At 42.2% G+C, this 127,663-nt stretch overlaps 1 protein-coding gene across 13 annotated transcripts; it reads right to left on the bottom strand.

Moving 5' to 3' along the window:
• Nucleotides 1–61,839: 61,839 nt before the first annotated feature.
• On the bottom strand, nucleotides 61,840–114,782 carry LOC139361416 (uncharacterized). 13 transcript variants are annotated; one of them, XR_011618989.1, is made up of 4 exons: nucleotides 103,494–103,806; nucleotides 101,242–101,368; nucleotides 64,999–65,269; nucleotides 61,840–62,716 (listed from the first exon to the last, which is right to left on the bottom strand). XR_011618989.1 is itself a non-coding variant. In XM_071090015.1 (3 exons), the coding sequence occupies exons 1-3, from the start codon at nucleotides 114,598–114,600 to the stop codon at nucleotides 87,862–87,864; spliced, it is 240 nt and encodes a 79-aa protein (XP_070946116.1). In that variant the 5' UTR covers nucleotides 114,601–114,782; the 3' UTR covers nucleotides 87,119–87,861. The 13 variants fall into 13 exon arrangements, 3 of the variants coding, with proteins under 3 accessions (XP_070946116.1, XP_070946114.1, XP_070946115.1); XR_011618988.1 differs by having other exon boundaries at nucleotides 61,840–62,836; nucleotides 65,182–65,269; nucleotides 103,494–103,798; XR_011618990.1 differs by having other exon boundaries at nucleotides 62,074–62,716; nucleotides 65,182–65,269; nucleotides 103,494–103,798.
• Nucleotides 114,783–127,663: the final 12,881 nt, after the last annotated feature.

Raw genomic sequence — 127,663 nt, forward strand, 5'->3', positions numbered from 1 at the left:
ATAATGTCTGTAAGAAATAACATTTATTATTCACACATAATGTCTTTCGGCATCTACGAAACACAAAAAACTATGAAAAATAGAATTAAAAAGAATATATTAATACATTAAAAAGTCAATATATAAATGTTTTTATGCAACAACAGGTACAATTACATATTAATTTTCTAAAGAGTGATTACAGTTACTTTAGCATCAAGAACTGTCAAACACAGTGAAACTAAAAGTTGTATAAGATATAGACAGAAAAACCATGAAACATTACTGAGGGAAATTAAAGGTGGTCTTTGTAAGTAAATGGAGGTTTATGAATTTGCAATATTCAAAACTGTAAAGACACCAATTATCTCCAAATCAATCAGCAAATTAAAGAAAATCTCAGAATATGTGTATATGTCTAAATCATAGCCTGGTCTATTCACAACTTTTGTTCAAATATCAACTGTATATATGTGTACAACTGTATTATTCTCCCACTTCTTGTATACCTTTTCACTCAGTAATGGTGTCTTTTAATTAGCAGATATTTTTAAGTTTTAAATTTTTAAAATTAAACATCTAATTAATATATATTTAACATCTAATTAATTTAAACATCTAATTAATATATTGCTAATTAATTATATATATATATATATATATATATAGTAATAGCAAAGGGTTGGAATCAACCTAAGTGCCCACCAATGGTGGACAGTATAATGATAATGTGACACATAAACACCATGAAATACCATGCAGCCATAAAGAAGAATAAAATCATGTTCTTTGCAGAAACACAGATGCAGCTAGATGTCATCATCCTAAGCAAATTAACACAGAAACAGAAGCCAAATACCACATGTTCTCACTCAAAAGTGGGAGCTAAACATTGAGTGTTCATAGACATTAAGATGGCAACAATAGACACTGGGGACTGCTAGAGGGAGAAGGACAGAAGAGGGGCAAAGGTTGAAAACTATAGGTAGTGTGCTCACTACCTGGGTGATGGAATCAACCATACCCCAAACATCAGCATCACACAATATATCCATGTAACAAACCTGCACACATACCCCTGAATCAAAAGAAAAGTTGAAATTATAAATAAAATAAAGTCATAAACTTGATCTTACATACATGAGAGAATGCAATGGGCCAAGAATAAAAAAGACGAATTTGTGCAAGCAAAAGAAAATTGGAAGAATTGTATTACCAGGTATGAAAACTTTATATAAGTCACACAAATTAAGATCATGTAGTGTTGAGGTAAGATAAACTAATACATCAAGAGAGTGGAATAGAGACTCTAAAAAGGACTGCACACATATATGGTCACTTGATTTATGTCAAAGGAGAGTCTGTGTTATAGTGTGGAGAGAATGATATTTTCAATAACCAATGCTGAATCAATTGAATATCTACGTAGAAAAACATTTAATCTTGACACATTCCTCATGTTATTTGCAAAATGAATTTCAGGAGTACTGTAAATATAAATGTGATTTTAAATAAGCAATAAAACTTCTGGAAGAAAATGTTTTAGAGCATCTTTATAGTCTTGGGATTGGCAATGATTTCTTATAATAGAAATAAAAATATAAATCATGAAATGAAAAATTGATGGATAAACTACATTAAAATATTAAATAATTATTAATTAAAAGACAGCATTACTGAGTGAAAAGGTAAACAAGAAGTGGAAGAAGAATACAGTTGTACACATGCATACAGTTGATGTTTGAACAAGTTTGAACTGCACGATTCCACTTATATGCAAATTTTTAAAATAAATATATTGGAAAATTTTTTGGAGATTTGAGACAATTTGAAAAAATGTGCAGATGAACCACAGAGCCTAGAATTATTTAAAAAATTAAGAAAAAGGTATGTCATGACTGCATAAAATATATGCAAATCTATTTAGATACTAATCTATTTCATCATTTACTAGAATAAAATATACAGAGATATAAACAGTTAAAATGTGTCAAAATTTATGTGCATAAACATAGACTGTACATGGAATCATTTGTGATCAAGAGAAATGTAAACAAATGTAAAGATGCAGTATTAAATCATAACTGCATGAAATGAACTAGAGGACCTACTACTGTAATAATTTTGTAGCCACCTCCTATTGCTCTTGCCGTTAGCTCAAGTGTTGTGAGTATCCACTTAAAATACTGTGTGATGTTAATAATTTCTGCATGAGCAATTTATCTTTCTAGTAAATTGCATATCACAGCAAAAAGTGATCTCTCATGGTTCTCATTGTTTTTCATTGTGTGTAGTGCAATACCATAAACCTTGAATAACACCATAGGACCCTTACGAAATGGCTCTACTGATGTTGAAAGAGTTAAGCAGAGAAAAGACATGACATTACAAGAAAAAGTTGAACTGCTTGATATGCACCATAGGTTGAGGTGTGCAGCTGCAGTTGCCTGCCATATCACACAGATGATTTGTCTTGTGTAAGCAGACAATTTAAATTTAACAGTATCAATATAATGCAGTAGTATAAATATATTTTCTCTTCCTCATAATTTTCTTCATAACCTTTAGTTTACTTAACAGTAATAATTTGGTATATAATACATGACATAAAAATACATGTTAATTGACTGTTTATGGTATCAATAAGGCTTCCAGTCCACAGTAGGCTATCTGTAATTAAGTGTTGGGTGGGTCAGAAGTTATACATGGATTTTACACTGTATGGGTTATTGGTGCCCCAAGCCTTTACATTGTTCAAGGGTCAACCACGTAAGTGTGTGTGTATACGTGCATATAACTACATGTATGTATGACATGTATCCAGAATATATTAATAACTGTTATGAACCAATAAAAGGAAGACAACCAAGTAATTGAACACATTGAATACATAATTTATAAAAGAGAATACCAAAATAGCCAATACATGAAAAAAAGGCTAATTTTTTTATTCCTTAACAAATAGAAATTGAAACCACAATGAGACCACAACTCATCTGCCAAATGGCTAAAATTAAAATAATAAAAGACAGTATCAAACGTTGGTAATACTTTGGCACAATAGAAACCCTCAAGTACTATTACTGCGAGTATACATTTGTGCAGAAACTTTAGATAAATTTTGTGGCAGGTTTCCACTCAAGTGGAATAAAAGCATAAGTGATGACCCATTGGTTCCATTTCCATGCAATATGGACTTATGTGCAAAGAAAGATATGTACAAGAATATACATAACAGCACTACTAATAACATCCCTAATCCAAATGTTTAATTGTGGGTTGGTAAAGTGTTACGTATCCATGCAACAGAATATCATACAATGAAAATTATGCAAATATGTTTAGATCCAAGAAATTAATGTACAAGCACATACAGATGATCACCGACTTTTGATTGTGTGATTTGTGAGTTTTTGATTTTACAATGGTGCAAAGTCATACACAGCAAGTATTCTCCTCGACTTATGATGATATGTGTGAATAAAGCCATTTCAAGTTCCCATGGGTTTACTCAGACATATCTACCTAAAGTTTCTGTACCAATTTATACTTCCAAGCCATTGTTTTCAAGTGTACAATTTAAGAAACACTATTTCCACCCATAAAATTTTCAATTATGTTAGATTTATCAGGATGTAACCTCATCATAAGTTAAGAAGGATCTGTGTGTACTACTTTCTTGCCTATGACTTATTTTGCTTAATACAGATGTTCTTCAACTTGCAGTGGGGTTATGTCACAATAAACTCATTTTAAGCTGAAAATATTGTAAGTTGAAAACACATTTAATACATCTAACCTAGCAAACATTAACACCTAGCCTACCTTAAGTGTACTCAGAACACTTATATTACCCTACAGTTGGGCAAAATCACCTAACACAAGGCCTATTTTTAAATAAATGCTGAATATTTTATGTAATTTATGGAATACTGTACTGTACTGAGTTAAAAACAGATGGTGTGTAGGTACTCAGAGTATGGTGTCTATAGAAAACTTATTGCTTTCACAACATTATAAAGTAGAAAACTCATAAGTCAAATGATTGTAAATTGAGGACTGTCTGTGCTTTATGACAGTCTAAATTTCAACAATAGGGCACTGCTAATCTTTTTCTGTGTCTTGAACTATCTGATGTACAATTATGACTTGTGTAATTTTCTTTATGCATTACGTAAAGTTTTACAAAAGACCATACATTTGCACATACATTTGCACATTTCCAGATATCTATTTCCTAGGAATCCATACAATAAAAATTACATGTCAGCCAGCACATAAGAACATATGTATAAAGATGTTAATTGCAACCTTTTTCATAACTTTTTAAAAACCAAATGCCTTTCAATACAGAACTGTTAAATAAGTAATACGTTCACATAATGATTACTATGCAGTCATTGAAAAGAATTTGACTTGTAAGGATTTAATGAAACATCATCATGTGAATATGACACAGGATCCTTTGGATGCTGCTTCACAAGCTAGAAACCTTTGTGGCCAGCAGAACCTCAACTTGAGTTTCCCTTGTGCCTTCTGGCCTCATTCTGCACACTCGGCCTGGCAGGCTACACTCAGCTGATGCTACCAGCTAGTGTCCCATGCCTGCCACAGGAGAGTCAAGCATGGAATGGCAAGAAGTTTAAAAGTGAGTGAGTGTGGGAGCCGGCTACTGTGCACAGCCAGGCATTCCGGCTGCTATGGTGGAGAGGGAAGCTCCAGGCACTGGTACAGGTGCCAGCTCCATGGAAGGCTGAAGTTGGAACAGACACACAGCAAGCAGCCTCTGCAGTGGGCACCAGCATCTGGACAAGAGGAATGCAATGGCACCTGAAAGCTCGGAGGTGCCACAAACTGCAGAGCCCCAGAGAGGGTGTTACAACATGTCACAGCTCTGTCCTGGGGAGCCCTGAGGTCTGGGGTTTCAGAAGGGCTACAGCTCTTCTTTCCTTCTTGTCACGTGCGGCGTAGTGAGCGGGGTGGTGGGCGGGGTGGGGGGGTATGTTTCATGTAGAGTATTTAAGTCCGTTTGTTTAACAGCTTTTTCAGTCTTGCTGCCCTCAGCCAGGCCTGCAGCTCCTGGGCTGACGAAGCCCCACCACTGCTTCTTGTCACATAGGTGGCTGCCCAGTGCTGGTGAAGGGCCAGAGAGCTATAGCGTTACAGCAGCTCTGGCTTGGGAGAATCCTGAGGTCTGGGCCCCCAGCAGTGTCACCACCCTTCATTCCCACAGTCTGGAAGTTTGTTGCTGCCTGCGGCTCAACAAGCCATCCAGGAACGAATTACAGCCCCTTTAGCTGCCACCTATACCTCTGCGAGCCAGCCAGGAATGTGTTACAGCTACTTTCACTCCTGGTGTTTAGCAGGTCCCAAGTTTTCGTCCTGTGTCCAGGAAGAATGAGGTTATGTGGACAACTGGAAGGTGAGCAAGGCAGAAAACTTTACTGATAGAACACCTCTCAGCAGAGAGGAGACCTGCAGTGGGTAGCTCCTGTCTGCAAGTAGGTCTTGCTGATGAGTACCTGAGTCTGATGAGTCCAGAGGTTTTTATGGGCTCAGAAAGGAGGAAGATCATGCTGATTGATCCATGAGTGGGAGGAAGCATGTGCTGATTGGTCCATGGGCAGTCATGGGCAGGCCTGGAGTTCTCACTCCAGGTTGTGGACGCCACTGGGAACTGGAAGCCTAGTGCCCAGGCTTTGGGCCATCCCTAGCTTGAAGGTGGAGTTTCACAGGGGAACATTCCCTTCCTGCCCAGGAACCTATCTGCCTCGCACTGTCATCAACATGCCACCCACAGAGCCCAGGATGTCTGCACCGAGGGACACCCACAAACCTGCACCAAGCCACTCTCAGCCCCCTAGCCTCCCTCCCGTGACCGTCAGCATTAGCTTCAGAAGCAGTTTTCAGAGGGGGCCAAGGCACCAGGTGACTGGCATGTCAGCACCACCCCAAGTACACACATGCCCAGCTGGGTAGCAAGAATGCCTGGGCTCAGCTATTGGGACATGCCCACAACTTTGCTCTGCTGCAGAGTAGCGCTGAGAGCAGGGGGAGGCCAGGGAGTGGGAGTAGGCACTTCCAAGCCTGCGGGTGAAGGGGGCTTCCTGGGCCCCCGAGGGTACAGGGATGCCTGGGTCCAGAGCTGTGACTGCACCCAAGAGCACAGGCTTCCACCCTGTGGAAGCTAGACAGGGTCTGGGGCTCCCACTAGACAACTAGACAGGGTCTGGGGTTCCCACTGGGATCACCTGTGCCCAGCCTCTGCCATCTGTGTGGAGCACACAGCCCTGGCTGTGCCTCCCCTGCTACAGCTGACATCCTCACAGCAGCCACTCCAGATGGGCCCCCACTGCCATCCAATAGAGCAAGATGCCGAGAAATGAGAAAAGCACATAGATTATCACTCATTTTTAAATAAAAATCATAAAGGAGTTGCATCTTTAAGTATATATATGACTATGTATTTTATATAATGTATATTTTACCTATTATTGTGAGATTGTGGAGATATTTTGAATAGCGCCTACATTCCTGGATAGGAGGTGATGATTGATATGAGTGGAAAGATGAATAAAGGAAGATAATTAGAAAATCTAAATAAAAATAAACACCTATATATGTGACTAAATTGATTTATTTTCTGTCACAGTGAATAAATATATATGTATATATAATGATAAAATAGAAAGATGAAAGTATAAATAACTTAAAAGAAAGTATGAGAGACCAAAGGTAAGTACAGAGAAAAATTACAGGCCAGCCTCACTCTGAGCATTGAGGCAAAATATGTTTTAAAATATTAGCAAACCAAACCAAAATATTTGTTTTAAAAAATATATCATGGCCATATCAAGCTGTCCCAATAATGTAAAGACAGTTTATATTTAAAAACAAACTTAAACATGTAACTTGCTATATTTAGAAATTAAATAAAAAGAAACCATTATGTCAAATATATGAAAAGCGTTTGATTAAGTGTAATATTCATTAATGACAACAATTGCTAGCAAACTTGTAATAGATAGCAACACTTTCAGTCTAGTAGAAGACATCTACCAAAATTTGACATGGGTTATTACTAATAAAGGAAATATATGAGAAGTATTATTGATAATGGGGACATATGATATCAGCAAGAAGGCAGAAGAGGAGTCCCCTGGTATCACTCACTCCACAAAAGGACAACTAGCAATTATCAATAGACAAGAATACCACCCTGAACTTGCCAGAACTGAGGAGAAGCAGAAAACCCTTGTGGGGTCTGCAAAAATGACAAAAGCTGCAACTGACAAGAGGAATGGTTATTTCAGACTGCACTACCCCTCCCCTAAACTAACATAATGCCACTTACAGAGAATTCCTATCAACCCACAGTTTCTCAGGTGGGAGGAGGGAATTGGAAGTGGATATTTGATCTCCCCACTGGTCCAGGAATCTTCCAAGGAAGGTGAGAAATGCTTTAGTATTGTCTCCTGGAAGCACTGGAAGTGCCAGTAGGGCTCCAGTTCCATCTCATGGAAACACTGGGAGTGCCCATAGGGCCAAACCACCTGGGGTAAATTGGAGATGAATATCAGGAGCACTGATTGTAGTGACTGGTGTTCAGATCTTAGTGGCTACTCTGCCACTGATCAGTAGGGGTGTCATGTTGAGGAGACCAACCAGCACAATTACAGTGCAGGAGGCATGGTTCATGGATCTCCTAGACCTGGCTGGCTTTTATATACAGTTCAGGTTCTCTTATTGACTCTTACCCTGACTAGGAAGCAACTAAAACTTTAGTAATTAGTTTTCAATATTCAGATTAAGTCTTTTTCAGATTTGAAAAGAACTGCAAGTCAGTGATTTAGTTCTAATACAGCATTTGAGGTCTGGTGTTCATTATAAGTGTTCCCCAGAACAGAACTTAACTCCAGGCCAGTAGTTAAATTCCGATATTAAATAAATAGTAAAAGTCTAATGTCACAAAATTACATCTTCACAAGATAAAAGTGGTGGCTGTCTCCTTAAATGCACAAGCATTAACATAAAGACACAATGATTGTGAAAAACAGAAAAATATGATACCACCGAGATAAACCAATAAAGCTTCCATAACGGACCCAGAAGAAATGAAGATCTGTGAATGGACTGAAAAAGAATTCAGAGAGATCCTTTTAAAACAATTCAGGGCATCACAAGAAAATATGTTTAGAAAATTAAATAAATTTTAGGAAACAATTTGTGATGTTCATGAAGACATCTGACAAGGGAATAGAAATAAAGAAAACAAGTTAAAACCCTAAAACTAAAAAATATAAAAACTGAATTGAAAAACTCAATAGAAAACTTTGAAGGCAGACTTAATCAAACAAAGAAAAGCATCAGTAAGCTCAGAGGATGTATAAAATTATTTAAGCAGATAATTTTTAAAGAGTAATAATAAAAATGAGTGAAGACGAATGAGAATTATGGGACACCATCAAGTGATCCATCTTCACATAATATAAAAGTTCTTGAAGAAGATAAGAGAGAGAAAGGCCTAGAAATAATATTTCTAAAAATAATGACTGAAAATTTCCCCAATCTGGGGAGAAACAACAACATACGGTACAGGAAGCTCAGAGATCACCAATCAAATGAAAGACAAAGAATAATTCCCCAACAAATCCTCAAAAATCAGGGACAATTAAAGAATACTGACTGCAGCAAGAGGAAAAAATTTTCACATTCCAGTACAACTTTCAGTGGATTTATTGGCAGGAATCCTGCAGACTAAGAGAGAGTGGGATGATACATTCAAAGCACTGAAGAAAAAAAACCCTGCCAACCAATGATAGTTTACCCATAAAAACTATACTTCAAAAATAAAAGAGAGATGAAGACTTTTCCAGACAAACAAAAGCTGAGGAAGTTCATCACTACCAGACCTGGCTTACAGGAAGCACTGAAGGATTTTCTCCAAGCTGGAGGAAAAAAATGACATTAATAAGTAACACAAAAACATCTGAAAAATATAACACTAGTCAAAATGTGCTCATTGTCAAATTCAGAATACTCTAAAAATGTAATGATGGTATGTAAATCACTTTATATTCTTAATATAATGGTTACATGATAAAACACTGAAAGACAATCGTAAGTATAATTATGTTTTAAAGAATATGTGGTATAAAAATGTAAAATGTGACATGAAAAGGTCTAAGGATGAGGTGACAGTAAAATTAAAATATAACATTTTTTGGAGATCAAGGTTAAGTTGGCAGAAGCCTAAAATAACCTACTCCAGCTACAAGACATTTTCTGTAAACCTCATGGTAACCACAAAGAACAAAACCTACCTTTAGTTTAGTAGCTAAGCTAAAAATAAAAGGCAAGTAATCAAAACAGAATACTAGAGAGAATCACAACCATCAAGGGAGACACTAAGAAGGAAAGTAATAAACAAAGAATCTATAAAATGACAGTAAAATGATTAACAAAATGGCAGTAGTAGGTTCTTACCTATCAACAATCACACTGAATGCAAATGGATTACCTTCTCCAGTTAACACATAGAATGACTAAATGGATAAAAAATAAAGACCCAACAAAATGTTGCATACAGGAGACTCGCTTTACCTGTAAGAATACTCACAGATTGAAAGTGAAGGGCTGGAAAGAAAATATTCCATACTAATGACAACCAGAAGAGAGTTGGGGCAGTTATATTTAGATAAGATAGATTTTTCAGGTAAAAAATTTGGAATTATCTTTTCTTTTCCTCTTAAAAGGAGACAAAGAAGGTCATTACATAATGATAAAGGTATCAATTCAGCAAGAGGATATAATAATTATAAATATAAATGTACCCAGAATAGGAGCACCTAAATATATGGAACAAATATTAATAGACCTACAGGGAGAGGTAGACTGCAAAACAATAATAGTAGGATATTTCAATACTCCATTCTCAGCAATAGACAGATGATCACCCAGGCAGAAAATCAACAAAGAAACATTAGATTTAAACTGTACTCTAGACCAAATGGACCTAACAGACATTTATAGAACATTCCATCCAACAGCTAGTGAATACACATTCTTCTCAACTGCACAGAGAACATTTTCCAGGATACGTTATATGTTAGGCCACAAAACATATCTTAACAAATTTAAGAAGACTGAAATCATAACAAGTATCTTTTTTAACCATGATGGTATAAAACTAGAATTTCATAACAGGAGGAAATTCAGAAACTTTACCAATACATGAAACTTAGAGGAAGAATTCAAACTCTCTCTCTTACTGATAATACAATTCTATAGCTAGAAAACCCTGAAGACTATTACAACAGGCTCCTAGAGCAGATAAACGATTTCAGTACAACTTCAGATACAAAACCAATGTACAAAATCAATGTGTGCATTTCTACACACCACTAATGTTCTACCTGAGACCCAAGTCAAGAGTGTAATTCCATTTACAATATGCACACACACAAAAAACCTAAGAACACATCTAATCAAAGCCGTGAAAGATCTCTACAAGAGAACAGAAAAACACTGCTAAAAGAAATCAGAGATGACAAAAATAAATGTACAAATATTCCCTGCTCATGGATTGTAAGATTCAATACCATTAAAATGGCCACACTGCCCAAAACAATTTACAGATTCAATGCTATTTCTATCAAAATACCAATATCATTTTTCACAGAAATAGATAAAAACTAAACTTTATACAGAACCAAAAAAGAGCCCAAATAGCCAAAGAAATCCTAAGCTAAAAGAACAAAGCTGGAGGAATCACATTGCCTGATTTTGAACTATACTCTAAAGCTACAGTAACCAAGGCATGGGACCAGTACAAAAATAGACACACAGACCAACAGAATAGAGAATGCAGAAATAAGGCTGCACATCTACAACCATCTGAGCTTTGTCAAAGTTGACAAAAAGAAGCAATGGGGAAAGGAATCTTTATTTTATAAATGGTGCCAGGATAACTGGTTAACCATTTGAAGAAGAATGAGACTAGTTGCCTACCTTTTGCTATGTACAAAAATTAACTCAAGATAAGCTAAAGATTTAAATATAAGTCTTCAAACTATAAAAATTATAGAAAAAAACCTAGGAAATACCCTTTTAGACATTAGCTTTGGCAAATAATTTATGGCTAAGTCCCCCAAAGCAATTGCAAAAAAAAAAAAACTCAAAAGTTGTTAAGTGGAACCTAGTTCAACTGAAGAGCTTCTGCACAGCAAAAGAAATTAAGAACAGAATAAACAGATAACCTACATAATTGAAGAAAATATTCACTAACTATGCATCTGACAAAGGTGTAATATCCAGAATCTACATGGAATTTAAACAAATCAGCAAGCATAAAACAAATAATCCAATTAAATATGGGCAAAGGACATAAGCAGATGCTTGTCAAAAGAAGATGCACAAATGACCAACAAATGTATGTAAAAATGCTCATCATCACTAACCATTACAGAAATGCAAACCAAAACCACAATGTGATACCATCTCACACCAGTCAATATAGCTATTATTAAAAAGTCAAAAACAAACAAACAAACAAAAAAACAGATGCTGGCAAGACTGCAGATAATAGGGAACACATATGCTTGTTGGGACTGCAAATTATTTCAGCCATAGTGGAAAGCAGTTTGGATGTTTCCCAAAGAATTTAGAACTACCATTCAACTCAGAAATCCCACTACTGGGTATATACCAAAGTATTTGGGAAAATAAATTGTTTTACCAAAAAGACATATACACTCATATTTTCATTGCAGTGCTATTCACAATAGCAAAGACATGGAACCAACCTAGGTGTCCATCAATGGTAGATTGAATTTAAAAAGTGTGGTATGCGTACACCATGGAATACTACGCAGCCATAAAAAATGAACGAAATCATGTCCTTTGCAGCAACATGGATGCAGCATTTTCCTAAGTGAATTAACACAGAAACAAAAAATACGAATACCACCTATTTTTCCTAATAAGTGGGAGCTAAACATTGAGTGCTCAAGGACATATAGATGGCAACAGTAGGAACTGGTGAATCTAGGTAGTACTAGATGGGGAAGGCAGGGGTGGGACAAGGGTTGAAAAACTATTGGTAGTATGCTTACGACCTGGGTAATGGGGTCATCCATACCATATACCTCAGCATCACATATTATACCCATGGAACAAACTTGCACATGTATCCTCTGAATCCAAAATAAAAGTTGAAAAAAAAATAAAACAGTATCTGACATAAGGCGATTATTATTTCACAAAAATCGATAAGCCCATTTCTCCCTCTTTGTCAAGAATGGCATTCATTTGACCTTGGGTGGATATATTTTTCATGTAGGTCAAGCAGATGATCTCCCGGAAATATAGAATTGGCCGAGAAACCACAAATTAGTCTGTATTGATTACTCGAACTTAATATGTGACCTTGGGAATTATAATGTGATCATGCCTTATAGCTGTCTTTCTTTTAGTCAAGGACAAAAGAAAGAGTAGAAGTCATAAATTCTTACTCACAAATTCTTACTCATAAATTCTTATATTTAAAGTTTACATTTTCCTTGACTTGATTTCTGTTTCTTTGAGCAGAAAAACTCTACAGAAAAACTATACAATACATATGAGTTAAATCTCTTGATTGTAGCAAATTTTTCAGTATTACGTGAATGTAAGATGGCTACAGTGAACTGTTCAACATCTTTTCTTCTGTAAACAATATTTTAGTTCTTACTTATGAGCAGAAGAGAATAAAATCAGATAGAAGGCTGAGTAGTTCATGCAAAGCAGACCTACTTCAAAATGACCTCTTCATAAAGACTTCTTAAATGCTCAATATACACAGTTACCCAATTTCTTCCTCTTTGGCTCTCAAAATACTGGGTCTCAGGTATTTAGATTTCCTTGTCCAGTAAAAGGCAGAGAATCTAAGTATATCCCAGGATTTCCTACCTTACCACCTATGTAAAAATAAAGAATTATCTTCACTTAAAACAAAATCAAGAAATGGTTGATCCGAAGATGATGAGTTATCTTAATTGATTGTTCACAGTCAGTTACAGATCCAACTCCTTGCTCTATTCTTTTTTCTCTTCTTACTACTGCACTTAGCTAGGAAAAAAAACTCAGAAAGAACCTTTATTTTAGAATTAAGTTCAGTTCGTTCAATTAAACATATGTAACATCATGCAAAATATCTCTACATTTTTCTTATTTTATAATCACCTGAAACCAAAGCCCCGGTCTTATGGCACTTGTAATTCTTCACTTTTAGCAGATATAATTAGTTGATAGTTGGTATTCTATTTATTATGGAGCCTTTCTGTCTCTTCCACTAAATGGTATTTTTCTTGGAGTTAAAAAAAAAAAAGTGTTTTTCTTATTCACCTTTGTCTTATCCATCATGTCCAGGCAGCCCCTAACACACACCTTTTCTATAGTCAATGCTTCAGCAATACATTGCTGAAGGCTGAGCTATGCTAGTGGCCCAGGAGCAATTGATTTATTTTTTTTTAATTTTTAAATTCTCAGTTCAGATTTGAGTGAGAAATAGGTAAGAGTAAAATTTGGGCACATCAAAACTTCTCTTGCCAATAATGTTCAAATCTTTACTGTAGGCATGACCAAGTAGCTCATAATGACATGGACTTAAAGCAAAGTCTGATTTTACCAATTATCTTTGCTTTAGGAATCCAGTGATTACCTGGGAGTATTTTGATGGCCTTGTTTGATTATTTAGTTTTCATTTTCAAAGCCATCACTATTATTTTTCTAGTTTAAATAATTTAAACAGCTCTAGCATAGACAATATTGTCAGAAGTAAATTGTATATTAAAAGCATTATTGGTACACTTGCATTTAAGATTCATTTGCTCAAATTATCAGGCTGGGTTACAATAGATTGTGGCTGAGGCACAGGCTATTAAGACTGTCAAGGGCTACTTTGTCCTGGAAGTGAGTTTTAAAGTAAGCAGGGATGTTTATCTACTAACAATGTGAATTGAATATATACTTTCTCATTTTGTTGCCCTATCATTCTCAGATAGTGCTTATATGTAAGCCCTGACTAGGGCATTTAACACATCAGAGAGAACTACACACTTCTACCTTCATTTTGGAGACTGGGCACATGGCAGGATACTGGAGTTCTGGTATGAGCAGTCTCAAATCTGGACATCTCTCAGGTTTGGCAAATGATGAGTCTCAGGAGCTGTAATATTTTGGGCTGACCACTGGGGCTGGAACAAATTAAGAGACCTCATTCTTTTCTGGCAAGTAGAGAAGCCTATTGGAGTTTTACATATTTTGAAGACATTATCTAGCCCCATTCAAATACCTTAAGTGCTTTTTTTCCTACCAGCATACATTTTAAGCAACAGATCTAACACAGGCAGTTAATGCAACAGCTCTAAAGAAATATTCTCATATAATCAATTGAATCTATTTCAGTTGATCACTCAATTACTGCCAATACACACATCAAACCATTGCTTCGAGGTAATTTGTTTTATAATTATTTGGTGTGGTTAAATTAATTACCTGGAAGCATTACAAAGTACATTCTCTTTTTTTCCTTTTTGCCAGACATGAAAGGTGATTTGCAAGCATTATGTTTCATGTGTTCTCCTCGTATCTTCTCCTAGCACATATTCCTTTCATCCTTTTTTCCCACCTGCTCCTCCAGCCCCATTGTGTGTGTTCACTATGGTGTAATATATTGGCATTGTTGCCCAGGTTTCCTAAGATCTGTGCTTATCAATGCTCTTCACTGGTTGACTGCTCAAGTAGTTGACTTCTACCAATCATTCTGTCCTTGGCCTTAAAATTGTTTCTTCAAGAAAATCTTCCCCAACTTCTAAAACTAGGTTAAGTGACTCAGTTACATGAAAATACTCTCGTGTTAATGATGTGTATTTACTTAATTTTTCTGTTATCACTAGATAAGGTCTATGTGAATAGGAACTTAGCCCACGTTGCTCTGAGATCTGTGCCCCAAAACAACTACCACAATGGCGGTGGTAGCAGTACCATTCCTTTCTGTAGAACTGACATCGAGCATATGATGACAGCACTGAATTCCTGCCTATTCCTTTGAGACAGTAGCAGCTGTGTCAGATCTTATACAACTATCGTTATGGAGCAATGACCATGATAGTAACCCAAACTATCTTGGGCAAGTAACCTGAATATCAAAGATTTTTAGAGTCCTGTGTTGCTCTACATGTGTTGACAGACCCCCATGTGTTGCTATTATACTGGCAAAGAACAGCAAGTCTTACTAAATTCTCGTTTGTGAGTAAAAACATATGCATTCCTAGGGAATTTTGAAGATGTTTGTGGAAGCAGAATCTTTCAAAGTCTATATGTTCTTATAAGTCTAAGAAGTGGTAGCAGTGAGAAGTTTTGGGAAATTCAGGAAAAGGTAATTTTCTCTGGTATATATTTTTGCTACAGCTGCCATGAAAACTATCACAATCACAAATTGGGTAGCTAAAGCAACAGAAATGTAGTTTCTCTCAGTTCTGGAGGCTAGAAGTACAAGATTAAGATATCAGCAGGTTTGGTTTCTTCTGGGGCTCCTCACCTTGGCTTGCAGATGGCTACCTTCTCACTGTATCTTCACATGGCCTTTTCTCTCTGAGTAAATATCACTGGTACATCTTCGCTTTCTTATAAAAAACATCAATCATATTGAATCAGAGCCCCACCCTTAAGACATCATTTGAATATAATTCTCTTTCTTTCTTTTTTTTTTTTTTTTTTTTTGAGATGGAGTCTCGCTCTGTTGCCCAGGCTGGAGTGCAGTGACACAATCTCGGCTCACTGTAAGCTCCGCCTCCTGGGTTCACGCCATTTTCCTGCCTCAGCCTCCCGAGGAGCTGCGAATACAGGTGCCCACCACCAGGCTTGGCTAAGTTATTGTATTTTTAGTAGAGATGGGGTTTCACTGTGGTCTTGATCTCCTGACATCGTGATCCACCTGTCTTGACCTCCCAAAGCTCCTGGCCGAATTTAATTATGTTTCTAAAGGCCCTATCTCCAAACACAGTCACAGTGAACAATAGGGATTCAACTTATAAACTTGGAGAGAACATAATTTACTCCGTCACATCTAGTAATTCCTGGGATAATCTGTTTACATGGATTTCTGCTGTTTCAAAAGAGTGATCTTTAATGTTGCTGCATTTTGTTCTTTTATAGGTATAGATTCATACATATGTAGTACATATATTTATATCAAATATACATAAAGATTTATGTGTGTGTTTCTATCTGTCTATGTGTCTGCCTATCTATCTATCTATTAAATGATTCTGACCTGGACCTGAAAATAATGTCTGTATTTTGCTGTTAATATACATAGCCAAAACAAGACCCATTGATCTGTTGCCTGAAAGAAACACTTCACGTGTTAAGACACATATAGACTGAAATAAAGGAATGTGTGATGGTTAATACTGAGTGTCAACTTGATTGGATTGAAGGATGGAAAATTTTGATGTTGGGTGTGTCTGTGAGGGTATTGCCAAAGGAGATAAACATTTGAGTCAGTTGGCTGGGAAAGGCAGACCAATCCTTAATCTGGGTGAGCACCATCTAATCAGTTGTGAGCATGGTCAGAAACTAAAGCAGGCAGAAAAACGTGAGAAGACTAGACTGGCTTATCTTCCCAGCCTACATCTTTCTCTAATGCTAGATGCTTCCTGCCCTCAAACATCAAACTCCAAATTCTTCAACTTTGGAACTCAGACTGGCTTCCTTGTTCCTCAGCTTGTAGATGGCCTATTGTGGGACCCTGTGATACTGTGAGTTAATCCTCCTTAATAAACTCCCCTTCATATATATATATATATATATATATATATATATATATATATATATGTGTGTGTGTGTGTGTGTGTGTGTGTGTGTGTGTGTGTGTGTCCTATTAATTCTGTCTATTGGTTCTGTCTCTCTAGAGAACCCTAATACAGATTTTGGTACCAGGAGAGGAGTTCTACAGAAACAGAATATTAAGGATAAAGTTCTTTTGTTGGTTTTGTAGTTTCTGGAGTTGGCTGCTTAATATGATTAGACCCTAAAATGCTAAGGACTTTACTTCTAATAGCATGGAGAACACTAATAGCCGTTGGCATGAATTGTTAAGAGAGTTATGCAAAATAAATGCATTTGACACTCCTGATTCACTGCTCATGAGAGGCAAGGAGTTTAGTGACTCTGTACGTAATACTTTTGACTATATGTGGAGAACCAAAGAACATAATGAAGTTCATTTGTTGCTCCTAAGTTCACTGGACAAAGTAATGAAAGAAACTGAAGAACTCAGGGATTCTAACTCCCAGCTTCTGTTTTACCAAAAGTCTCATTTACCACAGTATAAACGAGGTAATTAAAAGAACAAAAGCAAAGATGATAAAATAATTTCTCATCTGCTCTCCCACAGGTAAATCAATGCTTTATATTATTTGGAGCTAGCATGATACTTTTCCTATATTTTTCTTGTGATTATAGACAAAATATTGTGGCATTATATTATTCATGATTTATTTTGAACTTCTCTTTCTTCATTGTAATGCATTTTGAGGCCTTAGAGCAATGGTGGGCTTTAAATCTCCCGAGGAAAAAAAATGTCCTTGCGACATTAAAAAACAAGGTGCAGAACACTTTGTGTGTTTCTGTTTGTGGAAAAGAATTCTCTGTGGAGTGTGTGTGTAAAAAAGAGTGGATGGATACATACCTAACTTTAGATAGGATGCATCTCAGAAGTGAGATTAAGGAGGAGGATGTAGGGGAGCTATTAATTTTTACTTTGTACATGGTTTATTGTTTGAATTTTTGTAATAAAAAATCCTAAAAGATATATTTACCAAACAGAATATGTAACTATCTCGCTACTGTTCTCTAAGAGCTGGCAAATGCAGACTTTCACACACATCTCAGAACATGGTCAGGTAGGGAGTGGTTGAGTCCAGTGGTGTAATGCAGGCTGACATCTGGACCCGGTTCTTCTCCCTGGAATGGGGAAAAATGTGTAAGAACAGTACAAGTTGTGCAGGTCCTGGGGGAAACTCTTATCTCTCAAGAAAGAGCCTGGTATCAGGTGGGCAGACCACTATGGCAGCCACACTGGGGTGATCCAATGTGGGATTCAGGGGATAGGTTTATCAGCAGAGGCCGTGTTATTCCAAGACCTGGGAAAGCAGGCAGGGAGCAACTGGAAGCTTGTCAAGATGTCATAGAGCCATCTGGATGCTTGTCAAGATGTCACAGTGACAAAGTTGATACCTGTATTGATGCTTTTACATGCTACAGAAGGAATGAGAGAGGAGAAAGAAAGAGCAAGACAAGATGCCAATGCACGAGAAATCAGGATTCCCTGGAGGCATCCACAGCTTGCTGAGGTATGGAGACATATACAGAGCCAGTCACCAGAAGCACAAGCACACAGCAGGTGGTGGAACACCAGCAGGCTGATCTCAACAGTGACTAGTATCAAGGGTAACATTTTTGCAGCCAGTGTGCAGAGGTGCACTCCAGGGGTATTTAGGCACCTAGGAGGGACAGCCAGATGGCCCCAGCTGCAGAGAAGCAAGGCTGGAGATTCTGGGCAGGAGGCTGCAGTCTGGAACGGAAACTGGCTCCCGGCGCCTTCCTCTTCAAGCCTGCAAGAGCCCTAGTCCTGATGGACCCCTTCTGAGCTGTGTGTACTTGAGGTCTGGCCCCTTGTTGTTTGCAGACAAGCTGCTGGGCAAGACCTGGCCATTGAAGCACTGCCTGCTGGCTCCAGGTGGTGGACATCACATCCACACATGTAGCGGGGTGGCCTGGCCTCCATGGGCTGCCAAGGCTGCCACTCTGCTGCCCTCTCTTCATGATTCCTAAGCACAAGTCTGCAGGAGGCAACTGAGTGGAAAGTCAGTATAACAATCTGGTGTTTCTGCCCCTGGCATCCTAACAGCCTCTGCACTGTGGGAACCCCTGTAATGGGATGGGATGGAGATGGGACAGCGGTGGGTATGGAGACTCCTTTAGAAGCAGGCCTCCTCATGAGTGCTCCCCCACCAGGCCAGCCCCAGCTGGCAACTGCTTTACAGTGTCTAGCCCAGCAAGTGCTGGCAGCTCCCTGGGTGGGGAGGGAGGTGTTGGGGCTGTGGAGACAGTGGTTTCTCTGTGGGTGAGTCCCCTCCATGCTTCACCTCTCCTTTGCAACAACTGGTCTCCTTTCCCACCACAGAAGAACCCACAGAAGAAGCTGGGAGAGGGCACTGGGGAGGGACCCGTGTCCTGGCCTGGTCCTTGCCACCTGTGTGGCCCTGGGCAGGTCATGAACCTCTCTAAGCTTCACACTGCACACTTGTAAGATGCCAGCTATCAGCCTGTTTTCCTGGCAGGGCTGCCATGAGATGGAAGCAGTGCCAGGGAATGTGGATTGAGTGCCTCTGAGATGCCAAGCACTGGAGCGCTACGTACCTGTTCGGTTTTGCTCATGATTTTCATCACTATGTAACATACAACCCTCCATGCTTATTTATTATCTCGATTATCCATCTCCTACTCTAGAAAGAAAGTTTGATGAAGAGAAATCTTTTGGCAGCATTTGCTCACCATGTTGAGAGCAGTGCCTGGCATGTTGGAGAGGATCAAAATCACTATTGGAGCAATGAATGAATGGGTATCTCACTGAGTCCTTGCTGAGACGATCCACAGTAGAGATGGGAGCATGAGATGTGGGAGGAGGATCATGGTTATGAATTCACAGAGGAGCATGCAGTGGTCCTGGCATTGAAACTGGCTGTGTAACCCTAAAGTCTGCACTATTCAGTGTGCTAAACAAAATGGTGTCCATGAAAGTGCTGCTACACTATAAAGCACTGTATGCCCATAAGCTGTTGTAAGAATTGCACCTTCCCTTGCCTAATGATCTAAACATAAACTTCCTGTTTGTGTAGTGTCTTGCAGCCTCTGCCCTCAGCCTTCACACTTGCCTGGTTTTAGGTAGCGCAGACAATTCTCAGCTTTTTGCTGGTCCTTATATTGTATATTATCCATAGCCAATCTGTAATCCAAGGTTGATTTTCCTGAACCACCTTGCACATTCACTGCCAACTCTCTCCTGTCAGCTAGTGGAGAGTGTGCTCCTGAGGTTAGCACAACTTTTTGTGACCAGCTCAAGCCAAACAGTTGCAGACTGGAGGTCCTGTAAGAGACACACCGAATTCCTGGGTCAGAATGTGTAGCTATCTGCTGCTAAGATGGACACCCACTCCTCTCCTCCTTGGCCTTGGTGCCTGAGAATCAGGTGGAAAATCTTGACAGTGTTGTTTTCTTTTTGTTTGTTTTGTTTTTTAATGATTTATTTTATTTTTTATTTTTTGAGACAGAGTTTCACTCTTGTTTCCCAGGCTGGAGTGCAGTGGTGCAATCTCAGCTCACTGCAACCACCGCCTCCCAGGTTCAAGCAATTGTCTTGTCTCAGCCTCCAGAGAAGCTGGGATTACAGGCATGTGTCACCACACCCGGCTAATTTTTTATATTTTTAGTAGAGACAGGGTTTCTCCATGTTGGTCAGGCTGGTCTCAAACTCCTGACCTCAGGTGATTCACCCACCTCGACCTCCCAAAGTACTGGGATTACAGGCGTGAGCCACGGTGCCCGATCGACAGCAGTTTTACATGAAATATGCACTTACAGGTTCTCTGCTTCCGTCCTGTTATGAATGTCCCCTTTGGTCTGGCCCTGAACTGCATCTCTACATCCTCACTCAGACTTGACTCCACGCCTTCCTCTCTGCTGTCCCTTTTCTGTGTCTTGCTCTCTACATCCTCACTCAGACTTGACCCCACGACTTCCTCTCTGCTGTCCCTTTTCTGTTTCTCGCTCGCTCTCTATTTCGTCACTTGGACTTGACTCCACGCCTTCCTCTCCGCTGTCCCTTTTCTGTGTCTCGCTCTCTACGTCCTCACTCAGACTTGACTCCATGCCTTCCTCTCTGCTGTCCCTTTTCTGTGTCTGGATCTCTCTCTACGTCCTCACTGGGACTTGACCCCACACCTTCTTCTCCTCTGTCCCTTTTCTGTGTCTTGCTCTCTTTCTGCATCCTCACTCGGACTTGACTCCACGCCTTCCTCTCCGTTGTTCCTTTTCTGTGTCTCCCTCTCTTTACATCCTCACTCGGACTTGACTCCATGCCTTCCTCTCCTCTTTCCTTTTTCTGTGTCTCACTCTCTCTCTACATCCTCACTCGGACTTGACCCCACACCGTCCTCTCTGCTGTCCCTTTTCCGTCTCTCGCTCTCTCTCTCTGTTGCACACATAAGCCAGGGCTTAGATATGATGCTTGTGCTCAGGAACCAGTGGGGTAGTGTGGGGAGGGAGAAAAGCCAGACAGCATGTCTCTCCCTCTCACCCTCCCATCCAGAATTCCATGCTCAGCTGCCTGTCTCCTGCCGATCTTGAGAAAGACCTCTGGAAGGCTGTGCTCCTTCTTTGGTGGTCAGAGAACAAGGCTTTCCCTCCCACAGCTGAAGAATCTGAGTGGAGGGGGAAGGGTGGTGCAGAAGAGTTTTCTACCCTCGTGGCAGGGAGAGTGTGGTTTCCTGATGTCTTCCAGGGAGCAGGTGTTCATCCAGGCAGTCCCGAGGGGATCTTTAGTAGTGGAAACAAAGGGGCAGGAGGGAGAAGGAACGGTGTGGACTTTGGAGTCAGATTGGCTCTGAACTCTGACTCCACCCTTTCTTGGGTGTTCACTGTTGATCACATAATATCTCTGAGCCTCAGTATCTCCCTCTATAGAATCTCAGCCCTCAGGGTTACTGTGAGAATCGGATGAGATGGCTTCTGAAGTACCCTATAAACAAAATGCATTTATATTAGTCATTCTAACCGTGACAAAGTGGAGAAAAGTTTATGTGCCAGCATTTCCCTTAGAAGGTGAAAGCTGATTTGTTGGGGAAATCCTTTGATCTGTGCTTTGGAACAGAAACGAAAGCTCAGGAGGATGTGGACATGGGCGGAATGCCCAGCATGGCAGGGGAGGGCTTGTGCTTGATTCTGCAGAGGTGTCAGGGAGAGGAAAAATGAGGCAGAAAGGCTGTGAGGTGCCTGAAGCGACCCCACCCCATGGCCACCTCCCTATATTCAGTTTCTCTGAATTCACAAGGTGTTTGCATGTGAGTTTTTCATAGTAACCGGGGGTTGGAGTGACATTTAGATTGAAGTGGGGCAGCACAGAAGTAGATGCACAAATGAGCTACCTGGAGGTGGGAGAGTCATAAGTGGGTAAGCAGCAGAATTCACAGACATTGTGAGGAGGTCTTTGGACTCTCATGAGGCAAGAAATTGGGGCTCGGATCAGTTTTAACTGGGTATTTGTGTACTAGGAAGTTACAATGGACATCTTGTAACCTCCTAGACCATCATTGCCATTGTCATCATCATCTTCTTCTTCCTCATCCTTATTTAGTAGGGAGAGAGAAACAGGTTCAAGTGCAGTGCTTTGCTCAGTCAAGGTCACATGGCACCAATGATGACAAGACTGGTTTTAGATTCCCCATTGCCTGTCTCTAGCCTATGGCTGTTCCCTGTGAGCCAGACCACCTGTCCATCATGAAGGACGAGCAGTCTCAGGTAACAGGTGAGGAAACAAATCTCTTAGGGGTTGCACAATCTGCCCAAGGCCAGACTTGGGCTTGATGCAGGGTGCTGAGGACAGGCAGGGGATGCTTGTGGGAGTAGGCCACTGACTGGGCCTGCAGGGCTGAGGGGAGCTGTTTTCCTTTTGGACAAACTACTTCACTTGTGGGGGATGATCACCCCTCCTAATCCTGTCTGTTAATTGTACTAAAGCTTCCCCTCTTTGCCAGGGGATTGAGGGCTGAGGTGACAGGACTGGGCACATGACCTGGGAGTGCTGCCTGCACCCCCTGCTTTGATGCCCTGGCTGCACCTGCTTCATTCTTGTGGAGCCCAGTTTCATCTGGTCACACTGCAAAGCATAATCTCACATAAAAAGGCAAAATTTAACTTTAATCAAATAACTACTGAACATGAAATATTTGAAGAATCATTACCAACTCTGATTATTGATGACTAGGAAGGAAGATCTAGGAAGAGAGTGATCGGTTACATAATTGAATGTTCATGGAGGGTTTAAAAGCTAACCCTGTGTGTGTACATCTTTTTTTTTTTTTTTCATTTCAGAAAGCTTAACACCTGTGTCAGATGTCCTGTTGGAAGCCGTGGAAACCCTGTTGGCTATGCAGACAAAGAGGCTGGCCCCAGGATGATTGTAGGACAGCAGGGCTGGGATCTTTCCATACCTTCTAAATCAGCATTTCTCTATCTGTTTTCTCTATCTCTATCTCTATCTATGTCAAATGGCACCAGCTCAATTCCTTATCTAAAGCAAGAGACATGAGGAAAGGTGAAGAAGAAGAGGTAACTAGGAGATTTCCCCAAACAGCTCTCTTTAAAAGGAGGTGAATGACAGAGGGGAAAGGGATAGGGTGGCAGGGTCTTGCTGACATACCATTTTAGAGCTTGGGAGACCTGTTGTAGCACCAGTGCATCGATGAGAGTGGCTCAGTGACTGCCAAATACCCACCTGCCACCTTTGGCATCCTTGTCATTAAGACAGAAATTAGCTCAGTTCAACCTTGGTTCTATGTGGGAAGCTGCTTACATGGTTTCCCTACTCTGGGTCCCAGGAAATCAACCCTTCATCAAGTACTGGTCATCCTGTCTAAAGATACCTAGAAAAGTTATTCAATTCATGACATTAAGAAGATGCCAGGAGGGTTTGTGGAGAATGGCACAACTACTCTCTGTGCTAAGCGTTTGCATAGGCAGTGGTGAGCTGCGGTAGCTCACACCCCGTCATGACAGCCAACTGGAAGCATCTCTTCCCAACTCTGCATCAGTGACATCACTGTGGTTGCTTGAAATTGGCCATGGTGAAAATTGTAAAAATTTATGTATATTTTTCCAGCTTCATTGAGGTATAATTAATAATACGTGTGTGTGTGTATATATATACACACATAGATAATATATACATATATAATTGACATCTATATATAGTTGACATCTATATATATAATTGACATATATACCAGTAAAAATTGTATATATTTAAGGTGTATAATGTAATGATTTGATATATGTATACCTTGTAAAATGATTACCGCAGTCAAACTAGTTAACCCATCCATCACCATATATTGTAACCATTTTTCTTTGTAATGGAAATAGAATACTTAAGATCTACTCTCTTAGTGAATTTCAAGTATACAATACATTATTATTGACTATAGGATAGTCACCCTGCTGTCAGGAAGGTGACTCCAGAACTTACTCATCTTATAACTGCAAGTTTGTACACTTTGACCAACATCTTCCCAGTTTCCCCAAGCCTCAGCCCTTGGTAACCACTGTTCTATTGTCTGTTTCCATGAGTTTGGCTTTTTAAACATTTCATATGTAAGTGAGATCATTCACTATGTGTCTTTTTGTGTCTGGCTTATTTCACTTAGCATAACAACCTCAAGGTTCATTCATGTTTCTTCCCAATGGTAGGATATCCTTCTTTTTAAAGACTGAACAATATTCCATTGTGTATAGATACCACATTTTCTTTATCCATTCACCCATCAAAGGACACTTAGGTTGCTTTCATACCTTGGTTATTATAAAATATGCTGCAATGAACATGGGAATAAAGATATCTCTTCGAGACAGTGATTTGATTTCCTTTGGATATATACCATGAAGTGAAATTGCTGGATCATATGGTAGTTCTATTTTTAACTTTTTGAGGAACCTCCATACTATTTTGCATAATAGCTGTATCAATTTACATTCACATGGTGGAGGTATTTGCACCATGAAATTGGCAAACAAATCATTGCTTTTCCTTTGCTGGAGGGTCAAATTAAAGCATTTACCAGCAAAAAAACAATGAGATACCACAGCAAATCCATGAGATTGGCTAAAATGCACCATGGACAACACCAAATGTTGGCAAGGATGTGGAGTAACAGAAACTCTCACTTATTGCTGGTGGAAATGCAAAATGGTACAGCCACTTTGGAAGGCAGTTTGGAGGTTTCTTACACTACTAAACATACTCTTACCATATGCTCCAGCAATTGCACTCTTGGTATTCACTCAAAGGATTTGAAAACATGTCCACACAAAATCCTGCATGCGAATGTTTATTGAAGCTTTATTCGTAATTACCAAAAAATGGAAGCAACTAAAATGTCCTTCAATAGATGAATGGATAAGCAAATGGGGGTACAGCCATACAGTGGAATATTATTCAGTTACAGGAAGAAATGAACTATCAAGCCGCAAAAAGACATGGGGGAACCTTGCTAAGTGAAAGAAGCCAGTCTGAAAAGACTACATACTGTATGATACCAAAAATAAGACATTCTGAAAAAAATTAAGCTCTGGGAAAATATAAGCATCAGTGGTTTCCAGGGCCTGGTGGGTAATAGTGAATTGGATGGATAGGTAAAGCACAGGGATTTTTAGGGTAGTGAAACGTTCTGTAAGATACTATGGTGGTGGATACATGATGTTCTGCATTTTCAAAACCCAAAGAGCTGTACAACAGAAAGAGTGAACCCTAAGTCAACTGTGGATTTTAGTCAATAATAATGTATCAATATTGGCTCATCAGTATCACATTAATGCAAGATGTTAACAATACAGAAAACTGCGGGGATGGGAGGAGAGGGAGTGTATGGGAACTCTCTGTAGTTTCTGCTCAATTTTTTCCATAAACTTTAAATTGCTCTAAAAATAAAGTTTATAAATTTTAAAAATGTATCAGCATGTCTCTGTGTACATGTCACTCCTTATTGACCCAGTGGTGCCTCTTGGGCGGAAGCAGAAAGCAACTTTATCTTTTCATATCATTACCTTGTCAGGGTCTCTTTCTCCTCTCACTGATACCCTTGGTAGATCCCGTAACTTTCCTCATCCCTCTCAGGTATTAAAGAAATCTTGCCTGGAGGTGTTAAAAGTCAATCAAGTTCATTTAATTATTTAAACCTCACTCTCTGACCTGATTCAGTGCTTTCCCCCTCCCTCAGCCTCAGCCTGCCTCCGGTGGGGAGGCCAGCAATAAGGAAGGAGGGAAAGGGGAGGATTCCCCTCTATGTCACTTCCTGCCCTTCCCCTCTTCCTTGTCTACTCAGGATTCTGCTTTTGGCTCCTCTGGAATTGGAGGAGGGGAAGCGGGAGAGGTAAGGGTATAGGTGCATCCTGGCTTCGGTGGCCTCTGGGAGGGCAATTGTCCCATTTCTGACTCTCTGGAAGGCAGAGCTTTCCTGGGTTCCTGGATCCAGGTTGGCCGCTCTATGTTTCACAACTTTAACCACCCCTCCCCAGGGATTCCTGTGGTCTGAGCACAACACACGATGCTCTGAAGTTGGAACTCCCTTGCTCGGGGTGCACTTAGGGCAAGTCCAGCCTCTCCTTCCCTCGGTTAGCTGCAGCCAGGGAGCTGGCCAGCCTCTTGCCTGGAGGCATTCATGGTTTGTAGCTAAGGTAAAGACACCTTCTTCATCCATGAGCAATACAGTACTATGCCATGACAGTTTGCTCACTAAAGAAATCTGCTCTCGGCCGGGCGCGGTGGCTCACGCCTGTAATCCCAGCACTTTGGGAAGCCGAGGGGGGCGGATCACGAGGTCAGGAGATCGAGACCATCCTGGCTAACACGGTGAAACCCCGTCTCTACTAAAAATGCAAAAAATTAGCCGGGCGAGGCGGCGGGCGCCTGTAGTCCCAGCTACTCTGGAGGCTGAGGCAGGAGAATGGCGTGAACCCGGGAGGCGGAGCTTGCAGTGAGCCGAGATGGCGCCATTGCACTCCAGCCTGGGCGACTAAGCGAGACTCTGTCTCAAAAAAAAAAAAAAAAAAAAAAAAAAAAAAAAAAAAAAAAAAAAAAATCTGCTCTCTGGTCTGTGCGCATCAACCTTCAAGACTCCTTCTGGATCCTCTAGCAGTTGATGGGCTCAGGGTCACCAGGTTGGTATTTGGGTCATGCTGGCCATGTTCTGCATGGATGTGCTGTCACTCCTCATTAGAGCCTGGGGCTGTTGACACCCTTTCCCCCATAGCTCTGGGCCACACCTGACACAGAGAGGAGATCAGAAAAAGGCAGCCCCAAATTTCAGAAGCTGGCCTGGCACCCACAGCTGGGTTGTGCCATTCTTATAAGGGTGCGAACAGTCAGGCAGAACACCAGCCTCAGAATACTCTGAGCCTGAAAAATGAGATCAAGCAAAGCCACTTCATAACTGTGTCTCAACACAGACAAAAACAAGGTCGCTGTGCCGCACAGCTGACCTTGGCAGAGAAATGACTCTGCCACTTCTTTACCAATTAGGGCTGTGTCCTGGCTCCAGTGTCTCCTCCCTAACAGATAGGACTTAGTGAGATGCCCACATCGAATTGCCCCTACTTTTTGATAGCACCCAACCACTTCTTTAAACCCTCCCCAACGTCACAAATAAAAGCCTAAATCTTGAAATAAGTGCTTCTAACACCTTAGTGAGACTCATGGTTCCTTCATGGTCCCACAGTAAGTAAGAAACCCAACTTTGTGTTCTTGGTGGGCTTTGGCTGGAGAACACTGATAGAAACAAAAGCAAAAGTTACATTCTAACTGCTTGGTACACGTAGTTTTGGCCTCTCTGCACCATTTGTATTCTGCCAAGATAATAACTGTTTTCTTTTTCCCCACCCTTCCTTCTTCCCCTCCCTCCTTTCCTTCTCATTTCCCCCTCATCACAGAGTATTATCTGGGGAGGTGTGGTGGCTCACACCTGTAATCCAGCACTTTGGGAGGCCAAGGGGAGAGGCTTGCTTGAGGCCAGAGTTTGAGACCAGCCTGGGCAACACAGTGAGACACCTATCTCTAAAGAATAAGCAATAAGTGAATAAATTAATTAATTAATTAATTAATTTAGATGGGTATGGTGGCGGGCACCTGTGGTCCCAGCTACTCAGAGGCTAAGGCAGAAGGATCACTTGAGCCTGAGAGGTTGAGGCTGCAGTGAGCTCTGATCACACCACTGTCCTCCAGCCTACATGACAGAGGGAGACCCTGTCTCAAACAAAACAAAACGAAAAAATCTAAGATATTATCCACAATTTCTTATTTGAAACCACAGAAGATAGATGCTTTAGAATCAAGAAGATTTTTGGTGTTAGAATGGCACATAGACTGAATATTATATAACCTCCAGGAATTCTGGGGCAGAGCCCATCCGCCGTGAAATAGAAGTGTGTCCACAAGACATGGGACAAATACAGACTATAGAAAGGCTCATAATTATACACTATATAAAGGCTCATGCCGGTTCAGACCAAATGTTTGTTGCTAAATGAGTTTTTACTAACTTCATGGAAAATGTCCATTTTGAAAGCTTTTTTTTGGATTTCTGAATTATAGATAAGGAATAGGCCTGTACAGATATATATACACACATTTAATTGGATGAAAGTTGGAAAATACAGAAAACCACAAAGAAAAATATTTGTAATTCAACCATTCAGAAGTAACCACAAACATTTTAGTATATGTACCTTTTTTTTGCATCTTTTACATATATAAAAGATCTTTTATATATTTATATATGTAAAAAACACAAACACATGTATATATTTTTGCTTATTCCCCCTTCCAGAGAAACAGGATTAAATTCACATTTTTCACTTAAATATATAAAATGAACATTTATCTCTGTCATTATTCTACTATAGCCTAATATCTGTTTTGAGTTTTATTGATTGTTATTCCTTAATTTATGAAACATTTAGGTTGATTACAATTTTTCATGTTATAAATAACAACGTAATGAACACAGTTATCCATATAACTTTTGGTGCGTCCTGGTATTTTTCCTAGGATAAATTACTAGATATAGAATTACTGGGTCGAAGAGTATAAAAGATTAAAAGAACTTTCTTTTATCAAAAAGTTTACAAAAGAAACTTCAAAAATGTTTCATAAAAAAGTTTACAAAAAATTGGTAAATAATATTCAAGCATGAAAATGAGTGCTTATTACTGATTTCACCATTATCATTGTTTTAGAGAATTACCTTATATTTAGAATAAAAATCTGTATTCAGAATACGGTCACATCTATTAAGCATACCTTATAAATGGGTGTCCAGGGGAGAGAATACAGTCATGGGTTCTTAGTTTCTGTTTCTGGTTAGGCCAGTAAAGCCTCTTCCCCATCCCTCTTTTCCACTTATCGCTAGAGACAGAAACTAAAAAAACCATGGCTTCAGGCTGCTAAAAGCCTAAAATCTCTACTAAAATACAAAAATTATCCGGGTGTGGTGGTGGGTGCCTGTGATCCCAGCTACTCAGGAGGCTGAGGCAGAATTGCTTGAACCCAGGAGGCGGAGGTTGCAGTGAGCAGAAATCACACCACAGCACTCCAGCCTGGCCAATGGAGTGAGACTACATCTCAAAAAAATAAATAAATAAAATAAAATTTAGATTGATTTTTAGCCATGTGCAGATAAGAAGAATGTATATTCTCTTGTTGGGTGAAGTGTTCTGTATATGTCTGTTAGGTGCATTTGATCAAGAGTCGAGTTTAGGTCTTGAATATTTTTCTTTTTTTTTTTTTTTTGAGACAAGGTCTCACTTTGTCACCTAGGCTGGAGTGCAGTGGTGTGATCTCAGCTCACAGCACCCTCGATCTCTGAAGTTCAAGTGATCCTTCCACCTCAGCTTCCCAAGTAGCTGAGACTACAGGCGTGAGACACCACACCCAGCTAATTTTTGTATTTTTTGGAAAAACATGGTTTCTCCATGTTGCCCAGGGTGGTCCTAAACTCCTGAGCTCAAGTGATCTGCCTACCTCAGCCTCCTCAGTGCTAGGGTTACAGGCATGTGCCACCATGCCTGACTTGGTCTTGAATATTTTTGTCAGCTTTCTGCCTTGATGATCTGCCTAGTACTGACAGTGGGGTATTGAAATCTCCCACTATTATTGTGTGGTTACCTAAGTCTCTTTGTAGGTCTCTAAGAATTTGTTTTATGAATCATGGTGTTCGGCGATGGGTGCATATATATTTAGGATAGTTAAGTCTTCTTTTTGAATTGAACTCTTTATCATTATGTAATGCTCTTCTTTGTCATTTTGGATCATTGTCGATTTAAAGTCTGTTTTATCTGAAGTTAGAATAGCAATTCCTGCTCTTTTTTTTTTGCTTTGTTTGCTTTGTAGATATTTCTCTGTCCCTTTACTCTAAGTCCATGGTGTCATTGAATGTGAGATGGGCCTCGTAAAGACAGTATACAGCTGTGTCATGCTTCTTTATCCAGCTTGCCATTCTGTGGCTTTTAAGTGGGGCACTTAGCCTGTTTATGTTCAAAGTTAATATTAATATGTGCTGATCTGATCCTGTCAGTATGTTATTAGCTTCCTCTTCAACTTCTAAGTGTTGGGTGCCCACAGACTCCATCCGCAGACCTCTCCTTTATCCACACTAACTCCCATGGGATCTCATTCCCTATTGTCATGTTAGCATCATGCACATATAATGACTTGTATTTCCAACTGCCTATCCAATATTTCTGCTTGAGTGTATAATAGACATCTATAATATGTAGGAAAAAAAATCTTTTTTTCTACTCTCACACTTAACACAACATAGAACACTGCCGTGACCAAAATGTGTGGGTGTTTTCCCAAACAATTTGCCAGTAGTGCCAACTGGGTGCCCTACAATTCAGTTCAATTCTGACATGCAGATCCCACAGATTAGGGCACAATCACACAAGACTGTTCCTCTACTTTAGACACCAGTCACAAGTCCCAGGTTGTCACCTATATTTCTGACCAACCAGCTATAAAATTGAGTTTCCCAGTATCCCTTCCTCAGGTTTGATAATTTACTAGATGGCTCATGGAACTCAAGGAAACACTTAGTTATATTTACTGGTTTATTATTTAATAAAGAATATGCTAAAACACAGATAAACAGCCCCATGAAGAGGCACGTGGGGGAGATAAGGAAGAGTCCTGAGCTCAGGAGATTCTGTCCCCATGGAGTTTTGGCATGCAACCTTCCCAGGATGGGTACGTGTTCGACAACCTGGAAACTCTCTGAACCTTGTACTTTGGGAATTTTTATCCCCCACAAAAGGGAGGTTTTCTCAGATAACATGATAAATTATTAACTCAGTCTCTAGCCCCTTTGCCTTTTTAAGAGAATGGGGAGTGGGACTAAAAGTGCTAAGCTTCTAATCATAGCTGGTTAGAAGTTGGTTAAAGTTCCAAGTTTTTAAAATCATAGCTTGCTTTTTTCTGGTGACCAGCCCCTACCCAGGATTACAAAAGTCATCTCCTTTGGACAAAATATTCTCCTATCATCCAGGAAATTCCCAGGGATTAGGAGCTCTGTGTCAGGAACCATAGTCAAACACCAAATATTAGAACCAAAGATTCTCCTAACACCTCTATTTTCCAGGAAATTAAAGGGTTTCAGGAGCTCCATGCCAGGAACCAGGGAGAAAGACCAAGATATGTATATGTAACTGTCGAATAGACATCTCAAACTTAATATGTTCAATATAAATCTCCAGTACCTCTCCTCCCCTGAGCCTGCTCCTCTTATAGTCTTCACCATCAGAGTTAATGGTAATACCATCCTTTCATTTGCTCAGGACAAAAACATTGGAAAAATATTTGGCTTGCTTTTCTTATAGGCGTCACATTCAACTCAATTCTTCAAAATGTAATCCTGAATCCTACCACTTCTTGTCATTTCCAGCGTGACTTCCCTTGTCCAAACCACTACCATCTGTCAAATGGCATGCATCATTGCAAATGCCTCCCAAATGGAGTGCCTGCTCCTGTTCTTGACCTCTCAAGTCTATTCTCAGTACATCAAAAAGTGCAATCTGGTTAACATCTAAATCAAATCAATGTCACTTCTCTCCTCATATCCCTCCAATGTCATTCATATCACTAAGAGAAAAAAGGTAGTCTTTAAAAGCTTCTATATGATATGACCCCCTGCCATCTCTCTGATTTTATCTCCTACTACTCTCTCATTTGTTCCATGTTGCATCAACACACAAGATAGACTCATACGTATCAGGAATATACGTCAGATTTCATAATCTTTTTCTGTGTATGTTAATTGTATAGTTGCTTTTTAAAAAAAATACTTGTCAGTATGGTAAATTACATTGACTGATGTTTGAATGTTAACCTAATTTTGTGTTCCTGGGTTAAATTCAACATAATCATTATCCGTTTTACGTATTGTTAGATTTTATTAAATTTTTTTTGAGAATTTTTGCATCTCTACTTAAGGAGGATATTGTCTTTTAGTTTTCTATCCCTGAAATAGCTTTGGTTTTGGCATCAGGGTTATCTTCATCACAAAGAAGTTGTGATGTATTCTTTCCTCCATTGAATTTGCAGTTTTCTTTGAGAAAAAGTTTTTTATTGAAAATTTAATTTCTCAGCATGATATGATGGCTCATATCTGTAAGCGCAATGCTGTGGGAGGCCAAGGCAGGAGGATCACTTGAGACCAGGAGTTTGAGACCAGCTTGGGCAACACAGCAAGACCCTCTCTACAGAAAAAATTAATTTCTTATTTATATATGAAAGTTTATGTTTTTCATTTCTTCTTGAGTTTTAGTAATTTCTTTATTTCAAATAATTTGCCTAATTCATTAAAGTTATAAATTGGTTGGCAAAAAGTTATTCTTAACATTCCCTTATTACATTTTTGAAATCTAAAGAATCTGTGGTGAAGGTACCTCTCTTTTTCCTGATATTGGTAATTTGCAATGAGTTTTTTTCCCCTAACCAGTCTATCTAGAGGTTTGTCAATCTGATTGATCTTCCCAGAGTACCAACTTTTAATTTCACTGATTTTCTCTGTTGTTTTCTGTTTTTATGTCAAGAATTTCTGCTCTGATATGTATTATTTCTTTATTTTGGTTACTTTGGGTTTCCTTTGCTCTTATTTTTTGTTTCTTAAAGTAGCAACTGAGATCATTGATTAGCAACCTTTCTTTTTCTAATACATTTCCCTGTAAGTAGTGTTTTGGCTGCATCTTATTCTTTAGATATGTTGTTTTTTCATTTTCATTTTATTCAAAATACTTTCTACCTTCCCATTTGATCTATTTTAATCCATGGGCTATTCGAAATCCATTAGTCAAATCCCAAATATTTAGGGGATTTTTCCATAGAACTTTCTGTTATTAATTCTAATTTAATTTCATTGTGGCCATAAAATATACTTTTTATGACTTGAATCCTTTTAAAGGTACTGATGGCTAATAATATGGTATAGCATTGTAAATGTTTTTGAAAGAAATGTGTGTTTTGCTGTTGTTGGAAGCTATATTCTGTAAATGTGATTTAGATCAGATTAGTTGATAGCATTGTCCAAACTGAATGTACTCTTACTGACTTTCTATCTACTTGTTATATCAATTTTTGAAAGAGGAGTGTTGAAATGTTGAAGTATAATTGTAGATTTGTTTATTTCTATTGCAATTCAATCAGTTATTTTCTTCATGTATGTTGAAGTTCTGTTATTAGGGGAATAAACATTTTGGATTTTACCTTATATTTATGAATTAACCACTTTATCACTTGAAGTGATCCCTTATTATCCCTGGTGTGTGTGTATGTGTGTGTGTATATATATGTGTGTATATATGTGTATGTATATATATACACCCACACATACACACACACACATATAGCTTTGGAAAATCTATTTTGTCTGATATTAATATAGTTACTTCAGCCTTATTTTGATCTATGTTGGTATGGTATATGGTATATGTTTTGTTATTATTTAATTTGACTTATTTATGTCTTTAAGCTTAAAGTAGGTTTTCTCACTGGGTACACATGAACATAAAGGTGGGAACAATGGACAGCGTACAGTCCAAAACGAGGACGGAGGAAGGGGAGCTAGGATTAAAAAATAATCTATTCGGCTCCAAGTTCACTATCTGGGTAATGGGTTCAATTGAAAGCCCAAACCTTAGCATCATGCAATATATCCATGTAACAAACCTGGACACGTACCACTTGAATCTAAAATTTAAAAAATAAAAAAGGTTTTCCTGTAGGCAGCATTTAGTTGAATCTTCCCTTTTCATATAATCTGACAATATCTGTCTTCTAATTGGATTGTTTCAATAACTTACATTTAATATATTTATAGATCTGTTTCAGTTTAAGTCTGTTACATTGCTATCTGTTTTCTATTTATCCATCTGTTCTTTGTTTCCTTCTTCTTTTCTTTTCTGGCCTATATGTATTATTTTTTTATGCCCCCATTTTATTTTCTTTGTTGGCTTACTAGCTATATATTTATTTTGCATTGTTAAATTTCTCAATTCTCAGCAACTATATATTGAAAATTCTATACCTTACAATTCTCTTTATTCTCTCCTTCAGCTGTCCAGAGGCCAACTATTGGTCTGAAAATATTTGTTACAAGCAGGCACCATTAAGCACATTGTTTAGTCTAGCTGACATTATTTTCTGAACCAAGTCTTTCTTTATGAAAGAAGCAGTGCATTGGTTTAAATTCTGGAACAGGCTTTTTATCTCATGGTGGCTTCTTGCAGCACTGTTCTAGATATTATAGAAATAGGCACAGGTACAGTTCTGTCTTGGCAAGGCCAGAAAGGACTTTAAGCCTGCTGCAACACTTAGGCTGAGCCTTCAAGGTTGGCCAGTTTGTTCATCCAGAAAATGGAGTAGGAAAGAACACTCCAGATGTTATAAGTTTCTTGAGGTCAGTGACTTTGTCTTCTTCATCTTGGTAATCTCATAACAATGCCTGACACATAATAAATGTCTGTAAGACTGAACTTAACAAATTGTGGGAATTAATGTCAGTAAGTGCCCCCATGTCTCATTGGGGGCAGCAAGTCTAGGGTGAAAAATGATGCTAGAGAAATAGCAAAAAATCACACATGGAAGGCATTGTTTGACATGTTAAGGATTTAAAATCTTATCCTAAAATGTATAGGTTATTTGAAGAGTTTCAAGCAGGTTGTCATCAGATTCACATTTTAGAAGATCCCTCTGAGTGCACTGTGAAGGATGATTCAGATTGGGCTAACCTGAAGGTAGAGAGACAAGATGTGGGCTCTTGCAGTAGTCCCCCAGAAATATGGTGAGAACCTGTGCTAAGATTAGCTTCCCACCAGGGAGCAGTCATTTCTGTCTCCAGACATAGACTCAGTGGAAATTCTCCCAGCTCTGAGATATTCAGTGGTATTCGGTAGCAACCAGTACCTTTTTCTCTCCTCCCAGACTTAGGAAGTCCATGCCTGCCTTGTTCTGGATGTTTGCAATGGAAGGGTGAACAATATCTTAAGGGGGCATGAAGGAGCAGAAGATGGTGTCGTCTAACTATGCATTAGTGCCATTTTCTTCTACTGGGAGTCAAATATGTCCCCAAAGACAGTGCTCCTGAAAAAAGGAAAGACAGCCAACACTTCTCATTCCAAGAGTTCTTTCTGGACACATATGTTATTCTTGCCCAAAATGCTTCTTTACCAGAAAATCACAAATTTCTCTTCATACTTTCATACCCTAGAGAACCCTGTCTTAGTCTGTTTTATGTTGCTATATCAGAAGTCCTGAGACTGTGTAATTTACAAAGAAAAAATAATGTATTTGGCTCACAATTCTGGAGGCCAGGAAGTCCAAGATTGAGTAGCTCATCTCGTGAGGGTCTTGTGCTTCTCCAACTCATGGCAGAAAATGGATGGGGCAGTGGGAATGTCCAAAGAGACGAAACATGAGAAGGAAAAACTTGTTGTCATGGTAACTAATCAAGTCCTGTAAGAGTGAAACTCACTCCTAAGAGGCGGCATTAATCTGTCCATGAGAGATCTGTCCCCATGATCCAACACCTCCCACTAGGCCCCACTCCCAATACAGCCACACTGTTGTTTAAACATCAACATGAATTTTTGTGGTGACAAACCACATCCAAACCATAGCAAACTCCCTCACCTTCCCATCCTCCGTACACTCAACTCTTATACACTTCAAGAACCAAATCTAGTTTACTAATTCCTTGTCTGTAATTTATTTTATTCCTTCTCTGTAATTTGTTTTATTTCTAAAGCAGTTGCTGTGTTAGGGAAGCAAGTATCGGGTTCATAAAGTTTGCAAGAGACAGAAGTGAAGGAGAAAAAATACAAGTGATGATACCAATGATAAAGAAAAACTGCCTAACATTGATATGTAACAATCAAATGTGTGTGTGTGTGTGTGAGTGTGTGTGTGTATGTGTAATTTCAGCAAAGTGCAGTCGTGGAAGGTGTAGAAGTACACAGGAGCATTAACAATTCATTTTCTAGGTGAGTAACTGATTCCTGGCCAAAATTTCCTGTTCTGGATAACAAGAAAATCCAAACTTGCCCACAGGCTCACGCTTTCATAACACACCTAGTGTTCTGCTACCAACTTTTTCCCCAAAGACCTCCAGTGATTTGCAAAAATGAAAAAGAAAAACAAGACAATATTTATTCATTTTGTCCTGATAGATTGCTTTATCAATTCTATGAGAGACAGGAGGACAAACCAAGAGGCTAGCTGAAGTTACATAATGGATGACGAGCGTCCAATTCTAGGGTATTTCTCCTTGATAAGTGATATATTATTACCACAAAAGATACCAAATTTTGATACTCTAAATAGCAGTGCTGTCCAATAGAGATAAACGGTGCCATATTCATAAACTTAAAATTTCTAGTAGATTCATTAAAAGGTACAAACAGAAGAAATGAATTTAGTGAAATTTAATGCTATATTTTATTTAAACCAATATTATATTATATTATATATTATGTTTTATAATATATTGTAATATATAACATATATAATATATTATATATTATATATTTTATTGTATACATTATGTATTTTATTGTATATATTAGAATATATAATAATATTTATAATATGTATAATAATATATAAATATATATAATTTATATATAAAACCCAATATTATTATATAAATATATAGTATATAACATATAATTATGTTATATATAATATTATATAATATAATATGTAATATATTGTATACATTATATATTATATACTATATATAATATATAGTATAATATACGATATATAATAATATATAATATATAATGATATTTATATAATTATATAATACATTATGTATTATAACATATAACACAATATGTATAATATATACATTATATTATATAATAATATTTTTATAATATACAATATAAAGTATAACATACTATATATAATATAATACAATATATAATATATAGGGTTAAATAAAATATAGCATTAAAATATATTACAAAACATATTTCATAATATATATTTTATATTATAATATTAATATATAATATATTGCATATAATATGATATATTATATATTATTATATATATAACTATAATATAAATTATATAATATTATTATATATTGTAATATTATATAATACATATTATATATTAATATTATATAATGTTATATATGTTCACATATTGTATATATTATATAATATATTATATATAATCCATATTAAGTACATATACTAAATATAATATATTAAAACCTCATTAATAGTAAGAGATTATTTTTATATTGAAATGATAATATATTATATATTACATATATAATACATAGTATAATCTATATTATACTATATATCTATATATTTTCTATTGATTATACTATATATCTATATATTTGATATTGATTATACTATATTATCAATATATATTTGATATCGATTATACTATATTATCAATATATATTTGATATTGATTATACTATATAATCAATATAAAATAATCTCTTACTATTAATGAGGTTTTAATATATTTTTTCATTGAAGTCTTATAAATCTGGTGTGCATTTCATGCTTACAGCACATCTCCATTAATACTAGCCACAATTCAGGAGTTCAGTAGACATGAACTAGTGGCTTGCATATTGGAGAGCGCATCTCCAGAGTTTCTTAGGTAATTTGACTTCTTCAAGGGGCCTTAGTCCTGGCCTAAGGAGCCTAGATTTACTTTGCTAGGGCTGTTTTCAACAAGGGCATGCATAATTCTAGTTGAGTAAGTAGTACAGGGTGAGAAAAAAAAAAAACGGGATGTATGGGATTCTGAGCCCAACCCATCCAATCTTTAGAGATGCACTGGTGTCAACTTCAAGCTACCTTGTCACAGATGCTATTGAGCCAAATCATAAGGAAATGGAAACCTAGGTTGCAATGGGGCAGATGAAGTCCAGTTTATACTCCCACTCTGGAGGGTCTGTAGTACTTTTCTTGGCTGTTGCTGGGAATTTGTCTAGTTTATGTTCCCTGCTGTGTGTCTATAGTGATACTTAAGAAGAATGGACAGTCCCATAGGAGATTAGAGGTGGGAGGGGCTTTATGGGTTCTTTGGTGCAACCTCCTCATTTTACTGTTGAGGACAGTGACAACTAGAACGTCAAAAACTTGCCGGGGGGCCCACAGCTGGCCAGAAGCGGAACCTCTCTTAGCCTTGAGAATCCCAGGCTGTTGTCTCTTTCTCTGCACCAGATAGATACAAGAATGTGCTCAGCTGGCAATCCATAGCTAATGCTTCCCAGGGCCTCTAAGGCCCAGTGTATCCAGGAAAAGAAAAATCGGTCATTAGGGCAGATTGGATTATGCACCTGGATATTATACGAGTTGAGAAAGCCTCAGGATCAAAAGCAAGTGCTAGAGATGTTCATGTGCAGACTGGGGAAGATGAGCCAGTGCAGAATCAACAGACACTTGCACCCTTCCTTCCCTGTGGCCCCATGGACCAAAGGTCTGAACTGTCCAAATAAAACACAGGTTGTAAGATTTGTTAAAATTTCAAGACTCAGCTATATGTTACCTACAAATAATGTGCTTCAAGTATAACGAAAAAGAAGTTAAAAGTCAAAAGATGGAAAGATATATACCATGCAAACACTAATCATAAGAGTGCTAGGGTGGCTATCTTAATAACAGGAAAGGTAGATTTCAGAACAGAAATATTACCAGGGAAAAAGAAAAATGTCTTATAATACTAAATGGGGTAAGTTAATACAACAAGACATAATTCTAAGTGTCTGCACCTAATGACAGAGTTTCAAAAAGCTTTAAGCAAAATCCAAGAGGCTGAAAAGAGGAATAAATAAATCCACAATTATGGTTGGAGGTTGTAAAACTCTTCTCTCAGTAATTGATAGTACAAGTAAATAGAAAGTCACTAAACATATAGAAGGCTTGAAAATATTATCAGTTAATTTAACCTGATAGACATTTTTCAAACAATATATCTAACAATGGCAGAATACACATTCTTTTCAAGCATATGAGGAATATTCATTAAGATAAATCGTATTGCTGAACAATAAAACAATTCTTTCTTTTCTTTTTGTTTTGAGACAGTCTCTCCAGCTCTGTCACCCAGGCTGGAGTGCAGTGGTGCTATCTTGGCTCACTGCAACCTCCACCTCCTGGGTTCAAGCAATTCTCATGCCTCAGCCTTCCAAGTAGCTAGCATTACAGGTGTGCACCACCACACGTGGCTAATTTTTGTATTTTTAGCAGAGATGGGGTTTCACCATGTTGGCCAGGCTGGTCTCAAACACCTGAACTCATGTGATCCACCCACCTCGGCCTCCCAAAGTGTTGGGATTACAGGCATGAGCCACCACACCCAGCAACAATTCTAAATACATTTAAAAGAACTAAAGTTGTGTTCTCTGATTTTCTGTATAATTACAATTATAATTCAATGTTAAAAATATATTTGGAAAATTTCCCAAATATTTAAAAATTAAATAACATACTTCTAAATAACCTGTAAGTCAAAAAAATCACAAGGGAAACTAGAAACATTTTTTAACTAAATAAAGATAAAAATAAAAACATAGCATATGAAAGTTTTTGTGATGTCCCTGAAGCAGTGCTTCCAAAATACTAGCTTTAAATGCTTGCTAAAGGGAAAAAGGTGTAAACCAAAGGTGAGTAGAAGAAAGGAAATAATAAAATGTGAAAATTAATGAAATATTGCAGTATTATTCACAATAGCAAAGACATGGAATCAACCTAAATGGCCATCAACTGTAGACTGGGTGACGAAAATGTGGTATAGATACACCATGGAATTCTATGCAGTCATGAAAAAGAACAAAACCATGTCCTTTGCAGGGATGTGTATAGAACTGTAGGCCATTATTCTTAGCAAACTAATGTGGGAACAGATGACCAAATACTGCATGTTCTCAGTTACAAGTGGGAGTTAAATGATGAGAACACATGGACACATAGAAGGGAGCAACACAAACTGGGGCCTATTGGAGGATGGAGGGTGGGAGGAGGGAGAGGGTAGGGAAAAATAACTAATGGGTAACTAGGCTTAATACTTGGGGGATGAAATAATCTGTATAACAAATCCCCATGACATGCCTTTACCTATGTAACAAACCTGCAATTGTACCCCAGAACGTCAAAAAAAAAAAAAAAGAAAAGAAAAGAAAAGAAGAAAAAGAAAAAGAAAACTAAAGAAATAGAAACAAATAACAATCAATGAAATTGAAAGCAATTTCTTTGAAAAGATTAATATTAATAAGCTTCTTGCTAGACTGATAAGGAAAAGACACAAATGGCCAATATTGTGAAAGAAAGATCTTAGAGCTAGTAAAAGGATAAGATATATTAAAAATACTTTATCAAAATAAACTTGGTTACCTACAGGAAATGGATGAATTCCTTAAAAAACACCATATTGCCAAATTGACAAAAGAAACAGAAAATCTGAATGGTCGTTAAGTAAATTAAAATTGTAATTCGAAACTTCCCATAAAAAGCTCCAGGCCCAACTAACTTCACGTATGAATTCTAACAAACGATTAAAGGGAAAATAATACAAATTTAGCATAATTTTTTCAGAAAATGGAAAAAGAGGGAACAGTTTCCAACTCATTTTATGAGACTAGAATCCCCGGACCAAAACTAGACAAAGACATTACAGGAAAATGAGAGTGATATTCCTCATGAATATAAACCCTGAAACCCTTAACACATATTGTCACATGAAATCCAAAAATATATGAAAAGGATAATACTTATTAAATAAATATTATAATAATATTATAAGAAATACTTTTTATTAAATAATAAATACTTATTTGTCCTCTGGACCTCATTTTCTTTACCTGTAAACTAAAGAGGTTGAACTAGAGCTAGGTAATTGCATTTAGGTCTTAAATTTTATGATTTGGTTAGCTTGGCCTCTGGTGCAGACTCCTCTCTCTCTCTCTCTCTCATTTTTAACTTTTATTTTAAATTCGGTGTACATGTGCAGGTTCGTTACATAGGTAAAGGTGTGTCATGGGGCTTTGTTGTGCAGATTTTTTCATCACCCAGATATTGTGCCTAGTACCCATTAGTTATTTTTCCTGACCCTCTCCCTCTGCCCACTCTCCATCCTCCAATAGGCCCCAGTGTGTGTCACTCCCCTCTATGTGTCCGTGCGTTCTCAGTGTTCAGCTCCCACTTATAAGTGAGAACATGTGTTATCCGGTCATCTGTTCCTGCACAGTTTGCTAAGGATAATGGCCTCCAGCTCCATACACATCCTTGGAAAGGACAAGATCTTGTTTTTTGTTTTTTAATGGTTGCGTAGTATTCCATGGTATATATGTACCACATTTTCTTTATCCAGTCTACAGTTGATGGGCATTTAGGTTGATTCCATCTTTGCTGTTGTGAATAGTGCCACAATGAACATATGTGTACATGTGTCTTTATGATAGGAGGATTTATATTCCGTAGGGTATGTACTCAGTAACAGGATTGCAGGGTCAAATAGTATTTCTGTCTTTAGGTCTTTGAGGAATTGCCACATTGTCTTCCACAATGGTTGAACTAATTTACACTCCCACCAACAGTGTATAAGCTTTCCTGTTTCTCCACAACCTTGCCAGCATCTGTTATTTTTCACTTTTAAATGGTAGCCATTCTGACTGGTGTGAGATGGTATCTCATTGTGGTTTTGATTTGCATTTCTCTAATGATAGTTATGTTGTGACATTTTTCATATGATTGTTGGCTACATGTATATCTTCTTTTGAAAAGTGTCTGCTCATGTCCTTTGCCCACTTTTTAATGGTAGTTTTTTTTTTTTTTTTTTTTTGGTAAATCTGTTTAAGTTCCTTATAGATCCTGGATATTAGACCTCAGTCAGATGCCTAGTTTGCAAACATTTTCTCCCATTCTGTAGGTTGTCTGTTCTCTCTGTCGATAGTTTCTTTTGCTGTCCAGAAGCTATTTAGTTTAATTAGATTCCATTTGTCAATTTTTGCTTTTCATGAAATTGCTTTTGACATCTTCAACATATTTTTGCCGATTTCTATTTCCAGAATGATATTACCTAGGTTTTCTTCCAGGGTTTTATAGTTTTGGGTCTTACATTTAAGTCTTTAATCCACCTTGAGGTGTAAGGAAGCATTCCAGTTTCAATCTTCTGCATATGGCTAGCCAGTTATCCCAGCATCACTTATTGAGCAGAAAATTGTTACCCCATTGCTTGTTTTTTAGGTTTATCAAAGATCAGATAATTGTAGGTGTGAGGTCTTATTTCCAGTTTCTCTATTCTGTTCTTTTGGTCTATGTGTCTGTTTTGGTACCAATACCATGCTGTTTCAGTTATGGTAACCCTGTAGTGTAGTTTGAAGTTGGGCAGCATGATGTCTCCAGCTTTGCTCTTTTTACTTAGGATTACTTTGGCTATTCGGGCTCTTTTTTGGTTCCATATGAATTTTTAAATAGTTTTTCTAATTCTTGAAGAATGTCAATGGTAATTTAATAGGAATAACATTGAATCTATAAATTGCTTTGGGCAGTATGGCCATTTTAATGATATTGAATCTTCCTATCTATGAGCATGGAATGTTTTTCCATTTGTGTGTGTCATCTCTGATTTCTTTGAGCAGTGTTTTGCAGTTCTGCTTATAGAGCACTTCCACCTCTTTGTTTAGCTGTGTTCCTAGGTGTTTTTTAAATTTTTTTTTAAGTTATGGAGTACATGTGCAGGATGTGCAGGTTTGTTACATAGGTAAACGTGTGCCATGGTGGTTTGCAGCACCTATCACCCCATCACCTAGATTAAGCCCAGCATGCATTAGCTCTTTTCCCTAATGTTCTCCTTCACCATCCTCCCCCAGCAGGCCCCAGTGACTCTTGTTCTCCTCCCTGCGTCCATGTAATCTTATTGCTCAGCTCCCACTTATAAGTGAGAACATGTGGTATTTGGTTTTCTGTTCCTGTGTTAGTTTGCTGAAGATAATGACTTCTAGCTTCATCCATGTGCCTGAAAAAGACATGATCTCATTCCTTTTTATGGCTGCACAGTATTCTATGGTGTATATGTAGCACATTTCCTTTATCCAGTCTATCACTGATGGGCATTTGGGTTAATTCCATGCCTTTGCTATTGTGAATAGTGCTGCAGTGAACACACGCATGCATGTATCTTTATAACAGAATGATTTATATTCCTTTGGGTATATACCCAGTAATAGGATTGCTGGGTCAAATGGTATTTCCGGTTCTAAATCTTTGGGGAATCAGTACACTGTCTTCCACAATGGTTGAACTAATTTACATCCCCACCAACAGTGTAAAAGCATCCCTACTTCTCTGCAACCTCGCCAGCATCAGTTGTTTCTTGACGTTTTAATTATTCTGACTGGCATGAGATGGTATCTCATTGTGGTTTTGATTTGCATTTCTCTAATGATCAGTGATGTTGAGCTTTTTTCCATATATTTGTGGCCACATTATGTCTTTTTTTGAGAAGTGTCTGTTCATATCCTTTGCCCACTTTTTAATGGGATTCTTTGTTTTTTTCTTGTAAATTTCCTTAAGTTCCTTGTAGATTCTGGATATTAGACCTTTGGGTAGATTGCAACAATTTTCTCCCATTCTGTAGGTTGTCTGTTCACTCTGTTGATAGTTCCTTTTGCTATGCAGAACCTCTTCAGTTTAATTAGATCCCATTTGTCAACTTTTTCTTCTGTTGAAATTGCTTTTGATGTTTTCAACATGAAATTTTTGCTCGTGCCTATGTCCTGAATGGTATTGCCTAGGTTTTCTTCTAGGATTATTATAGTTTTGGACTTTACATTTAAGTCTTTAATCCAGTTTGAGTTAATTTTTGTATAAGGTCTAAGGAAGGGATACAGTTTCAATTTTCTGCAACATAGCTAGCCAGTTCTCCCAGCACCACTTATTGAATAGGGAATCCTTTCTTCATTGCTTGTTTTTGTCGTTTGTCAAAGATCAGATAATTGTAGTTATGTGGCCTTATTTCTGAGTTCTCTATTCTGTCCCATTGACCTATATGTCTTTTTTGTCTTTCTTTTACCTCTGGTAGAATTCAGCTGTAAATCCATCTGGACTTGAACTTTTTTGATTGGTAGGATATTTATTACTGCCTCAATTTTAGAACTTGCTATTGTTCTATTCAGGGATTCAACTTCTTCCTGGTTCAGTCTTGGGAGGTTGTATATGTCTAGGAATTTATCAATTTCTTCTAGATTTTCCAGTTTATTTGCATAGAGATATTTATAGTATTCTCTAATGGTTGTTTGTCTTTGTTTGGGATCAGTGGTGATATCCCCTGTATTATTTCTTATTGTGCTTATTTAAATCTTCTCTTTTCTTTGTTAGTCTTGCTAGTGGTCTATGTATTTTGTTGATTTTTTTTTTTCAAAAAAACAGCTCCTGGATTCATTGATTTTTTTTGAAGGGCTTTTCATATTTCTGTCTCCTTCAGTTCTTCTCTGAGCTTGTTTTTTTATTGTCTTCTATTAACTCTGGGGTTTGTTTGCTCTTGGTTCACTAGTTCTTTCACCTGTGGTATTAGGATGTTGATATGAGATCTTTCTAGCTTTTTGATGTGGGCACTTAGTGCTATAATTTCCCTCTTAACACTGCTTTAACTGTGTCCCAGAGATTTCTCATTGATTTCAAAGGCCTTCTTGATTTCTGTCCATCATGTCATTTATGTTCCTCTCTAAACTGGTTATTCTAGTTAACAGCTCCTGTAATCTTTTTTCATAGTTCTTAGCATCTTTGCATTGGGTCGGAACATGCTCCTTTAGTTCAGTGAAATTAGTTATTACCCACTTTCTGAAGCTTACTTCTGTCAGTTCATCCATCTCAGCTTCCACTCCATTCTGTGCCCTTGCTGGAGAAGTGCTGTGGTCATTTGGAAGAGAAGATGCATTCTGGCTTTCGATATTTTCAGTGTTTTTGCATTGGTTTTTTATAAACTTCATGGATTTATGTACCTTTAATCTATGAGGCTATTGACCTTTGGATAAGGTTTTTGTAGGGACTTTTTTGTTGATGTTGTTGTTGTTGCTTTCTGTTTGTTTGTTTTTCTTCTAACAGTCAGGCCCCTCTTCTTCAGGTCTGCTGCAGTTTGCTGGAGGTCTACTTCAGACCGTGCCTGAGTATCACCAGTGGAGATTGCAGAACAGCAAATATTGCTGCCTGCTCCTTCCTCTGGAAGCTTCGTCCCAGAGGGTCACCAACCTGATGCCAGCCTGAAATCTCCTGTATGAGGTATCTGGTGACCTCCGCTGGGAAGTCTCACCTAGTTAGGAGACATGGGATCAGGGAACCACTTAAGAAGGACGTCTGACTCCCCCTTAGTGGAGCTAGTGTTCTGTGCTGGGGGAATCCCCCTTATCTGGATCAGCTGGTCTCTTCAGAGCCAGCAAGCCAGAAAGATAAAGTCCCCTGAACCTGAGACTTTTGCTGCCCCTTCCCCCAGGTGCTCTGTCCCAGGTACATGAGAGTTCTGTCTGTAAGCCCCTGATGGGAGCTGCTGAAATTCCTACAGGGAGGCCTTGTCTAGTGAGGAGGGATGGATCCAGCTCCCACCTAAGGAAGCGATCTGGCCATGATCTGCCACATTTGCTTCGCTGCACTGTGGGGAATACTGCCCAGTTCAAACCTCCCAGTATCCTCAACACTGGGAGGAGGAAACTACCAACTAGAGCCAAAGTAATGGTGGTTGCTCCTCCCCCTGAGAACTTGGTCATCTTAGGCAGGCTCCAGATGGCTTACTGGCAGTGGGGATTTCAAGCCAGTGGGTCTTAGCTTGAGGGTTTCTGTTGGAGTGGGACCCAATGAGTGAGACCATTTGGCTCCCTATCTTCAGCCCCCTTTCCATGGGATGGACAGTTCTCCTGCCTCATTGGAGTTCCAGGCACCACTGGAGTATGTAAAAACTCCTGCAGCTCAGTGCCTGCCTGAACAGCCACTGACGGTATCATCTGTCATTGGTCTGTCTAGTTTTGTGCTTGAGACCCAAGGCCCTGATGTTGTAGGCTCATGAAGGAATCTTCTGATTCATGGATTCCAAAAATCTGTAGGAAAAGTGTGGCACCCCTGGCGGGCAGCAAAGTCCCTCACCACTTCTCTTGGCCGGGGGAGGGAGATCCCTTTGCCCTGTGCAGCTCTCGGGTGACGTGACGCACTATCCTGCTTTTCTTTGCTCTCTCTGGGTTGTGCCAACCACCTAGTCAGTCCCAATGAGAGGAACTTTGTACCTCAGTTAGAAATGCAAAATTCACTTGCCTTTGCATCCATCTCTCTGGGAGCTGCATATCTGAGCTGTTTCTATTTGACCATCTTGGCTGTATTTTATTCTTTCTGTGGCATTTGTGAATGTGATTGTGTTCCTGATTTGGCTCTTGGCTTGACTGTTGTTGGTGAATAGCAATGCTGGTGATTTTTGTACATTGATTTTGTATCCTGAGTCAGCTTAAGGAGCTTTTGGGCTGAGACTATGGGATTTTCTAGATACAGGTCATGCCATCTGCAAATAGGGATAGTTTGACTTCCTCTCTTTCTATTTGGATGCCTTTATTTTTTTCTCTTTCCTGATTGTTCTGGCCAGGACTTCCAATAATATGTTGAATAGGAGTGATGACAGAGGGCATCTTTGTCTTATACTGGTTTTCAAGGGGAATGCTTCCAGCTTTTGCCCATACAGTAGGATGTTGTCTGTGGGTTTGTGATAGATGGCTCTTATGATTTTGAGGTGTGTTCCATCAATACCTAGTTTATTGAGAGTTTTTAACATGAAGGGTGTTGAATTTTACTGAAAGCCTTTTTTGTATCCATTGAGATAATCATACAGTTTTTGTCTTTAGTTCTGTTTATGTGATAAATCATGTTTATTGATATGTATATATTAGACCAACTTTGCATCCCAGGGATAAGGCCTAGTTCATTGTGGTGAATAAGCTTTTTGATGTGCTATTGGATTTGGGTTGCCAGTATTTTGTTGAAGATTTTTGCATTGATATTCATCAGGGATATTGGTCAGAAGATTTTTTGTTGTTGTTGTTGTATCTCTTCCAGGTTTGGGTATCAGGATGATGGCCTTGTAGAATGAGTTAGAGAGGAGCCCTTTTCCCACACTTTTTGGGAATAGTTTCAGCAGGAATGGTACCAGTTATTTGTACATCTGGCAGAATTCTGCTGTTACTGCTGTGACTTTGTCTGTTCCTGGGCTTTTTTTGATTGGTAGGCTTTTTATTACTGATTCAATTTCAAAGCTCATTATTGGTTAGCTCAGGGATTCAGTTTCTTCCTGGCTCAGTCTTGGGAGGATGTATATGTCCAGGAATTTATCCATTTCTTCTAGATTTCTAGTTTGTGTGCATAGAGAGGTTAAGAGTATTATCTGATGGTTATTTGTATTTCTGTGGGGTCAGTGGTAATATCCCTATGTCATTCGTAATTGTGTTTGTGTCTTCTCTCTTTTCTCCTTTATTTGTCTAGCTAAAAGTCTATCTATTGTATTAATTTTTTTCAAAAACCAACTCCTGGATTTGTTGATATTTTCAATGGTTTTTTCATGTCTCAGTCTCCTTCAGTTCAGCTCTGATTTCAGTTATTTGTTGTCCTTTGCTAGCTTTGGGGTTGGCTTTCTCTTTGTTCTTTAGTTATTTTAGTTGTGATTTAGGTTTTTAACTTGGGCTGTTTTTAGCTTTTTGATGTGAGCATCTAGTGCTATAGTTTCCCTCTTAACATTGCCTTAGCTATGTCCCAGAGGTTCTGGTGTGTTGTATCTTTGTCCTTATTAGTTTTGAAGAAATTTTTGATTTCTGCCTTAATTTCATTATTTACCCAAAAGTCAATCAGGAGCAGGTTATTCAATTTCCATGTAATTGTATGGTTTTGAGTGATTTTCTTAGTCTTGATTTCAAATTGGATTGTGCCATGGTCCAAGACATTGGTTGTTACTATTTCAGTTTTTTTTTTTTCCATTTGCTAAGGAGCCTTTTATGTGTGATCATGTGATGGATTTTAGAATATGTGCCATGTGGTGATGAGAAGAACATATATTCTGTTTTGGTGTGAAGAGTTCTGTAGATGTCTATCAGGTTCAACTGATTCAGTGCTGAATTGAGGTCTTGAATATCTTTGCTAATTTTCTGTCTGGATGATCTGTGTAATACTGTCAGTGGGGTGTTAAAGTCTTATTGTGTCTAAAGTCTAAAGTTAAAGTATTATTGTTTGGTGGTCTAAGTCTGTTCAAAGGTCTCCAGGAACTTGCTTTATGAATCTATGTGCTACTGTGTTGGGTGCATATATGATTTGGATAGTTAGCTCTTTTTGAATTGAACCCTTTAACATTAGGTAATGCCCTTCTTTGTCTTTCCTGATCTTTGTTGGTTTAAAGTCTGTTTTTCTGAAATTAGGATTGCAACTTTCGCTTTTTTCTGTTTTCCATTTGCTTGGTAGATTTTCCTCCATCTCTTTATTTTGAATCTATGAGTGTCATTGCATGTGAGATGGGTCTCTTGAAGACAGCATAACAATGGGTCCTGGTTCTTTATCCAGCTTGTCACTCTGTACCTTTTAATTGGGTCACTTAGCCCATTTACATTCAAAGTTGGTATTGATATGTGTGTATTTGATCCTCTTATCATGATGTTAGCTGGTTATTATGTTGGTGTGTTTATGTGGTTGCTTTATAGTGTCACTGCTCTGTGTAAAGTATGTTTTTCTAGTGGCTGGTAATGGTCTTTCCTTTCCATATCTCGTACTTTCTTCAGAAGGTATCGTAAGGCAGGTCTAGTAATAATAAATTCCTTTAGCATTTCCTTGTCTGAAAAGGATTTCTCCTTCACTTATGAAGCCTAGTTTGACTGGATACAAAATTCTGGGTTCAATTTTTTTTTTCTTTAAGAATGTTGAATATTGGCTCCTGGTTTCTTCTGGCTTGTAGGGTTTCTGCTGGGAAGTGTTCTGGGGGACTTTGGTGGTGTCTGCTTGTGGAGTCACACTGGTAGTGGTGTTGGGATAGAAGGAGGGCAATGGCAGGTGCAGGTTTTGTGCATTACATGTGCCTCACATGCAGAGGTGGTTGCTCAGGGCAAGAGAGGGTCTGCTGTTTTCCATGCCTATTTTATCTCCTGAGGCAGTGTTGGCCCAATGATAGTGCACTGGTGGGGGCAAGGTTGGCTGGTTCTGTGCCTGTCAAAGATCCCAGACTGCAATGGTGGTTGGCAGGGTTGGGGGACAGACTGAACCCTTGCAGCAGCAGTTGCAGGGTAGGATGCATGGAAACATGTGTGCTGGTAGGGAAAGGAAAGCAAAATTTGCTCATGCATACACATGCCTGCAAAGCAATGTGAGGGGTTGCAGTGAGCCAGGGGGAAGCTGCAATGTGGAGAGGGAGCAGGTAGGTTGCTGTATGGCCATGGGGGCCACCACACTGGAGCTATCCACTGGTCAGGCATGGTCCATTAGCACGGAAGCTATGATGAAACCCCCAGGGAACCCAAGGCTGACCTACAAGCAGCTGCTGCCAGGCTGGGGCCCTGGGAAAGACCAGCAGACCAAGGGGTGATTAGGTCAGACTGGCCCCATCTGATGGGCAAGACTTCCCTGCAGAGTTCAGGTTCAACAGTTTCCTTAGGGCTAAAGTCTCCTATGGGAGCAAGTTGAGCCTAAGAGGATGGCCATCCTGGCCATGCTCCACTACAGATGCTCCTGCACCAAACTCTCTGGGCATCCCGTTCCACTTCTCTAGGCAGCTCTCCCTGCCAACTCAAGTGTTTGTGATGATCGATGGGGTCTCCTCCTGTTAGGATTTCAGAGGGCTGTGGTGAGAGTGGGTTGCTCCTTGTCAGTTCAACTCACTTGTTCCCCTGAAGTTGTTGGGGGCCAGGAATGAGTCCCAGTGTATGGTAGCCCCATGCAGAGTTCCCAGCTTCCTCCCCCTTCAGCTCAGCTTCTGTATCTTCCCTCTGACTGCTCTCAGTGCCTTTCTTCTGAAAATCTGTTTGGAGTGTGCCAATCATCTTTGTCCCTTGGTGGCAGCTGTTCCACCTGGCTGCATCTCATTGATCATCTTGCCTGATCCTTACTTCTATTCTTATAGTCTTTTATCATGAATCAATTCTTTTTTCAATTCTGGAAAATTCTCAGCCATAATCTCCTCAAATATTTCTTTCCCTCTGTTTTATGTTCTGGTATGCCTCTCCAGTGCGTTAGGTAGGCCCTAGTTCAGTGTTGCTCTTGTTCATTCTATTCTCCATATATCGACTGCTTTTATGTCTTCCCATCTTTTTATTTCTCTCTTTATCTCTATCTAATCTCTTTATCTCTGTATGTGAAATTTCAAATTAAATTATCCTGTAGTTCACTGGTAGCATCTTTAGCTGTATCTGGTTGGCTACAGGTATTTAAAAATCTCAGGTATGCAAAATTAGACTGAAGTTAATCTTTGATTCATTATATACTTTTGCCATCTGTTCATGCATGACCCTCTTTTATGTGTTCATGTATGTATCCATTCACAAATAGCATAGAAAAATTAGGGACAAGAGTGCTAACAATAACACATCTACCCATGTGCTTCCTCCCCACCTTGTCCAAATGCTTCCTTTCATCCAAGGTAACCACTCCCTGAACCTTGTGCTTATTATTTCTTAACTGCAAAAAAACCATTTAGCTCATATTTTAAGAATATATGTATTACTAAAAAGTACATTTTTAGCTCTTTTTTTAACATTACAAAAATTTGTAACATTTTGAAAGTGGTGAAAATTGTCTTTTGTTTTTTTTTTAATTCACAATTATGTTGTCAAAGTTCATACCAATTGCTACATGTAGCTGTAATTCATTTGTTTTGACTGTATTACAATGTTTCATTGTGCAATTGCACGACTGTATCACAGTTTATTTATCCACTCTTCTGTCAATGAGCATTTGAGTTCTTTCTAGGTTTTGCTATTGTGAACAGCACTACTACAAATAGTATTATTCATGTTTCTTGGGTTTATCTTGGTTATGTTCTAAGAAATGGAATTGCTGAGACAGAATATGTGAATGCTCAACTTTTCAAAATACTAATGCATTATTTTTCTAGGTGGTTGGATCTGCTATTTAACCTATCTGTTGAGGTTTAAATTTTCAGTGACAATGATTTCATTCGTAAAAGTATTATGCCATTTTTTTTTCTTTTTCTTTTCTTTTTTGATGGAGTCTTGCTCTGCTGCCCAGGCTGGAGTGTAGTGGTATGATCTAGGCTCACTGCAACCTCCGCCTCCTGGGTTCAAACGATTCTCCTGCTTCAGCCTCCCAAGTAGCTGGGACTAGAGGCACACACCACCATGCCCTACTAATATTTTTTATTATTTTTTGTAGAGACAGGGTTTTGCCACATGGGCCAGGCTAGTCTTGAACCCCTGACCTCAGACATTCCACCCTTCTTGGCTTCCCAAAGTGCTGGGATTACAGGTATGAGCCACCACGCCTGACCTATGTAGTTTTTAAAATCAAATTTGCTTTTTACTTTTCCAAACTTTCTTCTATTGATATTGTGGCTTCTATTCTTCCATTTGTCTGTTTAATCAGCTTATGTGTCCATGTATTATAACTCTTCTCAAATTGTGTGATTATCTTCAGTGCTGGAGGTTCCAAGCCTGTTTGTTACATCTTCTTAACACCCATATACACTCCCTCACTCCAGGGCTGTTTGTTTCTTTATATCATTTGTAGTTTTGGTTGTGAGCTTGTTTTAAGCCTGAATTTTTTCCCCTAAGGGAATTCTGTGTCTTCTGACTTAAGTGCCTCTACAAAGTAGACTGTGCCCAGTCTACAGCTTACTTTTCATTCTCTTGACAGAGTCTCAAGTTTCTCACCAGTATGTACCTTAGCAATAGGTATTTTGTGGATATTCTTTGTAAAGTTGAGAAATTTCTCTCTATTTCTGGTTTATTGAGAGTTTTTTAAAATCATGAATTGGCATTAAATTTTGTCAAATATTTTTTCTGCGCCTATTTTTATGAGCTTTTGATTTTTTTCTGCAGTGAATTGCTGTGATGAATTACATAGATAGATTTTTAAATGTTGAACCGGCCTTGCATACCTGGGATAAATCCAATTTTGTCATGGTGTATACTTTTTATACATCTTGAATTCAGTTTGCTAATATATTTTGAGGAATTTTGCATCTATATTCATGTTCTTAGCCTGTAGTTTTCTTTTCTTATAATGTCTTTGTCTGGTTTTGTATTAGTGCGATACTGGCCTCATAAAATAAGTCATAAATAAGTCTGCTTCTGTCTTCTGAAAGAGATTGTGAAAATTGGTATAATTTCTTAAATGTTTGGTAGAATTGACAGGTGAACCCATCTGGCCTTCTGCTTTCCATTTTGAAAGGGTATTAATTATTGATTCATTTTTTTTAATAGAGAAGACCTATTCAGAATGTCTATTTCTTCTCATGTTTGTTTTGGCTGATGGTGCCTTTCGAGGAACTGGCCTATTTTACCTAGGTTATTAAGTCCGTGGGCATAGTTATTTGCAATATTCCTATATTCTACTCTCTTTCATTTCTACTATTAGTAATTTATGTCCTCTTTTTCCTCAGTTAGCCTGGTTAAGGGCTTATCAATTCTATTAATCTTTTAAAAAACATAAACTTTTGGCTCCATTGATTTTCTCTATTGGTTTCCTGTTTCCAGTTTCACTGATTTCTGCTCTAATTTATTATGTCTTGCCTTCTGCTTACTTTGGATTTAATTTGCTCTTATTTTTCTAGTTTATGCAGATAGATGCTTAGATTTTAGATTTTTATGCTTTTATAATATATATATATTTAGTATTATAAATTTCTGTGTAAGATTTGCTTTCACTGAATCTCAAGAATTTTGATAAGTTGTGTTTTCATTTCCATTGAAACACAAATTGCAAATACATTTAAATTTCTCACGATATTTCTTCTTTGACCTATGTGTTATTTAGAAGTGTGTTATTTAATCCTTATGTATTTGGGGATTTTCCAAGTATCTGTTTTCGATTTCTTATTTAATTCCACTGTGATCTGAGAGCACACAGTTGATGATTTCTATGTTTTTAAATTTGTTAAGGTCTGTTTTATGGCCCAGAAGGTGATCTATCTTGATGAACGTTCCATATAAGCTTCAGAAAAATTTGTCTTCTGCTGTTTTCAGTGAAGCAATCTATAGATTTCCATTGTATCCAGTTGATGGATGATGCTACTGAGTTCAATTCTGTCCTTACTGATTTCATGCCTACATGATCTGCCCATTTCTAATAGAGGGGTGTTGAAGTCTTCAACTATAACAGTGGATTTACCTATTTCTTCTTGTAGTTCTATCAATTTTCACCTCACATATTTTGAAGCTCTCTTGTTTTGGTGCTCTGCAAGTTAAGGATTGTTATGTCTTCTGCAGAATTGACCCCTTTATGATTGCATAATGCTCCTCTTATCTCTGATAATTTTCCTTGCTTTGAAGTCTGTTCTGTCTGAAATTAAAATAGCTACTCCTACTTCCTTTTGATTAGGATTAGCATGGTACATCTTTTTCCATCCATTTACTTTTAATCTATATGTGTCTTTTTATTTAAAGTGCACATCTTATAGACAACATATAGTTGGGTTTTGTTTCTACTCTAACAATCTGTTTTTAATGGATGATGTACCTTATAACAACAAAATCATAATTCTAATTTCTCTCCCCTGTTCCCTGCATCCTTGCTGCCATTCATTTCACTTATATATAAGTGTACATAAGCACAAGCATGCATAATCAAATACTTTGTTGCTATTGTGATTTTGAACAAACTTATCTGTTTAATCAATTGATGAAGAAAAATAAAAGGTTTTATTTTACCTTCATCTATTCCTTCTTTGATGCTCTGCCTTTCTTTATGTAAATCTGAGTTTCTGATCTATATAAGTTTCTTTCATGTTAAAGAACTTCTTAACATTTTTTGTAAGGCAGGTCTATTGGAAACAAATTCTCTCAAATTTGTCTGAGAAAGTCTTTATTTCTCCTTCACAGAATTCTAGGTTGGTGGAGTTTCTCTCTGTCTCTCTCTCTCTCTCTCCCCCCTACACACACCACTTTAAATAACTTTCACTCCACTCTCTTCCTACTTGCATTACTTCTGAGGAGAATTCAAATATACTTCTTACCTCTGTTACCCCATAGATAAGTTGTTTTTTCCCTCTGGCTTCTTTCAGGAATTTTCTATTTTCTTTGATTATTTTCTGTAGTTTGAATATGGTATGCTTAGGTATATAATTTTTTTGCATTTGTTCTGCTTGGTGTTTCATGAGCTTCATGGATCTGTGGTTTGGTATCTGATATCAATTTTGGGAAAATTATCAGTAACTATTGTTCACATATTTCTCTTGTTCCTTTTCTCCTTCTTTCCTTCCTTCCTTCCTTCCTTCCTTCCTTCCTTCCTTCCTTCCTTCCTCTCCTCCTTTTCCTCCTCCTCCTCCTTCTCTTCCTGCTTTTCCTTCATCTTCTCCTTCTCCTCTTTCTTCTTTCTTCTTCTTCTTCTTCTTCTTCTTCTTCTTCTTCTTCTTCTTCTTCTTCTTCTTCTTCTTCTTCTTCTCCTCCTCCTACTCCTACTCCCCTCCCTCCCTTCCTTCCTACCTTCCTTTCTTCCTTCCTCTTCCTCCTCATCCTCCCCCACCTCTTCCTCCTTCTTCTCCTTGACTTTCTTCCTTCCCCTTCCTCCCTTCCTTTCTTCCTTCCTTCCTTCCTTCCTTCCTCTCCTCCTCCTCCTTCTCCTTCTTCTTCCTCTTCTTCTTCGTCTTATTCTTTCTTCTTCCTCTTCTTCTTGTCCTCCCCTCCCTCCCTCCCTCCCTTCCTTCCTACCTTCTTTCCTTTCTTCCTCTTCCTCCTCATCCTCCCCTATCTCCTTCTCCTTCCTTTTTCCTTCCTTCTTTCCTTCTTTCCTTCCTTCCTTCCTCCTTTCCTCCTCTTCCCTCTTTCTTCTCTTTCTTCTTCTTCTTCCTCTTCTTCTTCTCCTCCTCCTTTCTCCTCCTCCTCCTCCTCCTTCTTCTTCTTCTCCTTCTTCTTTCTTCTTCTTCTTCTTCTTCTTCTTCTCCTTCTTCTTCTTCTTCTTCTTCTTCTTCTTCTTCTTCTTCTTCTTCTTCTTCTTCTTCTTCTTCTTCTTCTTCTTCTTCTCCTCTTTCTTCTCTCTTCTTCTTTCTTCTTCCTCAACTTCTTTCTTTTCTTCTTTTTGATACAGGGCTTCACTCTGTCATCCAGGCTGGAGTGCAGTGGTTTCAGAACATGGTTGACTGCAGCCTCGACTTCCTGGGCTCAAGCAGTCCTCCTGCCTCAGTTGGGCATGGCGATACATGCCTGTAGTCCCAGTTACTCAGGAAGCTGAGGCAGGAGCTCTGTTTCTTCAAACTGTGTCATTTGCTTTGTAATTTTTTCTTGATAGCCAGACATGATGTACTGGGTTAAAGAAACTGCTGTAAATAATTCTTTAGTAATGTGATGGTAAGGTACATGGGTAGAGGAAGCATTCTATAGTCTATGGTTAGGTCTTAGTCTTTTAGGGAACCTACACCTTTGGACTGTGAACTTCACAAATATTTCTCAGTCTCCTCTGGACTCCCCTTAGGTGAAAAGGAATGACTAGGGTGTGCTTGAGTTGGGCATTTTCCTTCTCCCATGGGGAAGGCTAGAGTTTGCTGTAGTTGGGTATTTTCCTTCCCCAAGGTCAGTACGACTCTGATAAAAACCGCTGCAGTTTAGGTTCTGGTTAAATAGTTTCTCCCGAGGGCATATCTTGTTAAAAAGAACAGAGTGCTCTGGCATATTTCAAAATGATTCCTCTCTTTCCTTCTGCCAGGAGCACAAGGAGATTTTTTTCCCCTAATATTCACCATGAGAAACTGGTCAAGCTCTTGGAGGTAAAACTCACAAAAGTGTGCTCCCCACCCTGACCTCTGTTACTGGGTTTCCCTGGTGTTTTTAAGTCCTAAACTTGTCCATACTCAGCCTCCAGCAATGCATGGTTTCCTCTCCAGGTGCTGGATCTCAGAGAGGTTAGTTCATGGGTTTCTGCTCTGGTAAGTTGTGACTCTTTGTATCTGCCTGTCTAGCTCTCCAATTTTGAGAGCAGTAGTTTGCCCTGTGACCTCATTTCTCGTATAGATCTAAGAAGAGTTGTTGGTTTTTTAGTTTGTTCAAATTTTTACTTGTTGCTGCAGAATGGCAACTTTTAAGTTTCTTACATACAGAACCAAAAGCTGGAAACCTGACATATTTCTATTAGCACACTTGTGTGATTCCTCTTTCAATTTTTGTTAATTGATTAACTCAAGTTTTTCACACTGAGGGCAACTTTTTGAGGTCAGGCACATTTTATTCATTTTTATCACCTACACATATGTGACTTTTGCACCAATGTATTAACACACAACAGACATCCAAATATAATTGTGAAGAACAGACCAAATGAATGCATAAATTAGTGAATAAATGCCACTCATCATCATCATTTTAATACTCTCCAACTTCACTTTCCAATAAAACCTTATTTCTATTCAAACATTTTATCCTATTCAAAGAATTCCCCGGAATAGAAAGGCATAGCCTTGTTCAAAGTTACAGAAGGTCAGCCAAGGTCAGCTCTGTGGATAGCTGACAACCACATCTTCTCTGTTCTCCAGAGTGTGTGAGACACAGGACGCCTCCCATAAGGAGGCAGCGTGCTATGTATTTTACAGGGTTTTGTATACTCACTTTTTTTGTTTCAGACTGAGTGAGCTAGTGCTTGTGAAATGTTCAGAGTGGGAGCACCTTCAAGAAAGTGGTAGAACACAGGAGGCCCTTGTGCAGACTCTCAATTCTCAGTGCTGGTAGAGTTTCTCTTGCTCCACCTGAAATATTCCTGGGACTCCAATTATGAGTGGAGACATATAACAATATTGAGCTTATGTTCCAGAGTATGTGTATGTGTGTTACCACCTGTGTTCTTGGGAAAAGAAAAATAGCATTCTGTGCATAAGTCTGCCTTAACACCTACTGATTATATGGAAACTGTTTAGGTGTCTGCCTCCCCTTCGAAATTATGGGTTGCTTGAAGGTTGCTGTTGTGTCTTCATCATTTGCACCCTAAGAGCCAACAGAGTTGATGTCTGATGAATCAGATGATGAAAGATGAAGCGTGGAACACAATGCCCAGAAACAGTCCAACTGCTTTTCGGTGCTAGGATCTTTGCCTGTTGTTAGCCCAAGTCTCTAAAGATGCAGTGTCCCCTTGCTCCTCTTCCCAACAGGAAGGGCAAATACCAAACCTACTACCTATCTCTTTGCTTGGATTAATTATCTATTCTTTGTTAATAGATCTTAAGTAGGTCTATTCCCACCTCTGAGAGCTAGAACCAGTTTGGGGTTCATGAAGTGTGCCGCAATGGTGTCCCTAAATAACCTTGGGTGATGAAAGAAATTGGCTTGGGAGAGATGCCTCCCTGTTTGTCTTCTCAGTCTTGGGAGTGGGCCCCAATAGGGTTTTGCCCCAACTCTGGCCTCTCTCTGCTCAGGGCTATGAGGTGCTCAGAGTGGTGCATTCTGAGTGCGTGAAAAAAGGAAAGTGAATATGAGTCAGAGGAATAATTCCTAGGGCCAGCCACACCCTAGAATTGTTTCATCAAAATGGAGAGGTCAAACACTGGGTAACAAGCCCTTTGCCAAAGTCTCCACACTGTTCCAATTTGTCTTTGACTTGAGGACTCAGCAAACACTGACAGCGGGCTGACAAACTGAGAATGGCTTGATTCACAGAGCACTCCTCTGTCCCAGGAAGAAACAAAGCACTGTAAATCACTAGGAGATGATCGAGGTTCTAAAGTGCCTATATGAGCTGGCCTTACTCCTCACACTGCCTGGAATCAGTTTCCAATAGGTAGCATGCCCTCCTAAGAGGCAGAACAGAGAGAAACAGCTTCTGTACATACACCATTAAATGACTCAGATGAACAGCCACATCAGTCACTGTCTTCTTCCAGGAAGAAGTCTTGACATCACTGGGGGGAGTTTCATAGTAGCTCCTGCTGTCTGTCACCCAGTTTTAGGGGGCTTCTGTCAGTACTAGGGGTTATGATGTTTAGTGGTATGAAGGAGGAGAGTCTAACTTTTACAGCCTTGCCCTGACAGCACAAGCACCTCAGTTACTACAATGTTTTTCCAGACAGTCTGCCCAGTAAATGCAACCATAGCCCACTTCCCTAGGATATTTGAGTGTCACATGTCTTCTTTACAGTGGTTACTCAAAACATCTATAGAAGAGGATCTGTCTATCTATCTATCTATCTATCTATCTATCTATCTATCTATCTATCTACACACACACACACACACACACACACACACATACACACACACACATACTTTGTTTACATCAATGAGATACTCATCTGGGTTTTATGGATATGAAATCTGGGATTCTTTTATCTTTCTTATAGTCAGTCAGTTATTCCAGTCATATTTTATAGCATTTGTTTTGGCTTAGTTTCTTCCTTCTAGATTATTTAATGACCTCATCAGCCTGAGAATTTAAAATATATACCTTGTGATTATACGTTTAGCTGAAATGTACTTATGTGTTTATTTGCTTACTTAATTTCTTGGGACTTTGGATGTGGGACTGGCACTGGTGACTGTGGGGTAGGTAATAGTGGCCCTACAGTTCCTTGACTCTCTAGGATTCTGGAAGGAAAGTTGTTGTTTGAGAATTAACCTAACTGTATTTCTAGCAGAAGCAGAAAAGATCACATGGAATTCAAACAGTGAGACTCTCAGTAGCATAAGAAAGCATGTCACTACTTGTCTCTGGATTCCAGTTTCCTATAAAATGAAGGTGTTGGCCTAAATGACAAAGGTCTCCTGCTAGCTCCATCTATCTACCCACCCATCCATCCCCAGCAGGTTAGGTGATTGGGCTTATTACACATGTTATTTTCAACTCTCCTGTCTTGTTATTGTAATTCCAGAGTGAGTCCTCGTGTATCTCCCTGGGCTCCTGTTCTCCAATTGCAGAATAGGGACCCTCTCCAATTGGCCTCTTTTCTACCTACAAGGGAGTTGGTTTCAAACTCAGCTTCTCAGACAGAAGAGGTGGTTGGGTTCATCCCTTTGTGAAGAATCTTCAAAGCACAGCCAAAGCTGGGAAGGAAGACCCGTATGAATACAGGTGGACACCTTATTTCTTGTGAGGAAGACCATGAAGAATAGCTCCAACAGAGGAGCCTGGACTACAACCCTGGGCACGCGGCACCACCCACCGATCCACAGGTGACCTTGGTCCTCCTTGCATTTACAGAGTATGACAGCAGGGACATCTGTGGAGATCACCTGCCAACTATAATTTTGGAATATTATATGAGCTGGGATCAATTTTATTAAGCCTGATGCTGTCTTTTGCTTCAAGAATTAATCCAAAGTTTACCTGCTAAATGCAGAAATTCAGAGTCAAATCAGACAAAATAACAAATGTGGTCCCCAAATCAAACAGCATATATTGATAATGGGAAATTCTGGGCAACTTTCAAGAGAATTGAATCAAATACTGAGATTACATCTTGGTCTTAGTTTAGTGACTTTTAGTGTACTTGGGGTGGGGCAAGTGTTGTGGGTTTAGATCCTGACTAGTGCTCTGGGCAGGACAAATCACTATCTGTAGCCAGTCATTTAGGAAAGGTTCCATGCTGGAGAGGATTCCAGGAGGTCAACAGGGCATTTGGGAGCAGAGCATTCGGGAGGAGGCAGGTGGTGCAGGAGGAAGTCAAAGGCAGATGGGAAGAGCTCACATAACGAGGACCAGTGTTTTCCAGAACCGTACAGTACTTGGCCACTTGCATTAAGGCACTGCCAAGTTCACTCTCTTTCTGTCATTATTCATGTTTCTGGAAATTCCACTTCCTAGGATGCATCCAATTACACCCAATCTCTTCACTTTTGCATATAGTATTGTAATTTAAATGAACATGTTAAATTTGCTCTCTCTATCTAAATTTGCACTAAGCTCTGGCAACTATTTCCATTTTAGTGGTTTAGTAAGTTATAACTACTGGATTCTTTCAGCAAGCAAACAATACACACCATGCAGCTGGACAAAGAAGAAAGGTTAGAGAAGGAAGAAAGGTTAACTCTTCCCACTTACTCATTTCACAGATGGAAACACGGATGTTCCCAGAGACTTGGTAAAACTTGCCTGGTGTGTGACTTTGGGAACACAGCCATTCTCTGAGTGTGATGCTTTTTATACGTGGCCTGGAGTTTGCTTCCTGATGATGTGCTCCTTCCTGCCCAGGCAGCCTCAGCTGGGCTCCACTATCCCTGCTCTGGTACCCACTCCGAGCACTTAAGAATGCCTCCTGTCTGGAGCCAGTATGAAGGTAACAGAGAAGGAAAACCTGGATTTCAGCAGATTAAGTGGAGGAGAGGAGAGAGACTGAGGAAGAAAGGAAAGGTTGCAGACAAATGAAAACTGTCTTGTGAAAGTAAAGTGATTGACATGGATCACCTGGATTATGATTATTTAAAAGGTAGTTCACAAATAGAAATCCCAGAAAGGTTTAGAGCAAACTAATGACTTCTGGAGAAGACTATGAATTTGGATCTCTACATTCCAGTACACTTATGCGGGAAAAGAAACTGCTTTTAACTTACAAGTATTCTAACTAGTCACTCAGAGTTTTTTTTAAAAAACGGAAAGTAACATTTCTCTATTAGAGGATTCAATTCTACTATGGCTGCAAAAGGATTGCTTCTGGACTCAGAAGAAAATCAACCTATATAATCAACCTAATCAGCCAGACCCACTCATATATTAGTGGACCTAGCTTCTGTTCTAGGCCAGGAACTGAGAGCTCCTGACACTTTGTAACAATGTAATAGGGGATAAAATGTCAGAAATTTCAGTGAAAATGGAGGTTAAGTTGTGCATTTTAAAAGCAATTTTTAGGTATAAGGTAGTAAGTAGCTAGTATTTATGTGCCAGCAGTTCAGAAAGCAAAACTGAGAATTCAAATGCCCAGTGGCCAATTATTTGTTGCTTTGTACATTTGGGGACTGTAAGCAGATGGACACCAACAAGCACACATCCCTGGGTTTATTTCTCAAAACATATCACACATTCCTAAGTTTCCTTACAGATCTTTTTAAAGATTACTCTCAGAATGTGCCCAAAGAGTCCCTGAACAAATGCTATTCATTCGGGTAAATATAACAAAAATCATTAAAAGATACCAGCATTTTAAATAGCGATTATAATCCAGTGGTTGACTTCTGTATTGCCCTATTCAGTGTCTATATATTTTGTAAAGCCTTACATTGACTTGTGTACAGATGTACCATTTGCATTTAGCTAACTGTGACATCTGTGGTCATTTTCTATAAAGAAGTTAATCTTTAAGCTGTTGGTAATGAATGTGGCTTGGTTTCTATTGGAAAGTCTGATTCAGCTTACATCATTTTAACTTATAGCACCTTTGCCAGGAATGAAATCTAAGAGCGCAAGACTGCACTGTTTTTTCCCAGGTCTGCAGAGGTCTGTTGCTTTTAATAGGTTATGTGTAGGACAGAAGGATGTGACTCATCTATGCACTTAAGAGTCACAAAACAGTAATGCAAACAGCTCAGCGTCAGTCATAACATTCATTGTATGTACCACACCGAATGTGCATTACCATTTAGTTTTTGTTATTTTACAGGAAAGTGGGCATTGGTACCCAGTGAACAAACAAAATATTCACTAAGTTTATTGTCATAAGTGTCATTAACATAACTGTTTTCAGTGAGCATAGAACAAGTGTGCGGAGCTGTTTGTTGTCAACTGAACATCCTTGACACCCCTTCTAATGTCTCCCCACTTCATGGAAGAGAAACCAGGACTGTAGTTGTAATTTGCAGAATTCTCTTCTCTGTGAGGTTCCAGGAGGGACTATCCAGGAGGAGGCACTCATATGAGGAAGGAGGAAGGCAAGTCCAGTATTCTCCAGAGGCAGTTGTGGGCACACGCATGGAGAGACGTAAGGTTCAAAGCAGCTTTCAGATGAACTTTTGGAGAAATGCCTTTTGTGCTCTGAGAGGAGATAGATGTCTAGAGCATCTCTAGTCTCGTAAGTTTTGCAGTTTCCAAGGTGAGCTCCTGGAAATCATGTGCTTCAGTGCTCCAAGCAGAGTGTTAACAATTGCCTCCTTGACCTTCACTTCCCTAACGGTTGCAGAAGCTTCACTTTCTTGTCTTAAAATGATTAATATGTAGAAGACACAGAGTGGCTTCTATTTTCCTGATAAAATTGTGGCTGATACAAGAAGTAATTATTAAAAAATTAATAAAAATTTAGAAAAGGCAGAATGCATAAATCAGATTAAAATAAACTGCCAGTGGGCTATAGTTACTATAAAAATAAGATGGTCAAAGGCTGATGAAATGGAAGAATGAAGAAATCAAAGTCAATCAAATAATTAATCAATTGATTACAGAACAATCAATTAAATATATTAAATATTATGTTTATGTAATTATAATTTATCTATTATGTAGATATTATATTTAATTTGTAAATATATATATTATACATATATATCAACTAGGAATCTAGATTCGGTATCATGTGATCAGTAACCAGTATGAAGTGAGCACAGCAAGCAGGAAGTGAGGCCAGGATGGGAGACCACACCCCAGCTAGAAATACAGAAAATTAGAAGTTTGATTCACTTATTTATTCATGCAACAATTATTTTTGAGCACTTACTATACCCCAAGTACGGTGCTAAGTGGTGGAGGATGCAACATGAACAAGATAAACGTGTAACTGTTCTTAAGTGCTTATGGTCTACTTGGGAATATGGACAAGTGAATAGCTAACTGTCATTGAGTGTGATGTGTGTCATGATGAGAGAAGTAGATCGTGTTCTTGGAACACCCAGAGGCAGGAAGTAGGGTGTGGGGTGGGGAGGAAAAAAGACTTCCTGAGAAAGTGGCTTCTAAGCTGAGACTTGAAGGATGAAAGGAGGTTAATGGTCAAAGTGCGTGGTGTAGAGGAGATGGAGCTTGAAGAGGGAGATTAGAGAGTGTTTTGGTAGGCACCCCATTGTCAGGTGGTAGTGGTGGTAAACTCCAAAAGCAATGGGGAGATATCGCAGGGTTTTAAGTAGCAGAATGATATGATCCAGTTTATGATTTCAAATGATGCCTCCGGCTGAAGGATCAATAATGGATTTCAAGAGAGCAACATGGATGTGGGGAGAACAAATAGACCCTGCTGTAACAGTCCACATATGAGATATCCATAACTTGGACATGGCAGTGGGGATGGAGAGAAGTTAGCAGATACAAGAAATGTTTAGTGGATGACTGGTGGAGAGGTTAGAGAATGGGAGAAGTCAAGGGTGACTCATTTCACACATACGGAAACTGAAGCTTAGAGGGATTGCATAGCTCACCCAAGGCCACGTAGCCCAGAACAGTGGTGTTGGGATTCAAACCTCAATTCGGTTGACTCTGGAGCCTTCACCTTTACCTCTAAGCTCTGTGGTGTATGAACCAGAACAGGCCACGAAGGCTCAAGTTTTAAAAAATTGTTAGAATGAGGTTCTTGTATCACACAGATTGACTGTTTTGTATTAATGTGACACAGTGGTTCTGCTGAGCTCTCTTCATCTCTTGTCATTACCTGTACTGTATTTTTTCTACCTGACTTATTTTCATAATTTTTCCCTCTGTGTGTGTGTAAATGTTGTTGTAACTAAAGGAAAAGGGAGTGGAGAAAGAAGATGATTTCTCCTTCTCACTGAAATTTTGGTTTCAATCTTAAGTAAAACCAGAAGGCATTTCTCCTTTACTTTTTACAGTATGTGTGTGTGTGTGTGTGTGTGTGTGTGTGTGTGTGTATATATATATCTGTGTGTGTGTGTATATATATATATCTGTGTGTGTATGTGTGTATATATATACACACATATATATATACACACACACACACAGATACATATATATATATATCTGTAACTGTGTAAGTTCTAGATGGTAAAGGCCACAACCAGCTGTCATGTTTTGTTTGCCAAAATGACTAAGATAATGGGTAAGATAATGGGTAAGGCTGAGAAAGCTGTAAAATAATTATCCCATATTGCTCCCAAACACCCATCTCTTCTGTTGTACTTGAGATCTGTTAAACAAGTCTGTCGTACTTGGAAACAAATACTGATATGCCTGTGATTATAGCTCCCATCTATTTGTGGATGAATGGCAAGCCTCCCACTCCTGAACAAACCCCTGTGCTAAGCTGCAAACACCCAAGGACATCCCCAGCCAAGTAACTTGGGCTCCTTAAACTTTATGTGCTGTGACAATCTCAGCTGAGCTAACGCCCCTCAATACCACCCCTCTGGCTGTAGGATCAAGAATGGATTTCAAAAGAGCAATGTTACTACTACTACTACTATTACTACCACCCCCTGCTTTTTTCCTGAAACCTGTACCAACCAAGTCAACAAAACCAGATGCTTAGAAGTTAGTCTAGATTCCTCTTTCTCTCCTATTCCTCACATCTCATCAGCCACTCAATCATAGCGATCCTACCTCTTAAATACCTCTTTAGTTTTTTCTTTCCTCTTCATTTCCACTGTGGCTGTCTTAGTACTGGCCACTGCTTCCAAATTCCTGACGGATATTAACTTTTGTGATGCAGAAATAAGAAAATAGAATGCCTAGTAATTTGCAAACTCATAAGTTATTCTGTATTTAGTGAAACATATTACTTACGTGGTTTTAAAAAATAAAAATTGGTCATAATCATAAATAATGAAGAATTTTTCTGTAACAGGATTATACTAAAAAATTGAGAGACTTTCTGTAAAGAAAGAAAAAGAGGTAATAATAAATGCTTTGCTACTATTACTATGAACCAAAATATTGTGACACAATTATGTATTTCAATAACATGTAAAAATGGCCTCTAACTAATATACATATTTGATAACAGAAAACATTAGAAGAGAAAATAAACACAAAATCAATGCCAAGTAAAGATTATTGGCACATTGAGTGATAATACAACAAATATTAAATATTTTAAAAATTATCCTTAAAATAAAATTATAAGACACATAGGCATGAATTTCACTGTCAAATTTAGTTTTGGACAATATTAGGACAAATATTCCAAATGTAGAAAAATGTCTTTCATCTTGTGTTACATTAATTGAATTGATTGGTTAAAGATGTGTTCAAAAGCATCTTCAAATTGGGAGTCAGGGAACATGTTCCTTCAAATAAGTTCATTTCCTTTTTTAGCAATGAAAATATTTTATCTGCTTGTTTTGGTTTTCATTTGTCCATTGAAAAATATATTATGTTTGTCAATTCAGATTTTAGATCAGTTTCTGATTTCTTACTAGGACATCATAAAACAACATCAATTTATTCTCTTTGTAGTTTTTTTGTTTTTGTTTTTGTTTTGTTTTGTTTTTTGCGAGGGGTCAACGTACTTGAAAAGAACATCAATGAATAGCAGATATGTAAACACTAGAAAATGCCAACAATTTGGGCCATACTCAAATAACACGACACTCATATCTTCTAACAAAGTTACCATCACCCACATGGATTTGCATGACAAAATTGTCCATTTAGGGATTTATTTTGTTTCCACAACTTGTATTTCTTGACATACTACTTATAGGACTTATATAACATATACTGTATGTATAATCTTATTAATATTTATTTCATTTGCAAGAGTGACTGATTACCAGCAGACAGGGCTACAAACACACACTGACTCCATGGCCACAGCCCTAAGCAAGACTGATTGGGCTGTGACTGCTTCTCTCTCACATGCCTCTGTCTGGTTTTCAGATATGTCAACCTTAATACTTGTCTCTGTGGCTCAGGGTTCCTATTCTTACTTTTGGCGTGATGTCATTAGGTTCCTTTTAGCCAGCAATGTCTCTTTGTTAATTGCTAAGCTCTAATTCTCACAGGAGAATTATAATACTTTCATTTTTCTGATTTCTTGACTGATTTTTCTAAAATCCAGGACTTAGAAAAATATAAATTTCTTGAGAAATGTCAGGGAAGAAATCTCACATGGAGACACTATTATGGACCCTGTAATGTCTTAGTCAAATAATCACTGTATAATACTGGTCTCTGGTCTCTTGCCCTGTCTCCTTTCAGTCTATCCCTCCCACTGCTTATTCTGAAAAATGGACATGAACTTACCAAATTGTGTTATAATTTTAAAATATGCTTGCCTTTTCCACGAGACTGCACATTTCTTAAAAGCAGGAATTGAGTGTTAGCTCTTGATCTCCAATGTCTAGTAATGAATTGATACATTTTAGGTTCTCAATATATGCATGATAAATTGAGATGAATTAAGTTGAATTTATTTGAAATAGAAAGATAGTGAGGACTTTGGTTTTGGAAACCTCGTACGTTGAGACAAATACATCTGTCCCATGACAATTACCTGGGAATTCTAGATAATATACACTAAAAACTTTAAAAACAGAGTTGAGTTCAGAAGAAAAAAACAAGGAAGGCTTTAGGTAGCACAAATAAGCAAAGATCCTGGCAGCTAGAGCCATAAGCACTGAAGTTGAAGTACAGCTTGTGGGTGGGCCAGGGCAGGGCTTGTAGGGAGGGAGTCTGCAGGGATGATGTAGTTTTAGATCAGGAGTAACCATCTAGGAAGATGTGTCATTGTGCTCTTCAGGTCAGTATTAAGAAATGCGAATTGGAAGAACAGACATTTCATGCACAAACAGTGCCCCCCTTCTCACTCTTCCCATAGGTCTTTTGCCTATTCTCCCTCCCAGTGATGCTGTGTTGAGAGCAGAGGTACGTTCAACATTGAATGAGACCACATTCAGGCTGTAGTGATTATGCCCTAATGAGTTCAAGATGTGATTGGAAGAAGCCCTGCTCTATGTTTATACTATTAAATTCTGAATGGTAAGCTTAACATGACCAGAAAACAAATTATCATTCATATCTTGCATACACTGGAAGAGCTTGCATTTGTAGTCATCACGAATGATGCACAATTGCAACTTTTGAGAGTCATTGGAAGCCAGTATTCATGGACAGTATGATACATGATGCAATGCCACGAGTAATGATGCAACCAGTGTTAATTGATAAGTGGTTTTAGGGAACTGCAGAGGCAAGGAGATCTATGTTGTTTCAATAGAAACAGGTTCCAAAGAGTTATGCATATATTATAAATTATTTCAACTCACATGTGCCTATGATTTTGACAATATATTTTTAAACAGAATTGTTTATGTAGACAAAATATGTCTGCCCAGCACCTTGCATACCCTATGGGTAACTCTGCCCCTAGCTTTCTCCCAGTCAGGTCATATTTTAATGTGTTTGTTTTCCCTTAGGCAGAATGGGAGTAAATTCTGAAGGAGTAGGACCCAGGAAGATGGAATAAAAGATTAGATCAGGCAGAATTAATTAATATTGGAGCAGTCACCTGGAATTCTAGATGTAACATATTGACTCAGACAGTTATGATGTGATACTTAACTGAAGCCTGGATTCAACAATGACTTACAGCATGGTTTCTCAAAATTTAACATGCAGAAGAATCACCTGATGATCTTGTTGAAATGCAGATTCTGATTCTGTAGGACTAGGGTGAGCCTGGGGTTATGTATTTCAAAGAAGTTCTAATTCATAGATCATATTCAAATAGCAAAACCCTAAAATCAATAATGTAGAGAAAAGAGTCTAAAGGCTCAAGAGACGGGACTGTTGGAATGAAGTTAACATGAGCAGCTTGCTCAGTCACTGCTTAACCATCCCAGGAAGTCCTAGAGGACATCCCCTTCCTTAAGATATAAAACTGCATTGCTCAGGAGAGCATCAGAATTAATTGAAAGTGTTGTGGCTATCTGCCATAGGTCAGAGATCACGGTGGGCAGATGTTGCAATGAAGTTCAGTTCCCTGATTTCAGTGGGAATAATGGGTGTTGGTATGGTAGAGCCCTGGTGGTGATGCTTAGCCATCAAAAATATGTTTGTACAAAATTATCATTATATGCTGCTGGAATAAATGGTGCCATGGTCTGAATGTTTGTCTCCCCCAAATTTAAATGTTAAAATCCTAGCCCCCAAGGTAATGGTACTAGGAGCAGGGCCTTTGGAAGGTGAATAGGTCATGAGGGAGGAGTCCTCATGAATGGGACTGTGCCCTTATAAAAGACGCCTGAGAGAGGACCTCTCGCCCCTTCTGCCTTGTGAGGACACAGCAAGAAGGAGCTGTTTTTGAAGCCTGGCCCTCACCAGACACTGAATCTGCTGGCACCTTGACCTTGGACTTCCCAACTTCTAAAACTAAGAAAAATAAATTTCTATCGTTTATAAGACACCAAATCTATATTATTTTGTTACAGCAGCTTAAATAGACTAAGACAGGGGTGATCTATATTTTTACTCACATGGATCTAAATGATGGCAAATTGATTAGGGATGCAAAGGAATAGAATGGATAGACAGTCTGCTAAAGTGCTAACTGTAGTGTAAAAGTGGAAGTATTGTAAGTTTAGTGGGCAAAAATAGAAATCAAGACATTGTAATAGGGTTTCATAGTTTCTTACCCAATTATCAGACATAAGTCAGTTCAAAAAGACTTGGGGTCTTCCAATTGAGGAGAAAGTTGAGCCCCTTTGGGAAAGGGCCTTTGAGTGTTACCACATGCGTATGCTGTAAATATTTCTTCATGTCTTTCGCCAAGAAACTAGCATCCATTAACCAGAGTGACTGCACTGACAACAGAGAAATAAGCAGAACATTTGGGTAATTTTGACACTGACTTTGAGCTGATTCTAATCTCTAGAGTTCCACAAATGCCTTGGAGTTCACTGGCAAGAGTGAGGACTTATGAATGTTAGGGGATAGATGGACTCCTGACTCAAACTTGTCTCACTGTGGGTTCAGTAAAATAAGGAACCTAACCTACTGTTATCCCTGCCCCAGACTATACAGTACAACTTAGAAATGCTTAGTAACCAGCATAATCTCCATATTGGTTATCTGATCTGTGGAGTGATAGCTATTAGGTTAAGATGGACCAAAAAGGGTTCCTCAAAACTGACTTTCTATAAGGGAATTTCAGACATATTTCCTCCACTAAGAACTTCTAAAAAGCAGTGGGTGGTTATTCCTATGGCATCACCCTTTAATGAACATGTTTTGCTTTGCTGGTAAAAAAGCTATGTGGGTCTTTGAGGATGACTGTGGATTATTTCAAATTTAATCATGTGGTAACTCCAATTCAAGCTGCTGTTCTGAAGGTGGACTATTTACTGGTGAAAGTCAACAGATCTTCTGGCACCTGGTATGCAGCTATTGACCTAGCAGATATTTTCTATTTTTTTAAATATGAAATGTATCACTTTAATGATTTTCAAATGCACAATCTACATTTACATTGTTGTTTTATAGTTTTTTTTTCTTTTTGTATCTACATCAATAAAGATAATCAGAAGCAAATCAAAAGGTTTGCTTTCAGCTGGAAGGGTCAGCAGTGCACTTTCACAGTCTTTCCTCAGAGTCATGTCAATATCCTGCTCTCTGTCATAATATAATATAATATCACAGGATCTTAAGCATCTTGCTATCCTACAGAACATTATTCTGGTCATTATGCTAATTAGATCTGGTGGACAGGAAGTATCACATACCTTAAATGTATTAATAAGACATGCATGCCAGAAGATGAGAGATAAATGCCATGAAACTTCGGAAGACAGAAAAATCTGTAAAGAAGGCCATGGGCCTAGATTATGTCAGGATATCCTCCTGTAAGTGAGAGACAAGACTCTGTGTCTTGAACTGCCCGCCATGAAGAAAGAAGCATAGTACTTGATGGGCTGCTTTAGATTTTGCAGGCAAATATCTACCACATTAATATATTTACCAGGTAATTTATAAAGCTGTCAGTTTTGAATAAGTCCTGGGGCAAGAAACTATAAAACAGACCCCGACCACTGTGTGAGCTACCCTGACACTTGTGCCTTGTGACCTATCAGTTCCAATGGTAACTAAAATGTTTCTGACAGACAGGGATGCTTTATAGAGCCTCAACTAAGACCCAATGGGAGAATTACAACACAGACCCCTAGGGATTTGGAGTAAGCCTGTCCATCTTTGCCAATAACTATGAAAATCAGTTCTTGGATTGCTAACACACTCTGCAGAAACTGCATGCCCGACCAAAAGACACCCAGTAACTGTGACCTGAAACATCCATCATGAACTGGATATTCTCTGATCCACTAAATAATAAAATTGGATACAGGCAGTATGTTAAATGGATACGGCAGATCCAGAATGCACAAATAAATTCCATGAACAGGTGGCTTGGATTCCCATGGTATCAGTTACTACTCCTTTGCCACCACACCCTCAACCCATAGCTACAACCTTATGGAACATTTTTTTTTTTTTTCTGAGATGGAGTCTCACTGTGTCACCCAGGCTAGAGTGCAGTGGCACGATTTCAGCTCACTGCAACCTCTGTCCCCCGGTTCAAGTGATTTGCTGCCTCAGCCTCCTGAGTAGCTGGGACTTCAGGAGCATGCCACCATGCCTGGCTAATTTTTTTGTATTTTTAGTAGAGATGGGAGTTTTGCCATGTTGGTCAGGCTGGTCTGGAATTCCTGACATCAGGTGATCTGCCTGTCTTGGCCTCTCAGAGTGCTGGGATTACAGGTGTGAGCCACCATGTCTGGCCCCCTATGGAACATTTTAAATGGCCAATTAATAGACAAAGAATAACCAGAGGCCCAGCGTTGAAATGGATGTCCATAGTATATTGGTGCTGGCTGGAAGTGGATGATGGCTCCTGCGTGGCAGTGCAATTCTACCCAGGAATGCCCTTAAGAACTGTGATAAAGGGAAGCCACCCCAGTGGGAGGAACATCTGGAATATATCTGGTTTCCCCTTTGTATGGAAGGAAAGTTGCCTTGAGGTATAAATCTATACAGGCCTACCTTGCGCTATTGTGCTTTGTTTAACTGTGTTTCACAGGTATTGTGTTTTTAACAGACTGAAGATTTGTTACAATGACAGTCTATTAGCACAATTTCTCCAGCAGCATGTTCTCACTTTATATTTCTGCATCACATTTTGATAATTCTTGCAATATTTCAAACTTTTTCATTATTGTTATTCTGTAATGACGATCAATGATCAATGATCTTTGATGTTACCATTGTAATTGTTTTTGGGAGGCACAAACTACACCATGTAAGAATTTAATAAATGTGTGTGTTCTGACTGCCCCACTGACCAGCCGTTAACCCATCTCTCTTCTTCTGCTCAAGTCTCTGTACTCCCTGAGACACAGCAATATTGAAATTGGACTAGTTAATAACCCTACAATGGTTTCTAAATGTTCAAGTGAAAGGAAGAGACACATGTCTTTCTCTTTAAAGCAAAAGCTAGAAATGATTAGGCTTACTGAAGAAGGCATGTTGAAAGCCAAGATAGGCCAAAAGCTAGGTATCTTGTACCAGTTAGCTAAGTTGTGAATGCAAAGGAAAAATTCTTGAAGGAAACTAAAAATGTCACTCTCATGAACACATGAATGATAATAAAGTGAAACAGCCTTATTGCTGATGTGGAGAAAGTTCGAGTGGTCTGGATAGAAGATCAAGCCAACCACTGCATTCCCTTAAGGCAAAGCCTAATCCAGAGCAAGGTTGTAACTCTCTTCAATTCTATGGAAACAGAGAGGTGAGGAAGCTGCAGAAGAAAAGTTGGAAGCTAGCAATGGTTGGTTCATGAGGTTTAAAGAAAGAAGCCATTTCCACCATATAAAAGTTCAAAGTGAAGCAGCAAGTGCTGATGTAGAAGCTGCAGCAAATTATCCAGAAGATCTAGCTAAGTTAATTGATGGTGGCTACACTAAACAACAGATCTTCAATGCAGATGAAGCAAACTGCTATTGGAAGAAGGTGCCATCTAGGACTTTCACAGTTACAGAGGATAAGTCAATGTCTGGCTTCGAAGCTTCAAAGTATAGAGTGACTCTTCAGTTAGGGTTGAATTCAGCTGGTATCTTGAAGTTGAAGACAGTGCTCATTGACCATTCTGAAGATCCTAGGGCCCTTAAGAATTATGTGAAATCAATTCTGTCTGTGCTATATAAATGGAACAACAAAGCCTGGATGACAGTGCATCTGTTTACAGCATGGCTTGATGAATATTTTAAGCTCGCTGTTGAGACCTACTGCTCAGAAAAAAAGATCCCTTTCAAAATATTACTGCTTATTGAAAATGCACCTGGTCATCCAAGAGCTCTGATGGAGATGTACAAGGAGATTCATGTTTTCATGCCTGCTAACATAATACTGATTTTGCAACCTATGAATCAAGGAGTAATTTTGAATTTTAAATATTATTATTTAAGAAATACATTTTGTAAGGCTATAACTGCCATAAATAGTGATTCCTCTGATTGATCTGGGAAAAGTTAAGTGAAAACCTTATGGACAGGATTCACCATTCTAGATGCCATTAAGAACATTTGTGATTCATGAGAGAAGGTAAAAATACCAACATTCACAGGAATTTGGAAGAAGTTGATTTCAAGCCTCATCGATGACTTTGAGGGCTTCAAGAGTTCAGTGGAGGAAATAACTGCAGATGTGGTGGAAATAGTAAGAGAACTAGGATTGGAAGTAGAGGCTGAAGATATGACTGAATTGCTGCAATCTCATGAAACAATTAACAGATGAGCAGTTGCTTCTTATGGATGAGCAAAGAAAGTGGTTTCTTGAGATGGAAACTACTCCTGGTGAAGATGCTGTGAACATTGTTGAAATGACAACAAGAGATTCAGAATATCCCATGAACTTAGTTGATAAAGCAGTGGCAGGATTTGAGAGGATCGACTCCAGTTTTGAAAGAAGTTATATTGTGGGTAAAATGCTATCAAACAGCACTGCATGCTACAGAGAAATCTTTCATGTAAGGAAGAGTTAATCAAAGTGGCAAAGTTCATTGTCCTATTTTAAGAAATTGCCGCAGCCACCCAAAACGTCAGCAGCGACCACTCTGATCAGTCAGCAATTGTCAACACCGAGGCGAGACCCTCCACCAGCAAAAAGGTTGTGACTCTCTGAAGGTTCAGGTGATGATTAGCATTCTTTTAGCAATACACTATTTTAAAATTAAGGTGTATACATTATTTTTTAGACTTAATGCTGTCGCACACTTAATACACAACGGTATCATGTAAACATAATTTTACATGCACTGGGAAACCAAAAAATTCACATGACTCACTTTATTGTGATATTCATTTTGTTGTGGTGGTCTGGAACTAAACCTGCAACAATTCTGGGGTATCCTTGTGTTGATTTAAGGACAGTTATTTATAGGGTGAGCACCAGAGAGCACTCACCATGGAGGAGGTTTTCAATAATCAAATTAAAAGTAAAGGTGATATTTTAAGCTGTATCTTTATGTTTTGTTTTATTTCTCAATTTCATCAGATCCAGGCAGCGAATAGGGTACTATCTGTGGGAGATCTCCTCAGAAAGCCCAGTAGTATGCAATCACCTAGACTTAAATGTATATATAGAGAGACCAAAAATGTACAGCACTATGAGGAGAAATCCATAATCCTATGGGAAAAGATAGAATAGTATAGGCAGTAAGATTGGTGTAAGTGAAAGAATACAAAACTTGGCTCCCAACTATTAGAGAACATACATTCTTTCAAGCATTCTGGAATATTTATAAAAATTTACCATGTACTAACCATAAAGCAAGTTTCAAAAAATACCAAAAAATCCCAGTTCATATGATTAGACCAGATTATACAAGCACAACACACAATTAATTTCATAGGTATGAAATTAATAAAAAATAGACAAAGCATTCTACCTTCCTACATTTGGACAATATAGACACACTTCTATAAAATTCCTAGTTCAACAAAGAAATCATAATGGGTGTTAGAAAACATTTATAATAGTAACAGTGAAAATAGTAGCAATCAAACCTGTGACACACAGCTACAACGAGAGCTAAAGGATTTGAGTCAAATCCACTAAGTGAATATTTATACAATTTGATTATATATGTAGGAAAATATAAAAGTAGATTTCTTTTTTACACCTTACCAAAAAATAAATTCAGGAATAAAGACCCAAATGTAAAAAGTAAAACTCTCAATGTTTTACACAAAAATATATGTAATATTTTATAAACTTGGGATGGGGAAGAAGTCATTAGACAATACATAAAAAGTTTAAGTTATGAAGGAAAAGATTGTTAAATTTGGTTGTATTAAAATGTAAAACTCCTATACAATAGAAAACTCCATAGGCCAAGTTAAAAGACCAGCCACAAACAGAGAGGAGAAATTTGTGGTGTAGAGGGCAGGTAAAAGATTAATATCCAGAATATGTAAAGAATTACAAGTCAGTAAGAAAATACGTAAAGAATTACAAGTCAGTAAAGAATTACAAGTCAGTAATAAAACCCAAAACTTAGGGAATTACTGGCCTGCAGGTTTGAGGTCTCAACTTCTCCACACAACAGTCATTCTTTAGCCTCTGTCACCTTTCCCGCCCCAGTCCTCCGTCTTGCCCTGTCACCCCTATAGCATATAGCAAACAAAGGATATTTCTGAACAATTCACAGAACAGGAAACCCGAGTGGATTATAGAATGATTTTACCTGTGTTAGTAATTAGCTAAAAGATAATTGAAATTGCATAGCTATCAGTTTAGAAAAATAATTAGCCTGATTACATCAAGTGCTGGCAAGAACATGGATAAATCAGGTGTGAGTTCTTGCTGATGGTAGTATATATCAGTGTAATCAATTTGGAGACAGCTTAGCAATGCTTGGTAAAGGTGAAGCTGCACAAACCTTCTGACCCAGTAATTCCCTTCCAGAAATCTCCTTGAGAACCTCTTGCACAAGTGCCCAGAAAGACAGGTACAAGCATGTCTAAGGCAGCTTTGTTAGTAACAGTAAAACATTACAAATAACCCTCACCTATCTTAGGGAAATGTCCACAATTTTACCCATGGCAAGCCTGGAGGTCAAACAGGAGAACCAGCACTGACATGCTGCAGGTGCTTGGAGAGAATTCTCGAGGGCACACCAGGAGGGAGTGTGTTTGAAGAATGAATGGGCTTTTGAATGACGGTAAAAAAGACAAGAAAAAACAAATATGGAAATGTCAGCCAAGGCAGAGGATGAGCAAAGGTGTAAAGCCTGGAGCCAGCCTGGCACCTGAGGAGGCTGGCAGTGCTGCTGAGGCAGAAACGGGAGGGGTCGTGATGCTATAGGGGTGACAGGGCAAGACAGAGGACTGGGGCGGGAAAGGTGACAGAGGCTAAAGAATGACTGTTGTGTGGAGAAGTTGAGACCTCAAACCTGCAGTCCAGTAATTCCCTAAGTTTTGGGTTTTATGATGCCTTTATGCTTTTAAAAATTATTAGGGACCCAAAGGATTTTGTGTTCATATGTGTTATATAGATATTTATTATATTCAAAATTAAAACCAAGAATATTAAGTATTTTGTTATTTATTTAAAGTAATAGTAATAAGGCCATAACATGTCAATATAGATAACATCTTTGTATTGTCCAAGATAAAAAAAAAACATAAGAGACATCTGGTTTACTAGAAGATAGCTGGATTTCAATTTTTTACAATATGTTGTTTTGGTTGAAGTGTATGAAGCAAAGCTTGCCTCATATAGATAGCTGGAAAAGGGAAAAGCCTTTTTAGATCATTATGGATATTCTTTGATACCATACTAAAACTGAATAACTGGTATTTTCTCAAAAGTTGGTTGCAATGTGGAATCTGAAGCAGTATTAACAAACATTTCAAACTCTGTTACATTAAAATCCATTGACCCATCTTGCACCCGAATAGGCTTTTTTATGTGTGCATGATTTTGTAATATCCACCATTGGTTATTTGGAAGATATTGGCTGAGTGATGTAAATCTTCCAAATGTTGATGCATCTCATTATACAAGACCCAGAACAGACTCCACATGTTTCTTAATATCACCACTAATCTCATCAGAAAAGTCACTAAGTGTTGGGAAGCTGTCATGCTCATGGTGACAGATGCATGTTTACCAAAATTCTAATTTTGCTTGAAAGATCACATTTTATCATTGGCAACAAACACTGCTAGTTGTTTTCCTTGAAGTGACAAGCTCACTTTATTGATTTTCGAGATTAAAGCTGCCAAATACCCAAGTCTGAATAATCAGTCTGTCTGTCAGTCATGCTTTCAAGTAAAAATGATGTTAGGTAGAAGAAAAGAAACCTAGTTAACTTGCTACTCAAATGATCACACAAATGCTTTTCTCTGAGACAACCACTGTACTTTGTTATGTAGCAGAACTGATTATGATTACTTTGCATTTTGACCAGCAGAATATTTAAAAGATACTCGTTGAAGGGCTGAGATTTTTAAAAGTTAGTGTTTTTACTGCTTCATAGTGGCATTTCTAAGTGAAACTTGCTTTTTTTTTTTCTTCTGCAAATGCATGAGGTAAAAAGAATACAAACACTAGGTTATAGTATAGTTTTGTTCTATGCCTTAATTTGTGCTGAGGCAGCTACTGATTTGCCCACTATTTCTTTTGCACCATCAGTGCAAATATCAACACAGTGAAAAGGCTAAATAATCTCCTATTCTTATTATTAAAATAGTTTTGACATCATGTACTCTCTGAAAGTGTATTGGGTTCCACATTATACTTTGAGAACTGTTGTTAGATAAATGGAGACTATCAGGGAAGGACATGGTCAAATTTGCAATTTAGGAAGACCATTCTGTTAACAGCCTGGCTGAAGAGTTGGATGGGATGTGGGAAGGAAACTATAGCAGGGTTCCATGAGAGGTGATGTGGGCCCTGAACTAGGACCCAGGCTTTGGGCATAGAGAGCATGGGGATAGGAAAAACGATGAGTCCAGGAAGACTCCCAGCTTCCCTGACTGCACAGAGGATTCACAGAGATGGGGAACTCAGGAGAAGAAGAAGATGGGGGCTCAGCTTTGGTTAGGTTATATTGAGGTGCCGTTCATGCGGATATGTCCACAGGCAGCTGTTTATATGGATCCCGAGATACATGCTGGAGAACTAACATTAAGGAAAGATAAAATCTTGGAGGGTTAGTCTTGAGCCTACAACCTACTTACTACCAATCTTTAATGAATAGGTAGAGGAAGAGGAATCTGCAAAGGAGACTGGGAAGGAATAATAAGAAAGACAGAAGGACAACCACATATTTTGTCATGGGATGTGAGAGTCTTTCCAGAAGGTGAAGCCAAACCATGGCAAATGCTACAGATACTGAAGAACCAAAAGGAGTTCATGAAAACATAAGCACCAAGAAGCCTTCACACCAGTACATCCCCATGCCTGGAACACTGCCTGGTTCAGAGTAGATACATGTAATTCCTGCTGAATGAACACATGAGCCCATTGGAACTTGCCATTGAGGGCACTGGTGACTGTTGTCATAGTGGCTTTGTGGAGTGTAGACACAAGCCTGGCTTTGTCTATGAAAAAAATACATGAAAGGAGAGGTGAGTGTACATTTTTTAGGAACTTAGTTTTCAAGGGAAGGGAAAAGATAAAGAGAGATCTTGCAAGCATAAAAAGATGAAGGATGACTTATATTTAGTTAGACTGTTTTTATTTTTTAAAGAATGAGAGACTTTTAAGCATGTTTTACAAGCACTGGGGAAGAAGCAAGTAGAAAGAGAAAAGTTGACAATTAATGGTAAATTATAATCCTTTTATTCACGGTTCCCTGTCTCCTCAACCTCCTTAGTCCCCAAAGCTACAAATGGCTTGGAGAAAGAGTCTCCCTGACACAACGTGTACTTTGGGCAAATTTTTGCCTGCGCTGACCATCCACAAGGAAAGCACTACTGAGAAATTATGCCCCCTCCTGTCCCCTTCTGTCCTAGCACTGGACTGTCATTTATCTCAGCCTTTCATGACCTGGCAATTTTAAGTGAAACTAGCTTTATTTTCTGGCAAATGCATGAAGACTTCAAGGCATCACACCCCAGGTGTAGCTCCAGAAGTTCCAGAGTCTGCCATGCTGAGTCCGGCCGTATGCACGACTTTGAGCTCTTCAGAAGTGCCACCTCTCTCTCACCTCCCATCTTCCTTGCCTGGAGCAGTCTTCCTCTGCATGTCTAGCTGGCTAACTGCTTCTCACCCTTGAGCTCTCTCCCCTGAGCTTCCTCTATCATAGCACGCATCACACTAGACTGCAAATTCCTGTTCGCAACCTTTCTTCCCCTGCTAATCTAGAAGTTCTGTGAAGAGAGGTACCAAATCTTGCTCTCTGTGCGTCCCCAGTAACCAACACATAGTAAGGTTGGCTAAATGCATGTATTCCAAATCCCCTTTCATCCTAACTCTCTTCATGGACAAAGAAGACCTGGGCAGGGCAACGGGCTCAGAAATGGAATCCAAAACATCGCCTCAGGTTACATCGTTTCTCTGTAGAGTCTAATTTTCTCTGGCTGCTGACTGAGGGTGCACACAGCCTGAAGAATTGGAGGCAGTGAAGACTACATCATAATAATCATCTATTAAACTTCAAAGGGAGAAAAATTAAAAACATGATGGAACTAATTGCCGGCTGCCACAAATTGGTTTCTGGGCATTATAAATGTTTAATAGTTGGCCTAGATACCACTGCCATAGGTCACTGCCATTTACAACTACAGAGAGATGTGAAGATAACCAATACAGCCTGTGGCCTCAGCAGTCACAGCTCCACAGCCGCAAGGGAAGAAATGTACCTCTTTTGAGCGTTTGACATATTTATCTGTCACAAAGTAGCCAAAAATGACTCCTATCTTAACAATTACATAACCTAAAGACATGGCACCCAGGTGAAACAAACCAAACTTCACAGACTACCCTGGCTAGGAGTCGGGATGCCTGGAGGTCAGATCAGGCTCTGAAGTAACCAGCCCTGTGCTCACAGGCCAGTTGCCTATTTTGAGTACTCAGCAAGTCCTGGTAGAATATAGCTCTCTGTGGGGTCCATACCCATGAATTCAACTCACCTGAGATGGAAAATATTCAAAAAATTGCATCTGTACTGAACATATGCAGACTCTTTTTTTCTTGTCATTTTCCCTCAACAATAAGGTATAAAGATTTATATAGCATTACATTGTATTGGATATCATAAGTAACCTAGAGATGATGTAAAGTATATGGAGGAAGTGCATAGGTTATATACAAATACTGTCCCATCTTATATCAGGGACTTGGGCATCTGTGGATTTTGGTATCCCTGGAAGGTGCTAAAATGAATCCTCTAGGGCTACCAAGGGATAACTGTACTTGGGCTCATGAACTCACTTATTCATTTAATCAGTCCAGATTTATTAAATACCTACCACATTCCTGGCACAATACTAGGTACTGGGGCTACCTTGAGATTCCAGTCCACTATAAGGCTCATGCCAAAGAACACGATGTGGCGATGCTGTTGAGGTATGCATGGGTGCCGTCAGGGGAGGTACGGAAGGAGTAACTAAAACTCAGCAGAGAGAAAACATGTGAAGCCTCAAGAGGGAGAGATCTTTTAATTGGGCTTTAAATATTAAATACGAGTTTGTTGGGCATGGAAGCAGGAAATGTCTTTCAAAATAACAGGTATAGGGCATCAAAAATACAAGAAAAAGAAATGTTTAGAGAACAGTGAGTGTTAGGTGGGCTAACAAACACCATGTCCCCTTGCCTATGGCTGCATCCAGTTTCGATTTAACTCAGCACCTCCAGGAAGCCCCTTTCTCACTCTGGCCCCAGGCTTGTTCTTGGGGAAGATTCAGCAACTGGTTGGCATCCTGGACTCGAGGGAGGGAGACAGGAGAACTGGGCTTAGCTTGGTCATTCCCTTAACCTCTCCAAGCCAAAATTTTGTTATCTGCAATTAGGAATGATGGTCCTAAAATATCTGATAGTTCTGTTGGAAGCATCTAATGAGACAGCATAAATATAAAGCACTTGTAATCAAATTCCCCTCCTCTTCCCTTTCCCCACTATTCCAGGGAGCATTGCATGTTTAGACACAGGATTTATTGTTGAATTGACAAGTTTATCTGGTGGGCCACATTCCTGAATATAATGAGGCAAGAGTCACTGAAAGAAACTCTGACTCCTGGTATCCCCTGGGAAGAAGGCCTGTCTTCAGTATGGAAGTAAGAACTTAGAAAGCAGGTCGTGGGTAGGAGAGAGACATCTGGCTCCTTGTCCTCTTTCTCTCCAGCCCGGGCCTTGTGGACTCTAGACAGGCTGGAGGGCAGAGAGCCTCTCTGTGTGGGCCACAGGGTGCAGCAGTCGTCTTAAGAGTTGCTTGCGGCCGGGCGCGGTGGCTCAAGCCTGTAATCCCAGCACTTTGGGAGGCCGAGACGGGCGGATCACGAGGCCAGGAGATCGAGACCATCCTGGCTAACACAGTGAAACCCCGTCTCTACTAAAAAAAAAATACAAAAAACTAGCCGGGCGAGGTGGCGGGAGCCTATAGTCCCAGCTACTCGGGAGGCTGAGGCAGGAGAATGACGTAAACCCGGGAGGCGGAGCTTGCAGTGAGCTGAGATCCGGCCACTGTACTCCAGCCCGGGCGACAGAGTGAGACTCCGTCTCAAAAAAAAAAAAAAAAAAAGAGTTGCTTGCATGTTACTCCTCACTTGAATTACATCTTGTTTAAAAGCTCCAGCCTGGTCTCAGCCGTGCCACTGAGGACAACAGGATATTCAAGTCTAGGCTTTTGGGGTAAGTAAGAAGAGCAGTTCATGCTGGTCAGCAGGGTGTGGTGCCAGCAGTGTGTGTTGGTGGGAATGTCCCCAAGGCAGAGGGGGACCAAGAGCAGACATAGGAGATATGGCCACCCAAGTGAAGATCCTCCCTCCCTGCCAGCACTCCTTTGGTCAACAAACTGCATTCCAGGTCTTACTGAAGGGGCTCTTGAGTGTTGAGAGCTCCACAAAAGGAAGAAGATGCCTGGGCGCTGAGTAAGGAAACTGACATGGAACACCTACCTTCCACCAGGCGGGGCTGCTGGGAACACCGTGGGCATTTTCTCACTACATTTTCACAATGACCTACGAGGTAGGTGCTGTGACTTTCTCCCATGTTTGAGGAAACTTGGCCTTGGAGAGGTCAGCTGGTGCACCCCAGGGGCCAGGCTGTGGGTGACCAGGCCAGGATCCAAAGCCAGGTCTGCGGGACTCGCCTGCTGGTGCCATCTCCACACGCCTGCAGTGTGCCTAGGGTGTCTTGGCCTGCTGTGGCTCTTTGTTTCTCTTTGATAGAAGGGAGGGAATGTTTATTTCACTGGCTGGGATGGTGAGATCATTATCACCCTCAAAAAGCATGTATTAAATCCCTAATTGTTCATAGCACTGAGCACAGGACTGAATCATTTTGTATACAAAAAAAATTAAGAAAAGTACACAGATGGGGTCTCTGCCTTCTGGGAACACAGGATCCCCAGCACGTGAAGGTGAACTCAAGTGCTATGCCTGTAAAGCCAAGGCCGTGGTGCCATTCTCAGGAAGCCTGATGACCTCTGTGACTTTGGGCAGTTCCTCACTCTCTCCAAGCTTTCTCCAGGCTTACCACATGGTGAGATAATATACGGAAAGCACTTAGCAAGTTCCCAACATACTGTACATTCTCAATCATCAATAACTATTATTATGGCCATTGGGTAGGTGGCTTATACCCAAAATGGATTTAGGGATGAGGGAAAGGTTTATGGTTAAACACTTTTTTTGCGGGTGGGGAGATAGAGTCTCATTCTGTTGCCCGGGCTGGAATACAGTAGGGAGAACATGGCTCACCTGCAGCCTCTACCTCCTGGGCTCAAGCAATTCTCCCGCCTCAGCCTCCTAAGTAGCTGGGACCACAGGTGCATGCCACCATCCCTGAGTAGTTTTTAAAATTTTTCTGTAGAGCTGGGGCCTCACCATGTGGCCCAGGCTGGTCTCAAACTCCTGGGCTCAAGTGATCCTCCTGTCTTGGCTTCCCAAAATGTTGGGATTACAGGTGTGAGCAACCATGCCTGGCCAGAAAGAAGACTTTTGATTGCACAGTGGAGGCACCCTTTCACTACTCCACTGCTCTGTGGCTGTGGAAAGGCTACAAGGCCCTTATTTTCCTTACAAGAAAATGTTCTCATTCTTCTGAGATGAGGAGGGCTCGGCCTTTATGGAGCAATCCTTCAGTGTCTGTTGCTTAGTCACTGGCCTTTAGTTCTTTATTCTAGAGAGACGTACAGTTTTCCTAAGGCAAAAGACTTGAAGGAACTGTGAAATGCAGCAGGCTAGAGCCGTTAGTGACCTGCATACAGTAAGAACTCAATAAGTGCTGACTGACTGGGATACCAGGGTTGGGGGTGGTGCCCAGTTTCCCCAGACCTACAAAGGAGCCTCCCGTCCTTTCAATATTTGCCTGAGGGACAAAATGACAGAGCCATGAACCCATCAGGTAAGACATCTGGGGCTGCCAGAGCTGCAGATGCAGACGGAGGGCTCCTAGAGGAGCTTTCACCCTGTGAGGGTCTTGCAGTGTGCACCCTTTGCCACACACAACTGGACAGGGAGTGACCAAGGAGCCCCAGTAACACAAGGGCACATGCTTTGGAAAATCTCTTTTGTTTCTTCCTGGCAGAGGCTGGGTAAGACACAAGCTTCATGCTTAATGGCCTGTCAGGGGGAAAAAAACCCACAGCACTAGAGAGAAAAAGATTAAACTAATAAAAAAAAAAAAACTAAATCCAAACATCACTGCCCTCCTGCCCCTCACCTCAGCCCACACCTGACACTGTGGGTTGTCTTCCAGCCAGTTCCCCTCCCAGGCAAATAATATTTATTCCATGAGGCCCTGACACACCAGTCCTCAGCAAGACAATGCTTGATTGTTTCTTCCTTCCCCCCTGCAGCAAACCATGGGCTGCAGCAGAAGACATGAAAACGGAAAGGAGCCAGGTTGCAGCTCTTCTTATGGGACCAGCTCCGGGTGCTGTCAAAACAAGCCTGAGATAAGGACGAGTGAGGGGTGGCGGGCTCAGAGATTAGCACTGCTACTGCCCAACGTTCTCAGAAAGTTTCATTCTCTTAGCGAAGTTCCTGGCAGCTGTGACCACTTAAACAGCTTTGGCTTCCATTAAACAGGAGAGTCATTAAGTCATGGAGCTTAAAGCAGCTCTAAAGGGCCCCAGTAGTCATTCCTCAGTGAAAAGTGCCAATTCATTGTCTGGTAGATTAAACAAAACCTGGAGGTTCGCAGTCAGAGGTGAGTTTCTGTAGCACTGAGGTGGACGGTTTGACCTTGCTATGACCCTGTGCTTAAAAACGGGTCTTGTGTGAGTCAGAGACGCCTGCACTGGTGATGCAATGAGAAGAGGGAAGGTTCAGACCACAGAAAGGAATTGTATTGTCAGTTTCCCCAGGTCCTCAGCAGCTGTCCTCAAGGGGAGGCCTGCACCTCCACACTTGTGGGCGTTTCTCGTCAGGTGGAACGAGAGACTTGAGAAAAGAAAGAGACTCAAAGTATAGAGAAAGAAAAGTGGGTCCAGGGGACTTGTGCTCAGCATACAGAGGACCGGCACAGGCACTGGTCTCTGAGTTTCCTCAGTATTTATTGATCATTATCTTTACCATCTCAGAGAGGGGAGTGTGGCAGGACAACAGGGTAATGGTGGGGAAAGGGTCAGCAGGAAAACATGTGAACAAATATCTCTGTGTCATAAATAAGTTTAAGGAAAGGTGCTGTGCCTTGATGTGCATGTATACAAACATCTCCACAAACATTTCCGTGCATGAAAGAGCAGTGTTGCCACTAGCACATCTCACCTCCAGCCCTAAGATGGTTTTCTCCTATTTCAATAAATAGAACATACAATAGGGTTTTACACCGAGACAGTTCCATTGCCCAGGAACGAGCAGGAGACAGATGGCTTCCTCTATGTCAACTGCAAAGAGGCCTTCCTCTTTTACTAATCCTCCTCAGCACAGACCCTTTATGGGTGTCAGGCTGGGGGACGGTCAGGTCTTTCCCTTCCCATGAGGCCATATTTCAGATTATCACATGAGGAGAAACCTTGGACAATACCTGGCTTACCTCAGCAGAGGTCCCTGTGGCCTTCTGCAGTGTTTGTGTCCCTGGGTACTTGAGATTAGAGAATGGTGATGACTTTTAACAAGCATACTGCCTTCAAGCACTTGTTTAACAAAGCACATCCTGCATAGCCCTAAATCCATTAAACCTTGAGTAAACACAACACCTGTCTCTGCAAGCACAGAGTTGGGGGTAGGATTACAGATTAACAGCATCTCAAGGCAGAAGAATTTTTCTTAGTACAGAACAAAATGGAGTCTCTTATGTCTACTTATTTCTATGTAGACACAGTAACAGTCTGATCTCTCTTTATTTTCCCCACACTGCCCTGTCTGTTCAGACCTGAAAGGTCCAGACAGGTGTCTTATTGATGGTAGGGTTTATCAACAGGTTTACCAATAGGATGTATGTTGCAGGCCGAGACAGTTTGTGTTTTCCCAGTCCAAGTTTACTTCCTTGTGGATCAGCCACAGCCATCAGGGTCAAGGTTAGTCCCTCCTTGAAACTAGGGAAGGTGTCCCTTTCTTCTTTGAGCAGTGACTGTAGACAATTTACAGAAAGGAGGGAAACAAATGATAACCCCAGGGGCTCACCTGCATTGTCCTCCCTCATAGGGGAGCCCACTCCTCACTCAGCAATGGTCCAGGGTGGCTAAACCAGCCAGTAGGTGGGAACACCATGACTGCTCATGAGGGCAAAGTGGGCCGGGCACAGTGGCTAACATCTGTAATTTTAGCACTTTGGGAGGTTGAGGTCGGCAGATTGCCTGAGCTAAGGGAGTTCAAGACCAGCCAGCCCAAGAACATGGTGAAACCCTGTCTCTACTAAAATACAAAAAATTAGCTGGGCATGGTGGTGCATGCCTGTAGTCCCAGCTACTCAGAAGGCTGAGGCATGAGAATTACTCTGGGTGACAGAGTAAGACCGTCTCCAAAACAAAGAAACAACGACAAAACAAACAAGCAAACAAAAAACAAGGAACCAGGGCAAAGTGAAAACTTATTTCTGGGGAGTACTCACTGGCTTTCCAAAAGCTTTCATTTATTCTAACTCATAATTAGGTGGAGTGAGCAGGGAAGGTATTAGTATCCCCATTTTACAGCTGAAGAAACTGAGATTCAAACAAGTTAAGTGACACCTAAGCAAGCATCTCAAACCCTGGGACTTTTGATTCCTAGGCTGGTACTCTTACTACGTTAACACTATGAACTTTATCCTAGATGGCTGTGGAACTCCAGGACTCAACTTCCAGCCTGGTCTCTGTCCACCTTGCCAGCATCCCCTTTTCACTTGTCAGGACCCAGCTAGACTACCCCCTTCACTAGAGGTCTGACATTGGAAGCCAATCAACAGAAAGATGAACATTACTCAAGAGTTTGTCTCCCTGCCCATTTCACTGAGGTCAGAAAGCAGCTGGGAGGAGAATGAAAAGGTTTGGGGCAGATGTCTTTCCCTGCAAGAGAGAGTGCCCCTTCCTTAAGCTGTCTCATCAGCAGTTTCACACTTTCCTGGGGCTGACTGGGAGGAACTGTGCATCTGCACAGAACCATGAACATAGATTGTGGGAACTGGGGTAGGACATTTGCTAAAGAGAACTCCAGGAATACTTGGCTCCCTGCAACTCCAGTGTGAGGGATATGCAGCCTTATGGCTACCCAGTGGGTGACCAGCATTCTGGAAATACCACTCTGTACAAGAATTCTGATGGGGTCTGTGATCCAGGACTAAAGAGGCTTGATCCTGGCTGGAAAACCTGGGGTAACTGGCAGTCTGGCTTATCCCATGTGGGATTACTCAGCCTGAAAAAGTTCTATTTATTTGTTAAGGGAGGGCAGATCCATATCCCATCTGTTGACACCTGGAAGGCAGAGGAGCCATTTCCCTCACATACACGCCCCAGAGTGGGCCTGACCTTGTAAGTGAAACCATGCTCACCAGCTCCCAGAAGCTGCCTCTCCAAGAGTGTCTTGGAGGTTTCCCAGCATTTCTCTCCATGACTGTGTTAGTTTTGGCTCCAAGACCAAATGAGGAGAAGATTCAAGAGGTTTTAAGTCTTCAATTACACTGCCGAGCAGTGCACACCCACCTTTTAACAGTGATGTCTTTCTGTGGTTTCAGTTCAGAGGTCAGAAGAGCAGAGAGGAGGAGCTACCTAACATTTTAGAGGGGGAGATTGACCTGGTTTCAAGGTGACGTCAACAAACAGAGAATTATTGCGAGAACAACTAGCATTTGCAAAGAGCACACGATTTGTGCTGAAGATGCAAGCCTTCCAGTGCTGGCACCAGCATAAACCAACTGTGCGACCTTGAGCAACTGAAACAGACCTTCTGGATCTCCATTTCCTCACCAAGAAACAAAAGAAATTGGACTGATGCTCTCCCAGGGCCCCTTCCAGTTCAACCTTTTATGATTATACAACTACTAATCTCAGCACTGATGTCCTTTATTTACAAAGAAAATACAATTGACACACCTCAGGTAGGACAGGCGCTTTGAGTTGTTCTCAGTGCTCTACCCCCACACCTGCCCATCCCCTTTGCCCACCGATTTCCATGCAAGAAGACTTGCCCTGTGGCCTCTGTTGTCCTCTGGAGTCCCTTAGAGGATGTCATCCAATGGCCACAACAAGGCTGGCAGGTCTAGGTCTCAATTCTGACTTCAGGAACAGACTTGGGTGGTTGCAGGCAGAACTTAGCTTCTCTGGGCCTCATCCACTGAATGGGATAAGTTGTCCATCCTGTGAAAACACTCTGAGACACTTTGGTGAGAAAAGCAAGAGGTGTGTGAAGCGGCCCTGTTGTGGAGGCTGAGGATCTCAGTCCTGGAGTCTTTGAGAACCAGTGGCCCTTTACTAAATGGCTGCACACCCAACAGAATGTTGTTGACTTCCAGTTTACATGGAAGTAAAGCCTGCTGACAGATGCTGGGTGACTTATTCACATACATTGTGAACTTGGATCAAGACTCCCTCTTTTTGGATTAGTTCTGAGCCTGGTTTTAAAACATCTTACTGGAACAGTGAATGACTTTGTAATGCATTTTGGTGAGCCCTTTACAAACTCACTCAACAGGCCTTGGGGAACGAGGCTTTCTTCAACCAGCTCAGCTTGGATGCCATGCTAGAGGCTGCTGAGTCACACAGGCAGAGCCCGTTACCTGCCAAACATGGCTTTCCTGGATCCACCTTTCTGGTGTGATGAACTCACAGGATTGATCTGAGAGCTTGTCCCTTCTCTTCTCTCTTCACTCCCTCCTTTCCCGTGGCCCTCACCTGCAGCTCTTGCTCCTCAGGTGAGAAAACCTGAGCTGGGAAGGGGGGGCAATGAGTCTCAGGCTCCAAGAGCTTCTCCCTAAAGTAAGCCAGGAAATGGCCTAATCACCCTAGGGATGAAGGGGCCCCACTTTGCAAGAGACCCCTGAATGGAGATGGGAATTAATGGAGAGCATCCTTCAGAACCATTCAGAACTACTTGGATGTTACTGAATCTACCACGTCCTCTCAGGCCTCTGTGGCTTTGAGCTTCTATTTCTTCTGGCCAGAATTCTCTTTCATTCTCACCTGACTGGTTAGTTCTTACCTATTATTTATGATTCACCTCCTTCGGGAAGTGAACAATTTATTCAATAACTATTTATGAAGCACCTACTATGCACTAGGCACTATTCCAGAAGTTGGGATACAATAGTGAACAAAATTCCAGCCTTCCATTCAAGGAGAGTGTGATTGACTGTCAAATGTGCTGAAAGGTCAAGGATTGGAGAACTGACCACAGAGTCTGGCAACACAGAAGTCACCGGTGGCCTTGTCAAGAGAAGTCTGAGAGGTTATAGAGAGAACTGCAGAAGAGAAATGAGAGATAGTCCATATCAACAACTCTTTTGAGGAATTTTGTTGGAAAGGTGATCAGAGATAGAGGAAAATGTGCAAGTCAGTTGTTTAGAAATTGACTTGACTTGTTAATTGGTTACTTAAGAAACTATGGAGGCCATTGCCACATATTTTGAGAGCTTAGTCCAAGACCAGGAAAGGAGATTGAGAAAAGGTGGTTTTTATTTTCTCTCCCTTAGAACCTTGTCCATGAGTCCCCATCCCAGTTCTGCCACCTGTCCTTTACTCAATGGTGACAGATGTGGTCATTTTTACTTCAGTATCCCGTGCAGACTTCTAGTCTCTCTGGAATTTAGCAGACCAAGGAGACTACTAGCCATATCATATTAGATGCCTAACTACAGTGCCACATCAGCTCTTTTCTAGAAGTCTGGCATTTGGCTACATAAATCATTGAGAATGCCTGATTTGTGTGTGTGATAATATAATCTTGTGATTTCATGGTGAAGTGACATCACTTCTATGGTAGACACAATATGGTTCACAATTGTTTACAACACTCAACCAATAAGAATGTTGCATTGAGGAACTATTTAAATAGTCTTTAAGTCTCTGGAGATTAGTGCCATGTTCTTGATCTTTCTATGAATATTCAAATGATGGCTAATATTTTTCTAAGTAAAATAGAGCCTGCATCTCTTTAAAGACTTGGCTTTCATTCTTGGGGAAGGTGAGATATCTATGCCTCACACTGTATATAAATCAGTGAGAACCCATCCAACTGTATTACAAACTTTAGTTGAATTCTGATAGGACACAATAATAACCAATAATATCAATCCTCTAAATAATAACATTAAGATGGAAATGGTTGACTTGTATTGGAGTTGACTGGGGATGACTTTTCCTCATAGGAGGCACATGCTGTCCTTTTAGAACCTCTGCATTACAACACACAAGTAGATATCACCCTTCCCTTTACATCCTGATAATCTGTAGTGAGCTTTGAGGTCAGTCAGTTCTATATTAAAATTCCCACTTGGAGACCGGGCGTGGTGGCTCACGCCTGTAATTCCAGCACTTTGGGAGGCTGAGGCGGGCAGATCACGAGGTCAGGGGATCGAGACCATCCTGGCTAACACAGTGAAACCCCATCTCTACTAAAAATTCAAAAAATTAGCCAGGTGTGGTGGTGGGCGCCTGTAGTCCCAGCTACTCAGGAGGCTGAGGCAGGAGAATGGCGTGAACCCGGGAGGTGGAGCTTGCAGTGAGCCAAATCGTGCTACTGCACTGCAGCTTGGGCAACAGAGTGAGACTCCGTCTCAAAAAAAAAAAAAAAATTCCCACTTGGCTGTTTAACTGTGAGACAACAAGCAAGTTACTTAACCTCTGTGAACTTCAGTTTCCTTTTCTATAAAATAAGAATGCTAACACCTACCTCACAGTGTTATTGTGAAGTTTAGCTTAAATATGAGTGTCAATCACCTGGTATGGAATAATTAGTATTATTAGTAATACTGCTAGGGAATGAAGGGGGCTGGTGCTGGTGTGATGGGCATAGCGGCATTTGTAGGGGTGGGGTGAGAGGGGCTGAACTCTCCGCTCCTCTTTCATACAGAAAGAATGTATACATTCCAAAAGCAACAACACTTCTTCCAAATAAATGTGTAATCAACAGAACAGAGTTCTCTGCTTTGTAAAACTAGCACAAAATTACCGTCTTGAGTGCCCTCTTCCAAGAAAAACACTGACCCCTCCTTTAGAGAAATTCTGGAATCTCCGTGTGTTAAACTAAATCAAATTGGGTTTAACTGTTTTCCCAATCTCATGTCTTTGTTATCTGTCATTTATTTGCCATATGCAATGACCACTGCTAGACACTCAGAGAAAATCTGTCCCAATGCCCATAAAACAACAGCTCCTGTTACTCTGACCTTATACCCACAGGAACCTCAGAACAGATTGGTGCATCCTTAACTGAACACCAAAATGAAGGACGTAGGGAGTTGTTTATGTTTTACTAACCCTTAAGTCAATAATCTGCTACTCATTCATTGGGACACTTGAGTGATAATTACTACTTTTCCCACAGGTTAAGTTTTTCTAGGAAGAAAAATGATTAAATATTGGATAACTTTAGGCAGGCAAAGAATAACTCAAGCCATTAACCCTACTTGATTTCAATGAAAACTGCAAATTAACTTTGACAGAAACAATAACAACAAAAAAATCATATAAAATTAAGCTAATCATCACCCCTTACACACAAAAAAAGTGGGAATAGCTTTTCATCATATGTAGAGACATTATCAGGTAGTGATAAAATCCTGGATTCTCAATCCAGACATATCTCGGTATAAACCCCTGTTTTGAATCCGTAACTACCCATGTGACCTTGACCAAGTTGTCTGGCTTCTCTATGCCTGCTTGATAGTGCTACGTTAGACTTGTGAAAAAAAAAATAATAAGACAACGTATTGCAGTGTCTAGATGATATGCAGTGCTTAACCATTTACAAAATGATTTTGATGGTTATAACTACAGCTAACATTTATGTGGGCAGCTAAGCTGCAGATGTTTGTAGGCCAGTAGAGATTCACACCACCATACTCTGCCCTAGGAAAAGATAATAAAAATATTAGCTCCCATCACAAAAGACCACATATTCTATGATTCCATTTATATGAAGTGTTCAGAGTAGGGAAATCTGTAAAGACATAGATTGGTGGTTGGGGGATGGGGGAGTATAGGAAATGACTCCTGATGGGTACAGGATTTCTTTGTGGGGTGATGAAAGAGTTCTAAAATTGATTGTGGTAATGGTTTCACAACTCCATATGAAAAACCACTGAATTATATACACTTTAAATGGATGAATTGTATGGGATATGAATTACATCCCAATAAAGCTGATATAAAACAGTTCCCATTATCTCTCAGTTAATTCTTATAATAGTCCATGGTTTTTCTTTCCCCTTAGTGAATAAAATTTCATAAAATTAGCATGTGATGGAGCCAGGATTTCTTATTTATTGACTGATTGGCTCTTTGGTTCACAGGATTGGATTAATCAGAATTAATCATTCATGGCAATTATCCGCACTGATCCATTGAAAGCCATCTTTTCTTTTACTTTATGTATATACACTAAATAATATAATAAATACTTGGAACCCACTTCCCAAAACAAGAACAGAATATTCAACAACTTGTAGCTCCCTGTGTGTTTTCTACTTTCCAACCTCTATCTTCTCCCCAGAGATAAATATTTCTTGAATATTATGCTTAGCATTTCCTTGCCTCTTTTAAAAGGTTTTTAAAACAGAAATGTGTGTACATAAGTTGTATATTATTCAGTTTTGCTTAGTTTTGTTTTAATTTTGCTTAGTTTTCAAATTTTATAAGAAGCATATCATGTTGTGTATGCAGTCTTCTGTGATTTGCCTCTTTTCATTCAACATGATGCTGCTTTGATTCACCCATGTGAAGGAGTCCAGCTGTAACTCTTTTGTCTTTATGCTGTGGAATATTCCATTTTATGAGTATACTATTATTTGTTTATGCATTCTCCTTTCAATAGGTAGTTAGGTTGGTTTCAGGTTTTTGCTATTTTGGCAAGTTCAACTGTGGTTAGTCTTTGTATATGTGCCTCCTGGCGTACATGTACTAAATTTCCTCTTGGGTATATACTTAGAGAAATAGGGAATACATCAAATAGATTTGCTGGGTATGCCAGAATTCAACTTTAACAGATAATGCCAAATTGTTTTCCAGTTTCCCCCCAGCAATGTGTTTGAGACCCTGTTGATATCCAACGTTTGGTATTGTCATACCTCTTGGATTTTTTAGTTATATGTGTGTAAACTGGCATTTCATGGTGATGAAATGTCCCTTCATGATTATTGGTGAGGTGAGTATCTAGTTATAGACTTATTAGTTAAAGGTGTTTCTTGTTCTATGAAATGCTTCTTTGCGGCTTTTGCCCATTTTCCTATTGAGTTTTTTCTTATTTTAGAAGTGCTTTACGTATTTTTTTAAAACTAATCTTTTGTTAGCTGTGTTTCAAATATTTTCTCCAAGTTTGTAGCTTGTATTTTTACTTTTGTGCAGAAATTCTTATTTTTTTATTTTTTATTTTACTTTAAATTCCAGGATACACATGCAGAACATGCAGGTTTGTTACATAGGTGTAGGTGTGCCATGGTGGTTTGCTATCAACCCATTATCTAGGTTTTAAGCCCCGCATACATTGGCTGTTTGTCCTGATGCCTCACCCCCAACCCCCCACAGACCCCAGAGTGTGTTGTTCCCCTCCCTGTATCCATGTGTTCTCTTTGTTCAACTCCCACTTATGAGTGAGAACCTGTGGTGTTTGATTTTCTGTTTTTGTGTCAGTTTGCTGAGGATGATGGCTTTCAGCTTCATCCATGTCCCTGCAAAGGACATGATCTCATTCCTTTCTATGGCTGCATAGTATTCCATGGTGTATATGTACCACATGTTCTTTATCCAGTCTGTCATTGATGGGCATTTGTGTTGGTTCCATGTCTTTGCTATTGTAAATAGTGCTGCAATAAACATACATGTGCATGTTTCTTTATAGTAGAATGATTTATATTCCTTTGGGTATATACCCAGTAATGGGATTGTTGGGTCAAATGGTATTTCTGGTTCTAGATCCTTGAGGAATCGTCACACTGTCCTCCACAGTGTTTGAACTAATTTACACTCCCAAAAACAGTGTAAAAGCATTCCTATTTCTCCACAGCCTCACCAGCATCTATTGTTTCTTGACATTTTAATAATTGCCATTCTGACTGGCATGAGATGATATCTCATTGTGGTTTTGATTTGCATTTCTCTAATGATCAGTGATGTTGAGCTTTTTTGTGTGTTTGTTTGCCACATAAATGTCTTCTTTTGAGAGGTGCTAGTTCATATCCTTTGCCCACTTTTTGATGGGGTTGTTATATTCTTGTAAATTTGTTTAAGTTTCTTATGAATGCTGGATATTAGACCTTTGTTTGATGCCTGGTTCACAAAATTTTTCTCCCATTCTGTAGGTTGCCTGTTCACTCTGATGATAGTTTATTTTGTTGTGCAGAAGCTCTTTAGCTTAATTAGATCCCATTTGTCAATTTTAGCTTTCATTGCAATTGCTTTTGGTGTTTTCATCATGAGATTTTTGCCCATTCCTATATACTGAATGGCATTGCCTAGGTTTTCTTCAAGGACTTTTATGGTTTTCAGTTTTACATTTAAGTCTGTAATCCATCTTGAGTTATTTTTTGTATAAGGTGTAAGGAAGGGGACCAGTTTCAGTTTTCTTCATATGGCTAGCCAGTTTTCCCAGCACCATTTATGAAATAGTGAATCCTTTCCTCATTGCTTGTTTTTGTCAGGTTTGTCAAAGATCAGATGGTTGTAGATGTATGGCATTATTTCTGAGGTGTCTGTTCTGTTCCGTTTGTTTATATGTCTGTTTTGGTACCAGTACCATGCTGTTTTGATTACTGTAGCCTTGTAGTATAGTTTGAAGTCAAGTAGCGTGATGTCTCCAGCTTTGTTCAGTATGATATTGGCTGTGAGTTTGTCATAAATAGCTCTTATTATTTTGAAATACGTTCCATCAATATCTAGTTTATTGAGAGTTTTTGACCTATTCAGGGATTCAACTTCTTCTTGGTTTAGTCTTGGGAGGATGTATGTGTCCAGGAATTTAACAATTTCTTCTAGATTTTCTGGATCATTTGCATAGAGGTGTTTATAGTATTCTCTGAGAGTAGTTTCTATTTCTGTGGGGTCAGTGGTGATATCCCCTTTATCATTTTTTATTGTGTCTATTTGATTCTTCTCTCTTTTCTTCTTTATTAGTCTAGCTAGCAGTCTTTTTTTTTTTTTTTTTTTTTCAGAAAATCAGCTCCTGGATTCATTGATTTTTTTAAGAGTTTGTCATGTCTCTAACTCCTTCAGGTCTGCTCTAATCTTAGTTATTTGTTGTCTCTGCTAGCTTTTAGATTTGTTTGCTCTTGCTTCTCTAGTTCTTTTAATTGTGCTGTTAGGGTGTTGATTTGAGATCTTTCTAGCTTTCTGATGTGGGTATTTAGTGCTATACATTTTCCTCTTAACACTGCTTTAGCTGTGTCCTAGAGATTCTGGTACGTTGTCTCTTTATTCTCATTAGTTTCAAAGAACTTCTTACTTTCTGCTTTGATTTCATTATTTAGCCAGGAATCATTCAGAAGCAGGTTGTTCAATTTTCACGTAGTTGTGTGGTTTTGAATGAGTTTCTTAATCCTGAGTTCTAATTTGATTGCACTGTGGTCTGAGAGACTGTTCATTATGATTTCAGTACTTTTGTATTTGCTGAGGAGTGTTTACTTCCAATTACATGGTCAATTTTAGAATAAGTGCCATGTGACACTGAGAACAACGTATATTCTGTTGATTTGGGGTGGAGATTTCTGTAGATATCTCTTGGGTCCCCTTGATCCAGAGCTGAGTTCAAGTCCTGAATATCTTTGTAATTTTCTGTCTCATTGATCTGTCTAATATTGACAGTTGGATGTTAAATTGTGTGAGTCTAAGCCTCTTTGTAGTCTCTAAAATAACTTGTTTTATGAATCTGGGTGCTCCTGTAATGGATGCATGTTTATTTAGGATAGTTAGTATTTCTTGTTGGATTAATCCCTTTACCATCATGTAATGCCCGTCTGTGTCTTTTTTTATCTTTGTTGATATAAAGTCTGTTTTGTCAGAGACTAGGATTGCAACCCCTGCTTTTTTTTTCTCTTTCCATTTGCTTGGTAAATTTTCCTCCATCCCTTTATTTTGAGCCTATGTGTGTCTTTACATGTGAGATGGGTTTCCTGAATACAGCACATTGATGGGTCTTGACTCTTTATCCAATTTGCCAGTCTGTGTCTTTTAACTGGGATATTTAGTCCATTTATATTTAAGGTTAATATTGTTATATGTGAATTTGATCCTGTTATCATGATGCTAGCTCATTATTTTGCACACTAGTTGATGCAGTTTCTTCATAGTGTCTTTGGTCTTTATATTTTGGTGTGCTTTTGCAGTAGCTGGTACCGGTTTGTCCTTTCCATATTTAGTGCTTCCTTTAGGAGTTCTTGCAAGGCAGGCCTGGTGGTGACAAAAATCCCTCAGCATTTGTTTGTCTGAGAAGGATTTTATTTCTCCTTCACTTATAAAGCTTAGTTTGGCTAGATACGAAATTGTGGATTGAAAATTCTTTTCTTTAAGAATGTTGAATATTGGCCCCCACTCTTCTCTGGCTTATAGGGTTTCTGCTCAGAGATCCACTGTTAGTCTAATAGGCTTCCTTTCGTAGGTGATCTAGCCTTTGTCCCAGGCTGCCCTTAACATTTTTTCCTTCATTTTCACCTTGGAGAATCTGAGGATTATGTGAGGATTATGTATCTGAGGATTATGATCTTCTCATGGAGTATCTTAGTAGTGTTCTCTGTATTTCCTGAATTTGAATGTTGGCCTGTCTTGCTAGGTTGGGGAAGTTCTCCTAGATAATACACTGAATGTGTTTTCCGACTTGGTTCCATTCTCCGCATCTCTTTCAGGTACTCCAATCAATCATAGGTTCAGTCTTTTTATATAGTCCCATATTTCTCTGAAGTTTTGTTCATTCTTTTTCATTCTTTTTTCTCTAATTTTGTCAGCCTCCCTTATTTCAGCAAGATGGTCTTTGAACTGTGATATTCTTTCTTCCACTTGATTGATTTAGCTATTCACATTTGTGCATGCTTCAAGAAGTTCTCCTGCTGTGTTTTTCACCTCCACCAGGTCATTTATGTTCCTTTCTAAACGGGTTATTCTAGTTAGCAGCTCCTCTGACATTTTATCAAAGTTCTCAGTTTCTTTGCATTGGGTTGGAACAGGCTCCTTTAGCTCAGAAGAATTTGTTATTACCTACCTTCTGAAGCCTACTCCTGTCGGTTTGTCCATTTCATCCTCCCTCCAGTTTTGTGCCCTTGCTGGAGAGGTGTTGTGATCATTTGGAGAATAGGCACTCTCACCTTTTGGGAATTCAGAGGTTTTTTTGTTGATTCTTTCTCGTCTTCATGAGTTTGTCTAGTTTCAGTTTTTGAGATGTTGACCCTTGGATGAGGTTTTTGTGGGGACATATTTGTTGATAATGTTGTTGTTGCATTCTCTTTCTTTGTGTTTCTTTCAATGTTCAGGTCCTTCTTCTGTAGGGTGGCTGCGGTTTGCTGTGGGTTCACCTCAGGCCTTATTCATCTGGTTTGCTCCCATGCCTGGAGATGTCACTTGAGGAGGCTGGAGAACAGCCAAGATGGGTGTCTGCTTCTTCCCCTGGGATCTTTGACCTCAAGGGGCACCAACCTGATGCCAGTAGGAACACTCTTGTTTAGGGTGTTGACACCCCTGTTGGAGGGTCTCACACAATTGGGTGGCATAGGTAGCAGGACCCATTTAATGAAGTGTTTGTGCCTTGGTGGAGGGGGGTGACCCATGCTGGGGGAAACCCACTCATCTGGGCTGCCCATATTCCTCAGAAATAGTGGGAGGGATCACTAAGTCTGCTGTTCCATGGAAACTATGGTCACCCTATCCCTAGGAGCTCAGGCCCAGAGAAATCAGAGTTTTGTCCCTGAGTCCCTGGCTGGAGTTGTTGGAGTTCCTACAGGGAGGCCCCACCCAGTGAGGAGGGCTGGGTCAGGGTCAGGCCTGAAGAGGCATTCTGGACACAGTCTGCCACAGCTGGTGTGTTGGGCTGTGGGGAATACCTCTTGGGACCAAGCCATCCGGTCTCCCTGGTTCCATCAGGGGAAAAGCCCAGCCTGGAGCTGTAGAGATGGCTGCCATCCTTTCTCCTGCCCTGGGAGCTTAGTGTGTTAGGCAGCTAGCAGGCCCAGTGTTGCCTGCCGCCCCTCCACCAAGGAACTCAGATGGCTTAGACAGCAGGCGGCCACCCCTCCCCACAGGGAACTCAGCAGGTTTAAGCAGATTCTAGCTGAGTGGATGTTGAAAATCTGTGTGGCTCATGGTTAGGACTCTAGGCCCCAGAGGTGTAGACTCACAAGTGGGATATTCCTATTTGTGGGTTACACAGTTCCATGGAAAAAGCAGTTTCCCAGCCTGGGTGGCATACTCACTCACCACTTCCCTTGGCTAGTGGCTGGGGGGTCCCCAGCTCCATGTGCTTCTTAGGTGGCCCACTGTACCACACCACTATTCCTTCCTCTCTGTGGGTCACACCAGCTGCCCAGTCAGTCCTGATGAGAGAACTTGGATACCTTGTTTGCCAGTGCTGAATGTGTATGCTCTTTTGCTTATTTTTGATGGCAGCCTCCAATCAGGGCTGCTTCTAGTTGGCCATCTTGGCCCCGCTCCAAAAATCTGTTCAATTCTTAGTTTTAATACAATCAAATGTATGTATCTTTTATTTTATAGCTAGTAATTTTTGTGTCTTGATTAAGAATTTGGTCCCTTTCTCAGGTCATAAAGATATTTGCTTATATGTATATCTTCTGAATGTTTTAAATTTTGCTGATGTTCGACCAATGCAACCAATGGAGCCAATGCGACCACGCGTGGCGCTGGCGTATCCTAGAGCAGACGGTGTGAGCGTGTGTCACTGAGGGCATACAGGGCAATGGTGAAACAAACAATGGTGTCCAATTCGGATTCTTAATCCATTTGGAATTGATTTTTGCTAGTATGAGCTAGGGATCCATTTTCAATTATTTCCATGTATAATAAAAAACCACCATTTCCAGTGAAGACAGGATTTAAATCTGGATCTGTCAAATTTGAAAGCCCATGCTCTTAATCACTATGCTATTCCAGGAAAACAATGACATAGACTGTTCAATAAACAAGCACAAGGCACCAGGGAGCACAGAGGAATAAGGCACGGCTCCTAACTCCACTGTTGCTCCTTAGAAGAAACCAAGGGCTGTGTCAGAGCTCTCTTCAGATGACTTCTTCCCCTTCTAAGGTTTTTTTGTTCGTTTTGTTTTGTTTTTGTTTGTTTGTTTTGAAATGGAGTCTTGCTCTGTCTCCTTGGCTGGAGTGCAGTGGCATGATCCGAGCTTACTGCAACTTCCGCCTCCCAGACTCAAGTGATTCTCGTGCCTCAGGCTCCCAAGTAGCTGGGATTACAGGCATGCACCACCACACTCAGCTAATCTTTTAATTTTTTGTACACGGGGTTTCATCATGCTGGCCTGAGCTCAAGTGATCCACGCGCATTGGCCTCCCAAAGTGTTGGGCTTATAGGTGTGAGACACTATACCCGGGTCCCTGCTAAGTATTATTATAACATATTTCAGCTCATGTTTTGACTTTGACAGATCCACTGATGGGTTCCTATGGGAAACTCTGGGCCTCACTACCTTATGCCTTGCCTCCTTCATTTCCCAAAGGTTAATGTGATGGTGTGAAAAAGAATGTACAGCCAGACAGAGCTGGCCCTAAGACTCAGATCATCCACATGGCAGCCTTGGGGAATTAAACATTTTCTGAAAGTCAGTTTCTTCATCAATAAGATGGGAATAATAATGTTTATCTCACAGGGTAGCTGGGAGATTACAAAAAAAGGTGACACAGACCAGGTAGTCAACAAATATGTTACCCTCTTTTCTGTCCAAAAACTGCTCCTCATCTGCAAGCTACCAAGTGCCACCATTAATACCACTGGCTCCCATTGGTTTATGCCTTTCCTTGCATTTTTTGTCTCCAGCTAGCCTAGTCTTCTTTACCATAGGGCTCCTGCAAGCTGATACCGCATTCCAGGACACTGGTAGCGTCATGGAATTCTGCTCCCAGCAGACATACTGAGTCCACTGTAAACAATGACAGCAGCTCGGCACCAGGGGCCCTCCTGCTGCAGCCTTGCCATCGGCTGGATCCCGGCTCTAGTAGGGGGCCACGTGGGAGACCGGGCCACGGACGGTGTCCCCAGACCCAACCGCCGGGAGTCCCATCTGCAGGACCTCCTTGGGCCGATTGTCACCAGGGGACGGGCAGCTTCAGGGGGGCCCCTGGGATCGTCTCAGGACCCCTCATCAGACCCGACTCTGGACCACTCTGGGACAAAAAGGATCACCAGAGCACATCTACGGAGGCAGGCTGGGCCTCGCTACAGCCCAAAATTATCCCATGGGCTTCAAGACGTGGTGTCAGCTGAGAGTTCACTGACCCGTGAGCCCTCTGCCTCCCTCCTTTGAAAGAGCAGTAGGCTGCCATGATTCTGAAGGGTCTGGGGCCCCTTCAAGCTGACGCACTTTCCAGTACACCTGTAAACAATTCCAGGGATGATTTCCAGGTGGCAACAATGCCACCACGCATGGCATTGATGTATCCTGGAGCAGAGTGTCAGAACGTGTCACTGAGGGCATATGGGGAAATGGCGAAAGAAATAACGGTGTCCATTCATGTGCTCAGTAGCAGGGGGGCAAAAGGCACTTTTTCATAAATGCCAGGGAAAATCAAAGAACGCCTGGGATCTAGCAGCAGACAAAAAGTTTCAGGGGGTCATTCCACCGAGGAGCAGAGGGGAGTCTCACTCTCAAGAATGAGACTAGATGTGCAGAGGAAGTGAGACAGCACCTGTCCCAGAAGACAAGGACTTGTCTTTCAAAGGAGGAGGGAGGCAGAGGGCTCAGATGGGTCAGTGAACTTTCAGTTGACAGCAGGCTTTGAGGCCCATGGGATGATTGTGGGCTGCAGCAAGGCCCTGCCTGCCTCACTAGGTGTGCTCAGCCCATGCTCTATCACCCAAAGGGGTCCAGAATCGGATCTGAAGCGGAGTCCTGAGACCCTGGCAGGTACCCCGAAGCTCCCCCTCCACCGGTGGAAATCGGCTGACACCGAAGCAGGTTTGGAGAGAGAAACAATCATGACAGGGATCTCCAGGAAGTGTCTCCCTGATGGATTGGGAAATGATCTTTATGGAAGACATTCAGCCAGACCAAGAAGGATCTATGGACCAGAGAAACAGGGGAAACACAGCGAGAGGGACGACGGAGCAGAGGCCAGAGCCCAGGCAGGGTACAGCACCGTGCCACCCCCACGGGCTTAAGGGGAGTGGTGCCAAACGGGTGGATTGAAGAGAGAGGCCAGCGTTTCAGTGACTGGCAGTGTAGCCATCTCCTATTCCTGGCTTCCTCTTTCAGCCTGTGTCGTGGTGTGGCTTCTTTTCTCAGAGAAGAGCCCTGAAAAGATGCAAGCCTCTTCTGTGATGTGGGCAGGACAATGAGCTCCCGTGCGGCTGTTGTCCGTGGCTGAAGTGTGTTCGTCTTGATCCCAGAAAAGAGCCCGAACGGGATGGGGATGAGATTTCAACTTCTCCGGGAGCGACGCATCTCCTCACGAGGTAGATGCCTTCAGAAACCCAAGTGAAACCGCCGAGGAAACGGTTGAAAAGGGGACAAACGACCCAGGCAGAGACTCGGAAGGAGGCTGACCAAAGACATGCCGACTGGCAAGAAATCGCTTTTTGGCGCACAGGGCACATTCCTGCAAACACACACACACAGGTCCACCGACAGAGAGAGGGCAAGAAACTCACAGAGAGTGACAGACAGAGAGAGAATCGAAAATGGGAGACACACAAACACACACACACACACACACACACACACACATACACACAGTCATACAGCAGTGGCGCAGAAACAAACACCCCCAAGAGCCGCTGTGGCTAAGGGGTTCGACTCTCGACCACAACGACCCTCGGTTGAGAGAGCAGCCCACGGGCCTGCAGGCCGATCCGACCTCGAGATCCCGGGGACACCACTACTGGGGAGACTCACCCGAACAGTGTCCGGCCGGCCGGAGGCTGGGATGTGGCACAGCTTCTCTTGGACTCCGCCTGTGCTTTCAACAATCTGGTCAGCCCGTTGCCACGACTCCTGGCGTCCGGAGACAATCCTGTGGACCCTGTGGAGAAGTCAAGCTGGAGCCTGGGAGCCCCGACACCCAAGCACTGCCAAAGAGGGCTACTGTTGTCCAAGCGTCGGGGCGTGGTTTCTGTGAAAACCTTCAGAACCACTCAGACAGCGGCCCCCCGCCAGCTGGCGTCTCGAGCATGCGCATTGGCTCGGCCGCCCACCCCGCGCTCCGCTGCGGGCAGTCAGGCTGCGTCCCATTTAAACGATGGCAGCCGCTGGGCGCCAGGGGCTCTCCTGCTGCAGCCTTGGCAGCGGCTGGATCCGGGTCCGGTAGGGGGCCGCGTGGGAGAGGGGGCCGCGGGCGGCGTCCCAGGTCCAAGGCCAAGATCCCCAGGAGTCCTGTCCTCAGGACCTCCTTGGGCCGATTTCCACCGGGGGAGGGGGAGCATCAGGGCACCTGCTGGGGTCATCTCACTACCCCCCGTCAGATCCGATTCTGGACCCCTCCGGGTGAGAATGGATGCGCTGAGCACATCGACTGAGGCAGGCAGGGTCTCGCTGCAGCCCAGAAACATCCCATGGGCATCAAGGCGTGGTGTCAGCTGAAAATTCACTGACCCGTGAGCCCTCTGCGTCCCTCCTTTGAAAGAGCAGTGGCCTGCCGTGATTCTGAAGGGCCTGGGGCTCCTTCAAGCTGATTGTGCTTTCCAGGACACGTGTAAACATGTCCAGGGGCGATTCCGAGGTGGAGCCAAGGCGGGGCACTGGCGTCCCCTAGGGCAGATGGGGTGAACGTGTGTCAGTGAGGGCACACGGGGCGATGGCGAAAGAAACACTGGTGTCCAGGCATGTGCCCGGTGGAAGGGGGGCACAGGTGATCTTTCCATGAATGCCAGGGAAAATCAAAGAACGCCTGGGATCTAGCAGCAGGCCAAAAGTTTCAGGGGCTCAGTCCACCCACGAGCAGATGGGAGTCTCACTCTCAGGAATGAGCTTGGATGTGCAGAGGAAAGGTGACAGCACCTCTCTCAGAAGACAAGGACTTGTCTTTCGAAGGAGGAGGGAGGCAGAGGGCTCAGATGGGTCAGGGAACTTTCAGTTGACAGCACGCCTTGAGGCCCATGGGATGATTGCTGGCTGCAGCGAGGCCCTGCCCGCCTCACTAGGTGTGCTCAGCCCATGCTTTCTCACACGGAGGGGTCCAGAATCGGATCTGAAGCGGTGTCCTGAGACCCCAGCAGGCGCCCTGAAGCTCCCCCTCCCCCGGTGGAAATGGACCCAAACCGAAGCAGGTTTGGAGAGAAACGATCATGACAGGGATCTCCAGGAAGTGTCTCCCTGATGGACTGGGAAATGATCCTCATGGAAGACAGCCAGCCAGACCAAGAAGCATCGATGCCCCTGAGAAACAGGGGATACACAGCCAGAGGGACGACGGAGCAGAGGCCAGAGCCCAGGGAGGGTACAGCACAGTACCACCCCCACAGGCTTAAGGGGAGTGGTGCCTAACGGGTGGCTTATCCAGTGAGGCCAGCGTTGCAGTGACTGGGATTGTGGCCATCTCCCATTCCCGGCTTCCTCTTTCAGCCTGTGTCGTGGTGTGGCTTCTTTTCTCAGAGAAGAGCCCTGAAAAGATGCAAGCCTCTTCTGTGATGTGGGCCTGCTCCTCTCCTGCAGGACAATGAGCTCCCGTGCGGCTGTTGTCCGTGGCTGGAGTGTGTTCGTCTTGATCCCAGAAAAGAGGCCGCACGGGATGGGGATGAGATTTCCACTGCTCCGGGAGCGACGCATCTCCTCACGTGGTCGAGGCCTTCAGAAACCCAAGTGCAACCGCCGAGGAAACGGTTGAAAAGGGGACAACACGACCGAGGCAGAGACTCGGAAGGACGCTTACCAAAGACATGCCGACCGGCAAGAAATCGCTTTTTGGCGCACAGGGCACATTGCTGCAACACACACACACACACACACACACACACACACACACACACACACACACACACAGAGAGAGACAGTCATAGAGCAGGGCGCAGAAAGAAACACCCCCAGGCAGCCGCTGTGGCTACGGGCTTCGACTCTCGACCAGAACGACCCTCGGTTGAGAGAGCAGCCCACGGGCCTGCAGTCCGACCCGTCCTCGCGATCCCGGGGGCACGACTTCTGGGGAGACTCACCCGAACAGCGTCGGAGCGGGCCTGAGGCTGGGATGCGGCGCTGCTTCCCTCGGACTCCGCCTGTGCTTTCAACAATCTGGTCAACCCTTTGCCACGACTCCTGGCGTCCGAAGACAGTCCTGTCGACCCCGTGGAGAGGTCAGCCGGGAGCCTCGGAGCCCCGACACCCAAGCGCCGCCACGGAGGGCTCCTGTTTGCCAAGCGTCGGGGCGTGGTTTCCGTGACAACCGTGGGAACCACTGTGACGTTTGCCCCCCGCCCGCTCGCGCCTCACGCATGCGCATTGTCTCGGCCGCCCCGCGCTCCGCTGCGGGCAGACAGGCTGCGTCCCCTTTAAACGATGGCGGCCGCTGGGCGCCAGGGGCTCTCCTGCTGCAGCCTTGGCAGCGGCTGGATCCGGGGTCCGGTAGGGGTCCGCGTGGGAGAGGGGGCCGAGGGCGGCGTCCCAGGTCCAAAGCCAAGATCCCCAGGAGTCCTGTCCTCAGGAACTCCTTGGGCCGATTTCCACCGGGGGAGGGGGAGCTTCAGGGCACCTGCTGGGGTCATCTCACGACCCCCCGTCAGATCCGATTTTGTCCCCTTCCGCGTGAGAATGGATGCGCTGAGCACATCGACTGAGGCAGGCAGGGCCTCGCTGCAGCCCAGAAACATCCCAGGGGCCTCAAGGCGTGTTGTCAGCTGAAAATTCACTGACCCGTGAGCCCTCTTCGTCCCTCCTTTGAAAGAGCAGTGGCCAGCCGTGATTCTGAAGGGCCTGGGGCTCCTTCAAGCTGATTGTGCTTTCCAGGACACGTGTAAACAGGTCCAGGGGCGATTCCGAGGTGGAGCCAATGCGGGGCACTGGCGTCCCCTAGGGCAGATGGGGTGAACGTGTGTCAGTGAGGGCATACGGGGCGATGGGAAAGAAACACTGGTATCCAGGCATGTGCCCGGTGGAAGGGGGGCACAGGTGATCTTTCCATGAATGCCAGGGAAAATCAAAGAACGCCTGGGATCTAGCAGCAGGCCAAAAGTTTCAGGGGCTCAGTCCACCCACGAACAGATGGAGTCTCACTCTCAGGAATGAGACTGGATGTGCAGAGGAAAGGCGACAGCACCTGTCTCAGAAGACAAGGACTTGTCTTTCGAAGGAGGAGGGAGGCAGAGTGCTCAGATGGGTCAGTGAACTTTCAGTTGACAGCACGCCATGAGGCCCATGGGATGATTGAGGGCTGCAGCGAGGCCCTGCCCGCCTCACTAGGTGTGCTCAGCCCATGCTTTCTCACACGGAGGCGTCCAGAATCGGATCTGAATCGGTGTCCTGAGACCCCAGCAGACGCCCTGAAGCTCCCCCTCCCCCGGTGGAAATCGGCCCAAACCGAAGCAGGTTTGGAGAGAGAAACCATCATGACAGGGATCTCCAGGAAGTGTCTCCCTGATGGACTGGGAAATGATCCTCATGGAAGACAGCCAGCTAGACCAAGAAGCATCGATGCCCCTGAGAAACAGGGGGTACACAGCCAGAGGGACGACGGAGCGAAGGCCAGAGCCCAGACAGGGTACAGCACCATGCCACCCCCACAGGATTCAGGAGAGTGGTGCCTAACGGGTGGCTGGTCCAGTGAGGCCAGCGTTGCAGTGACTGGGATTGTGGCCATCTCCCATTCCCGGCTTCCTCTTTCAGCCTGTGTCGTGGTGTGGCTTCTTTTCTCAGAGAAGAGCCCTGAAAAGATGCAAGCCTCTTCTGTGATGTGGGCCTGCTCCTCTCCGGCGGGACAATGAGCTCCCGTGCGGCTGTTGTCCGTGGCTGGAGTGTGTTCGTCTTGATCCCAGAAAAGAGGCCGCACGGGATGGGGATGAGATTTCCACTGCTCCGGGAGCGACGCATCTCCTCACGTGGTCGAGGCCTTCAGAAACCCAAGTGGAACCGCCGAGGAAACGGTTGAAAAGGGGACACACGACCCAGGCAGAGACTCGCAAGGACGCTTACCAAAGACATGCCGACCGGCAAGAAATCGCTTTTTGGCGCACAGGGCACATTGCTGCAAACACACACACACTCACACACACACACACACACACACACATACACACTCTTAAACGTCAACCGACAGAGGAGGGCAAGAAACTCACAGAGAGTGACAGGCAGAGAGAATCGAAAATGGGAGACACACACACACACACACACACACACACACACACACACACACAGTCATAGAGCAGGGGCGCAGAAACAAACAACCCCAGGCAGCCGCTGTGGCTACGGGGTTCGACTCTCGACCAGAACGACCCTCGGTTGAGGGAGCAGCCCACGGGCCTGCAGGCCGACCCGTTCTCGCGATCCCGGGGACACGACTTCTGGGGAGACTCACCCGAACAGCGTCCGGGCGGGCCTGAGGCTGGGATGCGGCGCTGCTTCCCTGGGACTCCGCCTGTGCTTTCAACAATCTGGTCAACCCTTTGCCACGACTCCGGGCGTCCGAAGACAGTCCTGTCGACCCCGTGGAGAGGTCAGGCTGAAGCCTCGGAGCCCCGACACCCAAGCGCCGCCACGGAGGGCTCCTGTTTGCCAAGCGTCGGGGCGCGGTTTCCGTGACAACCGTGAGAACCACTGTGATGGCAGCCCCACGCCCGTTCGCGCCTCGCGCATGCGCATTGGCTCGGCCGCCCCGTGCTCCGCTGCGGGTAGACAGGCTGCGTCCCCTTTAAACGATGGCGGCCGCTGGGCGCCAGGGGCTCTCCTGCTGCAGCCTTGGCAGCGGCTGGATCCGGGGTCCGGTAGGGGGCCGCGTGGGAGAGGGGGCCGCGGGCGGCGTCCCAGGTCCAAAGCCAAGATCCCCAGGAGTCCTGTCCTCAGGAACTCCTTGGGCCGATTTCCACCGGGGGAGGGGGAGCATCAGGGCACCTGCTGGGGTCATCTCACTACCCCCCGTCAGATCCGATTCTGGACCCCTCCGGGTGAGAATGGATGCGCTGAGCACATCGACTGAGGCAGGCAGGGTCTCGCTGCAGCCCAGAAACATCCCATGGGCATCAAGGCGTGGTGTCAGCTGAAAATTCACTGACCCGTGAGCCCTCTGCGTCCCTCCTTTGAAAGAGCAGTGGCCTGCCGTGATTCTGAAGGGCCTGGGGCTCCTTCAAGCTGATTGTGCTTTCCAGGACACGTGTAAACATGTCCAGGGGCGATTCCGAGGTGGAGCCAAGGCGGGGCACTGGCGTCCCCTAGGGCAGATGGGGTGAACGTGTGTCAGTGAGGGCACACGGGGCGATGGCGAAAGAAACACTGGTGTCCAGGCATGTGCCCGGTGGAAGGGGGGCACAGGTGATCTTTCCATGAATGCCAGGGAAAATCAAAGAACGCCTGGGATCTAGCAGCAGGCCAAAAGTTTCAGGGGCTCAGTCCACCCACGAGCAGATGGGAGTCTCACTCTCAGGAATGAGCTTGGATGTGCAGAGGAAAGGTGACAGCACCTCTCTCAGAAGACAAGGACTTGTCTTTCGAAGGAGGAGGGAGGCAGAGGGCTCAGATGGGTCAGGGAACTTTCAGTTGACAGCACGCCTTGAGGCCCATGGGATGATTGCTGGCTGCAGCGAGGCCCTGCCCGCCTCACTAGGTGTGCTCAGCCCATGCTTTCTCACACGGAGGCGTCCAGAATCGGATCTGAATCGGTGTCCTGAGACCCCAGCAGGCGCCCTGAAGCTCCCCCTCCCCCGGTGGAAATCGGCCCAAACCGAAGCAGGTTTGGAGAGAGAAACCATCATGACAGGGATCTCCAGGAAGTGTCTCCCTGATGGACTGGGAAATGATCCTCATGGAAGACAGCCAGCTAGACCAAGAAGCATCGATGCCCCTGAGAAACAGGGGGTACACAGCCAGAGGGACGACGGAGCGAAGGCCAGAGCCCAGACAGGGTACAGCACCATGCCACCCCCACAGGATTCAGGAGAGTGGTGCCTAACGGGTGGCTGGTCCAGTGAGGCCAGCGTTGCAGTGACTGGGATTGTGGCCATCTCCCATTCCCGGCTTCCTCTTTCAGCCTGTGTCGTGGTGTGGCTTCTTTTCTCAGAGAAGAGCCCTGAAAAGATGCAAGCCTCTTCTGTGATGTGGGCCTGCTCCTCTCCGGCGGGACAATGAGCTCCCGTGCGGCTGTTGTCCGTGGCTGGAGTGTGTTCGTCTTGATCCCAGAAAAGAGGCCGCACGGGATGGGGATGAGATTTCCACTGCTCCGGGAGCGACGCATCTCCTCACGTGGTCGAGGCCTTCAGAAACCCAAGTGGAACCGCCGAGGAAACGGTTGAAAAGGGGACACACGACCCAGGCAGAGACTCGCAAGGACGCTTACCAAAGACATGCCGACCGGCAAGAAATCGCTTTTTGGCGCACAGGGCACATTGCTGCAAACACACACACACTCACACACACACACACACACACACACATACACACTCTTAAACGTCAACCGACAGAGGAGGGCAAGAAACTCACAGAGAGTGACAGGCAGAGAGAATCGAAAATGGGAGACACACACACACACACACACACACACACACACACACACACAGTCATAGAGCAGGGGCGCAGAAACAAACAACCCCAGGCAGCCGCTGTGGCTACGGGGTTCGACTCTCGACCAGAACGACCCTCGGTTGAGGGAGCAGCCCACGGGCCTGCAGGCCGACCCGTTCTCGCGATCCCGGGGACACGACTTCTGGGGAGACTCACCCGAACAGCGTCCGGGCGGGCCTGAGGCTGGGATGCGGCGCTGCTTCCCTGGGACTCCGCCTGTGCTTTCAACAATCTGGTCAACCCTTTGCCACGACTCCGGGCGTCCGAAGACAGTCCTGTCGACCCCGTGGAGAGGTCAGGCTGAAGCCTCGGAGCCCCGACACCCAAGCGCCGCCACGGAGGGCTCCTGTTTGCCAAGCGTCGGGGCGTGGTTTCCGTGACAACCGTGAGAACCACTGTGATGGCAGCCCCACGCCCGTTCGCGCCTCGCGCATGCGCATTGGCTCGGCCGCCCCGTGCTCCGCTGCGGGTAGACAGGCTGCGTCCCCTTTAAACGATGGCGGCCGCTGGGCGCCAGGGGCTCTCCTGCTGCAGCCTTGGCAGCGGCTGGATCCGGGGTCCGGTAGGGGGCCGCGTGGGAGAGGGGGCCGCGGGCGGCGTCCCAGGTCCAAAGCCAAGATCCCCAGGAGTCCTGTCCTCAGGAACTCCTTGGGCCGATTTCCACCGGGGGAGGGGGAGCATCAGGGCACCTGCTGGGGTCATCTCACTACCCCCCGTCAGATCCGATTCTGGACCCCTCCGGGTGAGAATGGATGCGCTGAGCACATCGACTGAGGCAGGCAGGGTCTCGCTGCAGCCCAGAAACATCCCATGGGCATCAAGGCGTGGTGTCAGCTGAAAATTCACTGACCCGTGAGCCCTCTGCGTCCCTCCTTTGAAAGAGCAGTGGCCTGCCGTGATTCTGAAGGGCCTGGGGCTCCTTCAAGCTGATTGTGCTTTCCAGGACACGTGTAAACATGTCCAGGGGCGATTCCGAGGTGGAGCCAAGGCGGGGCACTGGCGTCCCCTAGGGCAGATGGGGTGAACGTGTGTCAGTGAGGGCACACGGGGCGATGGCGAAAGAAACACTGGTGTCCAGGCATGTGCCCGGTGGAAGGGGGGCACAGGTGATCTTTCCATGAATGTCAGGGAAAATCAAAGAACGCCTGGGATCTAGCAGCAGGCCAAAAGTTTCAGGGGCTCAGTCCACCCACGAGCAGATGGGAGTCTCACTCTCAGGAATGAGCTTGGATGTGCAGAGGAAAGGTGACAGCACCTCTCTCAGAAGACAAGGACTTGTCTTTCGAAGGAGGAGGGAGGCAGAGGGCTCAGATGGGTCAGGGAACTTTCAGTTGACAGCACGCCTTGAGGCCCATGGGATGATTGCTGGCTGCAGCGAGGCCCTGCCCGCCTCACTAGGTGTGCTCAGCCCATGCTTTCTCACACGGAGGCGTCCAGAATCGGATCTGAATCGGTGTCCTGAGACCCCAGCAGGCGCCCTGAAGCTCCCCCTCCCCCGGTGGAAATCGGCCCAAACCGAAGCAGGTTTGGAGAGAGAAACCATCATGACAGGGATCTCCAGGAAGTGTCTCCCTGATGGACTGGGAAATGATCCTCATGGAAGACAGCCAGCTAGACCAAGAAGCATCGATGCCCCTGAGAAACAGGGGGTACACAGCCAGAGGGACGACGGAGCGAAGGCCAGAGCCCAGACAGGGTACAGCACCATGCCACCCCCACAGGATTCAGGAGAGTGGTGCCTAACGGGTGGCTGGTCCAGTGAGGCCAGCGTTGCAGTGACTGGGATTGTGGCCATCTCCCATTCCCGGCTTCCTCTTTCAGCCTGTGTCGTGGTGTGGCTTCTTTTCTCAGAGAAGAGCCCTGAAAAGATGCAAGCCTCTTCTGTGATGTGGGCCTGCTCCTCTCCGGCGGGACAATGAGCTCCCGTGCGGCTGTTGTCCGTGGCTGGAGTGTGTTCGTCTTGATCCCAGAAAAGAGGCCGCACGGGATGGGGATGAGATTTCCACTGCTCCGGGAGCGACGCATCTCCTCACGTGGTCGAGGCCTTCAGAAACCCAAGTGGAACCGCCGAGGAAACGGTTGAAAAGGGGACACACGACCCAGGCAGAGACTCGCAAGGACGCTTACCAAAGACATGCCGACCGGCAAGAAATCGCTTTTTGGCGCACAGGGCACATTGCTGCAAACACACACACACTCACACACACACACACACACACACATACACACTCTTAAACGTCAACCGACAGAGGAGGGCAAGAAACTCACAGAGAGTGACAGGCAGAGAGAATCGAAAATGGGAGACACACACACACACACACACACACACACACACACACACACACACAGTCATAGAGCAGGGGCGCAGAAACAAACAACCCCAGGCAGCCGCTGTGGCTACGGGGTTCGACTCTCGACCAGAACGACCCTCGGTTGAGGGAGCAGCCCACGGGCCTGCAGGCCGACCCGTTCTCGCGATCCCGGGGACACGACTTCTGGGGAGACTCACCCGAACAGCGTCCGGGCGGGCCTGAGGCTGGGATGCGGCGCTGCTTCCCTGGGACTCCGCCTGTGCTTTCAACAATCTGGTCAACCCTTTGCCACGACTCCGGGCGTCCGAAGACAGTCCTGTCGACCCCGTGGAGAGGTCAGGCTGAAGCCTCGGAGCCCCGACACCCAAGCGCCGCCACGGAGGGCTCCTGTTTGCCAAGCGTCGGGGCGTGGTTTCCGTGACAACCGTGAGAACCACTGTGATGGCAGCCCCACGCCCGTTCGCGCCTCGCGCATGCGCATTGGCTCGGCCGCCCCGTGCTCCGCTGCGGGTAGACAGGCTGCGTCCCCTTTAAACGATGGCGGCCGCTGGGCGCCAGGGGCTCTCCTGCTGCAGCCTTGGCAGCGGCTGGATCCGGGGTCCGGTAGGGGTCCGCGTGGGAGAGGGGGCCGCGGGCGGCGTCCCAGGTCCAAAGCCAAGATCCCCAGGAGTCCTGTCCTCAGGAACTCCTTGGGCCGATTTCCACCGGGGGAGGGGGAGCATCAGGGCACCTGCTGGGGTCATCTCACTACCCCCCGTCAGATCCGATTCTGGACCCCTCCGGGTGAGAATGGATGCGCTGAGCACATCGACTGAGGCAGGCAGGGCCTCGCTGCAGCCCAGAAACATCCCATGGGCCTCAAGGCGTGGTGTCAGCTGAAAATTCACTGACCCGTGAGCCCTCTGCCTCCCTCCTTTGAAAGAGCAGTGGCCAGCCGTGATTCTGAAGGGCCTGGGGCTCCTTCAAGCTGATTGTGCTTTCTAGGACACGTGTAAACAGGTCCAGGGGCGATTCCGAGGTGGAGCCAATGCGGGGCACTGGCGTCCCCTAGGGCAGATGGGGTGAATGTGTGTCAGTGAGGGCACACGGGGCGATGGCAAAAGAAACACTAGTGTCCAGGCGTGTGCCCGTTGGAAGGGGGCACAGGAGATCTTTCCATGAATGCCAGGGAAAATCAAAGAACGCCTGGGATCTAGCAGCAGGCCAAAAGTTTCGGGGCCTCAGTCCACCCAGGAGCGGAGGGGAGTCTCACTCTCAGGAATGAGACTGGATGTGCAGAGGAAAGGCGACAGCACCTGTCCCAGAAGACAAGGACTTGTCTTTCGAAGGGGGAGGGAGGCTGAGGGCTCGATGGGTCAGTGAGCTTTCAGTTGTCAGCACACCTTGAGGCCCATGGGATGATTGCAGGCTGCAGCGAGGCCCTGCCCGCCTCACTAGGTGTGCACAGCCCATGGTTTCTCACACGGAGGGGTCCAGAATCGGATCTGAAGCGGTGTCCTGAGACCCCAGCAGGCGCCCTGAAGCTCCCCCTCCCCCGGTGGAAATCGGCCCAAATCGAAGCAGGTTTGGAGAGAGAAAGGATCATGACAGGGATCTCCAGGAAATGTCTCCCTGATGGACTGGGAAATGATCCTCATGGAAGACATCCAGCCAGACCAAGAAGCATGTATGCCCCTGAGAAACAGGGGATACACAGCCAGAGAGATGACGGAGCAGAGGCCAGAGCCCAGGCAGGGTACAGCACCGTGCCACCCCCACAGGCTTAAGGAGAGTGGTGCCTAAGGGGTGGCTTGTCCAGTGAGGCCAGCGTTGCAGTGACTGGGATTGTGGCCATCTCCCATTCCCGGCTTCCTCTTTCAGCCTGTGTCGTGGTGTGGCTTCTTTTCTCAGAGAAGAGCCCTGAAAAGATCCAAGCCTCTTCTGTGATGTGGGCCTGCTCCTCTCCTGCAGGACAATGAGCTCCCGTGCGGCTGTTGTCTGTGGCTGGAGTGTGTTCGTCTTGATCCCAGAAAAGAGGCCGCATGGGATGGGGATGAGATTTCCACTGCTCCGGGAGCGACGCATCTCCTCACGTGGTCGAGGCCTTCAGAAACCCAAGTGGAACCGCCGAGGAAACGGTTGAAAAGGGGACACACGACCCAGGCAGAGACTCGGAAGGACGCTTACCAAAGACATGCCGACCGGCAAGAAATCGCTTTTTGACGCACAGGGCACATTCCTGTAAACACACACACACACACACACACACACACACACACACACACTCTCTTACACGTCAACCGACAGAGCGACAGAGAGGGGGCAAGAAACTCTCAGTGACAGACAGAGAGAATCGAACATGGGAGACACACACACACACACACACACACAAACTGTCATAGAGTAGGGGCGCAGAAAGAAACACCCCCAGGCAGCCGCTGTGGCTACGGGGTTCGACTCTCGACCAGAACGACCCTCGGTTGAGAGAGCAGCCCATGGGCCTGCCGGCTGACCCGTCCTCGCGATTGCGGTGGCAGGACTTCTGGAGAGACTCACCTGAACAGCGTCCGGGCGGGTCTGAGGCTGGGATGCGGCGCTGTTACCCTGGGACTCCGCCTGTGCTTTCAACAATCCTGTCAACCCTTTGCCAGGACTCTTGGCGTCCGGAGACAGTCCTGTCGACCCCGTGGAGAGGTCAGCCGGGAGCCTCGGAGCCCCGACACCCAAGCACTGCTACGGAGGGCTCCTGTTTGCTAAGCGTCGGGGCGTGGTTTCCGTGACAACCGTGGGAACCACTCTGATGGCAGCCACTCCCGCCCGCTCGCGCCTCGCGCATGCGCATTGGCTTGGCCGCCCCGCGCTCCGTTGCGGGCAGTCAGGCTGCGTCCCCTTTAAATGATAGCGGCCGCTGGGCGCCAGGGGCTCTCCTGCTGCAGCCTTGGCAGCGGCTGGATCCGGGGTCCCGTAGGGGGCCGCGTGGGTAGGGGGCCGCGGGCAGCGTTCCAGGTCCAAAGCCAAGACCCCCAGGAGTCCTGTCTTCAGGACCTCCTTGGGCCGATTTCCACCGGGGGAGGGGGAGCTTCAGGGCACCTGCTGGGGTCGTCTCACGACCCCCCGTCAGATCCGATTCTGGACCCCTCCGGGTGAAAATGGATGCCCTGAGCACATCGACTGAGGGAGGCGGGGCCTGGCTGCAGCCCAGAATCATCCCATGGGCCTCAAGGCGTGGTGTCAGCTGAAAATTCACTGACCCGTAAGCCCTCTGCCTCCCTCCTTTGAAAGAGCAGTGGCCTTGGTTGATTCTGAATGACCTGCGTCTCCTTCAAACTGTTCCTGCTTTCTAGCACACATTTAAAGAGGTCCAGTGGCGCTTCCGAGGTAATTCCAATGTGACCACGCATGGCAGTGGCGCCCCCTAGAGCAGACAGAAACCATTCAAGAACTCCTGGAAACCATTGCTGCAGGCATAAGGGGAGAATTCCAAATCAGTTTGCTGGTCTTGAGAGGCTTCTGTTGCTTTGACAGGCATCCTTGTCGTTTCCGTTCTCAGCTTTTTCTTTAAGATTGTTTCGTGGTGTGTCTTCATTTCTCTGAGAAGAGACGTGAAGGGATATAACCATCTCCTTTCCCCTCGGTCTGCTCCCCTTCTGTAGGACAATGTGTTCTTTGAGGCTTTTCTTTTTTTTGGCTGGAGTGTGGTCATCTTGATCGTGGAAAAGAAGCAGCCCAGGATCGGTCCGAAATTTCAATTTACCTGAGACGGACACATCTCCTCACATTATGGAGGCCTTCACAAATCCAGAGTGGAACTGGTACGGACGTGATTGACAACTGGCACATGACCCAGCCCGGGACGCAGAAAGAGGCCCACCGAAGACCGGCCTTCCTGCAAGAAATTGCTTTGTAGCGCACTGAACACATTCTTCCCAACACACACGCACACAGGCACACAACACAGAGAGACAAACAAAGAAAGCGAGAGAAACAGATAGACAGTGAGAGGCAGAGAGAGAGAGAAGACGAGACACACGCACACAGACATACAGCAGCGGCAAAGAAACACACCCCCCCAGATAATACCTGAGGCTGAGGGGTTCTGTTCTTCGGGAGCACGACCCTCAGATGAGAGAGCAGCCCACAGGCACACAAGGAGACCTGTCTCGAGATCACGAAGGCACGGCTTTTGGGGGTCTCACCTGAATGCTGTCCGGGAGGCCTGAGTCTGGGATTCCGCTCTGCTTTCCCTGTACTCTGTCTGCTGTTTCTGCATCCTGGTCAGCCCTCCGTGTAGCGTAGTGTCCTGTGTTTTTACGACTCCCTGGATTGGTCAGGCTGGTGCCTCGACACTGAGGCACTGCCACGGAGGGCTCCTGTTTTGTTAAGGCTCAGGGATTTGTCCTCAGCCAACCGTTGGAGTCACTGTGACAGGAGAACGGGCTAGCACCACGTGCATGCGCACTGCCCAGGTCGACTCCTTTGCTGTTCCAATTCCGCCTGCGGCCCCTTTAAATAAGTTCATTGACGCCTGGGCGGGGGCTTCTGTGGCAGTCCTGTTGGCGGCTGGAGCGCGGATATAGTAGGGGTCTTTGTGTGAGTGGGGGCTTCGGGGCCTCCAGGGCCGGACCCCCGAGACTCTTGTCCTCAGGACCTACTCGAGCTGACATCTACCAGTGGAAGGGGAGCTTCCGGGCAGCAACTGGGGTCTCCTGACTCACAGGCTGGTGTGCATTGTGATCATAGCTCACTGCAGCCTCAATCTCCCGGGCTTAAGCGATTTTCTTGCCTCAGCCTCCCAGGTACCTGGAACTATAGGCATGTGCCCCCACACTCAACTACTTTTCTTCAAAAACATTTTTGTGAAAATGGGGACTTACTATGTTGCCTGGCTCATGTCAAACTCCTGGCCTCAAGCCGTCCTCTTGCATTGGCCTCCCCAAGTGCTGAGATTACAGGTGTGAGCTTCCACATGCAGCTAAATTCTTACATCTTAAATCCCTACCTCCTGCAATAAGCTGATGTTAGGCCCACTTATTTTATAACCTTTTGCTATTGATGTCCCTTTTTTCCCTGAACGCAGGGATTAGCAACCCACTCTCCACCAAATTTCAAATCATTAGGGGCATTATGCTGTGTCCCAGGAGAGGCTGAGGCTTCAAGGACATGCTGCTGTAACCTAGGCCTGCTGAGGAGTACAATTCATCTTGTTTTTCTGTGTTCTTTAACAACCTTCCTGAGCTCTTCTAATTCAGTCCATCCTGCCACAAATTGGAAGAATCAAGAAACTCTCCAAGAAAATGCTTATCAACCTGCCTGCTGTCAAGCAGAAGACAGGTCTGCTGACTATGGCCCGCAAGGCCGCTCATGACAGTGAGCGCCCCCACCATGTTTGCTATTCACTGCCTGTTCCACCTGAACTTTCCCAACTGCTCATTGAGTTTTTATTGTTTTTTATTTTTATTTTTATTTTTTTGAGACACAATCTCACTCTGTCGCCCAGGATGGAGTGCAGTGGTGCAATCTTGGCTCACTGCAGTCTCCGCCTCCCAGGTTCACGCCATTCTCCTGCCTCAGCCTCCTGAGTAGCTGGGACTACAGGCACCCGCCACCATGCCCGGCTAATGTTTTGTATTTTTAGTAGAGATGGGGTTTCACCATGTTACCCAGGATGGTCTCAATCTCCTGACCTCGTGATCCGCCTGCCTTGACCTCCCGAAGTACTGGGATTACAGGCATGAGCCACAGCGCCTGGCCTGCTCAGTGGGGTAAAGGGGACTCACTCTCAAAGGCCAAGGCTGACCCTCTCTGAATACAATGCCATGACCTAGTTATTGTCACTGTGGTTTTGTATTCAGGGACTAAAAGACACAATAAGAAGTTGTTCCTTTAATTTTCCTGTTGATGCACAAAATATTTAAATACTTCTACATAGATCTGCTCTTGTGCACCACGGAGCACTAAGGGAAAGTCCCCACAATAAAAATGCCTTTCAGCTGAGCTGCTACATGTGACAGTTAAGCAGCTAAAGGTTAAAAAAAGATCAAAGATCCCCAAATGTTGTGGGTGTGATACCTGGTCCAACTTCACAGTCTGTGCCTTCACTCTGTAACAGTATGGATAAATTCAGAGATAACTGGCAACTGACACACTTGTGTGCCAAGCACTCAATATATAATATATCTGCATGATTAAAAATTAGCATTGAACCACACCCTGGGTACACTAAAAATCAACCCTGCATTCATAGACTGTAATTACACTTTGCTTCCAGATGGCAGTTACAATTGGATAGGAAATACCTAGTTTGCGGGAGGCATTAATACTTATGTTGTTGTAGAAACTAAACCCTTGAGATAATGTATCCTGGACTTTCTGACCTGGATACTAACAAATAGTGAAAAATATGTATCTAAGAATACACTTGGAACAGAAATGTGAAAAACCAAAAGTGAGAGATATTATGAAGGATCAAATATAAAGTGACCCAGTGTAAAGAGGCAATAAAGAAAATTGCAGAAGAAAATGACAAGAGACATTATGCCTTAATGAGTTTGTGTTATTATATAAGAAAATACACAAGGCTGGGTAATTTCTGAAGAACAAAAATGTATTTCTCACAGTTCCATAGGCTGGATGTCCAACATCAAGGTACCAGCAGGATTGGTGTCTGGTGAGGGCTTGGTCTCTGCATCCAAGATGGCGCCTTGTGCACTGTGTCTTCAGGAGGGGATGCAATGTGCCCTCACATGGCAGAAGGCAGAAGGGTAAAACAGGGAAAGCCCGCTTCCTCCAGTCCTTGTGTAAGGACCCTAAACCCATTTATGAAGACTCTTCCTTCATGTCTGAATCACTACCTAAAGGCCCTATTCCTAATCCTATGACATTGGTGATTAATTTTAGGGGGAAACATTCAGAACATAGCATCCTATATTCAATTTCTTAAAAATTATTTTGCTGTTTTGCTTTTCTGTTTTTCAAATGGCTTAAAGTGCATAAAATTTGATTAATCATAATCCTTGGCTCATAGCATACCTTGGCTCCTATTTAATCCTTGTCTGTGCCTAGGCATCTATGTAAATGTATTTGAATGTATTTGAATAATATGGTAATCACTTGTGAACTCACAACACAACCAAGAACTAAGGTCCTGATCCTAACATCTGCTCCTCCTCTGTCCTTTTTCCTGATTTACACCCTTCAGCCCCAGGGTAACTACTACCCTGAATTTATGTTTAGGATTCCCTTCCTTTAAAAAACCTTTGTTTTATTGCATATATATGATTGCCCTAAATGACATGTTATTTAGTTTTTTAAGAGTATAATTTATTTACCCATTCTCCCATTAATTTACCCATTTTCTTATTAATAAACATTTGGCTTATTTCCAGATTGTTACTATTATGAATGGTATTACATGAGCATTTCTTTTCTTTTCTTTTCTTTTTTTTACTAGTTCAGTGACATATGCACGAGAGTTTCTCCAGGGCCTATGGTAGAGGGATTACTTTGCCATAACATATGATTATGCTCATCTTTATAAGATAATCCAAATTGTTTTCCAAAGTGGTTGTTCTAATTTAAACTCTCACCTTCTGCATAAGTTCGAGATGATCTTGTTGATCCACAGTCTCTCCATATTTGGTGATATGGTTTGGCTGTGTCCCCACCCAAATCTCAGCTTGAATTCTATCTCCCAGAATTCCCACATGTTGTGGGAGGGACCAGGGTGAGGTAATTGAATCACGGAGGCCAGTCTTTTCTGTGGTATTCTTGTGATAGTGAATAAGTCTTATGAGGTCTGATGGGTTTATCAGGGGTTTCTACTTTGGCTTCCTCCTCATTTTCTCTTGCTGCTGCCATGTAAGAAGTGCCTTTCACATCCTGCAATGACCGAGGCCTCCCCCACCATGCAGGACTGTAAATCCAATTACAGTTATTTTTCTTAACACCTCTTTTTGTTCTCAGACTGAGGTATGTCTTTATCAGCAGTGTGAAAGCGGACTAATACAGTAAATTGGTACCAGTGGAGTGGAGTGCTGCTGAAACGTTACCCCAAAATGTGGAAGTGACTTTGAAACTTGGTAACAGGCAGAGGTTGGAACAGTTTGGAGGGCTCAGAAGAAGACTGGAAAATGTGGGAAAATTTGGAATCTCCTAGAGACTTGTTGAATGGCTTTGACAAAAATATTGATAGTGTTATGAACAATAACAATAAGGTCCAGGTTAAGGTGGTCTCAGATGGAGATGAGGAACTTGTTGGGAACTGGAGCAAAGGTGACTCTCATGTTTTAGCAAAGAGAATGGCAACACTTTGCCCCTGCCCTAGAGATTTGTGAAACTTTGAACTTGAGAGAGATGGTTTATGGTATCTGCTGGAAGAAATTTCTAAGCAGTAAAGCATTCAAGAGGTGACTAGGGTGATGTTAAAGGCCTTCAGTTTTATAAAGGAAGCAGAGCATATAGGTTTGGAAAATTTGCAGCCTGACAATGTGATAGAGAAGAAAATCCCATTTTCTGAGGATAAATTCAAGCTGTCTGCAGAAATTTGCATGAATAATGAGAAGCTGAATGTTAATCCCCAAGACAATGGGGAAAATGTCTAAAGGACATTTCACAGGTCATCATAGCAGCCCTGCCCATCATGAGCCTGGAGGCCTAGAAGGAAAAAATTGTTTTCTGGGCCAGGCCCAGGTTGACTCTGCTGTATGTAGCCTAGGGCCTTAGTGTGGTGCATTTCAGCACCTCCAGCCGTGGCTGAAAGGAGCCAACATAGAACTCAGGCCATGGCTTTGAGAGTACAAGCACCAAGTCTTGGCAGCTTCCACATGGTGTTGAGCCTGCATGTGCACAGAAGTCAAGAATTGAGGTTTGGAAACTACCACCTAGATTTCAGAGGATGTATGAAAACTCCTGGATGTCCAAGCTGAAGTTTGCTACAGGGGTGCGGCTCTGATGGAACCTCTGTTAGGGCTGTGCAGAAGGGAAATGTGGGGTCGTAGCCCCTACACAGAGTCCCTACTGGGGCACTTCCTAGTGGAGCTCTCAGAAGAGGACCACTGTCCTTCAGACCCCGGAATGGTAGATTCACTGACAGCTTGCACCGTGAGACTGGAAAAGCTGCAGACACTCACCATCAGCCCATAAAAACAGCCAGGAGGTGGGATATACTCTGCAAAGCCACAGGGGCAGAACAACCCAAGACCATAGGAGCCCACCTCTTGCATCAGCATGACCTTGATGTGAAATATGAAGTCAAAGGAGATCATTTTGGATCTTTAAAATTTGACTACCTTGCTGGATTTGTGACTTGCATGGGGCTTGTAACCCCTTTGTTTTGGCCAATTACTCCCATTTGGAGCAGCTGTATGTACTCAATTACCTGTACCCTCATTGTATCCAGGAAGTAACTAGCTTGCTTTGGATTTTACAGGCTCATAGGCAGAAGAGACTTGCCTTGTCTTGGATGAGACCTTGGACAGCAGACATTTGGGTTAATGCTGAAATGAGTTAAGACTTTGGGGGACTGTTGGGAAAGCATGATAGGTTTTGAAATCTGAGGACAAGAGATTTGGAGGGGCCAGGAGCAGAATAATATAGTTTGCCCATGCCCCTACCCACATCTCAACTTGAGTTGTATCACTCAGAATTCCCACGTGTTCGAGGAGGGACCCAGGGGAAGGTAGCTGAATTCCTGGGGCCGGAGATTCCCATGCTATTCTTGTGATAGCGAATAAGTCTCACAAGGTCTGATGGGTTTTTCAAGGGTTCTGTCTTTTGCTTCTTTTGCTTCCTTCTCACATTCTCTTGCCACTGCCATGTAGTAGTGCTGTTCATCCACCACCATAACTCTGAGACCTCCTCAGCCACGTGGAACCCTTAATCCAATTAAGCCTCTTTTTCTTCCCCATCTCACATATGTCTTTATCAGCAGTGTGAATGTGGACTAGTACGTTTGGTATTGTCAAACTTCTTAATATTTTTGAAGAGAATAGATATGTAGCATCTTGTGCATTTTCCTGATTACTAACGAGGGTGAGAAAATTTTTATGTTTTGGGGACTCTCTCTTTTGTGAAATCCCTATTAATGTCTTTTCCCAATTTTCTGTTGGGTTGCTATTTTCAAAATTAATTCATAGGAGCTCCTTATACTTCATCAATATGATATTAATCTTTCATAGGTTTTAGGTACTGCAAATATCTTCCTCTAGTTTATAGTTTATCTTTTCAATTTTTAAATTTTATTTTTTAATTTTTAAATTTTTTTTGAGACAGAGTCTCGCTCTGTCATTCAGGCTGGAGTGCAGTGGCTCACTGCAACCTAGACCTCCTGGATTCAGATGATTCTCATGCCTCAGCTTCCCAAGTAGCTGGGATTACAGGTGTCTGCCACCAATGCCCGGCTAATTTCTTGTATTTTTACTAGAGACTGGGTTTCACCATGTTGGCCAGCCTGGTCTCAAAATCCTGACCTCAGGTGTTTGGGATTACAGGCTTGAGATACCATGTCCAGCCCATCTTTCCACTTTTTGATGGAAAAGTTCTTAATTTTGTGATAGTCAAAATGTCTATTCTTTTTTAATGGTTAAATGGCTTTTTGTGTCTCATTCACTTACATTTTCTACTAAAAGTTTTAAAGTTTTATTTCTGACATGTAAGTCTGGTCCATCTGGAATTTAATGTTTACATATAGAGCAAAGTAGAAATATAATTTCATTTTGTTTCCTACATCAACAACCCTATTTTTCTATTCTATTTATTGAAAAGTCCCTTCTTTTCTTGCTGATCTGCCATGTGATCTACATCACATATCAAAGATTAAATTTGTGGAGATTTATTTGGGAGTGCTCTGTTCTCTTTCATTAGTCAGTTAATCAGTGAAGACCACACTGTCTTAATTGCTGTAGCTTTATAAAAGTTCTGATATTTGGCAGGACAAATATTTCTTCTTCTTCAGTAATGTCTTTGATAATTTGGCCTCTTCCCTTTTCCATGTGTATATATATATTTTTTATATATTATCTAATATATATTTATAAATATATTTATTTATTTATAATATATATTTATTTATATATTTATAAGTATATATTTATTTATGTATATTTATTTATATACTTATATATATGGAGAGAGACAGTGTCTCACTTTGTTGCCCAGGCTTGAGGACAGTGGTGCAATCGTAGCTCACTGCAGACTTGAACTCCTGGGCTCAAGAGCTCCTTCTACCTCAGTCTCCCAAGAAACTAGGACTCTAAGGCATGCACCACTACATCCAGCTAATTTTTTAAAAAATTATTATTTTTTTTAACGATGGGGATCTTACTATGCTGCCCACGCTGGTCTCAAAACTTTTGGCCTCAAGCAATCCTCCCACCTCAGGCTCCCAAATTGCTGGGATCACAAGAGTGAGCCACCACACCTGGCTCCATTTTGCATATTTTAAGACCATTTTTAAAAAGCTGCTCAAGCCTGCTTTTTTCTCTTGGTGCTACTTGCAACTCCCTTACCTAGCCTTGGAAATACTGTTAGTGAAGAAAATTCAAAGAGTCAAAATATATTCTTTCTTTTCTTCTAATTGCAGAACAGACACCCTCCTGAATCATAAAACTACTTTTGATAAATTGGTGAACTGAGAGCATACACAGTATTCTTAATTCTGTTCTAATTTCAGAGACCCTAGGGATTCAACTACCTCCCCCTGGGTCCCTCCCCTAACACGTGGGAATTCTGAGCTATACAATTCAGGTCGAGATGTGGGTAGGGACATAGCCAAACCATATTATTTCACTCCTGGCCCCTCCAAATCTCATGTCCTTACATCTCAAAACCTATCATACCTTCCCAACAGTACCCCAAAGTCTTAACTCATTTCAGCATTAACCCAAATGTCCACTGTCCAAAGTCTCATCTGAGACAAGGCAAGTCTCTTCTGTCTAGGAGCCTCTTCTGATTTCTGCTTCACTGTGGAGTCTCTTCACATAGTCTTAAAAGATTATTGTTATGAAATTTTCTTATACATGTAACCCATAACCTCTACAATTCTGCAGTTTTAATTGGTTGTCTTACCAATAATGAGTTGCTTTGCTTCAAAATATTTAAAATTTCCAGAAGGCATAAATATGTATAGTATAGTTTTTTAGTTAAACCAGAAGAAAGTTGACTTTATTTACTAACATAACTTATATGTAAAGGTTTAATAAATTTCCCTTCTTCTTTTCTTTTGCATCATAACAACCACTGAATATGATATTTCTATAGCAGTGGGGGTAAATGGACAAAGACTTTTGTGGCTAGAGGTGAATGGCCCAGGGTCTCCAGCACTCTAGGTCCCACTGAGACTGCCACACAGCTGAGGGCATCAGTATTTCCACACACCTGTAGTGCACAGTGCCCCAGAACAGAGATCAGATGTTCTCCTTTATTCAAATGGAGAGTTGAGAGTATTGTCATTGTAATTAAATTAATACATACATATTTATACACTGTTAAAATCTGGTTGGATTAGTGTCCCTTCACAAAACAAATTGCTTAAATGAAACCACAGAGGTAACATAATTGAGTACATCTGCTTCTATGAGATTCTCTTTTCAATTGAATTAGAATCTAATTCGAAATGTCAGTAAAAAGTTTAAATATTCAACTCAATTATATTAAATTTTGTTTTTTTTGTTTTGAGACTGAGTTTAGCTCTTGTTACCCAGGTTGGAGTACAATGGCGTGATTTCAGCTCACTGCAAGCACCTTGTCCCAGGTTCAAGCGATTCTCCTGCCTCAACCTCCCAAGTAGCTGGAATTACAGGAGGCTGCCACCACGCCCAGCTGATTTTTGTATTTTTAGGAGAGATGGGGTTTCGCCATGTTTGCCAGGCTGGCCTCGAACTCCTGACCTCAAGTAATCCACCCACCTCGGCCTCCCAAAGTGTTGGGATTACAGGCGTGAGCCACCGTGCCTGGCCTTTTTAGATTATTTTACTTTATTTTAGTTACTTATTTTTATGACTTTATTGTTATAAAAATGCTAGTTTTAAAAAAAATCAATCAATATAACAAAGAACAAAGTAGATGACCAACAAGCATTCCCACCTCCATGATCTAGAAATAACTGTCATCATTCCAAAAGTTGATACATGGTGGATTCCTTCACACCAGTTTGCAGTACAAAGTAATCCCTTGCTTGTAGAAAATATTATTATTATCATTATTATTTTTGAGACAGAATTTGACTCTTGTGGCCCAAGCTGGAGTGCAATGGCGCAATCTCGGCTCACTGTAACCTCTGCCTCATGGGTTCAAATGGTTCTCCTGCCTCAGCCTCCCAAGAAGCTGGGATTACTGGCACATACCACAATGGCTGGCTAATTGTGTGTATTTTCAGTAGAGACAGGGTTTCACCATGTTGGCCAGGCTGGTCTTGAACTCCTGACCTCAGGTGATCTAGTCGCCTCAACCTCCCAAAGCGCTGGGATTACAGGCGTGAGCCACCACACCCAGACTAGAAAACATATTAAGTAGCAAACAGTAGCAGTATGCTTCGGGGTTTTAGGATTGATTATTTTCAAATCTCTAGAAAAGCTCAATGCATTATCTTAGGCTCTGACCCCCGGGCAGAGTCTCATCTGTTAATTGGGGGCAGGTCTAAGGGTCCTTTCAGCTCTCAGATTAATGGTTTTCCAGGTTGATCTGCTACCTGCCACACACCCATCCTCAGTTTTGTTTGTGTGCTTTTACAGAGACAAGATCTCACTATGTTGACCAGGCTGGTCTTGACCTCCTGGCCTCAAACAATACTTGTGCCTTGGCCTCCCAAAGTGCTGGAGTTACAGATGTGAGCCTCTGTGCTCAGCCCATCTTTGGCTGTTCAAGTGTGGAAGTAAATAGTAAATGCCAAGTTTACATCCAGGTCAGAAGTGGCAGATGCCCCAGGGCAGAATCATAACCCTAACCAGGCTTCCCACTGCATGAAGACCTTATTTTCTAAAGCTTAAACCTGGACAAAGGTGGCCGGGCATGGTGGCTCACGCCTGTAATCCCAGCACTTTGGGAGGCCAAGGCAGGTGGATCATGAGGTCATGAGATCGAGACCATCATGGCTAACTTTGTGAAACCCCGTCTCTACTAAAAATACAAAAAATTAGCCAGGCATGGAGGTGGGTACCTGTAGTTCCAGCTCCTTAGGAGGCTGAGTCAGCAGAATGGTGTGAACATGGGACGCGGAGCTTGCAGTGAGCCGAGATTATGTTATCGCATACCAGCCGGGGCGGCAGAGTGAGAATCCGTCTCAAAAAAAACAAAAAACAAAAAACAAAACAAAAAAACACTTGGACAGAGGTCTAACCAGTAGCACTGTGTTCATGAATATCAGGTCAAAAATTTAAAATTGGGACTATCCAGAAGAACCTGGTAGATGCAGGTGCCGTCCACAGTCCAATGGTCAGCTACAAAAACAGGCTATTTGTACTTTCCTTTTTCATGGAGCCTTTGATTTAAAAATTGATGACACTTTCTTGCTTCTGGTGTGGTTCCCTTTCTTCATTTTCCACAAGTAGCTTCCTCCATCCCACCTCCCAACAGGCCACAGTCAATTCAGGATACTTTAACCATGAAAATGATTCTCCATAACATGAATTTAGAGGCCAGGCACGGTGGCTCACGTCTGTATTCCCAGCACTTCAGGTGGCCGAGGCGGGCAGATCACTTGAAGTCAGGAGTTCAAGACCAGCCTGACAAACATGGTGAAACTCTGTCTCTACTAAAAATACAAAACTGCCTGGGCGCGGTGGCTCACGCCTGTAATCCCAGCACTTTGGGAGGCCGAGGCGGGCGGATCACGAGGTCAGGAGATCGAGACCATCCTGGCTAACACGGTGAAACCCCGTCTCTACTAAAAATACAAAAAATTAACTGGGCATGGTAGTGGGCACCTGTAGTCCCAGCTACTCGGGAGGCTGAGGTAGAAGAATGGCGTGAACCCAGAGGCGGACCTTCAGTGAGTGGAGATCGCACCACTGCACTCCAGCCTGGGCAACAGAGCAAGACTCCATCTCAAAAAAAAAAAAAAAAAAAGACATACTAAATAGGCTGGGCACGGTGGCTCATGTCTGTAATCTCAGCACTTTGGGAGGCCGAGGCGGGCAGATCACGAGGTCAGGAGATCGAGACCATCCTGGCCAACATGGTGAAACCCAGTCTCTACTAAAAATGCAAAAATTAGCTGGGTGTATTGCCATGCACCTGTAATCCCAGCTACTTGAGAGGCTGAGGCAGGAGAATGCTTGAACCCAGGAGGCAGAGATTGCAGTGAGCCGGGATCATGCCACTGCACTCTAGCCTGGTGACAGAGTGAGACTCCATCTCCAAAAAATAAAAATAAAAAAAAGTACTAAATAAAATGCGAGGGCATTTTTAGAGTATAAAGGAGAGGGCAGAACAGAAAGTACAGAACTTCTTAAAGTTGATTATAAACATTATGGAGGAAAAAAACCCTGAAGGGCCGAAAATGGGACTTTTAGAAGATGGCAGGAGCTGAAATGCAGCTTGTGGATCTCCCTAAGTATTCCATAAAAATCAGAGAAACAGCCGGGTGTGGTGGCTCACATTTGTAATCCCAGAACTTTGGGAGGCCGAGGCAGGAGGATCACTTGAGGTCAAAAGTTTGATACCAGCCTGGCCAATATGATGAAACCCTGTCTTAGTGATTGTGTTTCCCACAGTGCCCTCCTCAAGCTCCTCCTTCATAATCTCACTTCAGTGGCTGGATATACTTGACTTCTCAGATTTCCCGAACAGCTCTAACTTGTCTACCCATTCTCATTGATTTGGACTATCTGGTTAGTGGACTCCTCTAATCCTCCGATTCCCTGTTCCAGACACACAACTCACTTAGTCCCCTCAAAATTGTATACAATCTAATTTCTACAATAAATTCCTTATCATTACACAGTCTGAGTGCTAGTCTGAATGACAAATCTTTCTAAATACAGTAATACATACTGAGGCCAAGGCAGGCAATCGAGACCAGCCTGGCCAACATGGTGAAACTCCGTCTCCACTAAAATACAAAAATTAGCCGACCATGGTGGTGCACGCCTGTTGTTCCAGCTACTTGGAAGGCTGAGTCATGAGAATTGCTTCAACCCAGGGGGCAAAGGTTGCAGTGAGCTAAGCTCCACTGCACTCCAGCCAGGGCAACAGAGCAAGACCGTCTCAAAAAAAAAAAAAATATATATATATATACACACACACACACACACACTCCCATTTATATATATATGTGTACACATGTATATATGTATGTATATATGTGTACACATGTATATATGTATTTTATATATGCCGAAAGAGCAAATAACATGGATGACACAATGACACTTAAATAAAAGACATGTCTAAAATTAAATGTAACATAAAACAAAAAAAGTCTAAATTTATTAAACAATGGAATAATCTCCAGAATATATCTTAAGTTAAACAAGATGGAGAAAATATACACAATATGTACCATTCATCTAGGACAAGGGAGGAGATAGAAATATATGTTTCTTATACTAAGAAGCAAAACAAAACAGTAGAAGAATGAAATGTTAAAAAAAATTAGTGGTTGCCTTTAGGAAATAAAAAGAAAGTAGAAGTGACAAGAAGAGAATCCATATTCTATATGGAATACATATTGTTTTATAGATTTCATTTTAGAACTATGCAACTTACATAAACATAAAATTAAAATTTTAAGAAGTCTGGAAGTCAAAAGTAAATGAACTGTAATCTGTATCAAATTCTTTAATGGAAGAATCATAAAGAGAGGAAGTATTCTCAGTGATTTCAAGTTAATATTAACTGTATACTGCTAGTAGAATATACTCTAGTGACAAAACAAAGATAAATCTTGATCCTGCATGTATTGTAGAATCAAGGCAACAGGTACTTCTGTGGTATTGTAATTCTATCACTCCTAGTGTCTCTAAAAACCCAAGACTTTCAGCATGGGAGATGAAAGTAATGGTAAAGAACATGTAGTCTTGAATTTGAAATAGAAGTAACTATATAAAGTCAATATATTTTATTTTGTACTAAGAAAACATAATTTTACTTATCTCCATTGAAAATGCCTAGAAACAATGACCAATCCTATACTAATGACTAATGATCAATCCCATAGCAATGACTAGTGACTAATCCCACAGTAACCCTCACCCAATTGTAATCTTGAACTACCATTTCCCAGAAAAAGGAATCTGGACTCCTTTAGGAAATGGCTGCTTATATGTATGGAGTGAAAGGAAAAATAAAAAAGACATAATGACCCTGAAACATCTTGTCATACCAGACAGCAACACTGA

Source organism: Macaca nemestrina, unplaced genomic scaffold, assembly GCF_043159975.1.
Source record: "Macaca nemestrina isolate mMacNem1 unplaced genomic scaffold, mMacNem.hap1 Scaffold_48, whole genome shotgun sequence".
Lineage (NCBI taxonomy): Eukaryota > Metazoa > Chordata > Mammalia > Primates > Cercopithecidae > Macaca > Macaca nemestrina.

What these genes read in the sequence shown, in the direction of transcription:
- LOC139361416 (XM_071090013.1), bottom strand. Translation starts at nt 114,600, where the DNA reads ATGCAGAAACAGCAGACAGAGTACAGGGAAAGCAGAGCGGAATCCCAG. An exon ending in GCCTCCCGGACAGCATTCAG is followed by an intron (nt 101,369 to 114,526) that starts GTGAGACCCCCA and finishes ACTTCTCCACAG; the next exon opens with GGTCCACAGGATTGTCTCCG. An exon ending in GCCGGCCGGACACTGTTCGG is followed by an intron (nt 100,726 to 101,241) that starts GTGAGTCTCCCC and finishes TCTGGGATCAAG; the next exon opens with ACGAACACACTTCAGCCACG.